At 40.5% G+C, this 144,179-nt stretch overlaps 1 protein-coding gene across 2 annotated transcripts; it reads right to left on the bottom strand.

The window, feature by feature from the left end:
- Positions 1–44,235: 44,235 nt before the first annotated feature.
- Rfx7 (regulatory factor X7) lies at positions 44,236–143,519 on the bottom strand. 2 transcript variants are annotated; one of them, XM_059268222.1, is made up of 10 exons: positions 143,166–143,519; positions 142,853–143,018; positions 91,276–91,309; positions 75,596–75,678; positions 73,541–73,663; positions 56,429–56,545; positions 54,420–54,504; positions 53,399–53,606; positions 49,161–49,456; positions 44,236–47,778 (listed from the first exon to the last, which is right to left on the bottom strand). In XM_059268222.1, the coding sequence occupies exons 2-10, from the start codon at positions 143,011–143,013 to the stop codon at positions 44,515–44,517; spliced, it is 4,371 nt and encodes a 1,456-aa protein (XP_059124205.1). In that variant the 5' UTR covers positions 143,014–143,018; positions 143,166–143,519; the 3' UTR covers positions 44,236–44,514. The 2 variants fall into 2 exon arrangements, with proteins under 2 accessions (XP_059124205.1, XP_059124204.1); XM_059268221.1 differs by having other exon boundaries at positions 142,853–143,015.
- Between the last annotated feature and the right edge of the window lie 660 nt (positions 143,520–144,179).

Below are 144,179 nucleotides of genomic sequence, written 5' to 3'. Positions count from 1 at the left end.
GCTCTATGGAATATTCATGGGGGTGGGGGTGGGGGTGTATGTGTGGCTTGTGTGCTACAGTGAGCATGTGGAGATCAGACACAACTTTGTGGAGTCGGTCGATTGAACATGGGTTTCCAGAGTCCTCATAATAGTCCCTTTTATATATCCTTATATTCTTGGTTCTGTTCTTCTGAAGAACCCTATATGTGGTATGGTTATGGTAACTGTAGTTACATATATAGTGATGTAGGTACTCTAGACCTCAGTTTTTCAGATTTTTAACTCAAATCCTTCTCTTTTTATTCTCTTACAAGTGTGTTGAAATAAGTACTTGAAAAGTCCAGCACCTTGCCTTCCTGGGAAGCGAAGTGAAGCCCACTGGAACCTGGGAGCTAGAACCTCAAGCAGACTCCACAAAGATCCTTCCCACACAGTCCTTCCTGTCTGTAGTGGCAGGGATGGAGACCCAGCTTCACACGGTCACCTGCGGCAGCCTGAGGTCTTTTTCGGTGACCCGTCCTCAGGCAAAACCAGATCCTCAGCCACACCACAGAAAAGAATTTCAGGATTAACCTGTGTGAAGCAGAGTTGGAGTTTATGAAAAATAGAAGAGAGAATAAAGCGTACACCGCCAAGAGCATGGGCGTGGGCTTCTCAAAGAAAACACTGCCTACGTGCCTAAGCCGAGGACATAGCATGCCGGTGGTCTCAAGTTACATCTCAAAGAGTTGCTGAGGAATTGTTTTCCTCTCTTTTTGTGAAGTGAGATTCTAGGGTGGCTCCAGAGATGCCCTGGATGGGATTTCAGTCAGGTACGATAAAATCAGGGCCTCTAGGATTGCGCAAGGAGTTGGGACATGTTCTTCTGCTGTAACTGGGGTTTCTGATGAGAATCGGAATAGACTGCAGGTGTATAGCCCGGAGGTGGGGGAGGGCCTCAAGCAAATGTTAGGGGTGTGTGTGTGTGTGTGTGTGTGTGTGTGTGTGTGTGTGTGGTGCGCTCGTGCAATGTGAGTGCTGGTGTACATGGTGTATGGAGACCATATGTTCACCTTAGATGTGCAACCCAACAACTTCTCCTTCTTATGACCGACACACACACACACACACACACACACACATACTTCGTATTTTTTATTCTCACTGACCTGTAACTCGATGGGTAGGTAGGGCTGGTCAGCCAGCAACCCCCAGAATTCATCTGTCTTCTTCTCAGGACCCAGGATTACAAGCATATGCTACCACACCCAACTCTTTCACCTGGATCGTGGGAATCAAACTGAGGTCCTCACGCTTGCAAGGCAAGCACTTTACCCATGAGCCCACGCTCTTGGGCTAGGCTTCTCCATTCTCAATATTCCCCTGTGTCCGTCATCTCCCCATGTTTCTGTCCTGTCTCAGCGCCCGCATAATGCAGACACACCCAGCTGAAGCCAACCAAGTCTCCTGTTTTGGCGTGGATTGATGGATTGAGCAAATGTATGAGTGTGCACAGGCATGCAAAGGTCAGAGGACAACGTGCAGAGTCACTTCTCTCCTTCCCGAGTGTGGGCCCCAGGGATCAAATTCAAAACATCAGGCTGGGTGGCAAGGGCTGCCTGTGGAGCCTTCTTGCTGGCCCCCAAGTAATTTCTCCCCTGCTCCCCCAGACAAGGTTTCTCTGTGTGGCCCTGGCTGGCCTGGAACTAGCCCTGTAGACTAGGCTGGCCTCAAGTAATTTCTTTTCTTTCCTATTTAGTTTATAAAAGCTCACTATCTACTCTGGAGTTCTCTGAACCTTTTTCAATTCTGGGTTTGTTTTGTTTTGTTTTGTTTTGTTTTTTTCTCGAGACAGGGTTTCTCTGTGTAGCTTTGCGCCTTTCCTGGATCTCGCTCTGTAGACCAGGCTGGCCTCGAACTCACAGGGATCCGCCTGGCTCTGCCTCTCGGGTGCTGGGATTAAAGGCGTGTGCCACCACCGCCCGGCCCTTTTCCAATTCTGTCACCCAGTTTGTAAGCCATATTTTGCTCAAATGAACCCTGAAATGTTAATGTGCCTGTGTTCATCTTTTAATGGTTCCAAGCTCAGCCCAGGACGCTTGTGTATGCCCATGACCATGGAGGGGAGAGCCTGGCATTTTACCCTGGCCACACTGTTGAATTGCACAGTTGTTGGTTTGCACAACATCCTTCGGTTGGCATCCCATCTCTAAGGGCTCCTGGTTCCCCTGCACTTTTGGGGACTGTGGAAACTCTTCCTGACTTCCCTGGAGACGGAATTACAAGCACCACACTGTCACTTGTGGGCAGCTCCTCTGCTGGGCGCTGCCAGCAGAGCTGTGCAAATCTCACACAGGAAATGGCAGACCTCCTTTTCTCCTGTGCCTCTGACAGTGATCAGGGAGCACAGCTGCCCGCACTGAAACTCAGCAGTGAGCGCATGGGCAGGGAATGCTCCTCAGAAACAAACATTCATCTATCTGTCTTCTCATCAGGGTGGAAAGCTGGCTTTTCCATTGTCCCCCACCCAAATCTGCCTCCTGATGGTGTCATTTTGACTCTTGGTTCTCAAAATCCAAGCTATTAAAGAAGAAGAAAGAAAGAAAGAAAGAAAGAAAGAAAGAAAGAAAGAAAGAAAGAAAGAAAGCCTTCTCCTGAACTTAATTTTCTCTCCCAGGAAATTCAAAGGTCTCTATTGAAACCGATCAGAGGGGGGTGCGATCAGAGGGGGGTGCCTTCTCCTCTCTGCCCTGAGGGCAGTCATTCGGAAGCACTGCTGCTGCCTGATGAGGGGGAAAGGTGGCCGGATATTCCCAGAACACTAATCATTGTCAAAAAAATTTCACCAGTTGTGATGGCGCACGCCTTGAATCCCAGCACTCAGAGGCAGAAACAGGCAGATCTCTGAGTTCAAGGCCAGCCTGGTCTACATAGTGAGTTCTAGGGCAGCCTGAGCTATGTAGAGAGACCCAGTCTCAAAAAACAAAACCAAACAAAAAGGGCTGTTATTTAAACCAGGCGGTGGTGGCGCACGCCTTTGATCCCAGCACTCAGGAAGCAGAGGCAGGCAATCTCTGTGAGTTCGAGGCCAGCCCAGTCTACAGAGTGAGTTCCATGATAGCCAGGGCTACACAGAGAAACCCTGTCTCAAAAAAAAGAAAGAAAGAAATTTCACAGCAGGGCTGAGGAGATGGCTTGCTGCTTGAGCATGGGGACCTGAGTTCACTCACACTCCTCGAAACACAAGCAGGTTAGGGATTGTAATCCAGTGTCGCTGGGGAGGTGGGGATGGCAGGTCCCTGGGGCTTGCTGGCAGGCCACCTCAGTCTACTCAGTGGGCAAGTGAGAGACCTTGTCTCAGAAAACAAGATGGATGGCTCATGAGGAACAACACCCGGGACTGTCTCCTGGCCTCCGTATGTGCACAACGCACACATGAACACACACACACATGAACACACACAGTATGTTTTCACATTAATATCTTGCCGTAACCTCCTCATTTTTTATGTATTTCTTAAGCTTTGGGGCTGTGTTTCATACTAGTTAGCTCTATCAGAATACCATGAAGAGCCCTTAAACCCAGTGCATCTGAAAAGTCCGTCCTCCCACTCCCCGTCTCTGGAATGGCATTCTTACCTATTCATTTCCCAAGGATACGGTGAGTAACTTCAATCCATACTCCTTGCCTCCCTCTCTTCTGTCCTCCACCAGTTTACCCTACAATAGAAATTGAACCTGAGTGCTGGAGCGCTCTCTCTCTCTCTCTCTCTCTCTCTCTCTCTCTCTCTCTCTCCTTCTACCTCCATCTTACTGAGTTCCATAGCTAATGTCAGTTTGTTACTGGTTCTATTTTGTTTTTTGGGTTTTTTTTAGTGTGTGTGTGTGTGTGTGTGCACACCTGTATACCAGTGCCTGTCAGATCCCCTACAGCTTGAGTTACAGGCTGAGTCCTCTGCCAGAGCAGCAAAGACTCTTAGCCCTGGAGCCAACACCCCAACCTTCTGATGCCTTTTTTTTTTTTTTTTTTTTTCCTGAGACAGGGTTTCTCTGTGGAGCCCTGGCTGTCCTGGAACTCTCCCTGCAGACAGGGCTGGCCTGGAATTCACAGAGTTCCACCCAAGTCCTGGGGTTAAAGGCGTGTACCACCACTACCTGGCTTTTGGTCTCGTTGAACACAAATGTTACAATGTCTCCGTTTTCTCCGAGGCCCCTTTCCCACCCGGGAGACACTGAATCTGCTCACCCTGACTTCCAGGGGCAAAGGCCAGCTGTACATATTTGCTCTCCGGTGGCAGATGGGGTGAAAGGCTATACTCTGAAGTTCGTGCAGCCAGTGCGTTTTCAGTAACAGGCAACCCTAAGGACCATGGCAATGTCCCCACAGGGTACCAGCCACTAAACGAATTAGCAGCATGTGTGTGGGGCGAGCTCCAGGAGAGGACGGGGAAGAGTAAGCAGGGCAAAGAGCTACCGTGGTGCAAAGGTTCTGGGATACGGAGCCTGTACTCTGGAGTTGGGGTTCTCAATTAGGACGTGAAGAGCCATCTGGAGCGTACCTCAGAATTGTCCTTCCCAGGAAGAGTGTTTGCCGGCTAGTTTCCATCTTTGCTGGACTAGGGTGTGAACTCCCTTACCATTTCCAATTTTGCTCATGTGGAGAATGGCTGAGTAGACAACTGCAGGCATCTTGAAAAGCAGAGGCGACGAGGCCCAAGAACACAGAGAGAGAGCTGTGCTGAGCCCTGGAAGTGAATAGCTTCCAGATTAATCCTCCACATAGCTGATGCCTGCAGCAAGGACCTCAGGAAGCTGACTGAGAGGCCACAGCGGGGAGAAAGAGGAATCTGATACACCCAGTTCTGCCCCGAATTAGTCCAGTCGGTCACAAAGCCTATGAGGTCATGGACAGCTTTTATCCCTTCAGAACTCAGTAGGCTAGGGTTCAGGGGATGAGCTGTAGTATCCCCCATATAACCTGGTCTCAGGGCAACGCTGATACACTTCATCTCCCTTCTAGCCTATCCATTCCAAATGTCACCGCCCTTGGCCAGCATTCAGCAGATCTGGGCTGTTGCCCTATTAGTGACTCAGGTTTTCATCCCCAGAGGGTATGAATCATTAATTCTGCTTGCTGCCTTCAGTGTTCATTTACAGTTAGCAGTAGACGTGCAGGTACTGAGATGTGTAACCAGGGCACCCTGCCCCCGAGTCCAGCACCTATTCTGCTGGCCTTCGTTAGTGGCCCAACCGTTGCCCCTCACGGGAGCCAGCTCTTTATCTGTATGGCAAACGCCCGCAATAACCGTAAAGAGAAAAGCCGCGCTTTGATTGCCGGGGTGGATGTTTCTGCCCATGACTGGATGGCCCTGTGGTTTGGGCCTGTGTTAATGAAGCGCATGTGGTGGGAAGGCCTGGTGGAGCTAATCTACTCAACTCATGGTTAGAAAGGGAATGAAAGAAAGAGGTGGGTGTCCCACAGTCCCCATCAGGAGCTCATCCCTAGAGATCTAAAGACCACCATTAGATCCTACCTCCCCAAAACTCCTCCACATCCCAGTAGTGACATGCTGGGGACCAAGCCCAGGGGATAGAGACCCAGCCTTACCACATAGTCCGGTGGGAGAAGCCTAAGACCCAGGGTACAGTATAGCACTGGTAACATGGTAACTTTTTGTGTTTTCCCTTGAGACAAGGTCTCAGGTTTCCTAGACTGGCCCACAACTCCCTGGGTAGTGAAGATAATTTTCAACTTTCTAATTCCCCTATCTCCACCCCCGAGTGCTATGATTACAGGCGTGTGCCATTACACGCAGTTTATGTTGTTCGAGGAACTGAACCCAAGACTTCACGCACGTTGGGCAAGCGTCCTGTCCTACCAGCTGAGCTGCGTCCCTTGACCCAGTAACTCCTTGTGTGCTAGTGCACAGCATGGGGAGCTTAAGTGTCTGGGGAGATAGTCATAGCTTTGAGCACAGCAGAACCCCCACTACATCTCCTGGAAGACACACCCTCGCTACTCCACACCAGGAGCTAAGATTTCTAACCTAGCAGTGCCTGACTGTTGCGGTAACAGGAAACACGGTCTGTGAGTGGGTCTATCACCAACTCATCATGACCAGTCCAGCCCACTGCTACCCTTTGTGGGTAGCTCCTACCTACCAGGACCACCATACCATTGTTCAGCTAACTTATCACCCGGTAGGGTTGTCCACAATTCTCTGCTCCTCCAGAATCCGTCATTTTCTTAATCTTTTTTGGGGGGTGGGAGGTTCAAGATAGGGTTTCTCTGTGTAGCCCTGTCTGTTCTGAAACTCGCTCTGTAAACCAGGCTAGCCTCGAACAAACCAGGCTAGCCTCGAACAAACCAGGCTAGCCTCGAACAAACCAGGCTAGCCTCGAACTGAGAGATTCGCCTCCCAAAAGCTGGAATTGAAGTTGTGTGTCACTACCACTCAACATTTTTCTTTTTTGTTATTTTGTCTTTTTTTTTTCAGAGCTGAGGACCAAACCCAGGGCCTTGCGCTTGCTAGGCAAGCGCTCTACCACTGAGCTAAATCCCCAACCCCAGCATTTTTCTTAATCTTTAAAAAATATAGGGCTGGAGAGATGGCTCACCAACTGCTCTTCCAGAGGTCACTAGTTCAATTCCCAGCACCCACATGGTGGCTCACAACCATCTGTAATGAGATCTGGCACCCTCTTCTGTGTACATAATAAATAAATAAATCTTTTTTTTTTTTTTTTTTTTTTTTTTTTGGTTTTTCGAGACAGGGTTTCTCTGTGTAGCTTTGCGCCTTTCCTGGAACTCACTGGTAGTCCAGGCTGGCCTCGAACTCACAGAGATCCGCCTGGCTCTGCCTCCCGAGTGCTGGGATTAAAGGCGTGCGCCACCACCGCCCGGCTAAATAAATAAATCTTTAAAAAAATAAAAATGTATTTATTATTATGGAGAGAGAGTACACACTTGTCACAGCACACCTGTGGGAACCAGAGGACAACGTAGTGGAGACATTCTTTTCTGCCACCTTGATGTAAGTCCCAGGGGTCGAACTCAAGTGATCAGACACAAGCTTTTGGCCAGATGAGCCGTCTCAAGGGCCAGAATCCTATCATTTTTAATAATTCATTAATAATTTAATGATTCCATGAATATATTCACTATTGCTGTCTTGCTCTAGAGAGGACAGTCAATGAGCTGCTCCGGGATGTCCTCACCAGGCTCTTCCTGCTGCCTGTGTCAAGCGAGTGTCCTCTGTGTCTCTTTAGGGATTAGAATTGGGTGGTTAGTTCTCTGCCCCATGTATCAATTCTAACACCCCAAGTCCCGGTTTGGTTTGGTTTGGTTTTGACTACTGATACAATTCAGATACATCTGTATCATTTGCTTTATGCCATACTTACGTCCAAACTTCAAAGAACTACTCAGCAGGGTGTTAAAACTGGATCTAGGGGTTGTATAATGTGTGTGAGCATCGAGTTCATTCTCCATCACTACCACAAACAAAGACCAGAGCTGGCATCCTTACCAGGATATTAAACCAGCTCAGGAAGAATGTGCCTCTCGCTCACTGCATTCCCCTTATCTAACAGTGCTAGTTGATTGTTGCCAATTTGACACAAATTTAGACGTATCTAAGAAGATGGATCAAAATGGAGAAAACGCCTTCATAAAACTGGCCAGTAGGCAAGGTTGTGGGGCTTTTTTTTTTTTTTTTTTTTTTTTTGATTAATGATTGATGTGGGAGAGCCTAGTTCAATGTGGGCATTGCCACACTGGTCCAGGGTGGTATACGAAAGCAGTCTGAGCAAGCCACAGAAAGTAAGCCAGAAAGCATTCCTACATGGCTTCTGCTTCAGCTCCTGCCTCAGGATTTCTGCCCTGTTTGAGTTCCTGCCCGACTTCCCTCAGAGAAGGAGTGTGACCTCAGAACTGTAGGCTAAAATAAACCCTTTCCTCCCTGAGTTATTTTTGGTCATGCTGTTTATCACAGAAATAGACTCCTTAGCTAGTAGGCTGGGTCCCAACCCTTGAGATCTATACATGACAGTATAACGTAAACCCGGTTTCTATTGGAGTGATTCTGGGGTGTTTACAGTATTTCTCCCAAAACCAGAACTGAATTTCTGAGATCAAGCTGGTCTTGAAATCACAGACATCTGACTGCCTCTGCCTCCAGAGTACTGGGATTAACGATGTGTACCACCATGTCCAGCAGTTTTGTTCTTAAAAATAAAATTTTAGGGCTGGCACGATGGCTCAGCAGGTAAAGTTGCTCACCGCACAAGCCTGGAGACCAAAATTCAATTCCTGGGACCCATGTAAAGGTGAGAGGAGAAAACCAGCTCCACAGAGTTCACTTTGACCTCCACACATCCCTTCATATGAACTCCTGCAACACACACAACGATAATACAAATTTTCAAAAATTATCTGTACAGGGTTGTGAATGTGACGCAGCTGATAAAGCAATTGCCTAACATGCATGAAGCCCTGGGTTCTGCCCCTAGCATTGCATAAAGTGGGTATGGTGTGCACACCTGTAGCGAGTTTCTTTGTGTCCCGGGAGCCACTCCCAAATAAGCACTCAGAGACTTATTAGTAACTTAACTGAACCCATTTCTATTCATCTATGTGCTGGTCTGAGGCTCATTTACCTCATCTATGAAATTCCCATGTTGCTTCTTCAGCGTCTGGCTGGTGAGTTCTCAGACTCCACCCTTCTTCTTCCCAGCATTCTCTCTGCCCCCAAAATCCTACCTAGCTATCAGCCAATCTGCTTTTTATTAACAATGACAGCAACATGGAAAGTTATTCCATAACATTTCCCTCTTTTTGTCTAGTTAAAAAAAGGTTTTAACTTTAACATAGTAAAACTATATATAACAAAAATAGTCATCATGTAAGAATTACAGTTACAATATCCCATCCATTTGTATTTGGCAAAATTAGAGAAAATACTCTATTATCTATCTTATCTTTGTGATTCTAAAGTTTTATACCTAATTTTACTTTTTATCATAACTAAGGAAAACTATAAGTTTAATTATTTAGTCTTTAATTTCATCAAAGACCCCAGAAGAATGAAATGTTACTTAATGACAGGGACATCTGGATCCCTGGACAGCCACCCAAAGTTCTGCAGTGTTGGGGCATCCAACTTTGTCCTACAGGCCTAGTATATCTGACAGACATTTTTGAGAAGCAGGGAATTTTGAAGGACTGTCCTTCTTTGTCTTGGCAAAGCCAATAGCTTAGGCTTGTCTCCAGCCAGCTCTTTCAACTTAAATTAACCCATTTCTATTAATCTATGTGCTGGTTTGAGGCTCATTTATCTCATTTATGAACTTTCCATGTTGTTTCTCCTGCATCTGGCCCAAGCTCCCGAGACTCCACCCTTCTTCTTCCTAGCAGTCTCTGCACCCCTAAAATCTTGCCTAGCTGTCAACCAATCAGCTTTTTATTAACAATGAGAGCAACACATTTTCACAGTGTACAGAATTATTCCATAACACACACCTGTAATCTCAGCACCAGGGAAGTGGAGACAAGAGGATCAGGAGGTCAGAGTCATCTTTGGCTACATAGTAAATTCAAGGCTAGCCTGGGATACATGAGACCCTGTCTCAAAACATGCTATCCAGCCAAGCAATGGTGGCACATGCCTTTAATCCTAGCACTCTGGAGGCAGAGGAAGGTGGATCTCTGTGAGTTCAAGCTAGCCTGGTCCACAGAGTGAGTTCCAGGACAGCCAAGGCTACACAAAGAAATCCTGTCTCAAAGCAAGCAAACAAACAAACAACCTAAAAACAAAACAACAAAAACATCATAGTATACAAGCCAAAAAATTACACATACCACTCTCACAATACCTAATATACTGTCCTATGAATTTATTGTATTCCCTTAATTAATCTGAAAATTCTTTGAAAGTGGGAATTTCTGTGTCATGATTAAGTGGACATGTCACCAGTCAACCAGTAATATGAAAACTGAATGGAAGATCTTTTTCATTGACTAGGGAGAATGACTGGGATTATTGACATTGCTCCATTAGTCTGTATTCTTGTGGGTTCTCTGTTGTTTTCTTACTGCATATGACTTAGTCCTACAATAGGTAAGTCTCATGTACAGCAACACCCTGAAATTCAGAACTTGCTTTTGTTATTTATGTGTGTGTGTGTGTGTGTGTGTGCAAACATTCTACCATGCACATAGCTTCTTTCACCATGTGGGGCTGGGAGATCAAACTTGGGTCCTCGGGCTTGGTAGCAAGCATCTTAACCTGCTGAATCTTTCCAGTCCTGACATTAATAACTTATGTACAGGGGATAGAGGGATGGCTCAGAGATTAAGAGCACTGGCTGCTCTTGCAGAGGACCTGGGTTCGATTCCCAGCACCCACTTGGTGGCTCACATACTTCTGTAACTCCAGGTCAGGGGATCTGATGTCCTCTTCTGGTTTCTGTGGGAAGGAGCACAGACAGACATGCATTCATACATTAAAAAGAACAACAACAACAACAACAACAACAAAAACAACTTGTAGCCTGTTGGTGGTGGCAGTGGTCACACACACCTTTAGTCCCAGCACTTGGGAGGCACAGGCAGGTGAATCTCCAAGTCCAAGGTCAGCCTGGGCTACACGGAGAAACCCTTGAAAAACCAAAGGGGAGAAAAAAACTTATGAGCAAATATTATTGTTGGTTTTCATTGTCAAGTATAAAGAACCACAAATTTCAGCTGTTAACAAATTCATAAAATCAAAGAGCTGAGAAAACATATAAATTACTGCAAAAGCATCATCTTTCAACTATAACTTGTAAGCATTTACTTAAAAAAAAAATTTTTTTTTTGAGACAGTATTTCACTATATAGCTCTAGCAGTCTGGAACTTACTATGTAGACCAGGACGACCTTGAACTCACAGAGGTCTGCCTGCCTCTGCCTCCAAAGTGCTGGGATTAAAGGAGTGTGCCACCACATTCAGCACACTTTTTAAAATTTTATTTATTTTTATTGTATGTGTGTGATTGTGTACCAGGATATAATTCTTGTGCACCATGTGTACGCAGTGTCCAGAGAGGCCAGAAGAGGGCATCAGATTCCCTGGAACTGATGCTACCGATGGATGTGAGTCACTGTGTGGGTGCCAGGATCCAAACCTTTGCAAGAGCAGCCATGGAGACGCCTCTCCAGGCCCAGTTTATGAGCTTTTAGTTAAAACGAGCAGCAATTAGAAATAGATCTGCTTATGACTCAACTATACCACTCCTGGTCATATACCCAAACAGCTCTATATCCTACACCAGACGTTGGCTCATTCATGTTCATCGCTGTTCTAGTCACAGTAGCTACAAGATTGAATCAACCTAGATATCCGTCAATAGATGAATGGATAAGAAAAATGTGGTTCACTGGGCCTTTAATCCCAGCACTCCGGAGGCAGAGATAGGCAGATCTCAGTGAGTTCGAGGACAACCTGGTCTACAAAGTGAGTTCCAGGACAGCCAGGACCGTTACACGGAGAAACCTTGTCTCTAAAAACGACACACACACACACACACACACACACACACACACACACACACACGAAATAAAAGAAAAAAATAAAAATGTGGTACGTGATAGACTATTACTCAGCTGTAAAGAAAAATGAAATAATAAAATTTTCAGAAACATGGGTAGAACTGGGAAAATTATACCAAGTGAGGACGACAATGCCACACATCCTCAGAGGCAAAGTCCACCTTCAGACCTTCTGTGTGTTTAATTTGGAGCATAGTTGACATCCAAGAAGCTAGGAAGGGGCCATTGGCGAGAGATATGCTAAAAGAGGGGGAGATGATTAACCAGGGTACTGGGGGTGAAAAGGCTTACGTGGGGGGGGGGGTCATGGAGGAAATTGGGATGGGAAGGCCTGACGCAGTGGGTGTGTGCAAAGCCATACTGAGGCCGGCCATCTCACAACCCAATGAAGGAGATATTTGGACAGTAGAATATATTTGATGTGAAAGAAGGAGGGGAGGGGGGGCCACTGAAGGCTAAAAGGCTAAGTGGGGCTTGAGGCCAGGGGAGGGAGAAGTGGGTGGGCTGAGCTACCTACACTAAAGACGTATGAGAAAGCCTTATGGAAACGCACTAGTTAGTAAGCTAATTTTAAGAGTCTAAATAGGAGAGCCTCTATGGACGGACGACGCTGCTCCCAGATGACACAGGTAATTTAACAAAAGTTACAATAAGGGGCATGGGACACTTCCCTTCGAGTTACTCCTCAGGAGCCCCAGAAGCACCCAAACTGCACGGATATTGCCCACCATGACTGCATGGTAAGACTCCATTGCTCAAATATCACACACCTCGGCTGCAGGACATAGAGAAAGCAACCTTAAACTGACCAGGACACTTCTTCCCTGCTGGCCAGCTTTTCCATTGCTTTGCAGGCTGCTGAGGAAAAAGAAGAGACATCAGTGATTTTACCCAGCAGAGGGTCCTGCATGCCACAATGCTGACCTGAGAGGCAAGATGTATAACAGAGGCATGACTGATATGGGGTGGTGACGAACCACTTTCTTTTTTTTTTTTTTTTTTTTGGTTTTTCGAGACAGGCTTTCTCACGAACCACTTTCTAACTGGGTTTGAAGTCCACAGAAGGGAATTTCATACCTGGTACTGTAATTCTGGTCAAAAGCCCATGGCTGGGGAAGTCTTATGCCCTAGGGTAGACTGTTCTTATTTTGCTAAATGGTCACATTGCTAAACTGCCTTCTTTCTAAACATTTGTGTTTATACTCATGGACCTGGGCTGTGCTCATCCTTGGTCAGAGAAACCTCTTTGTGCAGCGGACAGTAATAATGCAGACATGTGTGACTGGACATCTTTATCAACTCCCTACCAAGGCTCAGGCACCTTCAACAGAGGAGGAGGCAGAAAGAATGTAAGATCTGGAAGATGGGGGAGGCGGAACACTGTGAAATGCTGTCTCCTGGTTATGATGTGGTTATTGAACTCACGAACTCACAGCAGCTGTTTACCTGTCCCAGACCTATGGAAGATCAAGTCAGCCCAAACTCCTCCTCAGAAATGGAGGAGATGTTCTGCGGGCCCCACCCCTTACTGAGGAGCTAGGCAGTTGACAGTGGCAGAGGGAGGGAGCATCGTTTTCCTTTGAGAGTGTGGCGGTTGGTAGCTTTCCCATGCTCCAGTGGATGCCCACAGCCACGAGCACATGGACAGCACTGACCGGACTTAGTGACCTGGTAAAAACAAGACACAACGTTGGGAGGTGGTGGGAGGTGGAGGTGGAGGTGAGGATCGGGGAGTTAGAGAGGGGAAATGGGAAGAGTATCTGATCATGTTTTATTGCAGACATCTATAAAATTCTCAAAAAGTAAAAAAATAAAAATAAAAAGAACAGCATTTAGGTCTAGTCTGTGGGTTGTCCCTTAAATTATTATTATTATTATTATTATTATTATTATTATTTTTGTTTTGTTTTTCAAGACAGGGTTTCTCTGTGTAGCTTTGTGCCTTTCCTGGAAATCACTTGGTAGTCCAGGCTGGCCTCGAACTCACAGGGATCCGCCTGGCTCTGCCTCCCGAGTGCTGGGATTAAAGGCGTGCGCCACCACCACCCGGCTATTATTATTATTATTATTATTATTATTACTATTTTGTTTTGTTTTCGAGACAGGGTTTTTCTGTGTAGTTTTAGTGCCTGTCCTGGATCTTGCTCTGTAGCCCAGGCTGGCCTTGAACTCAGAGAGATCTGCCTGGCTCTGCCTCCCGAGTGCTGGAATTAAGGCGTGTGCCATAGCTGTCTGTCCGTTCGTTGAATCATTAAGAAGTTAGAAAAGAAACATTGGCAGGAAGGTGAAATGGAGCTCCAAGCCAACCTGAGCTATAAAGAACCTGTCTCCAAAAAAGAAAGGAAGGAAAGAAGGAATTAAGGGAGGGAGGGAGGGAGGGAGGGAAGCAACAATTCTAGAGGCAAAATCCCTCACTTTGTTTCCTAAAAGGCTAAGAGCTGCTATGTGTAGCTTCTTTCCCCCTGGCTGTTATTTTGATTATTCTCCTTAATATGGCATTACAAGCCCGTCTGTCTTACTAATTTTAAGTTAAGCATTTCAGATACTTGTTTTTGCTGCATTGTAACCTACAGAGCAAACACATTATAAATAAGGACTCCTTCTAATGTTCTTGTGTTTCCACATTATCTCCAGATAAGGCTTTTACCGTTATTCTGTAGGAAATGTCCTATGGGGTATTCACATGTGGTTCTCTCTCTCTCTCTCTCTCTCTCTCTCTCTCTCTCTCTCTCTCTCGCTCTCGCTCTCGCTCTCGCTCTCGCTCTCGCTCTCGCTCTCGCTCTCGCTCTCTCGCTCTCTCGCTCTCTCTGTCTCTCTCTTTCTCTCTCTTGTGGGGAGAGGTTGAGACAGGGTCTCACCCTGTAGCCTTGGCTGGCCTAGAACTCACTAGGTAGATCAGGCTGGCCTTGAACTAGTGGTGATCCTCCTGCCTCAGCCTCCTGAGTGCTGGGATCACTACACTTAGCTTCTTTCTGTATATGTGGCCTTTAGGTAAGGTGAAGAAGACATCTGAAAGTTACATAAGCCTCAGTTGTCTAAGAACATCACCAGTGTTTCCTTGCCGAACACAGATTGATATTCAGTTTGATTTTGAGAGGTGTTTTGTGATCAAACAGCTTTAGGGTTGTAGAGGAAATCATAGATTCAGCCGAATGCCCCATCTACTCGCTCAAACTTGTTTCGACGTTTGGTGGGAGAGACGGGAACAAACACTTCACAAGCTGCTTGTTAAATTTGTTGTATGAGAATTCTTATTCCTCTTGACTCGTCTCTGAGACCTGAAATAAGGTTACTTCTAAGTAGAAGTAGCTACCACCCTGTGCCCACCTTGCACCCGAGGAGAAGTCATGGAGTTTTAGAAGGGAAAGCCTCTCCTCACGGCCTGTGTCTGTGTCGTGGGATCCCTCAGGGGAGCAGCACAACTGCCTTCAGTCTTCTCACTGAAAGTCACCCTAGAAATAACACGTTTATTTACTTTGTACATATGTACACATTTGTTTATTTACATTTGTACATATGCGCCTGTGTATGCCACGGTGCATTGTGAGCATACGTCCTCTCCCCGCTGGTCCAGGGTTCCAACTCAGTCCCTCCCACTGGCCCTTCTCACTGAAATTTCATTAACAAGACCAAACTACATCATGAAGAAAGGCAAGTCAGGCCAGGCATGATGACACATACTGCTAATCCCAGCACTCCGGAAGCAGAGGCAGGCAGATCTCTGAGTTCAAGGCCATAATGAGTTCCATGCCAGCAGGGTTCCATAAGAAGAGCCTGTCTCTAAATACATACATGGAAAGAGAGGTGGGGGTGACAGAAGGAGGGACAAGCTTGGGGCCTGGAGAGGTGGCTCAGAGGACCCGGATTCGGTTCTCAGCACCCACAAGGCTCACAATGACCTGTAACTCCAGCCCTAGGGGACCCAGTGCCCTCTCCGGCTTCCAGGGACACTGCACGCACACAGTACACGTATACACTGAATAATATAGAGGAGGGAGAGAAGCGGGTGGGGGAGACAGGCCTGTCAGTGTTCACCACACTCTGCATTTTCCGTTTTGGTTTCATTCCATATTCCAAAGAAGATGATTTCTAAACCACGGTCTGTTCCATGAGCTAAACAGACTCTTTCGATGGATGTTCTCCAAAGTGCTTGCATTCCTCTGAAAAAAGGTCATTCCCTAGCCCCCTAAAAATTGCTTATGCTGGGGAAGAAAAGGAGAAAGGAGGACAGAAAATGCAGCTACCCATTCAAAATGAACATATGTATTCTATTTTTTTATTCTATCAAAAACATCTTTGCCTGTTTGTATAAAAATGTTAAACATATCATTGTTTCATAATTTAGAAGGCTACTGCTTTCCCAGGGAATGTGGTTTTACAGGACTCAGCAGTAGGGACAAGGTCCATGAAACATCTCTGAAATCCTGATGGCACTCTTGAAGGAGAATAAAGAGTAAAAACAAAACGATAATATCAGCAATAGTTTCAAAGCAAAGCCACAGTTCAGCTCGTCTCTAAAGATATCCTGGGATAGTGTTGGAGAACTCAGGACTCCACTTTTTTTTTTAAAAATTTTTATTTTTGTTTTTTTTCTAGACAGAGTTTCTCTGTGTAGTTTTGGTGCTTGTCCTGGATCTTGCTCTTTAGACCAGGCTGGCCTCAAACTCACAGAGATCTGCCTGGCTCTGTGCCTGGCTCTGCGCTGGGATTAAAGGCGTGTGCCACTGCCACCGGCCAGGACTTCACATTTTTAAAATGTATTATTATTAATATGTGTGTATGTCCGAGCACCACGGCATGCATGTGAAGGTCAGGGGGCTCACTTGTGGGGTCAGGTCTCTCCTCCTACCTTCATGTGGGTTTGGGGATTGAATTCAAGTTGTCAGGCTTGCTTGGTACGTACTCTATCAACCGAGACATCTCACGGCCCCTTGAAGAGGATTTTTTTTTTCTCCTAAGGCCGTTGCGCACGTTTCCATCTACCCTACAATGCCATTCATTGTTTGGTGAGAGCAGACACTGTCTACAAAGAAATAGTTTAAGGGAAAGAAGGTCTGAGTGGACTTTTGTTTTCATACCTGCCAAAGGAATCTCAAATCACAGCACTTTGGATATGTATGAGCCAAGCCTCTGGAAGGAAAAAAAAACGGTCTTGTTTGTAATTCAAAAAAAGGCTTGGTTGTAAAGCTTAAATCATATTAGAGGATTGAAGTTTCGACTTTAGGAAAATTAACCGCAGAGTAAGGACAAAGTGACTCACAGACAGGCCCCTGCCTCCTTCTCTCGGGCCGGAAAACCCAAGAAACATTTCCTGGGTTGGGAGGGAGAAAGAGAAGAGTCAAGAGAGCTGGAGCACCCCAGAGGGCCTGTCCCCAAGGCCTTGCAGTGGAGCTGCAGTGACAGGGGAGGATGGTGGGTCCGCCAGCCAGCGGGGTAAGAGTGTCTTCGCCTGCTCTGTGCGCGGCCTGTGCAGAGCAGCGCAGCCCTAGGAGCAGCTCAAAGGGTTAGGAATGGCATCCAGTGGATCTCAGACTCAGAGAGCCTGAGCGAGTGTCCCTTGGTCTGTGGGACCCAGGTGGATGAGACCCGTGAGTTCCTGGAGCAGCCTGGGGTGGGACAGAGCAGAGAATGTGCACAGCAGTGTGCCACGTGGGACAGACACCAGAAATCTCACAGGAGAAGAACTTGGATTCTGAATGGTTGCGAGAGTGAAAATCTTTCCAGAGAAAGTCATGAAGTGTCAGGGAAAGTCCCAGAGTAACTTGGGCTCCAGGAAGACTAGAAGGCCGAGAGACAGAAGGCTACAGCAAGGTTGGAAGGAGCATCCTTCATGGTTGAGGTGGAGAGCAGCATGGGAGATTTGGCATGGAGGAAAGAGGGCCACACGGGTCCGGGAAAAATGGGCTTAGTTGCCCATATCCTTTTTCTAGCCAGCCAAGCCTTCTGTCTTTAGCAGGGAGGAGATGCAAGGTGAAGGGTTAGCCATGCTTTCTGTTGCTGTGAAGACAGCCAGGAGCCAGAGAGACGACTCAGTGGGTAAAGCGCTGGCCGTGCAAGCGTGAGGACCTGAGTTCGGATCCCCAGCACCCACCTAAAAATCCAAGCATTGCTAGTGTGAGCCTGTAATTCTATCACGGGAAGGAGGAGGCAGGGGGATTTCAGGAGTCAGCGAGCCAGCTAGCCTAGTCCAATAGCTGAACTCCATTTACAGTGAGAGACGCTGCCTCCGAATAATACGGTGGAAAGCAACTGAGCAGGACACCAGGGTCCACCTCTGGCCTTCACATACACGCACAGGCACGTGTGTCTACACACGTCTACATGTGCACACACTACACAAAGGGAAGGGCAGTTGCTCACCCCTGTTGATGTAAAGTGAGGACCGTGGTCACCAGGGATGACCTCTGAAGGAATGTTACAGAAAGGGAGCAAGAAACAAATGAAGATACTGACACCATATGGCAAGCATCCAGCATGCCTCTGCCTGAGGTCCTCTGGAAGCCCCATCCACCGAGGTCTTTCTATTTTGAACTTCCTAAGGCCTGGTGGCAACCAGAGAAGCAAAGTGAGCCACCCAGGAGGCGACGTGAGAATTTGACTTGAGACCAAGGCCTCTTGGGGAACCTGCAGGGCTTGTGGGAAGAGAGTTAAAGCCTTCCACACAGAGGCCTCCTGGGAAGTGGTCTAGATCAGATGTCTTTGTGAGGTTCACACAATATACTAGGAGAAAGGAATTTGCAGTTTGGGATGACCCTTGAAAATTTTAAGCCAAGATATGTTTTCTTTCCCCAAATGATATTGTTGCCGGTGACTACTGACCCGCCAGAATGACATGCATTGCCTAAACGAAGACTGGTCTAATAGAACAGAGGAGATCGAAGGGCTGAACTAGACATGTGTACCTTGACACAGACTGTTTAAATTCAAGGTCACGGGGGGGGGGGGGTTTACACACCTTAACCCCAGCACTTAAGAGGCCGAGGCAGATGAATCTCTGAGTTCAAGAGTTCGAGGCCAGCCTTGTCTAAAGAGAGAGTTCCAGGACAGCCAGGGCCACAACAGAGAAACTCTGTCTGGGGAAAAAAAAAAAAAAAAAAAAAAAATCAGGGCCAGTACACTTGCCTGAAAGTGTACACATGCATCAGGTTTGAAGTTTATGGTTAAAACAACTCAAGTGCAAAGATATTTAACTTGGTTTACATGTCAGTGAAAACAGAAAACCTTCCCCCATTCTATAAATTATGGAAATTTCACCTTTAAGGAAACCTAGCCGCCTCTAGTTTAGACCTTTTCTTTAGGACAACCAAACAGGATTCAGATTTAGATCATTCAGAGTCCATTCTTTCCCTATACATCTCAGACCGAGTGCAGGCGGCCGGTGGGACGTGATAACCACCTAGTTCTGCTCCGCAGAGCTGAAGGTCCGGTTCACCTTCCGCTCTCTGCTTCTGGAAGGCAGGGGTATTTTCTCTACTGTGGATACCCTTTGCTGCAGGGACTGTTACCTCCTGCTGTGGATGCCTTCCCCTGCTTGGGGTGTGGGCCCTCCTGGACTGAATCCAGTCCCTTGGGGTCCTCACAGTCATTGTGGACCCCTCCCAAAGGCACCAGACCTATTCGAGCCAGCCTGGCAGGGATGACTGGTCATCAGACGATTAAAACAACGGGCCCCGATATACTGAAGTTCCCGCCGCCGCCTGGAACCTCATGCTGGGCGAAGAGAAAGTCTAAAGCCTGGGCCAGCCAGAGGAAAAATTTCAGGAGAGGGATTTGTAACGTGTCAGACAGGCAGTAACTGTACAGTGGTTGCAGGACCACAGCCTGCCCAGGACTGCTGAGCTTGGCCTCCGAGTGGGTCCCTAGATTCCTTTGTCTCACTTTCCAACATGGCCGCACTGAATACAAAAATCTCTTCTTTCTGTTTTCACTGTAATTTGGCCGCTTTGACGGGCTCACTGAGGGTGGGTGGCAAAGCCTGGTTTCTCGAGGCACAGGCTGGGACCTCAAACCCTGTAACACTGGGGGTCTCATCTAGGATACTCAGGACCCCTGAACGCTCACAAGCCCCAGCCACACTCTTTTCTGCCTGCCCACCCCTCTCCAGCCCCGCTGTTCTGTTTGCAACAACCCTGCTTTGGTGTGGGGTGTTCTTCCAAGTCCCCGGCCAGAAAGAATGCCTGAGCTGACTTTCTCCAAAGATTCCCTTTCACCCAACTGGAGAATTCCACCCTCCTGGCCTCCTCCCTAGGCTCCTCCTCCCTCACCAAGAAGGGCTTTTATTGCCTTTGTGTGTGTGTGTGAGTGTGTGTGTGTGTGTGTGTGTGTGTGTGTGTCAGGAAATTGCCATGACCTCATGTCTTATGGTTTATATTAAAAACTATACTGCACCGTGCCTCCGATCTCTAGATGGTGGTGGTGGTGGGGGGGGTATTTTGTGAGTTTCGAACAGAACAAGCGGGCCCTTCTCATCCGCGAGCGGGTTCTGAGCCTTGTTTGTGCAGCCGGCCACCCCTGCCCTTCCCCCACCCGGCTCCGGGGCTCGGTGCCTGCGCGTCACGTGGTCCGTAAGCGCTGACCCAGCCCCTGGAGACGGGAGCGCGAGCCGGGCTCCAAGAAGTCTGGCTGTTTCCTGGAGCTGGGGTGGTACGTGATGGACGCCGCCGCCGCGCTGCACTCTGGATCCGGCTTCCTGCCCGGGTCACCCCCCCCTCCCGGGTCACCCCTCCTCCCTGCCTCCCCGGGCTTGCTGCTGCTGGGGCCAGTTTCTGAGACGACGTCAGCGGCCACGTTGCCTTCTCGCCGCCGCCGCCGCCATTTCCCCTTGCATCTAACTGTGTGCTCATTGTTGCCCCTTCTGTAAGGCTTTTGTTGTTGCTGGTTTGAGACCCAGGCTCCTGTAACCCAGGCTGGCCCCAAAGTCACTTAAGTAGTTAGGGTGTAAAATTGAGCTCCTGAGCTCGATTGCACAGGTATGTGCCGCCGAGGCTGGTGTCTAAGGCGCTGGCGCTGGGGGATGCACCAGGGCTTGGTGCACGCCACGCAAGCGCTCCACCAACCGAGCTGCGTCCCCCCAAAGTGTTTTCGCATGGAGAGATCTGGCTTTGAGGATCTTCTCCTTTGAAATGTGGTATCTTTGCATTCCTGGTGTAAAAAAAAAAAATCCTAAACCTTTGAAGGCGGTGATGTTTAAACTCGGGGGAAAGTCATGAGCAAGGCGTACTGAAGTACACAGCCCGTCACCGTGTTTCACGACCGCTCCCGGCCGAAGCCCCCCGGGCTCTGCGATCGCCACGCTGCTGCAGGAGCGGCCATTTTGGTGCTTTGTCTGCTTGTGTGCAGAGAGAGCGCTCAGCTGTTGGAATCTGTGCGGCTATTTTGGTCCTGTAACACTACATCAGATCCCAAGCAACCCGTTTTTAATCCACGTCCTAAGAGGACATTTTATATGGGAACGATATATATGAGATGCTCAAGCATTACCATCTTAATTCAGTAAAATTCGCAGACGGATGTTTTTTTAGCGTTCCCTTAATAATAGTGTATTCATTTGAATATCTTCGTTTTATGTAATCTATACTCCTTTCTTTATTTATATTATTGTTATTACTATTTTTATTATTATTTTAGTCTTTTGAGATGAGATAGGGTCTTACTATGGGACCAAGCCTAGCCCAGAATTTGTGGTCCCCAAAACTGTCTTCTGAGTGTTCAGAGTACAGGCAGATGGTACCATGTCTGTCTGTCTGTCGTCTGTGTGTGTGTGTCTGTATGCCTCTATATATCCTGGGGGTGGTGCTGGGTTCGAGACAGGGTTTCTGTGTGTAACAGTTCTGGCTGTCCTGGAATTCACTCTGGAGACCAGGCTGGCCTCGAACTCACAGAGGCCTGCCTTTGCCTCCCAAGTGCTGGGATTAAAGGCGTGCACCACCACACCCAACAGTATTTTTAAGCAACTCAAATTAATCGTATGAATACCTTTTATAGTAGGGAAAAGGTAGGGAAAAATCAGTTTAAGTTTGGATTTTCTCTCACTGTACCATCTTTTTTTCTTTTTCTGGAGCTGAGGACCGAACCCAGGGCCTTGCGATTGCTAGGCAAGTGCTCTACCACTGAGTTAAATCCCCAACCCCTGTACCATCCTATATATATTTATTTTGACACATTTGAGTCTGCCTTTCAAATGTCTGCATCATCCTCACCGCAGCCTTCCTCGTTCGGTCATTACATGTTACCCTCTACTAAAGTAGTCCAGTACCTTCTCGCTTCTCCAGGCTCCCAGGCTCTGCATCTTCCTTTGGAGCAGCTACTATTACAGACCCTTAGACCTTAGCACAACTGACTCCATGATGGAGGGAGTATCATTTGCGCCATAAAACTCAGCATGTAGACAACACCACCTGCAAAAACAAAAACAAAGACCTAATCCATCCATGTCCATAGTTCTGGGAAAGTCTCTAAATGAACTAACCTTGCTTTTTGGCTTCTTACTTCTGTTTCTGGATAACTGTTATTGCTAACTGAAGTATGTCAATTCAGGATACGGTTTTTGTGTTAAAACTCACCCTAAGAAAGGCTCAGGGCTACCCTGAGATCCCGAACACCCAGTGTAGTCGCCAGCCAGCTAATAAAGACTTTCTATTGGCTTAAACCCGTGTCTGAGCAGTCTTTTCTGCTTGATACCCCACAACACTACCATGCATCAAGCACAACGCTATGGACTCTCTGCCCTCAAGAAGTTCACATCCTAGTCACTCCAGTGGGGAGTGTCTAATGCTGTGTGTAAAGAAGTGGGGGGGCACTCCTAGTCATCCCAAGAATGGAACATGGAGGAGCAGGGCTTGACTCCTCACCTGGTACCCCAAAGAAATCTCTGGCAGCAGTTCCATTGCTAACTAAATTAATTATAGTCTCTGAAACCTCCAAATTTAAAGCGATATGGCCTCTACTATTTCTCAGATCTTACCCCTGCCCTGAAAATGTGTGCTCATGCTCTCTCTGAGGGCTAACCTCGGTTGTCAATTTTACTACATCTAGAATCAACTAAAACCCAAGTAGCTAGGCACTCCTGTGAGGGATTTTCTTGGCAGGACCATCTGAGGTGGGAAGACCCACCCTAAATCTGGGTCACACCTTCTGGAGGCAGCCTGCATAAAAGGATAGGGAAGAAGGAAGCTTTTGCTTTGTGCCCTCACGCTCAATGACAAGTTCATCTGTCCTGAGGTAGTCTTAGAACCTACTTCTTTGGGATTCCAACACAGACTGGAGAGCACTGAGATATCCAGCCTTGCGGACTGAACAAAGTTCTTGGCCTTTTTGTCAGGAGACAGCCATTGCTGGTCTACTTGGTCCACAGCCTGGAAGTCACTTGAACACAATGCTAATAATTCCCTATATCTCTATCTATCTATCTATCTATCTATCTTCTATCATCCATCTTTCTATCTATCTACCTAATCTATCTATCATCTATCTATCTATCTATCTATCTATCTATCAATCATCTATCTATCAATCTATCTATCATCTATTATCTATCTACCTATCTATCTATCTATCTATCTATCTATCTATCTATCTATCTATCTATCTATCTATCATTCTACCAGTTCTGAGCCCTGGCTAACACTCCCTGCTTCTGTGTTTTATGTGACAGTCTTCACCTCAACCCACAGGGACACTGCTTGACATTCAAAACCAGGTGTGATGTCACCCTAAAGTCTGCTAATTTTGAATTGTTCTTTTCTCCACAATACGTCTTGTTTACATTCGGCACTTACAGTAAACCCTGGAGCTGAGTGTGTTGGTACACACCTGTCCCTCCCAGCTACCCAGGACGCTGAAGCAGGAGGATTGTTTGAGCCACGCAGTTCCAAATCTGCCTGGACAACATAGGAAGAAAAATCAGTATTTTAAATTTAGAAATAGATTAATGTAAGCCAGGAATGGTGGCCCATGACTTTAATCCCAGCACTCAGGAGGCAGAGGCAGGTGGATTTCTATGAGTCTGAGGCCAGCCAGGTCTACATAGTGAGTTCCAGGATAATCAGAGATACGTATCAAGACCCTGTCTCAAAAAAAAAACAAACAAACAACAAAACAAACCAAAAAACAAAAACAAAGAAAAGAAATAGACTAATGTAAATAAAAATATAAAAATTATAAATTTAAAACTATAAAATGAGAATTTCAAAGCTCTATGTTGCTTTGAAATACAGAATCTTGAGTTCCTACACTCTTTCTTTGTCTGCATTTTGAATCTGGTCACATGCGCCAGCCAGACTCTATTCAGATTTGTCTCGCGCTGACCGAGAGAATAGATGCTCCCTCTAGTGGTCAAACGGAGGGGATAGACGCTCCATCTAGTGGTCAAACTGAAGAACAGCATGCAGCTTTGTGCTTACCCCACACAATGCAAAGGGCAGCCAGGCTGAACACAAGAGAAAGGAGCTTCCACGCGACACCACAGGTTCCTTCACTCTTGGTCTGTTTTGGAGAACCCAAACAGGTACAAATCCTTCTTGATGCATTTTCCACATAAGTTCCCTACGTGATAAAAGAAGTCATCACAATTACATCCAATGGCTGGCTAGGTCTACCTTTTTCTTTGCCATTTCTTTTCCTTCTTTTTCCTTTTCCCCAACCCCTCTGAGAAAAGATTTCATGTATCTCGGACTGGCCTCTCACTCTCTGTATAGCTGAGGATGACCTTGAACTTCTGATCTTGATGCCTCTACCTCCCACTTCACGAGACAGTCTACCAGCTGGGCAGCATTCTCATCCCCTAGGTTTACTTTAAAACAAATCATTGTAGACAAGTGTCTGTCACTAGTTTCTGGTCCATGACTAGAGACAGACGATCTCAGACTCCTCTAACTCAGCAACTGCTGTGCAGTTTGTGAACTAAAGGTTTCCCTATGAGAGCTGGTTTCCCACGCTACTCTATGAAACGTTCAAGGGCAAATCTAGGAAATCAAAGCTAACAGTATGAAAAGCACAGAAGTCTTCAGAGCAGCCTGTGAGTGGCTAGGGACCTGACCCCTGACCTGGGCGCTCATCTAGCAGGGCTCCCATCCTCTGGCTCTCCTGCCCAGTCCTGGACCTCACCAGGGTTTCAGGTGAGAGCAGCTCTTTTTTTTTTTTTAAGTTTATTTAAATTTATTTTCTGTGCTTTGGTGTGAAGATATGAGATCCCCTGGAACTAGAGTTTCAGACAGTTGTGAGCTGCCATGTAGGTACTGGGAACTGAAGCCGGGTCCTCCAGAAGAGCAGCCAATGCTCTTAACCACTGAGCCACTTCTCCAGCCCGAGAGCAGCTCTTACCAACAGTGGCTGCAGGCCAGAGCCGAGGAAAGGTGCAGCATAGCATGAAATACTTTGCAGATCCTGTTATCACGGCTGGTGCTCTCTTGAAACTGGCTTCAAAAGATGTGGGGGTGGGAGGGATGGAAGGAAGGAAAGGAGGAATCAGGACAGGTTGATGGGAGGAAGGAAGAGAGAGGGGAATTGAAGGAGGGAGAAATTTAAGATAGTTTTGACATAAAAAAAAATAGTACAATGCTCCCGTGAGGTGAATCTGTTTTCAGCGCTCAGGAATAAATACATGGCCTCACATATGCCAGGCAAGCATTCCATCACTGAGCTGTACCTCCCGCCCATGATGATTCCCCCCCACCCCCCACCCCGAGACAGGGTTTCTTTGTGTAACAGTCCTGGCTGTCCTGGAACTTGCTTTGTAGATCAGAGTGTGTAGCTGGAGAGTTTTCTCTCCGGGTCTGCCAAGCCCCGGCAGTCTGACAGCCCACTTATAAAATAAACACACAGACGCTTATATTATTTAAACTGTTTGGCCTAATGGCTCAGGCTTCTAGCTATCTAGTTCTTACATCTTAAATTAATCTATTTTTATAAATCTTACCGGTGTCTTTACATGTTGCTTGTCATGGCGGCAGCATAGTTGTTGTACTTTTGTGTATACTTTTTCTTATGTTAGTTATAACCTTTTTCCTTTTTTCTTTCTATTAAAATAGAAAAGGGGAAATATGGTGGTATTTTATTTGTACTGAAATGTGATTTTATTTGTATGTTAATAAATAAAGTTGCCTGGGGGTCAGAGCTAATAGCAAGCCATAGCAGAGCTGGGCATTCATGGCACATGCCTTTAATCCCAGCACTTGGTAGGCAGAGCTAGGTAGATCTCTGTGTGTTCAAGGATACAGCCAGCATTGGAGATACACACTCCAATGTGTGTGTGGAGGTCTGTACAGACAGGCAGTGACGAGGCGGTCATGTGGTTAGGTTTACAATCAATGAGAAGGCAGCCAGAAAGTCTATATAAAGACAAACAGACAAAAAAGTAGGTCTCTTTCAGAGAGATCTCTTGGCTGAAGAGGCTAGCTGCAGCAGGCAGGTAAGGCTCTTAGCTCTGATCTCTTGGCTTTCTTCTTTGCATTGGTTCTGTGTTTCTTTTTTTTTTTTTTTTGTTTTTTTTTTTGTTTTTTTTTTTGTTTTTCGAGACAGAGTTTCTCTGTGTAGCTTTGCACCTTTCCTGGAACTCACTTGGTAGCCCAGGCTGGCCTCGAACTCACAGAGATCCGCCTGGCTCTGCCTCCCGAGTGCTGGGATTAAAGGCGTGCGCCACCACCGCCCGGCCTGTGTTTCTTATTTAATAAGACGGTCGGTTACATCTACAAGAGTGGATTCAAACTCATGGAGATCCACCTGCTTCTGCCTCCCAAGTGCTAGGATTAAAGGCGTGTGCCACCACTGCCTGGCAAGACTAATTTTATTTATTTATTTATTTATTTATTTATTTATTTATTATTTATATTTATTTTATGTGCACTGGTATTTTGTCTGTATGTATGTCTGTGTGAGAGTGTTGTGTAGTCAGACCTTTTTGTTGGGACTGCCAGCTCCCCAATAATGACATGGAGACTTACATTAATTATAAAAGCTCAGCCTCCAGGCTGTGATGGCACACACCTTTAATCTCAGCATTCGGGAGGCAGAGGCAGGTGGATCTCCTGAGTTGGAGGCTAGCCTGGTCTACAGGGTGAGTTCCAGGACAGCCAGGACATTTATATAGAGAAACTTTGTCTCGGAAAACCAAAAATAAATAAATAAATAGGCTTGGCCATAGCTTAGGCTTGTTACTAACTAACTCTTTTTTTTTTTTAAAGATTTATTTATTTATGTATACAGTGTTCTATCTGCATGCATGCCTGCACGCCAGAAGAGGGCACCAGATCACATTATAGATGGTTGTGAGCCACCATATGGTTGCTGGGAATTGAACTCAGGACCTCTGGAAGAACAGGCAGTGCTCTTAACCTCTGAGCCATCTCTCCAGCCCCACTAACTAACTCTTACAACAACCCATTTCTATTAATCTACCTATTGCCACATGGCTCATGACTTTACCTGTCCTCTGGCATATCTTGCTCCCTCTGTGTCTCCTGGTGAACCTGCCCTTCTTCCCAGCATTCTCTCTGCCCTGAAAATCTGCCTAGCTATTGGTCATTTAGTTTTTTATTAAACTATTAAGGGTGACACATATTTAGAGTGTGCAAAAAGATTACTCCACAATAGTGTTAGATCCCCTGTAGGTAGAATTACAGGCAGTTGTAAGCTGCCATGTAGGTGGTGGGAATTGAACGTAGGTCCTCTGGAAGAAGAGCCAGTGCTCTTAACTGCTGAGCCATCTCTCCAGTCCCAAGACTAATTTTTTTTTTGAGACAGTGTTTCTGTGTGTAGCTTTGGTGCCTGTCCTGGATCTTGCTCTGTAGACCAGGCTGGCCTTGAACTCACAGAGATCTGCCTGACTCTGCCTCCCAGTGCTGGGATTAAAGGCGTGCACCACCACCGCCCAGCCCAAGACTAATTTTAATCAGTTCTATTCTATTTAGCACTTACATTTTCTTTTTTTTTCTTTCTCTTTTTTAATAAAAGAAAGAATTTAATTAGGCTTATGGCACCAGAGGGTAGAGAGTCCATGACGGTAGGGCAAAGGCATAGCGGCAGGAGCAGCTGAGAGCCCACAGCCGGACCCACAAGCAACAGGGACCGCACACCAGGAATGGCAGGAGTGTTTTGAAACTTCAACCCCTGCCCTGTGACACACTTCTTCCAACACCCTCCAATAAAGTCACACCTCACAATCCTTCCCAAACAGTTCCACCGACTGGGGACAAAGCATTCAAATACACAAGCCTGTGGGGCCATTCTCGTCCAAACCACCACAGGCAGGTTCATTCTGTGGGTTGACGGAGACAAGAAGATCCTCTGCTTTGCTGGGTAGAACCTTTGGATGTAACTCCAGGTGTTGATACTTTTTCTGCTTTTGAAGTCTTATCTGGAGTCTCTCCCTGTGCCAGTATCCTGAAATGTTTTCCTCATGTCTTATTTTGTCTCCAGTACGGTTTTGCTTAGGTTTCTTTGACTACTTGAAGTCTTTTGCTCTTACGTGAATTATGGGATGTTTTCTCCAGTTATGCACACTTTCTCTTGGTATTGAAGTCACCCACTGATACACTGTAGCCTAAACTTACTTTTTATGTCCACTAGCATTTTGTTTTTTTATAAAATTAGGTGCTGTTCCAACACTTGGCATATACATTTAAATCTCATGATAGTCTTCATGTAGTTTTGAATACATTTTGCTTATTTCTTCCTACTTATCTTGTCATTCTGATGGCTTACTGTATTAGTGATATTCCTTCATTATGCCTCATTAGTATATCTCTTTCCTAGTGGGATTTATTCATATTCTTAATGATAGTGTTTACTAAACTCACTGAGATCTGACTGGCTCTGCCTCCTGAGTGCTGGGATTAAAGGTGTGCACCACCTCCACCCAGCTCTTGTCCTGTACTTTTAACAGCTTAATTATAATATGTCATACCAAAGTACTTTTATGGTCATATGTGTTTGAGGATCTAAATGCCCCGTACCTGGATGGGCATGTATTTCCCAAGATCTGGGGAGTTTTCTGCTGTTATTTTACTGAAGAGGTTTTCTATGCCCCCAATCTGTACTTCTCCCTCAAGTATGCCAATGATCTGAATATTTTAAGTTTTAAAAGGGTATCCCAACACTCTTGCATTTTCTCCTCATACTTTTTTTTTAATCTCTCTTTTGTTCTGTCAGACACTCACAATTCAAAAGATCTGTCTTCAGGCTGTTATTTTTGGTAGGCATGTAGGTCCTTGTGCTCAGAGATAAGCGCTCGGGAAACCAGGAATGTTAAACACACAGGGCTGTCTCTTCAAAGAGAGATGTATAACCTGCTTTCTGCCCAGAGGGCTGGAAACAGATGTGGTTAAGTTGGGTGACCTTTGCATTATCTGTATGAACGGGCTACACCAGTTTCCCCAGACCCTTGCGTTTGTCTCAGTCAATCTACGGAACCATCCTCCCCAAGCCCCTTATCATGGGCTTTTATCATGGGCTTGTTTCCTCTGTTAACCTACAGAACCCATCTTTGTGGAAGACGTCACTTGTGCTTCACAAGAGTTTCCACGTAGGCATGTCTTACGCTGTGTTGTGCACACGGGACTGAGTTAATTATCACCAGGCAATGTTTTTTTCCAAATTGTGCTATGCCTAAATATGCCTAAAATAAACGATCCAGCGTCGGACTCTCTGACTGAGTCATGTTGAACTGGACTCCCTTCTTGCCTCTTGTGATCAACACTCTGTTGGCTGTGGTGTTTGCAGAGACCCCACAATTTTTTCTTCTGCCTTGGAAGTAAAAGGATCAGAAATTCAAAATCATCCTTGGCCACGTAGCTAGTGTAAGGCTGATCTGTGATTCATAAAACCCTGTTTCAAAACAACAAAAACCAGCAACGTGGCAGTAATTGAGAAGTAGGGTAACATTTCATTTGATACCTAAAAGAACGTCTGTCTGTACACACCTCAACTTCTAGATTCATCCACCTGTGTTACTTCAGTCACCCCGCAAGACCTGGGAAATGACAAAGCTTCTGAGGGGGGTTTCCACATGGCAGCAGATTAGTAAAACTAAATCAGTACCTGAAGTGGGGTGTGGTGGTTGTGGGCCATTTGATACCTGCATGTCAGTCAGGAAGACGTTTGTTCGTCTGTGCTTTACGACAGTATAGGATGAAGAATGAAGCTCATGCCTACAGTAACATGATGTACTTGAACCTGTGGATCTGGCCAAAGGAGATTTTCAATGAGACTAATACGTGTTTCTTCCTAGTTGGCCATGAGAAAATAATTGGAAGGAGACGTGAGACAAGGAAGGAAAAATGCAGTTTTCAAGCAGAATTTAGAGTAAATACTTCCAACATAGACCTCGTTGGATTGGAAAACAGAACTCCTCCTCCTTCTATCCTGTTCCTGAGAGTTCTCACGGCAAGAAATGGCCTCAGTGGCTGGCAAGATGGTTCAGCAAGGAGGGGCACCTGTCACCAAGCCTGAGGAGCTGAGTTTGATATCTCGGACCCACGAGGTGAAAGGAGAGGACTGGCTCCCCCAAGTTCTTCTCTGACTTCCTCACACGCACAGTAGCAGTTGTGGGCGTTCACAACCACACCCAAACAATTTTCAGAAAGAAAGAGCAAGCAAGCAAGGGAGGGGGGGAAGGCCTCAGAAACCTTCCCACAAGACGTGGCCTTAATCTCCAAGGTCAAATTGAGGACCCGGTGTAGCTAAAAGTTTTCCTGGTTCTGCCTGGCTCCCGTGGTTCCGAGGTTCCGCAGTTCCACGGCCGCTCAGACACAAATGAACATACAGAAGCTTATATTATTTTTAAACTATGGTCATGGCAGGCTTCTTGTTAGCTAGCTCTTATATCTTAAATTAACTCATTTCTATAAATCTATATGTGGCTTTTGGCTTACCGGTACCTTTATATCTTGCTTCTCTTGGCGGAGGCTAGAAGCATCTTCTCCATATTTTCTCCTTCTTCTTTCTTTAGTTAGAATGTCCTGCCTAACCTTATTCTGCCTCACCACTGGCCAAACAGCTTTATTTATCAACCAATCAGAGCAACACACATTCACAGCATACAGAACGACATTCCCATCAACCCTGCTGTAAGATTTGTTTTAGGACCTCACGTCCAAGGCCTTCCTCTAAACGATTGCTTAGCTTCAAAGATGAACCATTTCTCATGAAAAGAAGTGAGATGTAAAAGAACAAAGCATCAGCCATGAATTGAGGAGTCATTTCCAGGGAGGTAAAGCAGACCCTGGTCTACTTGCAGCTTCTGCCTCTGGAGTTATGGGAATCAGCAATGAATGCCTGGTGGGTTTCACAATTTCTAAGGGCTTGTTCCTGCTGGGCACCCATGATTTTCTCCCTTCAGGAATGGGACTATGGGAGTTACCATATTTTCATATTCATTTGAAATATAAGGTTTAAAATTACTTGTATATTATTGAGGCTGAAGAATACTATGAAGACTGTAATATTCCCATAACAGTGAATTAATTTATATATTATTCCTACTTCTCCTAGTGCTTTTAGAGAAGTGGTTCTCAACCTGTGGGTCCTCCGGATAACCTGGGCTCCCTGAGGTGAACAAGGGTTTACTAAGAAGCAGGAGGAAATAGTTTCTTACTTTGTGAGTCTGTCCAAAGCCTCAAACTGTACTAAGTTAATGGAAGATTCTGCACAGTGCTCAAGAAATGTTAGTCTCTTTTCCTCTCCTAAGGTAGAGCTCACCTTCCATCCATAAGACCACCATATCCAGAGGTTATGGTCATATCCATGGTTACAGTCAAACACAGGCCTACATTGAATCCTCCTGGAAAAATCAAAGCACTTACCAAAAAAAAAAAAAAAAAAAAAAAAAAAAAAAAACCAATATATTTGGATAGCACAAATTCACAATTCTGACTGTATGCTGTGGACTCAGTTATCAAATTAAAAACACAAAATAAAAGCTCTCATTTAATTTTCTTTCAGTTTGAAGATGTTCTCGACTTATACAGTAAAGTGGTGGCTTAATCAAAGATGAGCTTAATGCAAATATTTAGCCTCCTCCCAGAAAGACCATATGGCTACTGTCACATCAGTTAAAAACTCTGTTAAAAGCAATAAGGGTGACCATCTGTTGGGGCTGGCAGAGAAAGTAACATATTTCAAAATGCAAACACATCCAAATCTCCCCCTGCAGATCTGTAAGCAGGCATCTTGGCTATAGATGATTTGGATTGAATATCTAATCTGGGAATCTTAGACAAGGCCCATTCCACTTACTTGCAGTTACAGAGAACAATTTCTTAGCTTAGTACTCTTCCTACCCCACTTCCGAGTCTTAGTTACTTTTCTATTGCTGTGACAGACACTATGACCAAGGCACTTATAAAAGAAAGCATTTAATTTGGGGGTCACTCTTCCAGAAAGTTAGAGTCCATGACCATCATGACAGGCAGCTTGGCAGCAGGGCATGGTGCTGGAGAAGTAGCTGAGAACTTATATCTGATCCACAAGTACAAGGCAGAGAGACAGAGACAGAGAGAGAGAGAGAGAGAGAGAGAGAGAGAGAGAGAAGGGGAGGGGGAGGGGGAAGGAGCTAACTGGGAATGGCATAGACCCTTGTAGAATATTAGTTAAAAGTGTGTTACACGCCAGGCGGCGGCGGCGGCAGCGGCGGCGGCGCATGCTCGCCTTTAATCCCAGCACTCGGGAGGCAGAGGCAGGCGGATCTCTGTGAGTTCGAGGCCAGCCTGGTCTCCAAAGCGAGTTCCAGGAAAGGCACAAAGCTACACAGAGAAACCCTGTCTCGGAAAACCAAAAAAAAAAAAAAAAAAAAAAAGGTGTGTTACACTTGTTTATGCTGTGGAATATTTTTTTTAATGATGCAAAGATGTGTTGCATTTTTTTTTTGTTTTGTTTTGTATTTTTCAAGACAGGGTTTCTCTGTGTGACAGTCCTGGCTGTCCTGGAACTCACTTTGTAGACCAGGCTATCCTGGAACTCACAGAGATCTGCTTGCCTCTGCCTCCTGAGTGCCAGGATCAAAGACATGCACCACCACTGCCCAGCTGTACTGCATTCTTTTATGTTGCATTTGTTTAACTCTGTGAAGCTGAGTTAATTTGACTGTCTAAAACACCTGATTGGTCTAATAATGAGCTAAATGGCCAATGGCAAGACAGGAGAAAAGATAGGGGCTGGCAGGCAGAGAGAGTAAATAAGAGGAGAAATCTGGGAGGAGAGGAAGGAGCGAGAAAAGAAAGGGCCAGCCACCCAGTCACAGAGCCAGACACGGAATAAGAAGGAACGAAAAGATATACAGAAATAGGGCTGGAGAGATGGCTCAGTGGATAAGAGTACTGATTGTTCTTCCAGAGGTCCTGAGTTCAGTCCCCAGCAACCACATGGTGGCTCACAACCATCTATAATGAGATCTGGTGCCCTCTTCTGGCCTGCAGGGACACATATAAGCAGAACACTGTACACACACACACACACACACACACACACACACACACACACACACCTATATATACACAGAAATAGAGAAAGGTAAAAGCCCAGAGGCAAAAGGTAGATGGGATGATTTAAGAAAAACTGGCAAGAAATAAGCCAAGCTAAGGCCAGGCATTTATAAGTAATAATAAGACATCGTGTGATTTATTTGGGAGCTAGGTGGCAGGCCCCCCAAAAGAACCTAGGAATAAAAAAATAACCAGCTACAATAAACTTTTGAAACTTCAAAGCCTACCCCTGGTGACACACCTCCTCCAGCAAGCCCATACTTCCTAATCCTTCCCAAACAGTTCTAACAATTGTGGATCAAGCGTTCAAATAAATGGGTTTATGGGGGACATATTCAAACTACCTTCCTTTTGTCTCTTTCTTCTTTCTGTCTGTCTGTCTTCCCCTCTATCCCTCCCTCCCACTCTCTCTCTCCCTCTCTTCTTTCCCTCGTCAATGTGAGTTTATGTGCATCACATACATTCAGGAATTCAGAGGCCAGAAGCCTATGGTGGATCCCCTGGAACTGGAGGTGTTTGTCAGCCATCACGTGGGTGCTGGGACCCAAACCCAGGTCCTCTGTAAAAGCAGCAATCACTCTTAAGCACTGAGTCATCTCTCCAGCCTCCTTTGTACCCTTGCTACAGGAGTTAATAGGCCTGCTTTGATGTATACCTGGGAAGGAGACTCTAAGATGCTTCTAGTTGCCAGGCAGTGGTAGTGCACACCTTTAATCCCAGCACTCGGGAGGCAGAGGCAGACAGATCTTGTGAGTTTGAGGCCAGCCTGGTCTGCAGAGAGAGTTTTAGGAGAGCCAGGGCTACACAGAGAAATCCTGTCTAAAAACAAAACAAACGAAAGTTCTAGTTCAGCAAGTATGGGGATACAAAGATGTATGGGCAAAATACTATTATAAATACCCGAATCTGAGACCACTAGAGTTTTCTTTTTTTTTTTTTTGGTTTTTCGAGACAGGGTTTCTCTGTGTAGCTTTGCGCCTTTCCTGGAACTCACTTGGTAGCCCAGGCTGGCCTCGAACTCACAGAGATCCACCTGGCTCTGCCTCCCGAGTGCTGGGATTAAAGGCGTGCGCCACCACCGCCCGGCTAGAGTTTTCTTAACGCCAGAGGTAGAGACCGGCAAAGGCTTTCCCCTCAGACGGCAGTTGATGTGATTTTTATTTTTTAACTTGCATTAATATTTTGCCTGCATGTATGTCTGGGTGAGGGTGTCAGGTCTTGGAGTTACAGTCGTGAGCTGCCATGTGGGTGCTGGGAGTTGAACCTGGGCCCTCTGGAAGGGCGGACAGCTCAGTGCTCTTAACCACTGATGGGATTTTTTTTTTTTTTTTTGAGACAGGGTTTCTCTGTGTAGCTTTGGGCCTGTCCTGGAACTCGCTCTACAGACTAGGCTGGTCTCGAACTCACAGTGTTGTGGCGGCATCGCGAGACCCCACAGCAAGACCACCACAGAGCCAATATCCGATGCAAAACACACAGGGGTTTATTGATAACAAGCAAGCCCGGGCTTGGTCCACGTCCAGCACTCCACACAGCGGGTGGAGGAGGACGGCCCTGAGCTCTCAGGGTGAGGGGTTTTTAAAGGGAAAAACCGCAAGCAGGTGAAAGAGCAGATCTGCTGCTGCGGTGGCAGGCAGGCAGGGTCATAGCGTGAAGCGGGTGCCTTTGGCCAGGCCTGCCAGGGTATGTCACTAAGCAAACACGCCACACACAACAGAGTTAATGCAAAGGTTTGAGGGACAGGGAGAGAAAGGAGTGAAAGGCTACATCCGAGTAGGGACTTGATAAGAGAAAGCTTGAAAGTAGGGTATCTATCGGATCGCTGGCAGAAATGACAAAGGTCCTGTGAAACACCGGGATATGGGGTGTTCGTAGAGGCCATTTTATGGAACCAAGTCTGACTGCAAAGGCAGGTAAGTTAAGCCCTACCCACTTTCCGACTGCTCAGCACCCTCAGAAGGAGCCTGGATTCTGAGTTATGTCCCTTAAATCTTTTAACAGACAGCTTTGCCTTCCATTCAGTACCACCCGCCTCCGACCATTCCCCTAGAAGTGAGGCTTCATTTCCCGAGCACAGTCTTTTCCTCGCCTTCTGGCTTTTCTCGAAGTCCCGGTACCAGGCGACTGTGTCTCTGGAGGGCTCCTGCTCTTGCGTGACAGAGCACTGAACAGCTTGTGCGCACTTCCTCAGGCCCTTGCTCTTTGCTGGACAGAACATTGAGCGGCTTGTACCATTCTCTCTGCCTCATCCTTGGGAACTGTGCCACACACCTCCTTGATCCCGTTGGAATGCCTTTTGGAGACCCATTGGCCATTCTTTGGACCAGGCAGTTGGGGAACTGAGAAAGAATTCTCCATTTTCTTCCCTTTTCCTTGCTCCAAGACCTGCTTGTGTCTGTCTGCTCTTCCTCTCTAAATGTTCTGTTTGCTGCAACATGCAAATCAGAGATGGAGAAGCCAGCTTCATCTTGTACAGCACACACTGGGTACTGAACTGTTTAATTCTGTGTGTATGTGCATGTAACTATTAACAGCACAGCACACACTGGGTACTGAACTCCTGTTTAATTCTGTGTGTATGTGCATGTAACTATTAACAGCACAGCACACACTGGGTACTGAACTCCTGTTTAATTCTGTGTGTATGTGCATGTAACTATTAACAGCACAGCACACACTGGTTACTCAACTCCTGTTTAATTCTGTGTGTATGTGCATGTAACTATTAACAGCAACCACGTGGCTCTCCTCCGGTCTTGGCTGGTGACCTCATCAGGATTTCTTATGAGCTCCAGGGAGTTGACTTGGATCCATCTGAACAACATCTTGCCAGGTCCAGTTGGTGCCAGATGGTTCCACAGAGCCTGGCCATCGAAGTGAAACAGCCAGCTACCCCAGGACGTGGTCAGCACCCTAGTTTTCTCAGGTCCCACGAAGATAATCGATGCCCCCCAGGCCAGCAGGAAGCAGTCTAGAGAACATGGCACCCTCATCCCCGCCTCACCTGCTACCCCTTTCTAACTCCTCACCTTTTTATAATAAACAAAAGGGAGGCATGTTAGCATTCAGGCATCTGTACTGGCCTGCTCTCAGGGTCTTGACAGGATGTCCTCAGCTGCAGCCACTAAGAGCACCCTGTGCGCATTCATTACGTTTCCTTACAAAAGGCGGGCCTTGTACACCTCCCATCTCTCCTTTCTCTTTCTCTTCCCCAGGGACCAGTCTCTGCCTCCTTCTCTCCCCTCTCCTTCAATAAACCTCCTACGAGGGCCGTTATATGGTGTGACTCCTTCCCGCCGTTTTTAAAATCCAACAACATCCCCAGCCCCAAAAGTACTTTTTGAAAAAGAGAGCATAGCCTGAGTAAGACCAGAGGCAAGAGTATGTGCTTTATGCAGGAAACAGCAAGTTTGGCAGGACAAGTTTTGAAAGATAAAAGTGGGAAGTATGTACCGCACATAACTTCAGCACTCTGCCTGGCACTTTCCGACTGCTCAGCACCCTCAGAAGGAGCCTGGATTCTGAGTTACGTCCCTTAAATCTATTATTTGATAGAAAATGGGGGATGATTAAAAAACTGTTTTTCATGGATGCATATTCAAATACAGAGTAAAAACCAAATCTGAACCACGATGAACTTGCACAAATTCATATGCAGATTAAATAACTGTCTTGATTTTAAGTAACATTCTGGCTGTCCTCCACCCCTCTCCCATCATTTCATCTTCCCCAGGGCATATTCTGTGTTCACCTATGTATTTCGGCATGAATATATAAAAAAGATGGATGTCATTTAGTGTTTTGGTGCCCCCCCCCCCCCGCCAGGGTTTGTTTTCTTGGCTGTACTGGAACCTACTCTGTAGACCAGGCTGGCCTAAAAGTATGTGCCACTATGCCTAACAGATGGGTATTATCATATAAACAAAATGCCCTTAGCACACCCAATAATTCCTCAGTATCCATGAGTAACAAGCCCTTATTCAAATTTCCTCAATTATTCAGTTTCATATTGTTTGTTTTGAAACAGGGTCTCACTGTGTAGCTTTGGCTTGACTGGAACTCAGAGGTCTACCTGATACTGTCTCTCTAGAGCTGGATTGAGGGTGGAAAAAAATTTTTTTTTTAACTTTAGTGCATTGGTATGAGGGTGTTGGATCCCCTGGAACTGGAGTTACAGACAGTTATGAGCTGCCATGTGGGTGCTGGGAATTGAACCACGGTCCTCTATAAGAGCAGCCAGTGCTCTAAACCACTGAGCCATCTCTCCAGCTCCGGAAAAGTACTTCTTAAAATATTTTATTATTAATTTACTTTTTGAGGGATGAGCCAGCAGTTAAGAGCACTTGCTGCTCTTAAAAAGGACCCAGGTTTGGCTCCCTGTATGGGAACCACCTGAACCTCTAGTTCTAGGGAAACCCAATGCTCTCTTCTAGCCTCTGTGAACACAGACATTCAGGCAAGACTCATACACATAAAGTTAAAAAAAGAAAAATCAGCCGGGCGGTGGTGGCGCACGCCTTTAATCCCAGCACTCGGGAGGCAGAGCCAGGCGGATCTCTGTGAGTTCGAGGCCAGCCTGGTCTACAGAGCGAGATCCAGGAAAGGCGCAAAGCTACACAGAGAAACCCTGTCTTGAAAAACCAAAAAAAAAAAAAAAAAAAAAAGAAAGAAAAATCTTTACAAACAACAAAAAAAACAGAAAAATATGGGCCTGGAGAGATGGCTCAGCGGTTAAGAGCACTGGCTGCTCTTCCAGAGGTCCTGAGTTCAACTCCCAGCAATCACATGGTGGCTCACAACCATCTGTAATGAGATCTGGCGCCCTCTTCTGGCCTGCAGGCATACGTGCAGGCAGAACACTATATATAATAAATAAACCAATCTTAAAAAAAAAAAAACAACAGAAAAATAAACCACGGGTAACATCTACAGGCAACGAGGAAAAAAAAATAAAGAAGGCTGGAAGGCAGAAGAATGAAGAGAAATACCAGTCATCAAAGTCAACTCACTCTTAATTTTTAAAGTGGAATGAACTTCAAAGGAGCCAGCAGCTCAGATGACTGCAGCAGGTAGTGTGAACAAGCACCTTGTTATGTACCCGGTAAGGTACAGACTGGGCTTTAAGATGGAGGCTGCTCTGGTCCTACCTCCTCCTGCCCCTGGCACCTTCGTCATTTCATCTCTGAAAGACAATCTTCTCAGGTGAAAAGCAATTATTCTTTCAGGGCTGTTATAATCAGGAAATGAGAACATATGTGAAATATTTAGTATAGGACCTAATGCAAAGAAACACGCTACACAGGCAGCAAGGCCATTCTTCATGATAGATTTTTTACTTACTTAAACACTGTTTCCCCTTCTCTCCAAGAAAAAGTACTTCTAAGGGAAAGTTTTCTTCTTTTAGTTTCTTGAGATAGCGTTTCTCTGTGCAATAGCTTCGGCTGTCCTAGAACTAACTAACTCTTTTATTTTTATTATTTTTTTAAAGATTTATTTATTATGTATACAGTATTCTGCCTGCATGTGTCCCTGCAGACCAGAAGAGGGCACCACATCTCATTACAAGTGGTTGTGAGCCACCATGTGGTTGCTGGGAATTGAACTCAGGCCTCTGGAAGAGCAGTCAGTGCTCTTAACCACTGAGCCATCTCTCCAGCCCATTTTTTGTTTTTTGTTTTATTTTTGAGACAGGGTTTCTCTGTTGTAGCTTTGGTGCCTGTCCTGGATCTGCCTCTGTAGACCAGGCTGGCCTCAAACTCACAGAGATCTGCTTGGCCCTGCCTTTGCAGTGCTGGGATTAAAGGTGTGTGTCACCATTGCCCATCCGGGAAGTCTTTCTTGAAAATCTTTGTCTTCACTTCCTTCTCCTGTAAGATTATTAACCCTAGAGAAGGAATACATTAAAAAAAAAACTTTACATTGTATATGATTCAATTAACGAACTTGTAATATGCTGTTTATTATATGTATTTAATAAGAAGTGGTCTACTGCAGTAATAGGAACTGAGACAATTTGTAGTTATGAGAATAATACCCAATTTGTCAGCTTATAGAGAAGGGTGGATAGCAGTTAACAGCTTATACCTGTGAACTTCTAAATGAAGCCTTAAAAACCTTTGGCCTCTCAAGAAACCAACCAACCAAAAAAGCCCTGCAGTGTGGCAGATGCCTTTAATTCCAGTACTCTGGAGGCAGAGGCAGGTAGATAGATCTCTGTGCCAACCTGGTTTACAGAGCTAGTTCCAAGGACAGCCAAGGCTACACAAAGAAAGAGTCTCGAAAAACCAAAATCAAACAAAAACTCTTAGCCTTATTCTTGCCTTCTCTCTCCTCTTCTTCTCCACAGCTTGTTATATAGCCAACTTTGTAATTAATTCTTTAGCAGGCTTTGAGCTCTCCAAAAGTGGGCTCAATATCTTAAGAAGCTGGAAAGATGGCTGAGCAATTTAAGAGCAAGCCTACTGCTCTTACAGAGGTCCCAGGCTCAGTTCCCAGCACCATGTGATTGTAGCTCTCAGAGAACCAACATTCTCCTTTGGGCTCTGTGAGCACCAGCACATATGGATGGATATACATCTGCACATGCACAGACGTAAAAAGAAATACTTAAAATTCTCATTGATCTTACTCGGCTGTTGTCTTCCTTTTGACCACTAATGGTCTCCTCCCAAAGATGAAGTCCCTGATTTTTTTTTCTTTTTTTTCCCCAGAGCTGAGGACCGAACCCAGGGCCTTGCGCTTGCTAGGCAAGCGCTCTACCACTGAGCTAAATCCCTAACCCCAATTTTTTTTTTTTTTTTTAAAGATTTATTATGTATACAGTGTTTGGCCTGCATGTGTCCCTGAAGGCCAGAAGAGGGCACCAGATGGCTGTGAGCAACCATATGGTTACTGGGAATTGAACTCAGGACCTTTGAAGAGTAGCCAGTGCTCTTAACCTCTGAGCCATCTCTCCAGCTCATCCTTGATATTTTTAGGTTATGAAATTTAAAATTACAGTATATTTGTTTTGTGTGTACATGTTCACCACAGTGTGCCTGTGGAAGTCACAGGACAACTTGTAGAAACCATTCTCTTTTCACTACTTGGGTCCTGGTAACTGAACTTAGACTGGGGGTAGCTACCTTTACCTGCTGAACCATCTCAATGGCCCAATAGATGACCACATGCCACAGGAAGCAGGCTCCTCTTCAAACCTTGAATGATAAACCAGTAATCTAGCAAACTGGCTTTTTAGGTTTTTGCTTGTCCAATGAGACTAGGATGGTGTGTAGAATGACTAAGCGGGGAATTCTGGATTTTTCTCTGATAAAGGCAGTAAGAACTGCTGTTATTATCCTTGGGATGAAGGAGGACATACTTAAGCTACAGAAACCACAATGACTATGAGGGACACAAAAGTTTGTGCAAACAAACCAGTGAGTGAACTAACTCCTTGAGCTTCTGTCTTCAGCTCTACTTTCCAGAGCTGAAGTCCCCATATATCGCCCAAACTCATCGCAAGCTCCGAGGCTGAGGAAATCTTCCTGCCTTACCATCGCAGTGGTTGGGGCTATAGGCTACCACTTTGGACACTAAAATTGTTAAGAGAACAGCTCAATTTCCCTATAGCTTGAGGCAGTTTTAGCTAAACTTCTCTACAGCTTGAGGCAGTTTTAGACATCATACTTCAAGTGACACCCAGGTGGTTCATTGCTCTTGTCTTGAGAGATTGATTTTTTCCAGGGTTACTTTCATTTTCAAGTGCTTTGGAGTTTTGGTTTGTAGGTTCATCTATGTGGGAGCCTTCTATATAGTTCACCCACCTCCTTTCTCAATATTTACTCCCCTTTGTGACTGCCCCCTGTCTATGTGGGAGTCTCCCTGTATTTCACTCACCTTCCTTGCTGTTTTCACTGACTTTGGGACTGCTTTCACCTGTCTAACCTTAGGGCTCTAGCTGAGGAGTGTCAGCTATTCAAAGATCTGCATATACAGGGAAGGAGGCTGTTTTACTCAGAACATGTCTAGGATATGTTATAGTCCCAGATGCTGGCTCTTGCTGATTCTGGATCAAAGTAACCAAATTCCATCTGGTTCCCTGGCTTTGGAGTAGCTGAAGTTTCTGGTGTCTTCTGCCTTTTGTAGAGCCACGGCCTGTGTCCTGGCTTACAATTTCTGTACATCTTAACATATCTGGGACTTGAAAATTTTCATGTTTGTATTCAATGCTCAATACAGCAACCTAGATAGTCCCCAACCTAACACCTGAAAGCAAATATCACGTGAAAGAACAAACGAAAAGATGGCCTTTTCGATAACAGAAACTCTATGCCATGTACCACTGGCAACAAAATCTCTTAACACAATTGCAGAGAATGGAGAAAGAGCAAGCTGTCAGTTCTTTTGGATCAGCAGAGATGTGGCATGTTTTGCCTTGTACCACTTTTACAGCCCCCCACCCCCCATTTCACCAGTTCAAGGGAAATACAGCATCAGGTACATATTTATAAATGGCAAATTGCCCATAAAAATACATCCCATAAATCATCTTAACATCCAGTCAGTATAATATAAAACGTTTTTAATTGTTTTTGAAAACATTTAAAAAACAATTTGAGCACTTTTAATAAAAAAAGAGAACTGAAATGCTACTGCGATGTTCCACTACTGTAATCTCAGCAGGTACAACAGACAACAAAGCACCGGGGTCTGACTCTGCACTAAATGAGACACACAACAGGGTTTGCTTTTGTCGCCTCTGGTGTAGTAAGCACACTGTAGTACAAGACTGTTATCTGAACCTCAGATGCACTGCACAAAACACGCTCCTTCCTGCTCAGTTCAAAAGTCAGTGCTTATTGCAATTATATGCAAAAGTATTTACTTCATGAAGTCTTATCATGATAAAACAGTATGCAAAATGTTTTAAACATCAAAACAATGAAAAAAACCCCAAGAAAAGAACATATTCAACAACAACTAAGCAGAATTAGTAAACATTAAAAAAGCAAAATAACCTGTGAATAACTATGCTCACCTGGTTAACACAGAGCCAGATTCAATACAGCCAAGAGGGGAAAAAAAGTGGTTACAGGATTACCTAGTACTGTACAAGATAAGTCAAGAACACTCATGCACATTTTGTGATCATGTATTAACACGGTGAAGCAAACTAAACTTAATTCTTCCTGCTGTAATATTCTCATGTAAGAGAATAAGAAATAGAAATATCTCATTGAGATCAGTGCACATTGCTACATAAGACAATTTCATCTGTCACTTTGATGATATTTTGTCTTTTCATAATGAAACACATTTAAAAATTTTAATCTGTGGACTGTACTGGTTGCATTTATCCTAAGAGATGTGCCTACCACAGGTTCAACAAATTTAGTGCAATATATGAACCCCAAAAAGTTTGCTGGACGAATTCAGCCCAATTTAAAGAGTTTGCTGCAATACTGTACAGGGGGTTAAAAATCCTCCAGTCTCTATACTTTTTTTTTTTTTTTATCAAAAAAGATTTCCATTATTTTTATATTAGTAGGAAGCTAACAATGTAAACAGGGATTAGAATGGCCTCAAAGTCTCCTTTTCAGAGTATCTCACTGAGAAAGGCTCCCATCATCTGTTAGAAGAAATCACACAGTCTCCTTTGGGTATTACATACTTTGGTGTGCAGTAGTGCTGTGTCTCAATGTACAGTGAAGAAATAACTAGTATCAAGATTAAAAAAAAACCCTAACAAATCATTAAACCAAATTAACAGCAAACACACACATATGCCAGTAACTAGGACATATCCATAGATAAACCTCTGAGCCAACTCTAGCACCATTGATTTATTAGAATATGTTAATACCCTACTCTTCAAACCTGTTGAACAATGGACCCTTATTAAATTAACTCTTCCGTCATATTTGTTTAATATTTGGATTGCAGTCTTCTGATTTATTTTTGAATTAAGGTAAAGAAAAGTTTGGCTAGGTTCAGGAGAGTACAGTGAATGGTTTCATGTTAGCTTTTAAGAACTTAAGGTTAACTTTAATCTCTTTGAAAATTACCTTGAAACTCACTTAAATGAAGCTGCCCACTAGTTTTGTGTTCACATGAAATTCATAAATACTATTCATAACCAAAATGGGAGCCACAGAGAAACACTTTAAAACAAATCCTGAGTGCTTTACTTCTTTTGCAACTGTGTCCATCACAATAAATAAGTTAAGCAAGTAATAAAATGCTCCTCTTCTTCAAGTACTATTATCACCCACTTTGTTTTATCAGAGATACAAAGGTCTGAGGCTACACCTCACATGAGGAAATGCTTTTTTGCTGGGCTCTTAACATCATCTCTTTCCTGCTTGGTGTTCTGCAAAGGATCCATGATCAAACTGCATTACTACATTCCGAGAAGCGAGGGAGTGAGCAAGCTGAGGAAAGCCCATCACTAAAGGACACCATGGCGACAGCATTAAAGTCAGTCTTTAGTAGAACTTCAGTATGTACACAGAGCTATGGTGAAGAAACTAAGAAAAAGCCTCTACTGCCCTTCTAACATCCAGTCTCAACAAGCAAATAATAAAACACGAGACAGTTTTCTAACATGCTTGTACTTCTGCTATTAAATTTCAATGTCTAGTGTGTGTGTGTGTGTGTGTGTGTGTGTGTGTGTGTGTGTGTAAGAAATGGGGAGGGGAGGGAAGGAGAGGAAGAGGGAGGAGGAAATTGGAGTGGGAGGGAGAGGGGGAGTAAGAGGGACAGGAAGAGAGGAGAGCCAAAGTGTGTGAGCTTAGAGAGCTCCATTTTAAAAGCCACCTTTTAAAATTGGACTAATGCAATGTCACAAATAAATGGCTACTAGTTTTCCTCTTAAAATTTTAGTGCAGCTTTTACTTTCCTTAAATTAACATTTGTTTTCCATTATTTTCTCCTACATAAGCCCTTCATTGTGGGAGTAAATGGTACCAAAGCCCCAGAAAGTCCTACAGAGATTTCTCACCCTACAGTAGCTTCATGTTTCAAGCTTAAATATTTATAATAACCTGAATATTATCCCTGTTTTAAGGAAGACTCTCTTGCCTACAGTTTACCTTAGCTATGATTTCATACCTAAAAGATAATGCCAACAACAAAACAGCCTATGACTAAAAATGGATGGTTTCTTTTAAATTCTTTGTAGATCAACTGATGAATTAAAATAAACTTATATAAAATAAAAACCCAGAATGCTCTTGTAAAAAGCTGGATTCTTTACTAGCAAATGTGATTAAATGGGGAACATTATAAAATTTAAAACCTAATACTTGCTCTACAGCCTACTGTCTTCAGAAACTTGTCCAGAACTGAGGCAAGTCTAACCATTTCCTACTGAAGAAGAAACCACTTCTGCAGCAAACGCTTTTAAAATGTCACAATTAATAGTGTTTCTGCTGCGGGAGGCACTTCCATTAAGACAAATACAATACATATGTCTTTAGATACAGTGTGCTACATATTATAAAACACAATTTATCCCAACATTTCAACAGTAGGATGGTCCTTGCTTTCTATCCATTCAAAACCTGATGAAGTCATGGAGTTCATTGACTCACTGCAAATCTGTTGAAACAGTGGGTCATTCTTTAATTCTTCCAGTGTGGCTTCATCCTCCTGTCCCTGCTGACGACCTGGATCAAACAGTAGATTTGGGTCTAAGGTGTTCAAATCATTGATGCTGCCTGAGAGGTCAGAAGACAACCTGATGTCGCTAGGGAAATCAGATGCAGTGTTGGTGAGCTCCGATGTTACCTGACCCAGCTGCTGGCTGGTTTGCAGGCTGTCTCCACTCAACAGGTCTTTAACAGTGCTATTGAAATCTAATTGCTGTTCTCCAATTTCAGATTGTGCTTGATTATCTCCAGGAGAAAAACTGATCTGATCGGTGCTATTACTTTTGGTGAGGTAAGATGGTGTTTGGAATTCATAAACAGAAGTGCTGGAATCGATCATATTTTGTGAATTGGCACTAGGAAAAACAGAGGACGTTTCCAAAATCTGAGTGAGATTCATCCGGGCTGTATAATTGGAGGGCATGTTGTTTATTCCCAAACCTCTCACTGCATCATCACTGTCAGAATCGAGTTTACTCAACAAAACATTAGTGATCTTTTTACTGTTTGTTTGCTTCTGCAGAGCATTTGGGAAAGCTGTCTGCATCATGACAGTCAAGGGAACTGACTGACTTCTTTGAGCTATGTTGTTGGCACATGCATCTGTGTGAACATTTGTGAAAACATGAACTTCTGGGGTTACTGGACTTCCAAAGGGGGTTACATTAGACCGTGGGATATTAGACACAGGATAGAGGGTGCTTCCACTAAGATTCCGTTGGCGATGGACAGCAGGGCTCACACTCCGGCACCTGAAGTTGTTGCTGGCAGATGAATTCGTTCCTTTGTTATCAAGAGGAGCAGGGACTGCAAACCCTTCTTGCTTGTTGGTGTTTACAGTGGCACCTTGATGCTGCACAGGAGAGACGGGAGTCAAACGACCAAAGTGAGTGTCATGGTGTCTGGACTGAGACTGGTATGACTGTCCAGGCACAGCAAAGGCATGGGGTTTCCTGAAACGATCTTCTACTAGTTCCTGATAGCTTGGGAGAATGCCATGGCCAGAAACTGATGAATTACCAACCCCACCATACCCATTATTCATCCACTCAAGCTTGGTTTTATCAGGGTGTGTGGCCATGGGTCTTTGCATTGGTTTCACAGGACTGCTTGAGACAATGCTGGCATCATGATAAGCCATACTGGAGCTTATTGGGGTGAATGCAAATGGATTCCTGCATTCAACAGGGCTTGGAGGGACGCTACTGCTGCAATTAGAATGCGGAGTACCAATGGGTGTGTGTCGGCTACTTCCTAAAGCACTATCCACAGGTGTCGTCTGGGCAAGCCTGGAGCAAGGGCTCTCCCGTGATAGACTCTGAGACCCAGCAATCATTTCAGATGTTGGGGTTGGGGTTGGGGTTGGGGTTGGTGTAGGAGTGGGTGTGGGTGTAGGTGTGTGAATTGGAGTGCCATTGCTATGGATTGGATGATAGAAGTGGGTGCTGGAAGCATGAGATGACATTGGAGCTCCTGGAGTTACTGACTGACTCTGAAGGGTCATTCCCAAGCAGTTACCATAAGAATGTGAATTATTCATCGACATCTGCTGCTCCATTAGCACCAGCTCTTCCACAATGCTATCTTGTGTAAGTTCATCATCAAAAGGAAAGTAGCTTTCATTTGTCTGGGAAACAGAAGACTCAAACTCTTTCAGTTCGGACTGCAATGGTAACTGATCTGAAGACTGTGCTTGTATTTGATTCAAAGAAGATTCTGGGATCCGGCTATGTAGCTGCTGGCTGTATGAGTCCTGTGGCATCCCTTCTAATTCCCATACAGACTTCTCTAAATCATGGATATCAGAATGCTCAGGCATTGTCATAACACTAATATCTTGCTGCTGTTCACAGCTGGCAGCTATGAAGTCAGAATCCTTAGGAACTTGTTGCCATTCGTTAGGATTAAAGCTGCCATCTGATTTTGACTCATGGTCCAAGAGAAAGACACTCCCTTCAAGTTTTACTGTTACATCTGGAGACGATGATGGTGTCGTTTGCTGCTCCAGAACTGATTCACTGGCAACAAGAGCAGGGTTCAAGGGCTGATCGTCTGTAACGTGGGAACCGACACTGACGGACACCTTGTTAGGCATCTGAGCACCTGCTGTTGGACTTTCTGTTCTCCCTGAAGGTGGCACCTTTTGGTCCTTCTGGACAGTACCTGGTTTCTGACCTTCTACGGTAACTGCAGAAAGCTGTTCCACAATTGGTTTCTTTACAGGGGGCACCTGAGACTCTTGCAGTGTGGCAGACAGTCGTTTTCTTGGACTTTTAGTGCATAATTTAGGGTCTTTATTTGCTGAGTCACCATTAGATGGTGAGCTCGTGCTGGTGAAGTTCTGAGTAGCAACCGAGAGAGTAACAGTGCTTTGATTATTGCCTGCTGAGATGCCTGGCAGAATTTCATTACAGCGACTTTTACATTTGGTCCTCTGGTCACAGACCTTAGTTGCTTTTACTTCAGTGACACCTTCATTGGAAGGTTTTGGTACTGCTCCATCTGTATTACTTTTCTGCCCCCAAAGGGCACTAGGTGTTGTTAGGGGAGCTTTAGTCTCCTCAGAGTTCTCTTGGCACTGCAGAGGATGCTCATCTGATGAACCTTCTGGTTCCATTTTGACTTCCACAGCAGAAGTTCCCCCAGTGCTGCTGGCCCTAGACCCAGGAGACTGAAGGGAAACGACAGAGCCTTTCTTGATCTGAGGAACGCTCCTTGATTCCTCTGTTGTTCCAGTAGCACTGCTGACTGAGGCAGAGTGTTTAAGGGGGGCATTACTGTTACTGGGTGTGAGGGATATTGTTGTCATTTTCACCACATTTAGAGAGCTCATGTGTGATGCAGGTACAACAGCAGTTTTGATGGGACTGCTAGTAAAGAGCACAGTTGTAGGTGAGCGGATGGTGAGTGCACTGGTGTTTGCTGGCTTGGGTAAGATCTGAGGGTAGCGGTGCCGGGCAGAACGGTCCCCACCAGGACTGGCTGGAACGTTCTGAGGAGTCTTTGGTGTCTGTTTCACAGACTGCATGTGCTGAGTGACCACCTGCACATTGAGGGGAAGAACCTTGCCATCAGGAGAACTCATTGGACTTGGTGAAGTTACTAACTGCCTGGTCCGCTGGACCTGCAAAAAACGTAGAAAACACGAAGTTCATTTTAATAGGTCTAGGATACAACTAACCACAGCTAACCACAGAAGCAGGCTCACATTAAATTATAAAATCACTAACACTATATTGTAATTTGATATATAGTATGTTGTACATCTATATAGTATTAAAGGATTTATTAAGTGTTAATTAAGAAGAAGTAAGGTAGTTTTAATGTTAGAAGAGAGTTCTTTGTGGTCATTCTGTATACAAGTAGACCCACAAATATGTTAACAAATACAGCCATAATGCAACCAAGTTATGAAATATAGTAATACACAGGGGAAAACTAGGTTACTTACCAGATGACAGAACAAAATACTTCATACCTATGATAAATACTTGCCTAACTAGTGGGTTAATGAGGTTACAGGGAGAAGAGCTACAATCATGAAGAAAGGTAAAGTATCTATTGGAATCTGTTCTAAGAAGACAGCTCACTCCTAGGGAGACTTTCAGAGCCTTAAAAACTACCAAGGATAAGGAGGTCCTAGACAAAATTGAGATCTCCTGAAGTCTGTTCCTCAGTGGACAATATAGATATCAGCTATTTGAAGTTTTAACGGAATAGCAATGATAAAGATACTTATATGGTGAGATACTTATATGGAGAAGAAAAACAAGAGAAAATATTCCCTTAAGAATAATAATACCAATAATAATGTAAGGTTATTACTTTACTTTAGAAAGATACACTTGCATTTGAAAAGTCCCTTTACTATGTTAGTTGTGTGATAGTAACCTGAACAATATTCTACTCCTAAATCTATCCAGCTAACCACAGAAGCAGGCTCACATTAAATTATAAAATCACTAACACTATATTGTAATTTGATCTACTTCAATATTCAGAACATTTAGGTTCCCAAAAGTTTATGATTATATTTTCTTTTTTTTTTAGTTTTTTGAGACAGGGTTTCTCTGTGTAGCTTTGCGCCTTTCCTGGAACTCACTCTGTAGCCCAGGCTGGCCTCAAACTCACAGAGATCCACCTGTCTCTGCTTCCCGAGTGCTGGGATTAAAGGCATGTGCCACCACCGCCCCACTGATTATATTTTCTTGACTCAGCCAGAGATAGAACAACTTCGAAACGGATTTATTCTTACTCAAGTTCTGACTGGTTATATGCACACCTTACAAATCTTCATCCTTTCTATCTTCCCTTCTGTTAGGTTTAGAGTTTGCTTTCCATCAGCAATACACATTTGAAATGAAAGACAAACGACCGAAGGGGAGTCTGGTCATAAGCCAGTTTATGATTATAGCTACATATACCTTGCCTTCTCACCTGCCACTTCTAATAAAATCAATGACTTCTCAGCATCTCAGTAAGGCCAAACTCTAGTAATCATATTACCGGAATGGGACTAGGGACAGCTGCCACCACAATTCCAATGGGCTGGGGAGAAAGGATGGCAGGGTTTCCATTGGGTAGATTAGCCACTCCGTTAGCTGTAGTGCCTTCTGGTTTTTTTGCTGAGGAGTCTCCTGGCAATGGGGATTGTAGTTTCTGTTCTTGCTGCTTTTTCTGAATTTTCCGTTGCAACTGTTGCTTAGCATCAATCGGAGATGGCAAAGTCTTTACTTGAGGTTGAAAAGAATTACTTTCAGCTGTAGGTATAAAAGCAGAAGGCTGGGGGATTCCTTTGAGTCCTGAAAATAAACACAAAGGAAAGCTAAAATAAATGCTGGCTCTTGTGGGAAACCGTATTACTCAGTTTGAGTATGTAGCTAGCTACAGGAAAAACAACTAAGCCAGCACATTGTAATTCACATCTTAGTTACAGAGCAAAGTAGTAGACTTCCATTTATAAATATTTGTCAGCAAGATTTTGACATCCTAAAATACGGTTTGACCAGGGCAGTTTCAGTTAAGTAAACAATGGCAAACAATTTTAAAAGATTAGCTATATCATAAATTTGGGGACACTAACAAAAATGCATGCCAACAGAGCATTTTTACATTGTATTAGATGCCAGCAAGTTTTCCTATCCCTTTCTGTAATTAGGATGAAATTAATACATTTCATAATTTTAATAATCAGCCCATAAGGATAACCTAATAAATATTCACTAAAACCACTCCATAGCCTAGAAAAATTTATGTGGGGGAAAACAAGTTTTTAATCTTACCAGAAATTCACAAAAATATGAACCATTATTTTAATTGTTACTTTATGGTTATTCCAGTGTGACCTAGAGGAATTAAGAAGCAGAATTTCTAATGTTAAGGCATTTTGAAAAGTGTTACTAAGAAAACTTTTAAATAGAGTAGCAAGATAGCAGAAAAAAAAAAGCAAGATCAATTTTAAGAAAACTGAGTACGTAACAAAAGCCCTTTTACAAAGCTCGTTCTGTACTTGGGAGTAGCACTAAGGTAGTAGGAAGTTCCCGTATGCTGTGGAGGAGCAGGGCAGCCTGCTCTGGCACCTTGCCTTCTGTCCCCTGTCCTGTTCTTCATCTCCCTAGTTACAGCCACAACTGGGTGCAGGCAGGGGAGGAAGGCTAGAAGACACAAAGACACAGGAGCTCTCTTCTGCAAACTCTGGTTGGTAATCCTTCAGTTTTGATCCTCTCCCTTTCTTTTAAATCACATAATTATTGTTTTTTCCTAGTTGAACTTAGCCCCATGGCTTCCTCTGGCTCTCTCAGCTTTCTTCCTAGCACCTGCACACCCAGAAAAACCTCTGCCAATGGCTCACAGCTTCCTGTCCTGTCCTCTTGCCAGAGTCTCCGAACAGGAATGAGTTCCAAGCAGCTGACTCACAAAAAGGACATTTGTAACAACCTGTCCTTAAGACAGACACTGTATCTATAAAAAAAAGTAATTTACCTTCAAAGGGTGAAAATATTTATCAAAATATTCTTTTAAAAGTTTACTGAGTTAAGAACAGAATTTCAAGAGATTTAAAAAGTTTTCAGTAATGATATAACTGGCAAAAAGTTCGATGTCCCCATAAATTGCTTTTAAATATGGAAATCACCTCTTCATATGTGTAATTTTTAGTCATTTTAAAGATTTATTATTTATATGCATGAATGTTTTGTCTTCCTGTATGTGCATTATGTGCATGCCTGGTACCTGCGAAGGTCAGAAGAGGGCTTCAGATCTCCTGGGACAGGAGTTACATGGTTGTGAGCTGACATGTGGGTCCTGGGAATAGAACCTAGGTTCTCTGCAAGAGCAACATGTGCTCTTAACTGCTGAGCCATCTCTCCACTTCACACTTATTCCCCAAAAATTCCTTTACTCTCTTTTGGTCAGTCTTGCAAATAATGGGAAACAGATGGAGCCGCCTCCTCCATAGAACTCTAAAGCCCTATCCACAGAGGTGCCTTCCCACTATCAGTGGAGATAGTGAAGGCTCCACACCCCTCAAAGTCTTATTTTTCCAGACGATAAGAAGGTAGTATGAAATAACTGAGGCAACCTGGGGCTTTGGAGATAGGCAAATAGGATTTAAATCCTAGCTGCATTACTTATCTGGCCAAAGATAAACTATTTTACCTCCCAAAGTCTGTTTCCTTAGAATGAAACCACCTATTTCACAAGCCTACTAAGGAACTTAAGAGAGGTAACATATATGTGAGCTACTTAGCTACAAACATTGGACTTAATAAGCACTACCATGCTTGAGTCTAATTAAGTGAAAAGTCAGGTTTGGTCATATACAGTTTATATTCAGGAAGGAAAAGCTATGACTAGCTACTGTGAGAGGCTGTTTTGCTGATACTGGTTCTCAACTGGTAGTAAAGTGAGGAGGAGAGAACACACACACACACACACACACACACACACACACACACACACACACACACCCACACCCACAAACAGTAATTCTCTTCAGGATAAATGTACTGCAGATTTAAAAATATTTAGTTTTAACTTAGAAGAATTATCTTGGAAAACAAGTTTGTGTTAATATTCTCTTCACAGAAATGATTTTCTAAAGTAAAGTAAGGTAATATATTCACTCTACAACCTCAGGTAAAACTGAAATAAGGCATTTAAAATTTTCCATCAGAATTGATACCATACACACAGCTATTATTTAGGAGTGTATCAGATATTTCAGTAATAATATTAATTGCTAAAATTGTCAGTTCTAAAAACTTCTCTTTGAATTAAAATTCTCACTTAAACACCCTTAAAAAATTTCTTGGGTTGGAGAGATGGCTCAGCAGTTAAGGGCACTGGCTCCAGAGGACCTGGGTTCAATTCCTAGCATCCACATGGCAGCTCACAACTGTTTGTAACTCCAGATCCAGGGGACCCGACATTCTCACACAGAAATACATGAGGGCAAAACACCAATGTACATAAAATAAAAATAGATAAATTAAAAAAAAATTTCTCTTGCAGCCAGGTGTGGTAAACACCTTGGAGACAGAGGTAGGAGGATTTCTATGAGTTCAAGGTCAGCCTGGCCTACATTACCAGTCCCAGGACAGCGTGGGCTCTCTACAATAGGACCCCGTCTAAAAACAAACAAATAAACAAACAAACAAACAACAAACAAAATAAAAACAAAACTCTTGCTATTTTATAGTACTACTTCAAAAAGTTAATTATTTATGAAACCAGGTAATTAGTCATGGTATTCAAGATTGTTTTATTTATAAGCTTAATTTCTGGAATAGACGCCTAACACATAATTTTAAAATTTAATCTTATTTTACTTTTAACATCTAACTAATTTAGACACATAGAATATTCTTTACATTTAAAAACAGCCATCTTTTTTTTTTTTTTTTAAATTGAAAAAAGTATTGCTGGGCAGTGGTGGATCATTTCCCTCTTCGAACTTTGAACAGTAATTCCAAGGCACACTGTCTTTCCTGATATGTGACAAAACACAATTCACATGGCTCTCTCACTTTCTTGTTTCAAAGATCAGATAAAATAATAACTGAATTATTCTTTCAACAGTAGTTTGGTCATGAGTGTAATGCCCATTTAAAATGTTAAACTTGTGCTGGGTATGGTGGCACATGCCTTTAATCTCAGCACTCGGGAGGCAGAAGCAGGTGGGTCTCTGTGAGTTTGAGGCCAGCCTGGTCCGCAAAGCAAATTCCAGGACAGCCAGGACTATTACACAGAGAAACCTGGTCCCCCCGCCAAAAAAAAAACAATAAATACATAAATAAACAAACAAACAAACAAACAAACAAACAAACAGTATTACAGGGAAATTCAAATAGTTTATTCCAGCAGAGCAATATACAAAAGTATAGGATTAAGCTCTACAATATAACAATAGAGTTTTCATTTTGTTGGCTTAATAAAACATCTGTATTTAGTGTGAACTGGAGTAAAAATGAACTCATGAAGCTCTTTGGTCAAATTCTTCATTAATGAATTCTTTAAACTTTATTCACTTATTTATGGGTGCACATGCGCCACGGACTGCCTGCAGAGGTCACAGGACAACTTGCAGGAGGGGAGTCAGTTATCTCCCTCCACCTGCAGGTTCTGAGGTTTGAACTCAGATCAGGAGGCTTGCAGCCAGTGCCCTTGCGTACTGTGCCATCCTACTGGCTCCGAGCGCTCCTTCGCTCTCAGCTCTAATACAGCAATGCGGTCAGTCTCCATACCTGCTGGTGCTGCTGCCATCACAGTCAGAGCTGCCACTGACTTGGTGCCTATATAGTGACTCTTCACAAGGAAGTGGGCCAATTCCAAGACTGTGTCAAACGGCTGGCTTAACACTTTCTGGGCCCACTCACACACAAGACGACAAGCAGAAGAGATAACTTCTTCATCAATATTTTGAAGCTGCCCAGATGGTTCAACTCCTTCCAACTATATAAAGCAAAGAGGAGAAGTTAACTTTATAAACTAACTACACCAACAATAGTAATAATTTCAGAGAAATGAAGTACATTGAAGATATGTATTCTTATTGGAAGATACAACATACATCTCAGGTCAAAACAGTATATAGGAGCTGCTGGTAGACACGTAACAGCTTTGCATATAGAGGGAATCAGTAAAGAACAGTCAGTCAAGTGCAGGGTGAATATAGCACTTTAAATGGCTACAACCTGGTGTGGTGGCACACACCTTAATTCCAGCACTTGAGAGGCAGAGGCAGGTGGATCTCTGTGAGTTCACGGCCACTGTAGTCCATATAGTTTCAGGACAGACAGGGCTATATAGAGAGTCTCTGTCTCAAAACAACAACAACAAACAAAAATCCAACCAACCAAACAAAAATGGCAGCTAGACACAAATAGATGTTTTTGGTATTTCTAAAGCTTTAGTATCAATAAAAACTATATTGCTTAGTAGTCCTGTTTTCTTTTCTAGAGAGATCATACTATAGCTATCCTACAAATTTTCTTTCCTTATGCAAACAGGCATCATCAATATACACTATGGACATATCTACAAATTAGTAGTCTTAGGTCTTTTTTTTTTCTGAGTTTCATGTTTATGTGGGTCATTTTTGCAAGCATCTTTTGGCCACTGTGGGTGATTTTTCTCTCCCTCTTCTTAATTATTTGTAGAAAGAACAGTTCTCAGTTTCTGACTTTAACCAGGATATTGTACAGAATATTGCATTCAACTAAAGGTACATTTCTCTTTACTAAAAAGAAATGGTAGAATCCTTACTCCATCTCCAGTTTTATGAAAGTCAAGGTTGGGCAGTGTTGGCATATGAACAAAAGCTTTTTTCCTTAGTCCACTGTAGCAATATGTGATAAACAGTTAAGGTTGAAACCATTTTAAATTAAATGGACTGCCTATTTAGATAGAACTTGAGAAGGAACTGTACATGAAATGACAATACAATCACCAGGAGGTAACAACTACTTTTTGAATTCGTCAGTAAAAACACAATTTATTTGTAGAAACTCCGAATATTTTCATGCTTTCAAAATGAAACATTTCTTGTAGAATGTTCAGTATTACTGTCTTAAGTGAAAGGAATAAATGTTCCCACTATGCAGTGCCAGCCACCAGTAACAAGCAGGTCAGAGAAGGAACCAGCAGATGGAAACCTGGCAAAGGGATGGGAAACTTGAGTACAGGGCATAGGGACAAAAACAGCTCTTAAGAGTATCACAAGGGCTTTAACCTTTACATTTCTTTTTCCACTGAAACATACAGGATTATCACCTGTAACATGCCAAAGGCACTTCAAGACCTTTTCTATCTGTATTCAGGAAACAAGGGTAGAGTGGTTCAAATGCACCTGTGACTCCTTTAGAAAGGCAGCCTTCTTCCTTGTCCCTTTCTCTCATCACCACAGTAGCTAATTTAAGGCCTTAAAAAGGTCAAGAGCTAACTAAGCAAGGAAGAAATGAATGCATTTCTAATAAAAGATAGTCCCTATTTTACAATCTTCTAGGAGCAGAAAAACCTTTAATAAATTCTTAATTTTCCTCCCCTTACTTTTGTTTCCTTATACATATTTCTCTGTCACAAGAAGGGCTTTTTCTATGCTCCCCTTTAATGGGTGCCAGAAAAATAAAGTGAATATTGATTTTTCATTACAAGACAGGAACAATTCTGCGTGTATTATTAACATCATTATTTATTTATTTATCTATCACATCTTCACTTGTTTATTTATTCATCCATCCATCCATCCATCTATCCATCTATCTATCTATCTATCTATCTATCTATCTATCTACCTACCTACCTACCTACCTACCTACCTACCTACCTATTACCAGGCAGATTCCCATGTTTCTGAATTAGAGAAGAAAAAGAAGATAAACTAACATCTTTTTTCCCACTTTTATTGATAAAATTTACAGTTACTAAATACATAATTTCTTAATTTTTATTGTTAATGCAAAGGTGATTGGATAGTAAAGTGATAAGCATGGCTGGAAAGATGGCTCAGTGCTTAAAAGCACTTGCAGCTCTTTTTTTTTTTTTTTTTTTTTTTCAAGACAGGGTTTCTCTGTGTAGCTTTGCGCCTTTCCTGGATCTCGCTCTGTAGACCAGGCTGGCCTCGAACTCACAGAGATCCGCCTGCCTCTGCCTCCCGAGTGCTGGGATTAAAGGCGTGCGCCACCACCGCCCGGCAACACTTGCAGCTCTTAAAGAGAACCTGGACTGGGTTCCCAGAACCCACACTTTGAGGTTTACAGCCACCTGTATCTCCAGTTCCAGAGAATATAACACCTTTTCCTGGTCTGAGGACACATGCACATGTATACACACAAAAATATGAATAAAAATCGATAAAATAGTGAAAACGATAAAAGATAAAATCTAGGCTGGGCAGTGGTGGCGCACACCTTTAATCCCAGCACTCAGGAGGCAGAGCCAGGCGGATCTCTGTGAGTTTGAGGCCAGCCTGGTCTATACAGAGTGAGATCCAGGACAGGCACCAAAAACTACACAGAGAAACCCTGTCCTAAAAAAACCAAAAATAAATAAATAAATAAAATAAAACCTATCAGAATCTTATAAACTCATAAACCACTTGCTATTTCTTATGTAGTTTGGTAACAGCTGGGGGAAATGACATTTGTAGTTATTCTTCTAAGGATTTTGAGCTGTTTATTTGTTGATTTACATTTATTTCTAAATGTAGTTGCCAACTGAGCTACAACAGCAGATGAGCCAAAAGAGGTCACTGACAGCATTCTGATAAAGGATATTTAGATTTGCCTCTAGTGCCCAAACGGCGTGCCTTCATGTTTGGAAATACGTTTTTCATGATTTTCCCGAAGTCAGCAGCACTTAATGGGTGGTAGCCAAGATTGTCACAATAGCTCCTGCAAAAGAAGGACAGACCAATTAAAAAGTGACAGAATTCAGCATCACACAGTATGGTGTTACTTCAGTATGCTCTGGTAAATAAAGTGAAGTAATTCAGGATAATTTATAAACATTCATTCTTGAGAGCTGCACATTAAATTCAGACTGAATTTGCTGGATTCACTCTAAAGGTCTGCAGCACTGTTTTCAACAGCATCTGCTTAAACTCAGGGTCCTAAATGCACTCACGTAAGCTCATCTAGCAGGGCTATAATTTCTACACATACAACAAGTTCACACAGAGATAACGTTCAGTCTCACATCATCCACGTCAGACATCACTGTTAATGCCAGGAGATGGTTTAAACACGGAAACATGGTATGTGAACTAAAAGAGACCTTAGAGATCATCTGTACCAACATTTTATTCCACTGGCAATGTGAGGTCCTGAAGGTCCAGAGTCACCTTTTCCCTTTGTATCCCTTTAATTTTGTGAAAGCTTAGAATGAGAAAGGAATTCAGTTGTACAGCTTAACTTCTTGTTACACACAGAAACGGCCATACTGTTAAACAGTGACTTACCTCACGTGAGTTCCTCCCTGATTATGACAACTCTACTGTAAGGTGGCCTGCCTCTCTAGATTTCAGTGGTTTTAATTTTTAAAGAAAAAGAATTTCATTCTTACCCATTGTAAAGTTCTGAATAGTGATTCTGTTTAAAGTATAATTTATAGCATTTATAAGGTACACCCAGTCATGGGTTTGAAATGAGGTCTATATTATAAGCCATGGGTCATGCCAGGCCAAAGGAAGATGCTGGTTAGTTTACATCTCATTTTCCTGCTTTAACTGCAGGATTCCTCAAGCAAGATTTGGTGTCAATTAACACCTAACTCATAGTTAGGTAGTTTTTAGGCAACTTATAAAAAAGTAAAGAAAAAAGAATGTTCTGTTTATAGAATAACTAACTCTAACATCATTCTTTTTTGTTGTTTGTTTTTGTTTTTCAAGATAGGGTTCTCTGTGTAGCCCTGTCTGTCCTCGGACTCAAAGAGATCAGCCTGCCTCTGCCTCCCAAGTGCTGGCATTAAAGGAGTGTGGCCACCACTGCCCAGCTAACATCATTCTTAAAATGAGATTATTTGGTCTTTTTCTTTTGTTCTTTATTTAAAATTATGTTTTAAAGACTGGAAGTACAATTATCATTTAATATGACTGAAAAAGTCACTCAAATACATGGAATTCAGTCTTTAGTACCTTTTCACGTCATTTACAATTTAATTACATAATGCAAAAGTAATATTATTTAATCTACAAAAATATTCTAAAACACAGTAGAGAAGATGAGTGCAGACAGTCAAGAGAATAACTGACCAGACCTTACATCATTGAGTTCTTTATAAAAAGTATTACTTCACTTTTCTCAAATCCTTGAGGTAAATTTTTTATTAGGAAATTTATAGATAGGAATTTGTACAAAGAGGTTTGGTCTAATCTAATCTAATTTACGTATCTTATGGATTAGATACTTACACTGCCAATTAATAGCTATAAGTACACTGGATACTTGGGATGCAACCAAAATTCTATCAATTTTTTTCTAATATTTATACAGAATAATTTATAAGGGTGGTTATTTTTCTAATTATTTTCTAACAATTTTTTAACCAAGTCAACCCTGTTATTTTAATGAATCTTATCACTCATGTGTTACAGATGACAACAAATTCAAACACAGGGAAGCTAGGTAGCATGGTGGTACACGCCTTTAAACCCAGCACTTAGGAGGCAGAGGAGGCAAGGGAACCTCTGTCACTTCAAAGCCAGCATGGTCTCCAGAGTGAGCTCCAGGCCACCAAGGCTACACAGTTAGATTCTGTCTGGGAAAAAAAAAATGTAGGGAAGTCCCAGAAATATGTTTGGATAATGTTCTCTTTAAAGTGTCAATCAAATAATACATCTGTGGTAATTTCAAAGATAAATTTGGTAAAAGAAAATGACTGTTGAAATGCCAATGTTCTAAAGAAATAATACATTGAGTCTGTAGAGAAAATTCAGAAAGTGTCTGATATTTACCTATACATAATTTGCTTCTTTCATATTGCTACCTATTTTGGGGCAGAGCAATGACACACAGCTAAGACATGGCTATATACACTAGCTCTGGAGTTTGTCACAGACACGCAAGAATGCCAGAGTGCACAGTATAGTGTAGGTGATTGCAGCTGTCCCCAAGTCAATTGGTTCCCAGGCTTGTGCTATAGTGCCTTTTAGGTTAGGCCTTGATAAGTTAGAACCGTTAGTATCATTAAGCAGAACTAAAATTAAGATCAAACAATTACTCTTGAAAATCATTTGATTTGAGATAACTATGCAATGATCAGTATGCCTGAAAGACTGCAGCAGTTTAAAATAGTTAAATTATTGTGTATATAAATAATTACCATGTTTGACCTGCTAGAAGGCTGTCTATATCGAACTTGATCTAGTAGAGCTTAGCCAGTATTAAGGTCCTTTGAGGAGATGGGATGGGGAGAAGTGGTTAAAAATAATTATAAGCAAGTATTTGGCTTTGTGGGTTGCCTAAGACTGCATGCAAGCTACAATTGCAGAAAGCTGTAAACTAACCAGAAAGAGTAAAGAGAAGCTGGGGGATAAGATGGATGTGTTGCTGTGAAAAATTGGAATGGTCCTGAGACTCTTAGAGAATCACATGTATTTGGAGGGTTGTGGACATGCTCATGAGACTTGAGAAAGCCCTACCTTGGACTAAAGAGAAAGTCTCTCTAAAGCAGAAAGTGAAGGCTAAGGACAGTTAATTCCATGCCTGAGTGTTGATGCTGAATCCCAGTACACACTCCTGGAGACCTCTGGTGAATAAAGACTGGGAGATTTATTGGTTCCAGGTCCTTAGTGAAATCTTAATCTTATTAGCTGACTATTAAGCTAGGTAGACTTCAGTAGGCAGACATAGTAACAGTGTAGTTCAAAACAGTCACTTAAGAAATCATCATTCCTTAGTAGGGTGGTGGTGGCACATACCTTTAATCCTAGCGCTTGGGAGGCAGAGGCAGGTGGATTTCTGAGTTTGAGGCCAGCATGGTCTACAGAGTGAGTTCCAAGATGGCCAGGGCTATTACACAGAGAAATCTTGTCTTGAAACCCCACCCCCGCAAAAAAGGGAAGAGAAACAGTTGTAAGAAGCAACAGATACAAGCCTTGGACAGGGACTCAATCTCATTTCCAGAGTACCATATTATATGTTTAACTTGCAACAAAGAATTATGAGCTATGTAAAGAATCAAAACCTTTTCCTAAAAAAAACTGTAATCATTAGAAGCTATGCCTGAGGAGGTCTAGATAGATGTTGGACTTGCTACACAAAGGCTATAAACCAGTTACTTAAAATATACTCAAAGTGAAGGGAAACCAAATTTCAACAAACAGGAAATATCAACAGAAAGACAGAAACTACATATATTAATAAAAGTTATAGTTCTAGAAAATATGTAATAAAATTTTGCTATGATGAAAATAAGTACTCAAAACTTCAGTTTAAAATTGTAATAACTGGTGAGAAAAATTCAATAGAGTCTTAAGAGCAGATCTGCCAGGCGGTGGTGGCGCATGCCTTTAATCCCAGCACTTGGGAGGCAGAGCCAGGCGGATCTCTGTGAGTTCAAGGCCAGCCTTGTCTACTGAGCAAGATCCAGGAAAAGCGCAAAGCCACAACGAAACCCTGTCTCAGAAAAACAAAACAAAACAAAACAACCCCCCCCCCCAAAAAAAAGCAGATCTGAGCAGTCCATAAAAAAAAAAAAATCAGCAAATATGAAGATAAGGTCAACTAAGAAGATCACGATCTCTGAAGACCAAGAGGAAAAAAAGAATGAAGACAAAGAAACAGAGTCCTTGAGATCTGTTTGGATGTCACCAGAGTTCCAAAGAAGAGAGAGAGAAGAAAGGCAGACTATTTAAAAAACAACAGCAGGGCTGGAGAGATGGCTCAGCAGTTAAGAGCACTGCTTGCTCTTCAGAGGTCCTGAGTTCAATTCCCAGCAACCACATGGTGGCTCACAACCATCTGTAATGAGATCTGGCGCCCTCTTCTGGCCTGCAGGGATATGTGCATCAGAACACTGTATACATAATAAATAAATCTTTAAAAAAACAAAAATAAAAACACAACAACAGCAGGGCTGGAGCGATGGCTCAGTGGTTAGGAGAACTGGCTGCTCTTCCAGAGAACCTGGGTTCAATTTCCAGCACCCACATGGCAGCTCACAACTGTCTGTAATTCCACTTCCAGGGGACCTGACACCCATGGCAAAACACCAATGCTCATAAAAACAACACCCCCCCCCAAAAAAAAACAACCCACAGCAGCTGGGCAGGCTAGTGCATGAGAGTCAGGCGGATCTTTGTGAGTTTGAGGCCAAACTGGTCTATGCTGAGTTCAAGGACAGCCAGGATGTTACACAGAGAAACCCTGTCTCAAAAAACCAAAAACAGCTAAAGATAACCCAAGTTAAAGAAAAAAATTAATTTACATATCTCAGAAGTACAACAAACAAGTACTAAAAGCTTGGAGAACCAAACATTATGGACAGCTAAAAGTCAAAGCCAAAGATAGGATTTTGAAGGAAACAAGAAGTGGCTCATTATGTACAAATGCTCACTTCAATAAGACCTACAGCTTATTTGTCGTAAGAAAACAGGAGACCAGAGGGCAGTGAGATGACATGTACATAGCACTAAAAGAAACGGTCAACTAAGAAGTCTATTTCTAACAAAACAAGCCATCCTTCAAAGGTGAAGGAGAAATGAAGGTATTCCCAGAGGGGTACAAAATTCCAATTCAATACTAGCAGATGTCCTACAAGCAATGCTAAGGCAGTCAGTTGGGCTTAAACGGGCATGAGATAGCAGCTCTGAAAGAAATTCACATGAATAAAGAAAGAAAGAATAAAAAAAACAAAAACAAAAACAAAAAAAACCCAACAAGCCGGGCGGTGGTGGCGCACGCCTTGAATCCCAGCACTCGGGAGGCAGAGCCAGGCGGATCTCTGTGAGTTCGAGGCCAGCCTGGGCTACCAAGTGAGTTCCAGGAAAAGGCGCAAAGCTACACAGAGAAACCCTGTCACGAAAAACCAAAACCCAAAACAAAACAAAACAAAAAAAACAAAACACAAACAAAAAAAACCCAAAACAACTAAATATAAAGTATAACGTAAATATATCTTCCATGTGTGACTTTTGATATTCTCCTATCTGAACTGAAAGGCAACTGCATATAACACCAATTATAAATCTGTGCTGATGGCACATTATAGAAAAAAATGTATGGGGTAAGGGAAACAGACATACACATACAAACATATTTACGTATTTTTGTAGGTATAACCCGAACTAGATTCTGAAATAAATTAAGATGATAGTTATTATATCTTGGGCAGCTATTACAAAACCTGAAATGGGCTGAAGAGATGGCTCAGAGGTTAAGAGCACTGGCTGCTCTTCCAGGGGGTCCTGAGTTCAATTCCCAGCAATGACATAGTGGCTCACAACCATTTATGATGAGATCTGGTGCCCTCTTCTGGTGTGCAGGCATACATGCAGGCAGAACACTGTATACATAATAAATAAATAAATCTTAAAAAGAAAGAAAGAAAACCCAAAATGTAGAAAGCGGAAAAAAAAAAAGAAAACAATTTACTAGAAAATAACCATTTATTTAATGAAAAGACATCAATAGGAGAAGAGGAATAAAATGAGGTATAGCACACAAAAAATGACCAGCAAAACCAACAAACGTAATTCATACCTCATCAGCAATTACACTAAATGTAAAAGATTGCAAAATTCTAATTAAATCAGGTATTAGTACAACAGGTTTAACATAAACATGATCAAATCAGGTTAACTATAGACACAAAGACACAGCAGTTCAAACATAAAAAAACTAAAACAAATAACCAGGAAGAGAACAGTATGCTCAGAGTCTGAAGAGACTGGGAGCATCTACGCTAACATCTGAAACCATGGAAATTCACAAATACATGGAGATTAATCAAGAATATTTTAAAATAACCAGTGGGCTAATGAATAAGTAACAAGAGAAATTATAAAATACTTTAAGAGGTAAATAAAAATTTAAACACAACAAAACATGTGAGATACAGTCAAAGCAGCACTCAGAACACAAATCTACACATGCCAATACTAGAAAAGCCCAACTTCACTCTTCTACATTAAGCTAAAGAGAGAGAACGAGAGAACGAGAGAGAGAGAGAGAGAGAGAGAGAGAGAGGGAGGGAGGGAGGGAGGAAACTAAAAGCAAGCAAAAAAAGAAGAAAAAAATATGAGGATTGGAGTGGGAAGGAAAGAAACAGTATTAGGGGAAAAAATTAAACCAAAAGTTGATTCTTTGAAAAGATCAGCAAAGTTGATAAACTGACCAAGGGCACAGGAGAGAAGAACTAAAAAAAGTGCACTCAAATTACGTAAAATAAGGGATGAAAGAAGAACACACAACTACGTAACATAAGGGATGAAAGAATACTGCTACTGACCTTACTGAAATAAAAATTACTATGAGAGAAAACGACGACAAACTAAATGCCATCAAATTAAGCTATGTGAAATGATCAAAATTCTAGAAACACACAACTACCAAAATGAACTGAGAAAGACAATTAGATCTGTAACAAAGACTGAATTAGTGATTTAAAAGTACCAACAAAGAAAACCCCAGTTTCAGGTGGTTTCAATGATAATTCAAAAACTCTCCACATTGGGGCTAGAGAGATGGCTCTTGCAGATAACCCAGGTGTGATTCTCAGCACTCATATGGTGGCTAACAACCATCTGTAACTCCAGTTCCATAGGATATGACATCCTTCTCTGGCCTCCATGGCACCAGGCATCCATATGACATGCAGACATACATGCAGGCAAAACACCCATAAATATAAAATAAAAAAAATGCTGGATGTAGTGGTGTACACCTTTAATCCCAGCACTTGGGAGGCAGATGTAGGCAGATCTCTGTGAGTTCGAGTTCATTCTGGTCTACAGAGTGAGTTCCATGACAGCCAGAACTATATAGTGAGATTGTGCCTAAAAATAAATAAATTAATTTAAAAAATAAAAATAAAACAAACTCTTATATCAAGCTCATACTTCAATCATTACCCAGATACACAAATCAGAAGAGACCCAAAGAAAACTGCAAATTAGTATCTCTTGTGAATAAAGATGCCAAAATATTCAGTGTAACACTGACAAATTGAATTTAACTAACTCTCTCTCTCTCTTATATATATAATATATATATATATATCAGATTATACACAATGATCAAATGTGATTCATCCCAGAAATACAAGATTGATTAAAAAAATAATAAAATTTTGACTGCATAAAGAAAAAAAATCCAAAATGGTTATCTTACCTCAGATCCCAGTAAAAAAACATTTGACGCCGGGCCGGTGGTGGCACACGCCTTTAATCCCAGCACTCGGGAGGCAGAGGCAGGCAGATCTCTGTGAATTTGAGGCCAGCCTGGTCTACAGAGCGAGATCCAGGAAAGGCACAAAGCTACACAGAGAAACCCTGTCTCGAAAAACAAAAAACAAAACAACAACAACAACAAAAAAGTCAAAAACATTTGACAAAGAGCAAGCAATCTAATAAAAGAATGAAAATCCCTCAACCCAAAGAAGCTCATCCAAGGAAAACCCATAAACAACATCATTTTTAATGATGGAAGAATGGAAGAATTCCACTGCAAACAGGGCCCTGACAAAGCTAAATATCTCTTCATGATAAAGGCTCTAAAGAAATGAGGACTAGAAGGAACATATTTCAACAAACTAAAGGTTGTTATGACAAACCTAGAACAAAAATACTAAATGAGGAAAACTAAACGCATTTCCCCTAAAATCTGGAATAAGACAATGGTGTCCCTTATCTCCAGATTTATTAAAAATAGCACTTTAAGTCTTAGCTAAAGCAGTAAGACAAGAAATAAAAGGGATAGAAATAGCAAAGGAAGATGTCAAATGATCCCTATTTACAGATGACATGATTCTACTCTAAGGGACCCTAAAGAAGGACTCTACTAGAAAATTCTTAGACCTGATAAACAGCAGAGCAGAATATAAAAATCCAATATATAGTTTTCTATACACCAGTAACAAACTTGCCAAGAAAGCCTCAGAGAAAAAAAAATCCACCCACAACAGATATGTGCACATATGCACGCACACCCACCCACCCACCCACAACAGATATGTGCACATATGCACGTACACACACACCCACACCCACACCAGATATGTGCACATATGCATGCACACATACACACACACCAAGGAGATGGAAGATCTCCACAATGAAAAATTTTAAGAGATTGAAGAAAGAAACTAAAGAAGTCACAAGGAGATGAAAAACTTTGCATGTTCATGAAGTGGAAAAATTAATATTGTGATAATGAAAGCAATTATATTGTGTTATTGGAAGCAATCTACAGGATTCACTTGTAATGATGATCAAAATTCCCTAATGACATTTCAATGACATTCTTCATAGAGCTAGGAAAAAAAATCCCCCAATTCCTCTGGAAGCACAAAAGGTCTCCTCCAATAGTTAAGGTAATCCTTAGCACAAAGGGCAGTGTTGACCTTACTCCAGAAACAACAGCAACACAACACCAGCACAACAGAGCAGAGGACACAGAAATAAACTCACACAGATACGTCAAGATACTTTAGGAAAAGGACAAAAAATGGGTTCCACACGTACAAGAATGAAATGACCCTTCTCTCTCACCCAATACAAAATTCAATTAAAAATTAATTAAAGACTTCATGTTAAGACCTGAAACTTTGACAATACTAGAGGAAAACATAATAAGCCACCTCAAAGATATAGGCACAGGCAAGGATTTTCTGAATATTGCTCTAATAGCATAGGAAATAATCCCAAGAAATGACAAATGGGATCACATGAAATTAGGAAGCCCCCCCTCCCCCCAGCAAAGGTAATAATCACTAGAATGAGAAAAGAACTTACAGGATAGAAGAAAAAACTATGGCACTATGCATGAGACTAATAACTAGGATGTTAGTGTAAAAATTAAACACCTCAAAACCAAACCGTCCAATCAATAAATGAACTGCTTCTAAAAGAAATATAAAAATGTTTAAGATTATAAGCCACTGGGGAAATGCAAATTAAAACTGCTTTCAAATTCCATCTCACCTAAGTCAGAATGGCTGTCACCAGGAAAGGAAGTGACTAAAAAGCTGGTGAGGGTAAGGGAAAGAGAAAGAGGAACTCCAATTCAGCTGAGGGTGGGAATGTAGCTTATGCAGACCCTATGGAAATGAGTCATGGAAACAACAAAACAAAACCAAACACCTGAAAACAGGCCAGCAATACGGCTCAGCAGGAAAAGCACCTGTTGCCTTTTCTGTTTTGCTTTTTGTTGCTGTGATAAAAACACTGACAATGGCAACTTGTGGAGAAAGGGTTTATCTGGCTTCCATGGCTTGATCCCAGGCTAATACTGAGGGAAGTCAGGCCAGGAACTCAAGCAGGAGCAGAGGAGGGAAGCATGGAGGAAACCACTCAAGACTGCCAAGCTGAGTTCCATCCTCAGAACCCATGAAAAGGTGGAAGGGTGAGCAGACTGCACAAAGTGACCCTTTGACTTCCACATGTGCACCCAATCCATCAAACACATGCACATAAGTCATCATCCATCTTTTGAAAGTTAAAAATGAAAATATTAATACCATGTAGCCCAGACATCCTTTTGTATAGACCTGAAGGATTCTAATTTAACATTTCACAGAGATACTTATACATTTGTGTTTATAGGTTCAATATTCATAACAGACAGAAAAAGAACTAGCCACAAATGAATGAATAAGGAAAATGTGGTACATTTACATAGTGGAATTTTATACAATTGTATAGATAAATAAAACAATGCAGGAAAATGGATGTAACTGGAAACCATTATGTTACACAAAATAAGCCAGACTCAGAAAGACACTGTTTTCTCTTACGTGTAGAACCTAAATTTTTCATATATGATGTACGTGTGTTTGTAGGTCACAAGACTAGAAAAGGAGAAAAATTTTACAGGAGGTGGGAAGTAAGAAAGCTAACAAAATATAAAAGATGGAGACTAACTGGTGGAAGAAAGGAGAGGCCTGCGGTAAGTTAGTAGAGGAAAGGCACAAATGAGAACACAGTATAATGACATATGTGTGAAGATTCCATGATGAAACCCGTTACTTTGTATAACCTAAAAAACAAATAAAAAGTGAAACAAAATAAGTAAAAGGGCTATTTAATAAAAAACAAAACCAAGACTAACCAATTTTTTTTTTTTACAATTCAAAAATGCTTCTTAAACTGGAAAGATGGCTCAGCAGTTAAGAGCACTGTCTGCTCTTCCATGAGTCCTGAGTTCAATTCCCAGCAACCACATGGTGACTCACTACCATCTGTAATGAGATCTGGTGCCCTCTTCTGGTCTGCAGGCATACATGCAGGCAGAACACTATATACATAATAAATAAACTAATCTTAAAACAAAACAAAAAAGAAAGGTGTGTCTTTGCAGGGGACATCAAGAAAATTAAAAAAACAAAACAAACAAACAAACAAACTGCTTCTTACAGTTACTGTGTGCAATCCCAGATTTTGTGTGGTAGATTGCAAGTTATGGATATACATGAACATCCAAAGTTTGGTTTTATTTTGCTTGCCAAATTTAAATATAAAGAGATAGCAGCTGGACATGGTGGTAGCTCATATCTGTAATCCTGTAATCCAAGAAGTGAAGGCAGAAAGAGGCTGAGGTAGAGACAAGATCAAGAGGGAGCCTCAGCTACATAGTGAGTTAAGGTCAGCTTGGGCTATATTAAATACTTTTTCAATAAAGTAAGTACAGATAACAGAAAGATTATCAGACATAAGAAGAAAATCTCCAACATGAAATAACAAAAACCAAAGAAAAACAAAAGTGATAACAATGAAAGAATATGCAGAAATAATACAGGAAATGAAAAATATACAAACAAAAAATTCTATTGCTTCCAGTTGGGCAACATTTATCCAAATTACAAATGCACAAGTCTTTAGCAGTTTCATATACTAGTATTTATTCTGACATACTGACGTGTTAAGTGTTCACTCATAATGCCATTATTGTATGTACAACTAGAAGGTTAAAACAACCTAGAAGAATGTAAACTGGTATCTAAACATGATTTGCATGATAAATAGCAGCCATTAAGGACAGATATTAAACATAAAAATTTATGTTGTTACAGAATTATCTCAGGTTTTGTGTCTAGCTAAAGAAATGCAAAGTACAAAAATCACATTATGTTTCTGTGACAGCTGATGTCCACTGTCAGCTCAAGGGATTAAAGTCATTTAGGGGACCAGTAAGGTACTTCTTTGAGTGTGTTTATTTCCAGATAGATTCACTGCTGAGTCTACAAACACTTCAAGAAGAGCTAACACCAAGCTCCTTAACTTAAACTCTTCTGTAAAGCAGAAGGGAAGGAACACTACCTAACCTAATGTATGAAACCAGCATTACTTTGATACCAAAAGGAGATTAAGAATATAAAAACAAAAAACAAAACAAAAAAACAAAAACAAAAAAACCCCCAAAACCATAGGCTAATCTTCCTGGTCAATACAAGTGCAAAAATTTCAAAGAAATTCAGGTAAACCAAATTTAAGAACATAAACAGAAGATCAAATACCCTGACCAAGTCAGTTTCATTCCAAGGATGCAAATTTGGTTTAACACATATAAATTAATAAATGTAATGCAAAATATAAATTGATATAAGGACAGAAATGGTATGGCAGTTCAATAGATCCAGAAAAAGCTTTTGATCAGTGCTGTGGGATGTTCTGTATGGCAAATATGTTGCTCTGATTGGTCAATAAATAAATCACTGATTGGCCATTGGCCAGGCAGGAAGTATAGGCGGGACAAGGAGGAGAATAAAGCTGGGAAGCAGAAGGCTGAGTCAGAGAGACACTGCCAGCCGCCATGATGAGAAACAGCATGTGAAGATGCCGGTAAGCCACGAGCCATGTGGCAAGGTATAGATTAATGAAAATGGATTAATTTAGCTGTAAGAACAGTTAGCAAGAAGCCTGCCATGGCCATACAGTTTGTAACCAATATAAGTCTCTGTGTTTACTTGGTTGGGTCTGAGTGGCTGTGGGACTGGCAGGTGAGAGAGATTTGTCCTGACTGTGGGCCAGGCATGAAAACTCTAGCTACAGATCAGGTTAAACGTCTCTTTGTGACTTGAAGATAAAAGTCCCAAAGAAGCTAGGAATAGAAGAAAAATATTTCAATATAATAAAGATTATACAACAAACCAATAGAAAACATTTTACAAATATGAGTGAAAACTAAAAACATTTTTTCTAAAATCAGGAATAAGACAAGAGTGTCAGTTCTCTCCACTCTATTTACACCCCGCCCCCCATCTCCTGCCCCAGGGTTTCTCTACAGCTCTCGCTGTCCTGAACTTCCTTTGTAGACCAGGCTGCCCTGAACTCACAGAGATCCACGGCTTCCCGAGTGCTAGGATTAAAGGTGTGTGCCACCACCACCCGGCTTCAAAACAACTCTTTTTTTTTTTTTTTGTTTTTCGAGACAGGGTTTCTCTGTGTAGCTTTGCACCTGTCCTGGAACTCACTTGGTAGCCCAGGCTGGCCTCGAACTCACAGAGATCCACCTGGCTCTGCCTCCTGAGTGCTGGGATTAAAGGCGTGCACCACCACCGCCCGGCCAAAACAACTCTTGATTGAAGGTAAGACCCTCTAGCTGAAGATACCATACACTCTGGTCATGGGAATTGGAGAAATCAAGCTGGTAATGATCTGGAAGCCTCCTTCCTGATGGCTAGCTTTCATGGTGTTAAAAGGTGTTAAGCAGAATGCTGGAGTAAAGTTCTCAACAGTCCCACCCAGCTGAAAATCTTACAAATTACAATAACAACAGGCCCAGCATTAGTGAATTAGTGGCACTAATATCTTGAAGGTAATCAACTCTGTTTGACTATACTTATGGCCAGTTCAAAAGAAAGAAACTCTTATTTGCTACTGTAAACTTAGCCAAGAACCTGTGGCTGGAGGTCACAGATTCTAGAAGAGAACCTACTACTACCATTTTGCCAAACTGACATAGTATTCAACTGCCTTCTAAATACTTATACCCACAGAGAAGTGCAGCTCTCACTCGTCATCAAGGAAGCTTGTTTTGTAGCAGACAGAGGTTTTTGGTTTTTTTCATAAAGACTTATTTAGTTATTATGTACAGAGTGTTCTGTTTGCATGTTTGCCTGCACACCAGAAGAGGGCATCAAATCTCATTATAGATGGTCATGAGCCGCCATGTGGTTGCTGGGAATTAAACTCAGGACCTATGGAAGATCAGCCAGTGCTGTTAACCTCTGAGTCATCTCTCCAGCCCCAGACAGAGATTATTACAAGGAATCATAACTTGTCAAAATGTAGTGAGAAAGTGACTATGGAGTATCCAAATAGGATATCTATACGACCCTATACCCAAAGCTCAGGAATGATCCCAGAAAGTGTGGAAAAAGTCTAAGAGCCTGAAGACTGGGATGACTGCTCTAAAGTCTCTTCTCGTTATGACAGGGAAGATGCACTCATGAACGTTCTACAGCTAGAGCTGCCTGTAGACCACATTAGCCAACATGCTAGCATAGACAGGGGCAGAGTTCAGAAGGCCTCTCCCCTAGCTGAGGAGCTAAAGGTAACAGGTGGCTGCAGAGGGAGAGAAAGCAAGTCCTCTTCAGGGATGAGCCTACTGGCTGGTTGTACATGTTCCACTGGTCAACATTATACCCATGTGTATATGAGTTACACTAACTGGATTCAGAAGAGAACATGAATTTAAGAGGGAGATGTGGGATGGATGGAACAGCAGTAGGAAGGTGGGGAAGGGAAATGGATATGGACAAAATGTATGAAATTCTCAAACAAACAAACAAACAAATCTCACCCTCTACCCAATTCTTGACATCTCAGCTAGAGCAATAAGACAAGTAACAAACAGGAGACAAATAGGAAAGAATTATTTTTATGTGACAATGTCATGATTCTGCATTTAAAATATAGACCCTAAAAAAATCTTGAATATGATTAATACTTTCAGCAAAGTATTAGAATATAAAGCCAACACACAAAAAATAGTTACTTTTCCATATACTGGTAATGAACATGCTAAAAAAACAAACTAGGAAAAACATACTATTTATAACAATTTAACGCCTACCCATCCCATATTCGACAAGATACTTAGGAATAAATCTAATCAAGGACACAGAAGACCTCTACATGAAAACTAAGACACTGAATAAAGAATGTAAAGAAGTAACATGGTGGAAACAGCTCTCTCTCATAAACATGGTTTTGCAGAATATTGTGAAAATGGCTACTTTAACAAAAATGACTTACAGATTCAATGTAATTCTCATCAAAATTCCAATGACATTCTTCACAGAACTCAACTAATTTGTAAATTAATGGTTCAAGATTAGAAGTATTACTAGTCTTCCTTAACAATGTAAAATTTTAATCTCTTTTATTTAAAAAAAAACTTTGATATTTCTTGATTTCAAAGAAAATTCACTATCATATATAATAGTAACATATTATTTTTAGAAAAATATTACTGCTTTCATGCATTTTCACAAACAGAGGTGATATCTCTGTTGGTGATATGAGTTGTTGATTAGTGCAAGGCCAACACTTTAGGAATACATGAATGTCATAGGTCTCTTCTTAGTCTACTATGAAAACATCGTTTTTGGGGCTGGAAAGACGGCTCAGAGGTTTAGAGCACTGGCTGCTCTTCTAGAGATGATGAGTTAGTTCAATTCCCACCACCCACATGACAACTCAAAACTGTATGTAAGGGATCTGAGGCCCTCTTTAGGTGTGTAGGTGCACATGAAGACAAAGCACCCATATTCATAAAATACATAAGTAAATAAGTCTTAAAAATCATTTGTCAAATTTTTCTTTTAGGAAACTAGGAAGACATCTTTGGATAATTTCAACATTTCCTACTACAGATGAGTTTATAAGTTTAGAGCATTCATCTTCAATTTTTTCATTTTATAGATGTGCCAAATGATAAAAGAATAGTTAAACACTTGCCCAGGTAATAGAAGCTTGTTGACAACATCTATTTTCTTGACCTTCAACTCGGGGTCATATCATACAAGTGCTCATTTATTGAATTCAGATTTACTTCTTAGAAGTTTCAGAATGTTTTCTCTATTTTAATTACCCTATTTGCACTGGATCTATGCTTACCATAAATATACATCTTTTCTCCTCCGTCTTTTCTTGCTTCTTACGTAGTCTAGGCTAACTTTCTACTTACAATCCTCCTGGATCAGTCTGAGATCATAGGCACACAGTATCACCACACTAAACCACTATATATAACTACTATATATATATATATATATATACACACACACACACACACACACACACACACACACACACACACACACAGATCCTGAGTGAGGACAGAGCTCGTGCCAGTCTCCTCAAATACTCAGAGTCCAGCACAGAGTAGAAACTCATTAGACAGTTTCAGAGAGTAGGAATGAACAACTTTCAGTTTCAACTTAAGAGAAAACACTAAAGCTCTTAGTTCAGATTTGTTCTCTTGCTCATTTCAAGTATGCATTGTTTTTTCTATAACCCTACTATGTTCCCTTTCCTGAGCTGTTAAGAATTATGAGTAAAGCTAGAAAGTTTTCTTTTGATGTTAACAATCTTTTCAATAATTATAGCTTCTCTGCATTACTTTAAACTAATTAACAACAGCATTTGACAATTTTCTTCCAAATTATATATTACAATAAATTAATTCTTGTTAGTTTGATGTTTCAATAACCACAAAATTTTGTCTTTATTTATTCTACCAGAATGAATTCTTCCTTTCAAATAAATTATAAACACACTAAGCAAGACTGAATTTCACACTTACTGGTCATGATGTCTTAGAAACCCTCTAACCTATACACTTTTGTTTCCTATATTATTTACATATCAAAGTTATTTGTGTGTCAGTGTTTTTTTTTTCTTTTTTTATAAAGTCACTGATTTCTCTTATTCTTGAATAAATAACTCACAACATTCTTTGGTTGGCATGGAAGATTAAATAGTTTTAGATTCATACAAAGTGACTTTTAAAAATATCCAAGTATAAAGACATGTTTTAGTTTTTTGTTATACACTGATTTTTTTTTTTTTCTTTTTGTTTTTTTTGAGACAGGGTTTCTCTGTGTAGTTTTGGCGCCTGTCCTGGATCTCACTCTGTAGACCAGGCTGGCCTGGAACTCACAGAGATATGCCTGGCTCTGCCTCCCGAGTGCTGGGATTAAAGGTGTGTGCCACTGCCACCTGGCCATGCACTGATTTCTTTATTGTCATCCACTGTCCCTCTAGTCCCTCCCACTATTCTTGCCATTCTAGAAATTCTGTAAGAATCTTTTTTTTTTTTTTTTTTTTTTTTTTTGGTTTTTCGAGACAGGGTTTCTCTGTGTAGCTTTGCGCCTTTCCTGGGACTCACTTGGTAGCCCAGGCTGGCCTCGAACTCACAGAGATCCGCCTGGCTCTGCCTCCCGAGTGCTGGGATTAAAGGCGTGCGCCACCACCGCCCGGCGAAGAGAAGAATCTTTTTAATTCAGTATCCCTACGGCATCATCTTACCTTCAAAACCCTAGACAAACCCCTCATTTAATAATCTTCTACCACAGAAGCTTAGAGCTGGAAGGTACCTTGGAAATTTCTAAAAGCAGTGCCCAACTAGTAGCTAGACAATAAGGAAGGAATGAAAAAATCGATCACAGTACCACACAGTAGTCATCCGCTATAATACATCACACTGTAAGACATGAAAACTTACTTGTATTCATCATAGACTTCTTGTTTGGGAAGTGAAGTCTCAGGATGCTCCTCCAAGGTATTCCGAATCCAGGAAAAGGCATGCATCTGCTGTGCTCGACTAGATGACATGGCATTCTGATCACTAATCATAAAATATAGACACATTTTAGCTGACTAGATAGCAATTCCATTTATATATATATATATTTTCCGAGACAGAGTTTCTCTGTGTAGCTTTGCACCTTTCCTGGAACTCGCTTTGGAGAGCAGGCTGGCCTCGAACGCACAGAGATCCGCCTGGCTCTGCCTCCCGAGTCCTGGGATTAAAGGCATGCGCCACCACTGCCGGGCCCCCATTAATAATTTTTTTTTTTTGTGGTTTTTTTTTTTTTCTTTTCGAGACAGGGTTTCTCTGTGTAGCTTTGCGCCTTTCCTGGAACTCGCTTTGGAGACCAGGCTGGCCTCGAACTCACAAAGATCCGCCTGCCTCTGCCTCCCGAGTGCTGGGATTAAAGGCGTGCGCCACCACCGCCCGGCCCCATTAATAATTTTTTAAGCAAGGCCTAAATGTTACCTTAAAAACATATTATCAGCCAGGCGGTGATGACGCACGCCTTTAATCCCAGGACTCGGGAGGCAGAGCCAGGCAGATCTCTGTGAGTTCGAGGCCAGCCTGGGCTACAGAGTGAGTTCCAGGACAGGCTCCAAAGCTACACAGAAAAACCCTGTCTTGTAACCCCTCCAAAAAAAACAAATCCCCCCAAAACAAAAAAACATATTAACAGGTCAAACCGAACTCAGGACATATAGTAGATACTCAGTAATCTATATACAAATTGCTCATTTGCGACTGTGAGACAGTTTTTACAATCAGTGTCAGAATGCAATTACTGACCCATTCCATTGCTGGTTTGGATTCTAAAGCATGATAGGCGGTGGGGATATTATAACATTAGGTTTGTTTGGCCAAAATTACCTTTGTGTGAATATTTCCTCACTTACTTGCTTGTTCATTTGCCTATACTTACTAAATCATTAAATGTTTAAAACAAATATTATGGTAAATTCTTTATATTTCCTTTGGTCTGCCATGTAGAAGTACCTACCCTGAAATCATACTAACCACTCCATCTCTAGAACGCATGGGAGAGATTTCAAGAGGATCAATATCCCACCACAACCCTTCTCACAATTAGGCTCTTGGCATAAACTACCATGTCAAACCAAAAGCGTGAATTTTTATTTATTATCTGGCAGTACTTTAATAAGCTGATCTCACGAAATCGGCATTAGACAGTATAAGGCAAGCTTTTCTATTGATTCTGACATTAATCTCAGCTTCCTAGAGGAGTCATCTGATTCCAAAATACCGAGCATGTTTTTAGATCAGGAAATGATTTAAATAGTTATTACATTTGGTATGAGGCAAGAGCTGGTAAAAGCAATGGAATTTTTATTGCATTTCTTCTTATGTACAATTTTAAATGAATAGAATGTTGAAAATAGCACATGAGTGAAATGAATACTAAGAAATACTTAAAAGGTAATGAAACTCTTATGAATAGCATCTGAAGAACAATTTTCTCCATGGAAGTGTTTTTAATGATGAAACTAAAGCAATATCCCAAGTACTTAAAGTGAGGTATATTTACCATGAATTATGCTCAACACTGTACTTTCTCTTTTTCCTCTTACATCCTATGATGTGCTTACTTATCATTACATTTAAAACAATGCTATATTTTAGTCTTCAGAATACTTACCTGGTTATTCTTTAGTTTTCTGTTTTTTTTTTTTTCACAATTTTTTATACTGCATAAATACTCCCACTGGCCTATACAGCAAAACCCAACTTACATTTCAGTTGTTAGCCAGTAACACAATGAATTAGTAAAATCTGCACATAAATACTCAACCAAATATTATCAAACACCCAAAGGACCTATTGTTTTGCCAGTCTGAGTTCTGAAAACCTTAGGAATACAACCACCACCACCAATCCTAATGCACACAGCTTAGCACCGTCCTACAAATAAGGTAGTTCTGACAAAGACAAGGACAAGGACAAGGCTACCTTTTCTCTGCACTGCTGAGACCAGAAGGCAGCTGAAGGTAGAGGTAGAGTTTCTCTAGGTCTGTAAACTTCTCAACTTCTTGCTGGTTACAAAGGGTTAAAAAGAAAGATCATTAAAAAAAAATTCCTCCCAACTAAATTAATTAACATTTCCTGTAAAAACTACTGATCTCTTTCTAAATTTCAAATACCTAGATTTCGACTAATGCTAATGGAAGTTTAAAAACCTGAAATAAACCCACAAACCCTTCTGAACTATGCAGGTGAAATTACAGCTGGAATTTCAACAGTTGCTTCTTTTTAGAGAACCTGTTTATAAGATTCTCTACTACTACTGTTGAGCAATGATGCCACCCCTGCATTCCTTCTTATGCATTCCACCCATGTCATAATCCTCTTTACAATGAAGACATCCAGGGTAACTTATTCAAGCCAAACTACATTGTAATGGAAAGTAAACTGGTTAGTGGCATTTCTGATGACAGATTTTTTTTGGGGAGTGTAGGGATGGAGGAGGTCTTTTTCAGACAGGTTACTCTATTATGCAGCTCTGGCTGTCCTGGAACTCTCTATGTAGATCAGTCTGGCCTTTAACTCACAGATATCCACCTGTCTCAGCTTCCTGAGAGCTGGGATTAAAGGCATGTACCACCATGCCTGGCTCAGAATTTCTTCTTAATAAAGCACAGTTTAAATACAGATTCAATTTTGAAGGGAAAATAATCCCACAATCTTGAACAGCCAATTTATTTTGTTTATGGGTATTACTTACAATTGTACACATGTATGTATATATAGAGAGGCCAGGGGAGGATGTTAGGTGTCTTCCTATATTGCACTGTTTTATTTCTTTGAGAAATGGCCTCTCAAAAAAAAAAAAAAAAAAAAAAAAAAAAAAAAAAAAAAAAAAAAAAAAAAAGAAAAAAAAGAAAAAGCCGGGCGGTGGTGCACGCCTTTAATCCCAGGACTCGGGAGGCAGAGGCAGGCAGATCACTGTGAGTTCAAGGCCAGCCTGGGCTACCAAGTGAGTTCCAGGAAAGGCGCAAAGCTACATGGAGAAACCCTGTCTCAGAGAAAAAAAAAAAAAAAAAAGAGAAATGGCCTCTCACTAGGCCTGGAGTTGGCCCTTTACTGGCTAGACTGGTGGTCGGCAGGCCACCATCTCCCCCCACCTCCCTCGGCAACACTGGGAGTATAGATGCAGGTCCATGCCCTGGCTTCTTATGTGTGCACTGGAAACCCAAATACAGATCCTTATGCTTGTGCAGAAAACACTCTTACCCACCAAGTCATCTCCCTAGATCACAGCAGTCTGTTCCTATTATCAAAATTTATCCACACATTTAATCTTAGACAAGCAGAGGTTAAATTCACTTGTTGCTTTTGCAGAGGAGCTGGATTAAATTCCCAGAGCTCACAACCAATTCACAAGTTAATTTAATCTATTTATTATTTGCATATAGGTCCTAAATGTACAGTTCAAAAAATCCCATCATCTATAGGGATTTTCCAAATGGCTTTTGTTCTAATACCTAATGAGCTATATCTCTTAAAGAAAAAACAAAAACAAAGAAAGTGGGTATTCCTTCCTCAGTTTTTCATTGACCACTACCTTCTTTCCTTAGTTCCCACAATGTGTGGTTTTGGAGTCTGCTTAGTTCATTCTCCACAGTGTATTCCAATTAATCTTTCAGTGGGACCACTAACTTTCTGCCCCACAGTCTTCCAGTCTCTTTATTTTCACTGCCACGTATTACTCTAGGTCTTTTAGCTCTTCTTTTCACCAACAAAAGAGAGTTTATGTTTTGGGTTTTGCCATGGTTCACAAATTATGGAAGAGAATCACATAGCTATATTGTGTATTGTATATTAAACAAGTACTTGAACAATTACACAATATTGTAGATATTGAACACAGCACAATACAGATCAACACCACAATTTTTTTTTTTTGCCTTTAAAGACTTAAGACAATATATAACTAACTGGCTTCCCTGCCTCAAACTTCTCCCCTCTTTAATATATTAAAGTTGGCTCCTTAAATATCTTTATTAAATACTATCATTCTCTATTAACCTCCAAAGTGCCTATCATATTGAACCTAGGGAGGTTACACTGTAATAATAAAACAAACATAGTATTATGGACAAAGTCTGAGAACTATAACTAAGAAAAGAAGTATTTCATACTGATTGTGAAACTTGGGCTTCTACCTCTACAGATCTGAGAAGAGTAGAGAAGGAACTCAAGAACAAAGAAGACATTTCAAAATGTATTTCAAAGGAGACTTAGAAGAAGATGTTACAAAAAAAATATTTTTGGGCCAGGCGGTGGTGGTGGTGGTGGTGGTGGTGGTGCAGGCCTTTAATCCCAGCACTCGGGAGGCAGAGCCAGGTGGATTTGAGGTGAGTTTGAGGCCAGCCTGGTCTACAGAGTGAGATACAGGACAGGCACCAAAACTACACCGAGAAACCCTGTCTTGGGAAAAAAAAAACAAAAACAAAAAAATATTTTAGGGAAAAAATTTCAAAAATTTTGTTTTCTTATATCAAGCAACAAAAAAATTGTAAATGCTGTTATTTCTTTATTTGCAACTGGTATTTAACATAAAAAGAAAAACTATAAAATATCACTAAAAACTGCTAATATCAAACTCTATGAAGAAAATGGGAACAAAATGACCCGTGTGTACGAATGGTATTTTAGTCCAGTCTAAGTTCAGCACAGTTTTCTGGTTTTAGGCATTTATGTCATTCACTGCCAAATGTTGGCTTACAAAACAATGCTGGTTGATTTATGTAAAAACTCTAAACCTACTAGATTATCAAGGTAAGAGTATTATGTGGCAAGCATTTAATGTTAAACATCAGATTATTTAATACACTTTGTGAAAACTTAAATGTAAAGAACAAAGGTTTTCTATTCCATTTTGAGATGTACTGGTTGTTAAAAACCACATCTGGCTGGATTTATGAAGTAAAGGCTGGTGGTCTATTTTCATAGCAGTGAAATATATACACTTAAGAACTGCGTGTGTGTGTGTGTGTGTGTGTGTGTGTGTGTGTGTGTGTGTGTGTGTGTGTTTCTAAGAGAGGGTCTCACTATCTAGCCCTGGCTAGGCCTGAATGCAGAGATCTGCTTGCTTCTGCTTTAATAACCTTACTCTAAGTCAGCGGTTCTCAACCTTCCCAATGCCGCGCTACCTTTTAATATAATTCCTTATGTTGTGGTGACCTCCAACCATAAAATTATTTTGTTGCTATTTCATAACTGAAATTTTGCTACTGTTAAGAACTGTAATGTAAATATCTGATACGCAGGATATCTGATATATGACCCCAAAGGGGTCACAATCCACAGGTTGAAAACTGCTGCTCTAAATGAAAGACACCATTCACAAGAAGCCTAGGCATATTAGTGACACCCCACCCCTCAAGAGGCTGTGTGAAGGGAAGTGCAGTGATTTATTATGGGTACAATATTGCCTCTTAGATGCAAATAGTTTGGAATTAGATTGGGTATTACTTGTACTGCACTGTGAATGTATATACTAAGTGTGAGTAATGGTAAAATTTATGCTATATTACCAGAAAAAAATATAGTTTAAGGGTTGGAGAGATAGCTCAGAGGTTAAATGCACTTGTTGCTTTTGCAGAGGAGCTGGGTTAAATTCCCAGAGCTCATAACCAGGGACCCAACATTCTTTTCAGTCTGTCCCTGTCCCTGTTCTCGTTCTCTCTCTCTCTCTCTCTCTCTCTCTCTCTCTCTCTCTCTCTCTCTCTCTCTCTCTCTCTCTCCTCTCTCTCCTCTCTCCTCTCTCCTCTCTCTGTCTCTGTCTCTCTGGTTTTCTGAGATGAGGTTTCTCTATGTAGCCCTAGCTGTCCTCACTCAGGCTGGCCTTAAACTCAGGCCTGCCTCTGCCTCTCTAGTGCTGAAATTAAAGAAGTGTGCCACCACACATGGCTCCAACATTCTTTCCTAACCTCTATGGTATCAGGCACACACATGGTACACACACACGGTACACACACACACACACACACGCACGCACGCACGCAGGCAAAATACTCATAAACATGAAATAAAAATCTTAAACACCAACTATAGTTTATAACAGAGTTGGGCAGATGTGTCTTCACATCTGAAGACCTCAAACTTTAAAAGATCTCATTTTAAAAACAATGACCTACACCAACATCCCTTTATTGCTAGACTTAAGTTTTCACTTTTTGAAAGACATTCTTTTTTGTTTTTGTTGTTTTTTCAAGACAGGGTTTCTCTGCATAGCTTTGGAGGCTGTCCTGGAACCTCGCTCTGTAGACCAGGCTGGCCTTGAACTCACAGAGATCCGCCTGCCTTTGCTTCCCGGGTGTTGGGATTAAAGGCGTGGGCCACCACCACCCGGCAAAAGACATTCTTCAAGAAAAGTTATGAAAATGGTTTCAAGTTTAGGGTAAGCCTAAAGTATTACCTAGTTTATTGAATACACTGGGCGATAACTGATGTAAGAAAATATGAGAAGAGGAAAAGGGTTCCTGCTTTCATCCACTCATATTTAGACAAGTAGTTCACTTATTTTGGAATTTCAAATGAACCAAAAGCTCATTTACACTTATCTAAGTGGGGCCTTGTGGGGGAGGAGGCTGTGAAGCAATGGTTTAAAAATATACAGCTTTGGTCTGGAGAGATGGCTCAGAGGTTAATTAAGAGCACTGGCTGCTCTTCCAAAGGTCCTGAGTTCAATTCCCAGCAACTGCATGGTGGCTCACAGCCATCATAATGAGATCTGGTTCCTTCTACTGGCCTGCAGCGACACATGCAGGCAGAACACTATATACACAATAAATACATAAATCTTAAAAACAAAACACAACACAGCTTTGATGGCCTTTCCCCCTGAACTTTAAACATTTATACAAAACAAAACAAACAAGCAAAAACTGTTAATAACTGAACTGAATTGAAGCTTGTAACACTATCCTGTGTGTTCCTCTATTTTAGATACTAGTATTCACTCATAAACATGCTCAGCTTATGGATAATTAATTTGTATTCATGGATTCATTTAGTAATGCTTTCAAGTATCAGGTTATACTTTTGCCATCAACTAAGATGAAGCTTTATCTGTTTTGGTCTAATTAATTCTTTTATGAGACAGAATACTAAAAAATCAGATGAGGCCAGATAGGAACCTTTCTAAAAATTTAACATCCAATTTGTTTTTAAAAATCTAAAATTATAAAATTATAAAACATTACAAATAGATTACAGAGAGAACAGGTAGGCATGCTACATTTGCTTCTAATCTTTTTAACATCTCTTCAGCAGCAGCACATACACAATAAAAAATCTGTATAACCAATGTTTAAAATACTAATGTAATGGGATCATCCTAAAACACTGATAGATAAAAGATAAACAAAATGTGATAGTTACACACAACAGTTTTATTCAGCCACACAAAAAAATCATCTAATTTGTAAGAAAATAGATGGAAACGAAATAAGCCAGTCTCAAAAAATACTGCATATTTTCTTCTATATGTGCATTTTAGGGAGCATAAAAATAAAAGTGGGATTACTAGGGATGTTTAAAGGAAAAAGGAATAGAAGGAAAATGAGAGAAAGCAATGGTGTGTGTGTGTGTGTGTGTGTGTGTGTGTGTGTGTGTGTGTGAGCAGCAACAAAATGTCATATGCGCTGGTCGGTGGTGGCACATGCCTTTAATCCCAGCACTTGGGAGGCAGAGTCAGGTGGATCTCTGTGAGTTTGAGGCCAGCCTGGGCTACAGAGTTAGTTTCAGGAAAGGCACCAAAGCTACACAGAGAAACTCTGTCTTGAAAACAAAAACAAACAAACAAACAAACAAACAAAAAACCAAAAAAAAAAGTCATATGCATCTATGAACAAGGTATAAGAAAAGCTACTGGTTTACACAATCAGTATATGCTAGTAAAACCAACAACAACAACAACAACAAAACAAACAAAAAACTAAAGTCAGATAAATGAAAAAGTATATTGTATAGAATGGTCTTCTTTATTTTTCTTTTTTCTTTTTTTTTTGAGACAGTGTTTCTCTATGTAGTTTTGGTTCCTGCCTTGGATCTTGCTCTGTAGCCCAGGCTGGCCTCCAACTCACAGCGATCCACTCTGCCTCCCGAGTGCTGGCATTAAAGGTGTGCGCCACCACCGCAGGCCTCTGTTCATTTTTCTACTGAGAGTGAATTATCGCAGTTTCACTATTTTACATACTAATGCTATTATTTGTGTCCCTGTGAGTTTTTGCAACATGTCTAAAAGTAGAAATATAGTCATCAAGTTGAACATCTTCAACTTTATTAGTTTCTAATTACTTCCCCCAAACTGTTATACCAATTTATATTCCCAGCAGCAACGTCAGGATTTTTCCATATTTTTGTTAACACTTACGTTTTACATTATTTTAAATAATCTTATGGTATGAAGAAATGTTTCTATTTCACATACCATTTTATAAGTAATGATGAGTATGGTCAAATTGAGCTTTGACACAAAGGCTCTGAAGCTTCTCTGGAGCAGCAGAGCTGAAATGGGGGGTGCGGGGGCGCCCCACTAGAGAATCTGGATGTTTAACAGATACTGCGACGGCTCCTCAGAGGATAATCCCCTGGAATTAAGTATTCAAAGTACTTTTCATGTTGAGAACATTTAAAACAAGGGCTCTTCATCATAAATATGGTGTACTAATCCCCCAGTAGTTACATGTTCTCAAAGGACTTTTCTCTTAGTTGTAAGTATCAATTCATTTTGTTTTTGGAGACTTATGATACAAGTCTTCTGATATTCCAGTTACTCAAATACCTCAGTCTCTTCATTCATAATCCCAAATCTCAGCACTTTGTTTCACAGGATTAAATATGAAAGATAGAGGCAAAGGTATGAGGACTCTATTTTCTATGTTTGTGGTCTTAATTTTCAGTTTCCTAACTACTAGGACATCAGGGGTGTTACAGAGGTGTAGGATTTCCTCTTGTGGGGTACCTACATAAACTAAAAGGAAATTGTTTTTCTATTCTCTGTTCTAGAAAACATCAAGCAACCAGGAGAGCAAACACTTTATATTATTTTTGATTACTGTAAGAATTTGGCCTTTTATTTATAAACCTACTGAACTAGGTATGAAATGGAAATGGTTTAATTCCTCTGCTCTGCTCTAAGTAATGTGATCTAAGTACACTTGGACAATGTTGAGTTACTAGGGTCAGGGAAGGAAAAGTGAACCAAGTCCAATAAGCAAACACCCAACTCTAGTGTTGTAGTTTGAATGAGAATGGCCCCCATAGATTCACGGACTTCAATACTTGGTCCCCAGTTGGTGGAACTGTTTGGGAAGGATTAGGAGGTGTGGCCTTGTTGGAAGAAGTATGTCACCATGGGCAGGCTCTGAGTTTTCAAAAGACTCATTCCATTCCCAGGATGCCTTCTCTCTTTTTCTGTCTTATAGTTGTGGATCAATGTGTGAGCTTTTACCTGCTTCTCTGCTGTCATCATGGATTCTAACCCTAACTAAAAATCAAAACAAAACAAAGCAAGAAACTCCTTTCAATTTACTCCATCCACAATTATGTGTGGAGAAATTGTAGCAGTAAGAATCTCAAAGTGCTGCAATGTGAATGCTGAAAAATCCATTTTCCAAGATAGGACTATAATGAGATTCTAAGTGGATTCTGTGTATAATACTGTGAAAGTTATGTATCTAACAGTATAAGTAGATTTTAATAAGAAAGAAAAAAAATCAAAGAGATTGTCAAGAACATTCCCTGTATTAAGGAAAGCTTACATTTAGGAATGTGGTTTCAAATATAATTTGGGTTTTTATGTTAATTTTATTTATTTATCTCCTTAATTCTTAAAATTTGGATTCATAAGCTAATAGTAATAAATTAGAAGAAAACTATAGGAAAGAAACAAACAACATGGAATTTTTTAGGACTAAATAAAAATATTACAGTTAATTAGAATGTCTTTACTAAGTTACCCCAAGGTTATCTCACAAAATAAACCTATCTTCTAACCACAAGCATTTTAAAGCCATGGTATATTTTAATTAGATGCTCCAAAACATGGTCTTAGTTTTAGTCAAGTCTGGGTTAGTATTCTGACCTTGGTTAGCATTTAGCATTCACTATAGAATGCTTCTTATAGCAGAGGAGGAGAAAAGGAACTTTTTCAAATGGTCCATGCTTTACACATACCTCTTTAATGACTTATTATAGTATATACATTGGGCAGGGGCAGGAAACACTTGAGTGAGCTACTTTAACTTACTGTTAGGAGTGTGTAATCTCTCTTAGGAGGCGTGATTCTAATATGAGTCTGGTTCTAGAAAGCATGTATCCTATATTCTAGTGTTCCAGACCACTTTTAGTTTATCCATCACATTAGCAGTTAAGGAGAATAAGTTAATTCTCCTCCCACTCAATAATGATGAAACACACTTGAAAGTTTCAAAATTAAATGAAATTATTCATTCATCCAGAATTAAGTATTTAGTACATTATAGGTATTATTTATATTTTAGTAACATGGAACTAGAAAATAAACAACATTTATCCACATGATGAAGATAAATGCTGTGAGCAAAAAAATGTTGGGAAGCATAATTTAAAACAAAGTGATCAAAGGCTTCCCACAAAGCAAAAAGGCAAATGCTTTGCAAAATGGCTGACCTACAGCAGAGATTCCTACAAGACATCATTATTCTGTTATATTTTGTTTTCTATTGATTGGGTATTGTAATGGCACCACAAGCAATGATAGCAGGTAGTACACATTACTAAAAGACAAAAATAGAGGCTTTCCCCCCATTTTCTGTCCTCATATAGATAATTATGGTTTCTCCAACCCTAGGAAGAATGACTCTTGGAGCTGGGTGGTGGTGGCACATGCCTTTTTTTCCCCAGCACTCAGGAGTTCCAGGCCAGTCTGGTCTACAGAGTGAGTTCTAGGACAGGCTCCAAAGCTACACAGAGAAACCTTGTCTCAAAAAAACCAGTAAGAATTGACTCTTGGAAGAACTTTGCCCACAAATAATCCAACACAAACTCCAATGTCAGGCACTGTAATGCAAATAGAGAACACTTAAGAAAAATATCTTTGCTGAGGATGTAAAGCATGGTGGGGGCTGAGAAGACTTGAGAGCTCCTATCACTTCTAAAAGAGAACTCAGGAACAACTGCTGACATGTGGAAAAATAGGTTTAATGTACTACATGTAATTTTTTTAACTTTATTTTTATTTTATATGCACTGGTGTTTTGCCTTCATGTATGTCTGTGTAAGGTTGTCAGATCCCCTAGAACTGGAATTACAGGCAGTTGTGAGCTGCCATGTGGGTGCTGGGTATGAACCCAGGTCCTCTGAAAGAGCAGCCAGTGCTCTTAACTGCTGAACCATCTCTCTAGCCCAAGTATACTACATTTTCACCAGAAGCCAGAGACCAATTTTTTTCCCCAGTGAACTCTTCCATATTTGAAATAGAAAAACCAATTCAAGAATTTTGATACAACAAAGAAAAGTAATTAGACATAAACTGAAAGGGATTAAAGTACTATTCATTAATACTATAATTAAGTAGGCATAAAGTGTTAAGGCCTCTACATAAAATTACTATATTTACAGGACTGGAGAGTTAAGAGCACTGGCTGCTCTTGCAGAGGACCAGGATTTGTTTTCCAGTACCCACATGTTGGGTTACAACCCTTTTAACTCCAGCTCCAGGGAATTCAACACCTTCTGGCATCTGCGGGCACTGTATACACCAAGGTGCCTTTACATCTACACAGGCAAAACACTCACATACATAAAATAAAAATACAACCACCGTGTTTAGTTTGTAAACAGTGAGAATGCTACCAAAAGACCAATGTAAATACAGGCAAGAAGGCACTGGCTAGCAAACAATTTTAATTACCAACCACAACAGCAGCCAAACTTTAAGAAAGTTAATATTTAGGAATAGTTTTAAGAAAATTTGTATGAAATCTACAGAGCAAACTACAAAGGTGTATTGAGAGAAATTATGGAAGATCCATCTAATAGTGATACCCCAATCTCACAGAGGAGGACTCTGATAAAGTCACTGCAATCCTAATAAAAATATCAATGGAACAATTTTTCTAAAAATAGAAATTGTTAAAGTAACTCTAAAACTTGTATAGAAATGGCAAAAACAATTTGAATTGTTTATAGATCTGTTACCCAGACATCATACAAAGTGACAGCAAACAAAACAATGGGGTGACGTCACGGATGGAAGGGGAAGACAGTATAGAAAAAGACCCGTACATTATAATTTTTGATAGGCTACACAATTCTCAATGAATGGCGCTGGAACAGCTAGACACCCATGCAGGTGGTAAATATCAACTGAATCCAAAAACAAATTCAAAATCAAAATGATTCAAAGATCAAAAAGAAAAGGCTAAACTATACAAATTTTAGAAGGAAAATTTCCATGGGAAGGTTGAAATATTAGGAAAAGTGAGGTTAAGATGTTGGAAAGGCTGGGCAGTTGTGGCTTATGCCTTTAATCCTTGCACTCAGGAGGCAGGAGACAAAGATCCACATCCAGCCTTATCTACAGAAAAACCCTGTCTCAAAACAAACAAACAACAACCCCCTGCCCCCAAACTCAAACAAAATAAAAACCAACCAAACAAAAAGATGCCGGCAAATGCTTCCTTTAAAACATTTACAGAATGGCACAAAAATGGTCAAAAAAGAGCAGTTGTGTGCATCTGGAAACTGACTAAAGGAAAATAATACATGAAGAAGTACTTGTTACTAGAACTCTGAACTTCAGTAAATAACTATCAAAGTCCCTATTATTCTTGCTTGAGATTGCTACCATGACCCTATCTCAACTGTTTGAATAGTAATGTCTAAATAAAGCCAGGAGTAGGGTTAGATGCACGTCCTGGAAGGTTAACTCCAGGATCAAGTAACTGAAAAAGCCCCTTGGACTGCCCTAGACAGTTCCTTCAATTGTACAAGCCCTCTCTAACAATAGGAAAAAAAAATCTGACTATGGCTTGGAAATAAAACCTGGTAAGAGATTACTCTAAAGATACACATACACACTAAGGAAACACCATTTTCCCAAGGTGACCTTTGGGATACCACAAACCACTTAAAAGCTCATGCATGTGGACTGCATCTCAAGCAGATGGCTATAAAAAGATTATAGAATAGATCACGTGCAGTAAATATGATGTTACATAAGCAGAGATGCTAATCACGCCAGTCAAAAAAGGACCTAACCCCTCAGGGAACTCCTCCATTTCCCTTTGTAACTAAAAGCCTGTGGAAACACAGGAACTCTTGAACCATGTGCTTTCTGGAGCCCATTGCTCTGGAGTGTACTTTGATTTCATTCTCACTAAATCAATGGCCTTCACTACTGATTTTCTATGTTTTGCTCAATTCTTCGAGATACAAATGTAGTGGTATTTGCTTTGCCCATGACCTTGGGCTATAGGGCCCAAAGAAGGAGGTGCTTCCTGCCATTGTACATGAGTGATCTCTTATAAGGAGTTAGAGAAGGGTCTCATGACCTCTTCTCTTTGCTCTTGCCTTCGAGGTGGATTGGCTCCCAGTCAGATCAGAGGATGACTTCTGCTGTCTACTCCATTCTGGAATTGTAAGTGTATTTCCTCAATTTATATCTTTTTTGTTTGTTTTTTTCGAGACAGGGTTTCTCTATGTTGTTTTGGTGCCTATCCTGGATCTCGCTCTGTAGACCAGGCTGGCCTCGAACTCACAGAGATCCACCTGGCTCTGCCTCCCAAGTGCTGGGATTAAAGGCATGCGCCAACACTGTCTGGTGCTCAATTTATATCTTAATAAATTCTGTTACCCATTTAATAGACTCACGTGGATTGATTGTAATACACAAAGAACTGAACATTTGTATCATGAAAGGTTCCTAAGACCCTTTTTAGTAATATAAACAAGGGAAAACTTGAGTACAAGTCAGCTAACAAAAATTTATTCATTAATAAACAGTATTTTTCTTATAGTCTAGGTTGGTCTTGAACTAACAATCCTGCTTCAGCTTCTGAGTCCTAGGTTTAGAAATTAAAAAAATTATTTATTTTTATTTTATTTGCATTGGTGTTTTGCTTGTATGTATGTCTGTGTGAGGGTGTCAGATCATGGAGTTACAGACAGTTGTGAACTGACATGTGGGTGCTGGGACTTGAACCCAGGTCCTCTGGAAGAGCAGTCAGTGCTCTTAACAACTGAGCCATATCTCCAGCCCCACAACTGAGCCATATCTCCAGCCCCCTGGTTTAGAAAATTTTAATAGAAAAACCAAAGTAGAGAGAAATACAATCAGAGAAAAAAGAACAGTCTTCAAGATCAGAATAACATCAGTAATTTCAATATTATGCATAACTGAAATTTTATAGAGGGGTAAAAATCCAAGGAACAGAAAAGTATGTGAAGAGATAATGCCTGAAAACTCTCCAAATTTAACTAATCTACTGAAGATGAATTCAGTAAACCCTGAGTAGGATGACACAAACTAATAAATAACTACATACGTAACAGTCAAACAGTTGAGAGCCAGACTTTGTGGGTAAGCTAAGAAGAAACATAATGAATACAAAGAAATTTTGATAGCAAATAAGAGAAAAAGAATTGAGGAAAACAATGATGGATTAACTGATAACTTCCCATCATAATCAATAAAGACTGGAAGGCAATTAAATATTATATTCATAGCCATAAAAGTGTTAAATAATAATTCTATGTCCAGCAAAGTTATCTTTTAAAAATGAAAGCAAAAAGAAGATATTACACCAAAGAATTTACGTATCAATATCCCATACAGAAACCTATTATTTTGTAATTTCAAATATAAAATGTATTATTTAAAAATAATAAACATTTTCCATCACTTGAACAAAATTCTTTAGTTCTCTACTGGATTAATGAATAGCCTAACTAGTTTTTCTACTTTCATCAAGTTCCCTTTATCTATAGAGTACATTCTTTCAAATACACACACACACACACACACACACACACACACACACACACACACATACTTTTTTGAGGGGGTTGGTTTTTTTGAGAGAGGGTCTTTCTATATAGCCTGGCTGTCCTGGAATTTTCTATGTAAACCAGGTTGACTTTGAACTGAGATCCTCCTGTCTTTGCCTCCTGAGTGCTGGGATTAAAGGTGTGTGCCACCATGCCTGACTCAGCAATGCTATTTTTGAAATGTCTGAGCACTCTGTTCTGTTAAAAGCCTTCTACTGGGCTTTCAATGCACTTCGGATGCATGCCTCCTTCCTGTCATGGCTAAGTACACCAGACATAAACTACTCCCTACACCACTTCCTACTCTAACTGTTAGCATTTCCCTCCTTTCTATGAGTTTTAACTCACTGGAATCCTTATATTTTTCAAATATTCAAAACTCATTCTTAATTTTGAATTTGTGTTTCCTTTGTCTACTATGTATTGCTGGCAGACCATTACACAACATTGATTTTTTTTTTTATTTATTATTTGTGTGTATGTGCACATACATGCCACAACATGCTTATGGAGGTGAGAGGATAAATTTGTGGAGCTCTTTCTCTTTTTATTTGGGCTCTGGGGATGGAACTCAGTTGCCAGGCTATTGCAAATGCTTTATCCACTGAGCCATCTTGCCAGACCATGGTTGACTTCTCGTGTCTGCTCATCTATCATGTCCTCAAAGAGGTCTTTCCTGGCTGGGTGGCGGTGGCGCGTGCCTTTAATGCCAGAACTCGGGAGGCAGAGCCAGGTGGATCTGTGAGTTTGAGGCCAGCCTGGTCTACAGAGTAAGATCCAGGACAGGCTCCAAAACTACACAGAGAAACCCTGTCTTGAAAAACCAAACCAAACCAAAACAAAACAAAAAAAAGAGGTCTTTCCTGATCACACACTTAAGTTTACTCTGGCCACCATCATTTGCCTCAATGTGCCCTCTTCAAATTTTATGATGGCATTTATCAACATCTGATATTTCAAGTTCATTTGTTTACTTGTTTAACAGAAAATCTTTTGCTCTTCTTTAATATTTAATTATTATTACTCATCTTCCTATTTTCTCCATAATGAGAAAACATGAATAATCCTCCAAAGTATGTATGCCTTATGAATACCTCAATTTAAGAGTATCAGTTATTTTACCTGTAAAAGGGAACCAACAAGATACCCATTTCAGAGAACTACTGTAAGACAATGACAAGAAGTAGAGTGGTAAAAGAAGAAAGGAAAAAAGAAAGCCCGTTAATAAAATAGGAAGTGAAAGACACAGGCAAAAACACCCCAACAAAGCCATCCTTCAGCCACTAAATTAGAAATGTACAGAACTTATGGAATATGCCCCCCTATGAACAACTGCTATTCATTCATCTTTTGAGAGACTCCTATGCTAACAATAATAGAAAACACTATTAAGATATCATATATTTATTCCAACACCAGATACCTCAAACTGACCAACCAAACCCCAGAGAATTTGGATAGGAGAAGGTTCTGAAATGACAAGGAAAGGGAATTAGCTATCTTGACAATTCATAATTTAACAGTGCAAAGCTGTTAGAAGCTCGTGAGTATAGAGTATAGCCTATGATCCTGTGAAAGCTGGTAGTATTAACTGTCATTCCAGCAGCTGCATGTGTGTCTGTGTATGAATGAGTGTGAGTGTGTGTGAGAGGTGTGTGTGTGTGCCAGAGAGGTGTGTGTGTGTGTGTTAGAGAGAGAGAGAGAGAGAGAGAGAGAGAGAGAGAGAGAGAGAGAGAGAGAGAGAAAGTAAGTGTCTCCCAGGTAACCTAGGCTCGTTTTCAAACTTGCAGTCACCTTGCCTTCACTTCTGACTGCTGGGATGACAAGGCAGGCAAAGATGGCCTGGTTTTCCTTGTACATTTAACAGACCTAAGGAGGGCTGGAGAGATGGCTCAGCAGTTATGAGCTCTTGAAGAGGACCTGAGTTTGGTTCCTAATACCCATGTCAGGAGGCTCACAATCCAGTGCAACTCCAGCTCTAGAGAATTTAACAGCCTCTTCTGGTCTGCAGGTAACTGCACACATGTGCAGACACTCACACATACATATAAATAAGAATAAAATCTTTACAAGACCTAAGGAACTACCAATTTAAAACTATTATTGTATTAAAAATCTTAAAAGCAGCAACCTAAAGATGAAAAACAAACAAAAAAACTTCACAAAAACAAACTCACCAAGATATGAAAAGCTTTTATTAAAGTAAATTCTTGTAAGTATAGCCTAAATTTACACTCTTTGTAGCTGAATTCCAAAACATTAGCCACCAAGACAATGATGACAAAAGTTATCTAATAAATCAATCCACCAAACATTTAAAAATATTTTCTTTAAATAATTACTTACATAGTATTAAGAATTTTAAAAATTACTCAATTTTAAGTAATCTTTCAGTAAAGATCAGTAAGATTCAAAACCACAATTGCTCCCAATTATGATTTTTAGGACTGATGAGATACATACAAGAAAACATCGACAGTTGATGATGAATGTACCCAGAGGTTATAAATGTAAAATTTTACTCACAGAACTTAGTGGTATTTAAAATCAATATTATTTAAGAATGGCAGGATGTTAGGTATTGCACTTACCAAAATGCAGTCCACTTTAGATTGTACAGTTTTGCTAAAAGAAAAAAAAGGTTAGCGTTAATAAATAATAGAGTATTACTAACTATAAGAACTATTCTTAAACAGAGACAATAAGTATACATACTAAGGAAAAACTGAAGCATCTTATTAAGTACTGTATTTTGTTATAATACCCACTTTAGTACAAATGAAAGCAAATCAGACAACACATTTGGATACTTTACACAGTCCTAAATTACCTTTCACAAAAAGTCTAAGATCAAGTAGATGCAACAAAACCTAGTTATGGGGAAGAGGAGATGGCTCAATGGTTATGAGTACTTTTGTTTTGTTTTTTGAAACAGGGTTTCTCCACGTAACTGGCCTGGAACTCCCTCTGTAGACCAGACCTGCCTCTGCCTCTGGAGTGCTAGGATGAAAGGCATGCACCACCACCACCTGGCTTGGTTATGAGCATTTGCTACTCTTGCAGAGGACCCAATTTTCATTCCCAGCACCCACATGATAACTCACAACCACTTTAAACTCCAGTTCTGAGCACACTTGTGGTGCACATACATACACAGATACAGGCAAACACTCACACCATATAAATAAAAAAAAAAATCTTTAAAAAAATCCAGCTATTTGATATAGGTTTGAAAGTGAAAATCAGTATTAAAATCTCATTTCAGTTAATATACACAGCATCAAAATTGTGTACCTGTATCCATATTTCAATTCTGTAAAACAATGAGCAAAAACATCAAGGTATGATGGGAGTAGGTTTAGCTGTAAAATTCAGAATGGCTGAAAGAATATTAACAAGTACTTCTAGGTAGGTAGGATTGAAATTTTCTTTAATAGCCCTACATGAGATTTTTTTTTTTTGGTTTTTGACACAGGTTTTCTCTGTGGGGCCCTGGCAGTTCTAGAACTTGCTCTAAAGATCAAACTGTCCTCAAACTCAGACATCCACCTGCCTTTGTCTCCCAAGTGCTGGGATTCAAGGCGTGTGCCATCATCACCCAGCTACAAAAGACTTTTATAGTTTTTTTTTTGGGGGGGGGGTTGAGACAGGGTTTCTCTGTGTAGTTTTGGTGCTTGTCCTGGATCTCACTCTGTAGACCAGGCTGGCCTCGAACTCACAGAGATCTGCATGGCTCTGCCTCCCGAGTGCTGGGATTAAAGGCCACTGCAGCCTTGCCTTCTAGGTTGATCTTTATCTCCACTTGTCTTCCTGTACTCTTAGTAGTCTTAATGGGATATAGGTTCTCTTGTAGATAAACTTTTTATGCATAATTAATAGTATTTTGACCATTTTCAGTATTTATATTTCTTTCCTAGTTACTCTAGTTATAACCTCTAGTACAATGATGAAGAACAATAGTGACAGCAGGTATCTTTCATTCCCACACTAAAGAGCTTTCTTCTCAATTTTTTGAAATTAAGAATGCTGGTGTATGGAGTAACCAACCACTTTTAAAATTGGATTTAAGACCCACTCTATGATATAGATCCCATACAAGACACTAATAAAGAGGTTAAGAACATGAGACTATATAGGTCATGAGCCTAGAGGAAAACCTAATACTGTGAATCTGCTAAAGAAACTTAAGCAATAAAATGACTCCTAATGATATACTACTATAGCCATGGATTAGTGCCCTGCTCAACCCATATCAGAGAAGCTTCTTTTTTGCAGTGGATGGGAATTAACAGAGACCCACAACTAGACAATGCACAGAGAGTGAGAGAGACTTTGGAGCACTCAGTCCTAAATGGGATGTCTTCATCAAACCCCTCCCCTAGGGCTCAGGGATCTATGCAAAGGAAGAGGCAGAACAATTCTAAGAGAAAGAGGGGATAGATGACTCGAAATGCAATAGGACTGATGCATAGAGGGTTCAGAGACTGTGGCAGCACACACAGGTTCTGCACAGACAGGTTCGAGCCAGATGGAGTCCTAGCACTGAGAGAAGGCAGTGGACAGGGGGTATCATCTCTAACCAAAAAGCTATCTGCACCTGATACTCACCACCAAAGGGAAAAATCAGTTTTTGCCTATGGAGTGTCACTGGGTATATCAACTACATTCCAGTGCAGGCCCTATGTTCAGGAGTAGTTGGCCAATACAAAACAGACTCAATAGTATTTTTGTGGACTTTTGTTTTGACATTTTTTTTTTTTCACCTTAATGGTCTTTTGCTTGTTTCTTTTGATGTGGGGCAGGCCATGGTGACATGGGCCTTTAATTCTAGAACTGGGGAGATAGAGGCTGGAGGATCAGGAGTGGGAAGTTAGCTTTGGCTGCATATCATTTGAGGCTATAAAACTGCAGTTTTTTTTTTTAAAGGTGATTTGGGAGGCTAGAGAGATGGCTAAATGGTCAAGAGTACTTGCTGTGCAAGCTTGAGAACCAGAATTCAGACTCTAGCACTAATATAAAAATCTAGGCATGGTCCTCAACAAGCATGAGGACCTGAGTTCTATCCTAGCACCTATGTAAAAAAGTAGGTGTGGTACTGTGCTTGTAATCCCGATCACGGATATAAAAAATTAAACACACCAAGGGCTGGCAAGATGGCTAAGTAGGTAAGGAGGACACTTGCTGCTTAAGCCGATGACCCATGTTTGATCCTGGAATCTATAAGGTAGAAGGAGAAAACCTAGTTCACAATGATGTTCTCTGATCTCTTCACCATACATGCTCAGGCACACACGCATGCACACATACATCTTGCACAGAATAAATGATTGTAACTGAAAATTGAAAAGAAAGTAAAAACTGAATAACCAGTATTTTGGTAAGGATGTGGAACATTCAACACTCATACATTTCCAGTGAGATGCGAAAGAGCACTGGCTACTCTTCCCGAAGACCTGGGTTCAATTTCCAGTACCCACATGGTAGCTCAGAATTATCTGAAACTCCAGTTCCAGGGGATCCAATGCCCTCTTCTGGCCCCCTGTACTACATACTGAGCAAGGTGTGTGTGTGTGTGTGTGTGTGTGTGTGTGTGTGTGTGTGTGTGTTTAGTCTCAATCTGAGAATTTCACTCAAGTCAATGATGATAGTTCAAAGTATCAATAGATAACCATGTACAGTTAAATGCATCATGGTAACACACTTATTTTGTTATGTTTATTCACACATATTCATATGTACCACACTTCTTGAAGTCAAAAAGTAATACTCAACTAAACTTATGTAGCAAAATTACGACATATATAACAACTATGCTGGCTAGTTTTATGTGAACTTAACACAGGCTATACTCATCTGAAAGGAGAGATTTGAGAAAAAAACCTCGACTGAGAAAATGCTTCCATAAGACTGGACTTTATGAAAGTCTGGAGAGCATTTTATTAACTAGTGATTGATGGGGGAAGGTCTAGCCCATTGTGAATGATGCTATCCTTGGGCTGGTGGTCCTGGGTTCTACACGAAAGCAGATTGAAAGCCTGGTGGTGGTGGCACATGCCTTTAATCCCAGCACTTGGGAGGCAGAGGAAGGCAGATTGCTGAGTTCAAAGCCAGCCTAGTCTACAGAGCAAGTTCTTGGACAGTCAGGGCTACAGAGAAAACCTACCTCAAAATTAAAAAAAAAAAAAGAAAAGAAAGACCAAGTAAGCTTTGGGAGTAAGCCACTAAACATCTCTCCTCCACAGCCTCTGCATCAGCTCCTGCCTCTAGGTTCCTACCCTGTTTGAATTCCTGTCCTGACTTCCTTTAATAATGAGCAGTGGAAGCTTAAGCCGAACAATCCCCACCTACTCCCCCAAGATGCTTTTGACCACAGTGTTTTCCCCAACAATAGTAACCCTACCTAGGATGACAACAACAAAGAAAAGAAAGAAACCATGGCCTTTGAACAAAGAATTCTAAAGCAACAGCTATTTAAGAATGTAACAGCCTTTGCTCAGGCTACAATAGCTGCAACAGACCATCTCCTCCGACAGATACTGACAGGCTTCTTCTGAGAGACCACGAATCTCTAGCTCACTGACTTCCAAGTGCTAGGATCTTTTCGCCCAGGGAAAGTGAGTTTACATTAAAGGGGGTACTCGTGGCCACACATCCTGCTTCCAACCCCTTCCCTGACCTCTACATGGGAATCAGAGAGAGGCTGGCTGCAGGCTTGTGCTGTAAAATCATCCCCATCCTCAGAAAGGTGTAAGAGACTCCCACTTGAAGTTAGGAAGGGGCCCTACCTTCCTCTCGTAAGAGCACCTGCTCTGCTGCTGTCTATTTGTTCATGGCACCAATAATTCCATACAGAACAATGGTTCAGTGTCCCTCTAGAACATCAGTCTGATACCTTTCACTAGCTATATATATTTTATTTACATGACCCACTTATTTTCTTTGGAGACATACTATCCTCCAGAGTTTTTCATAAAGATTAAACAAGATAAAAGGTATATTACAATATGTAATAGATTCTTATTAAGTGCCATGTGATATGATTTAATGTAAGAAGTACATTGAGATTGAGTATTTCATTGAATGTTTGATAAAATAAATTTTAATTTGTAGACCAAATTCTAATTGGTCTTAATAATAAAAATCCAGAGTCAGATATCAGGGTGAGAGCTGAAAGATCAGAGAAGCAGAGCAGCCAGCCACTGTGAAACTTCTTACCTCTAGGAATCCTCAGACTGAAAAGGGGGTGAATTCCTGTCTCCGCTCCGCCTTATCACTTTCTTTCTCCGCCCAGCCATATCATTTCCTATTTCCTCCTACCTAGTGCTGATATTAAAGGCGTGTGCCACCCAAGTCCTGGGATCAAAGGCAAGAAATTCCAAGTGCTGGGATTAAAGGTGTGTGCCACCACTGCCTGGTCTCTATGGTTAACTAGAGGCTAGCTCTGCACTCTGATCTCCAGCAAGCTTTATTTGTTAGAGCACAAACAAAATGTCAGTTTCTCCTTTTTTGTCTAAAATAAAAAAGTTATAACTAATATAAAAAAACTATATACAATAAGTACAAGAACTATATATAATATATACAGGCAATAAGTACATCAACAATGTCTAGTCCATAAACATTTGACAAATTCAGAGAAAATACTCTATCCTATCTTGGTGAGTCCAAAAGGTTGTACCCAATTCACTTTCTATTCTAACTTGCATTATCAAATTTATCTTTTAATGTCTCTCAACCTTATATATTTTATACTTCTTTACTGATTTTCTTTTCTGAATCTAGTAACAAGGAAAACTGTAACTATGAAGTCTTCAACTCCATCAGAGACTTGAGAAGAAAATAATATTACCTGAGTAAGCAGGAAGTGCAAGCAAGCGACTTCCAAAAAATAAGAGAAATGACAGAAACAGCTGATTGCTTGGACAATGTTGGGGCACCCATCTTCAGCCTACAGGTCTATAATATCTGACACACTTTTCCATGATGCAGTATATTCTGAAGGGATGTCCTACTTGTCTTGGCAAAGTGTGGCAGTTACTTCTATTGTGTCCTGCTTGTCCAATTTGGACAGCATATTGTCAGCAGTCAAGGCAAAGGCATTTTCTTGCCCAGTGGTTAACTTTTGCCACAAAGAAAGTAAACTCCATATGGAGTTTCTTCAATGCTTATCATCTTCTCTGAAGTAGACTGGTGTTGCCAGGAGCAGGCATGTCTCATTGTCATTAAAAAAAAAAAAAAAGAACTTGTATTTTTAAAACATTTTAAACGCCATATTCTGTAGATCTCTGAAATGTTTGAAGACCACCTGTCTACCTAAAATATATGTTTGACTTTGAAAACATACCTAACATGACTATAAATTGTAATTTATAGATGACCAACTACTAACCTGCATTTCTTTATTATCCTCAATAGTTTGTAATAATAACTTTCAAGGACTAGCAATTTGCATTAATTGTTAAATGAGTTGTATAGGTATAACACTTCAAGAGTAGAAATGTGTGTACAGTATGTTCTAACAAAAATTACCTTAAATTTTTATCAATATACAAAAATTCTTATCAATGTAAAATATTTAAAACTAGTAGTTCCTTTTGGTTTAAAAGTAGATTCAATAATCTACTTTTTTATTCTATTTCTATATTCCCCATTTCTTTTCAGAGTAGATTCAATAATCTACCCTTATATCCTATCATATCTATATCTCCTTTTTTCTCTTCAAAACAACAACCCTGAATCTAAATTCCTTTGTTCAGCTTTCTCCCTGACCATTACCATTACCAAGCCGCCCTAGTAACAAACCCCCTAGACAATGACAAATATCCATAACCCACTGAATGACCAAAAACCACCCACATTCTTGGGAATGTGGATGTCGTGTTCTTAAATTTACTTCCTGCTGTCTGGGAGGAACGGCATCTTTAGAAAAATCGAGGTTAATTGTCAAGTTCTGGGAGAGGTAGCTGTATCATTTGTTGTCCAGTCTCTGTGTAATGGAAAAGTGGAAGGCTTATCTCAAGTCCTGGGGCTAGAATAGTCTGTGAGGATAGATCATCTCAGCTAGCCACCTCAAAATTATTCATAGCAGTTTGTAGTCTAAAGCCAACCTTTGGGTGGTGTTTTTCAGCTTAGTGGCATTATCATAGTCGTGGTGGAATCGTAGTTGTGGGGCCCCATCATCCTTTTGGAGACATCAAAGGTTGCTGCTAGGCGTGGTCATAGTTCAAACATTTTTAATGTCATATGCAGCAGATCTCAAAGAGGTTAAAGGATCAATATTTTGTACATCCAGAGTACAAAAACTTAATTCCTAGTTGTCTGATAGAGACTCAAACTCGAAATGATGTACAGGAAGCTAGATGAAGAGTTTTTCTAGAACTAGTTAGTACTCTATATGACCATTAATATCATGACAAATAATTTAAAAATAAATATATTAATCTTATATTTGAGATAATATTCATACCTTATGAAAAAATTTTAAAGAGTCAAAACAAAACCAAAGAATTTATGAGATTAGTGGCAATAAACTAGTCCCTAACTTTTTTTTTTTTTTTTTTTTTTTTTTTTAAAGAAGTTTTCATTTCAGTAACTGGACTTTTTTTTTTTTTTTTTTTAAAGATTTATTTATTTATTTTGTATACAGCATGTATGACCAGAAGAGGGCACCAGATCTCATCACAGATGGCTGTGAGCCACCATGTGGTTGCTGGGAATTGAACTCAGGACCTCTGGAAGAGCAGCCAGTGCTCTTAACCTCTGAGCCATCTCTCCAGCCCGTCCCTAACTTTTTGTTGTTCTTCTATCCCATATCAGGTGGCTCTTCTGACATGAGACAGAGATTTTGGATTTTACTTTAACAAGCATGCTTGGGTTTAGAGAAGGAGAGAACCACACTCCAACTCCAAAGCCAGCTTTAATTTTCAATTGGACTGAGACTACAAAAAGATCATTTGCATTATGTGTCTGTAGAAAACAGCATAAACAAACATTTGGGAAGATTTATAAAATTTTATCCTGTTGGAGATGTGATATACCAATAGACTAATTAATTTACTCTCTTTCTTGAGACTTTTTTTGGGATGATTTGTCCTTTCCCTTCAGACATCTCATTTGTCCAGTGATCTTCAGATTTCTCAGCTGTTTGCCTTCATTCTCCTGGAAAGACAAAAACCAAAACCCTTCCCTAACCCTAATTTTGGAGTAGTTCCCTTATGGCAAATTATATCTGATCAAATGAAAAGCATTTGTTAGTCGTATAAGTTAGATTAAATTGAATGCTCACACTGGTTGATGACCTATCACCTCTTCTAATTAAGAGGTTTCTCTAGTTTAAATCTAATCTTTATCAATTTTGATTTATGGTTTCTTCTAAATTTTTTTGTCGTCTCTTCTACAGGTGTTCTATCATCCAGAGCAGTATGGTTTCTTACAATAGGCATTAGGTCTTTCGATTGCTCTGGGAAACGGTTTCCTCCACGATGACAGGAAACAACTGAACTGAATTTGACATGGGAGCTGCAAGAGGCCCCTCAAGGCGTTTCCTGATGGCAAAGGGTTACCTGACAGTCCCTTGTTGATCTACATCCATTAGTCCAATGCCGGCCTCTGCCACACCTTCTCCATACTCCAGAAGGGAGGGGCGTTCTGTATGGATTATTTTTAGCAAAAGCATTGTTTCTCGACATGCCCCGTTTACAATCCCTTTTTAAGTGATCTTGTTCACCGCAATTATAACACCTGACACTTCAATTTTTCTTCACACCTCTGGAAATCACTTCTATCCAAGCATCATCATACTTATGAGATTCAATATTGACTATATCTCAGATCCATTCCTCTAAGGGTGCTGATCTTGCCTTTAATAGCCTAATTACCCTTTTGCATTGTGCGTTAGCATTTTCAAAAGCCAGAGATTCAGTTATTGTCTAGCTTCTGAATTTGGTATCATTCTATTTATTGCTGAAGTCAATCTTTGTAAGAAATCAGTGAAGGTTTCTTTTGGACCCTATAGAACTTTAGTAAATGACTAGTTCTCTTTCTTACTTCTTCAATTCTGTCCCAAGCATTCAAGGATACTGCATGGCATAAAGCCAGGGTGTGGTCATCATATAGAGATTGCCTTTCTACATTAGCATAATCTCCCTCTCCAAGAAATTGGTCTTGGGAGATTTGCACACTCTAGCCCTACTTTGTTGTTCAATGGTCTTAGCCTCATCTTTCCACCAGGTCCTCCAGCCATATCACTTTCTGTCTGTCTGTACAGATGTCCAGTCCTCTATGATTAACTAATGGCTAGCTCCATCCTCTGATCTTCAGGCAAACTTTGTTAGAGAACAAACAAAATATCATCACAGGGTACACCTACACAGAGATCGACTGAGGATGGATAAGGACTGGGTACACTTGCACCCTCGGAGGACAGATAAGGACTGGGTACACCTGCATGCAGACACTTGGAGGTGGATAAGGACCAGAACACCTGCACACAGACACAGACGTATTTCAAGGCTGTTGGCCGAGATGAGCCAGCCTCACAGAATACTCCAATCAGAACTTGACCATAATCCTAAACTGTCTCAGGGTCCCCCCAAAGATTACCAGCACCCCCAATCAAAAGGAAGTAGTCTAGAGAACTATGCCCACATTCTCAAAATACTGGTTATAAATGTGTTTTCATTTAAGGAAGGTTGGTTACAAATTGTTATTGGTCATAGTCAATGTCTTTCTAAAGGAAGAAAGAGGGATATGACATAAAAATGATAGTATAAAAAGGTAGATTACTGCCGGGCGGTGGTGGCGCATGCCTATAATCCCAGCACTCGGGAAGCAGAGCTAGGCGGATCTCTGTGAGTTCGAGGCCAGCCTGGGCTACCAAGTGAGTTCCAGGAAAGGCGCAAAGCTACACAGAGAAACCCTGTCTCGAAAAACCAAAAAAAAAAAAAAAAAAAAAAAAAAAAAAAAAAAAAAAAAAGGTAGATTACTGAATCTACTTTAATCCAGAAAACAACTATTAATCTTACATATTTTACATTAGTATGGATTTTGGTTTATTGATATAAATTTAAAGTTAATTTTGTTTTACTGTATGTATACTTATACTCTTTTTAAGATATTATGTTTATGCAACTCATTTAAAATGTAATGTGTGATTAAGAAATACAGAATAATAGTCATCTATAATAGTCAAACTTATAGTCATGTTAGTTAGGTTTGCTAGTTATACAGAGATATATTTCAAATAGATAGGTAATCTTCAAATACTTCAGTCCTTCAAATACTTCAAAGACCTACAGAATATAGCATTTAAGATGTTTTAATAATTTGGACTTTTCATGACTGAGACACATCTGCTCCTGGCAGTACCAATTTACTTTATAAAAGGATGATGGGCACACCAAAGAAACTCCATAGGAGTTTGTTTCATTATGTCAAGATTAGCCATTTGGGAAAGAAACTGTTTCTGCCTTGAACGTATGCTGTATAAAATGGACATGAAGGATCCACAGGAAAGTGACTGCTGAACTTTACCAAAACAAGCTGGGACAGTCCTTCAGCATTCCTGCTTCACAGGAGAAACTGTCAGACATTCTGCAGGACACAGAGGAAAGTGACTTTGGCAAAATAAAACAGGACAGTCCTTCAAATTTCCTCTTCACTAAAAAGTCTGCCAGATGGTCAGGCAGTGGTGGCGCACGCCTTTAATCCCAGCACTTGGGAGGCAGAGGCAGGCAGATCTTTGTGAATACGAGGCCAGCCTGGTCTACAGAGTGAGATCCAGGAAAGGCGCAAAGCTACACAGAGAAACCCTGTCTCGAAAAGTCAAAAAAAAAAAAAAAAAAGTCTGCCAGATACTCTAGGTCTATAGGCTGAAGATGGATGCCCCAATGTTGCAAGGGAACTCTGGGTGACTGTACAGGAAGCCAGATGTCTCTATCATTTCTAGAATTTTGGAAGTTGCTTACAATGCACTTCCTGTTTAATCAGGTAATATTTTATCCTTCTTGGACTTTGATAACTAAATAGTTATAACTATAGTTTTCCTTAGTTGTAATGGAAAGTAAATTAGAAACAAAACTTTAGACTCATTAAGATAGATAATTATTTTCTCTAATTTTGTCAAATGCAAATGGATTAAATAGTGTTACTGTAATTCTTAATAACTGTTTTTGTTGTACACAATCTTACTATGTTAAAGTTAAAAAATCCTCCTTTTTAATTAGACAAAAAGGGGGAAATGCCGTGGATAATCCTCTTGTACACTGTACAGATTTGTCACTCGAATTAGTTTAATAAAACAATGATTGGAGCTGGGCGATGGTGGCGCACGCCTTTAATCCCAGCACTCGGGAGGCAGAGCCAGGCGGATCTCTGTGAGTTCGAGGCCAGCCTGGGCTACCAAGTGAGTTCCAGGAGAGGCGCAAAGCTACACAGAGAAACCCTGTCTCGAAAAACCAAAAAAAAAAAAAAAAACACTGATTGGCCAGTAGCTAGACAGGAAGTACAGGCAGGGTGATCAAACGAAAAATGCTGGGAAAATGCGGCAGTGGCACACGCCTTTAATCCCAGCACTCAGGAGACAGAGCCAGGCAGATCTCTGTGAGTTTAAAGCCAGCCTGGTCTACAGAGTGAGATCCAGGACAGGCACCACCAAAACTACATGGAGAAACCCTGTCTCGAGAAAAAAAAAAAAAGAATGCTGGGAAGAGGAAGGATAGAGTTAGGAGTCACCAGCCAGAGGAAGCAAGATGAGAATGCTGTACTGAGAAAAGGTACCAAGCCATGTGGCTAAACATAGATAAGAATTATGGGTTAATTTAAGTGTAAGAGCTAGTTAGTAATAAGCCTGAGCTAATGGTTGATCATTTATAATTAATATAAGCCTCTGAGTGATTATTTGGAAGTTTGCTGTGGGACAGGTTGCGACAGAGAAAAGCCTTCAGTTACATTCATTGAATAAAAGAAAACACCATGTGAAACTAAATCTAGTCTAATCTTTTCATTTTCAGATAGTGAAAGGGACTGAAAACAATAGAAAGGGGCTGGTGAGAGAGCTATGATGATCTGAGTTTGATCCTGGCAAATAACAGCAAAAGGAAAAAATGGATTCTGGAGACTTGTCCTCTGACACGCATGCTATGGTGTGTGTGTCCTTACATATACATCATAAATACATACAATAAATTAAGTTGAAAACAAAAATTACTTATGCAAGGCCACATATTTATTTTCATTTGCTATTGTTATATCTGATAATCATGCCCTGATTGGGATTTTAATCAAGAACATTTTGTGCCCTATTCTCATGATTTTGGAACTTCCTTGTCCTTAAATTCATTATGTATTCCAGTGAGTGAGCTGGAGGACGGGTCTGGTCTGGCTATACCCCAAGGCACTGACTCTTTGCTGAGCTTCAACACCCTTTAATGCTGATCCTGCAGAACTAACTGCAGGTTCGAAAGACAGGCAAATATACTGTGTGCCAGAATATGTAATATTCAGCATAAAAATCATGGATGAACCATAAGGTAAAAACATAAAAACAACGTAAAAAACAGTTTTTTCTTAAAAGATGAGATTTTTGAGGTTTCAACATCTTTTAAATTTCTAAAAGGCTTCTTGTACTTTTCATTACTGCTTAAATTTTATAATGTATGTAACATCTGAAAACAAACTAAAACTTGGGGTGGGATGTTAATGACTAACCCAGAAGGGAAAACTCTTTCCCCTACTACACAGTGAGGACAACAGTCATATAGGTACACAGATTAGTATCTTATGTGAATTATAAGAAAGCTGGGTCAGAAATAAGGTAAATCTCTGAACTGAAACAAACCAACACGGACACTAAGACAAATTATACCTTTGGTATTACCAACAAGTGATGTGCTATGTGTAAGTCTTCTTAGCTGGAAAACATCAAATACTATTATTTACTAGATATTTAATTGAGACTGTAAGAGAAGGAAACAAGAATGGGAATGCTGTAGAAGACTGAAGTTAAAATGAGTTTTCTCTATAGTGGCACAATCAGGCAATAAAGCTTGATGTCCTGTTGATTATAGACTATACCCACATATCATGTAAAGTAATACAAGAACTTTTGTTTTGTTTTTTTCCAGACAGGATTTCTGTGTGTAGTTTTGGTGCCTGTCCTGGATCTCACTCTGTAGACCAGGCTGGCCTCAAACTCACAGAGATCCACCTGGCTCTGCCTCCCGAGTGCTGGGATTAAAGGCATGGGCCACCACTGCCTGGCACAAGAACACTTCTGAATACTGTAGTCAAAATGGTTTTTAGGGATACTTATAGAAGACTCTTCATTAGAACTTATTAAGATGGTCAAGTGTTCAGTAACTGAATATCCTGTCCAAAAAACCAAAGTCATCAATTTCAACGTCCAACTGTTATCCACTTTAAATCCAAGAACCACAGTATTTTTCTCATAATCAAAGGTAAAATTAAGAAAATCATTATGGTAGTTAAAACTAGAATTCTCTCCTACAAAGATGAAAAGCCTGAACTAAAAAGTGTTTCAATTCATAAAGTAGAATGCTATCTATGGAGATCAAAGAACTAGTCTCAAGTGTTCAAACCATGATTTGGAGAGGAAAGGACCAACAATCTGTGTTCAATCTGCAGCACTGCAAAAACAGAATAGTTAACAATGGAAATTGATTGGTGATATACATAGGAAGAGTCAGATCTTACATTCATTTTCCTCCCTGTGCCTATAGCATGATTCTATGAAGAAACGTAACATTGGATAGTAATTGCTCCTTGGGATACTTCACAGAGAATTGTTGGATAATAGTCATTTATTCATAGGCCAAAAGTTACACCCCGCCTCCCCTGGCTCTGTGTGTGTGTGTGTGTGTGTGTGTGTGTGTGTGTGTGTGTGTGTGTGTGTGTGTTGGGGGGAGATTGAGAAATTTCCCCAAGGTAAAAAGCCTTCAGAACAAAAGATAATGATCCATCTACAGAGCTATACTATCTACATCATATCTATATTAAACTAAAATGACTATGGAATATAGGGCAAATTATATTAAAAATTTACCTCAAATAATCACTTTACTTTCTTATACTCCTGAAAACCAGAAAAAAGAACTTACAAAATCAATGGTAAATGAGGATCAAAACCTCCTCTGACTCTAAAGCTACCACATTCGAGACTGGGCAAGCTAAAGAATGCTGTGAGCATCATAGCAAACACATAAAAATAAATCAAGGCAAATAGGTAATGTATGCAAAAACATCTAAAACATTTTCTAGAAGAGGACTGAAACGCCTATTAGAGGGCCAATTAAGTCGACAGACGGACAGACAGACAGACAGAGATATATATATTTCCCCTAAGGAGGATTTTTCCTAACACTTGCAGATAGTGTATGTCAAAAATACACTCCAAAAGATGTTTGTGGTGATATACTGTGTACCCTAGTAAATCTGCCTGACGATCAGAGAACAGAACAAGCCACTAGATTAAACATAGAGGCCAGGCAGAGGTGGCACACACCTTTAATCCTAGCACTCAGGAGGCAGAGGTCCGTCTGGACCTCTGTGAGTTCAAAGCCACCCTGGACTACATGAGATTGACCCAGTCTAGGAGAGAAACAGAGCCAGGCAGTGGTGGTACATATCTTTAATCCCAATACTTGGAAGTCACACACCTTTAATCCCAGCCCTAGGAAAGTTGAGACACGAAATGATATGGGTGGGTGGAAAAAGGTATATAAGGCGTGAGGAGACAAGAACTAAGGTCTTTCAGCTGAGGAAAGCTTTTCAGGCTGAGGAGTCCTAGAGGTAAGAGGTGGCTTCTTCCTTTGTCTCTCTGATCTTTCAACATTCACCCCAATATCAGGCACCAGTTTTTTTTTTTTTTTTATAAAAAGACCATTTAGCAATTCATGTTATAGATGTTTAGAATCCTAACTAGATGTGTGGTGGTGTGAATAAATATGGTCCCCATAGGCCCATAGGGATTGGCACTACTAGGAGGTGTGGCCTTGCTGGAGTTAGTGTGGCTTTATTGGAGGAAGAGTGTCACTAGGGGTAGGCTTTGAGGTCTCAAATGCTCAATCCAAGTCCAGTGTGGCATTCTCTTCGTGCTGTCCTCAGATCCAGATGTAGACCTCGCAGCTCTTTCTCTAGCACTTTGTTTGCCTGCACGCCTCCATGCTTCCTGCCACTCAACGATGGTCAGGTGATTTCTGACAAAGGTGCATATGCAATTAAATGGAGGAAAGAGCTTTGTAAACAAATGGTATTGTGACAACTAGACATCTGCACATTATAGAGAGAACCCCATACTCCTTAGGAAGGCTACCACTAAAACACAAACCAAAACCAAAGTATGAACACAGGTGAAGAGATGTAGAAGATGGAACCCCGTGCAAAGCTGGTGGGAAAATGAAATCGTAAAACAATGCAGGAAGTAATATAGGAATCCTCCAAATATAAACACAAATGACCACACACCAACAGTCCCACTGCTAGAATATACACTACGCTAGAACATATACAATGCAGGAAGTAATATAGGAATCCTCCAAATATAAACACAAATGACCAAACACCAACAGTCCCACTGCTAGAATATACACTATGGTAGTTTGAAGGAAAATGGCCCCCAAAGGGAGGAGAAAACTATTAAGACGTGTAGCCTTGTTGGAGTAGGTCTGGCCTTGTAGGAGGAAGGGTGTCACTTTGCTGGTGGGCTTCGAGGTCTCATATATGCTCAAGCCACACCCAGTGTCTCAGATCACTTCCTATTGCCTACAAGATGTAGGACTCTCAGCACCATGTGTGCCTACACACTGTCAGGTTTCACCATGATAATGGACAGAACCTCTGAAACAGTAAGTCACCCCATTAAGTATTTTCCTTTATAACAGTTGCCATGGTCATGGTGTCTCTTCATAGCAATAAAAACCCTAAGAAAGACAAATCCCCATAGCAACTGACACAAGGAACTCAAACAGATACCTGTATACCCATGTGCAGAGAATATTACTCATAAGAGAAACAGTAAAAGCAACCTTAATATCTACCAATGGATAAATAAATGGACACAAAATATGATATATTCATAGAGTATTATTCAGCCTTAAAAAAGAAGAAATTCTGATACATGCTACAAACACATGACCCAGACAGCAAGCTGAGTTTGAAATACAAAACACACCAAAGACCAAAAACTTTGTAATTCCACTTTCTACTTATGAGGCACCAAGTGCAAACCAAGTTAGAGAAAAAATAACTGTGGGTACTAGGGATTAGAAGGCAGCGGGACCAGAGTGTTTCTTGGTTTCTTTGAGATACAGTCTTAGTTTGTAGCCCTGGCTGGTATAGAACTCACTGTATAGACCAGGCTGGCCTTGAACTTACAAAGGCCTGTGCCACCATGCCCAGCTTTAACTATACTCTCTCTCTCTCTCTGTGTGTGTGTGTGTGTGTGTGTGTGTGTGTGTGTGTTGTTTTTGAGATAGAGTTTCTTTGTGTAGCTTTGGAGCTTGTCCTGGAACTTGCTCTGTAGACTGGGCTGGCTTCAAACTGACAGAAATTCACCTGCTTCTGCCTCCTAGGTGTGATTAAAGGCATGTACCACCAATGCCTGGATTAACTATACTCTTAAAAATGGCTAGGATGGTAAATTTCGTTATATGTATTTCATAATAATTAGAACAGATTTTAAAATAAACTTCAAGCTGTATCTCATGCCTTATTTTATAAATTAACTCAAAATAGATCATAGACAAACCCAAAACAAAACTATAAAGCATTTGAGGGGGAAATACGAGAAAAATCAGATCTAGAGCTAGGCAGTTTTTAGATTTGATGTCAAATCACTATAAAAGGAAAAACTGATAAAGGACTGTTAAGAGGATTAAAAACAAAACAAACAAGACTTCAGGTTTCTGGTTCAGCATATAAAAACTAACAAGTCACCACTTAGTCCTCCAACAACAAAGGTCAAAAAACCAGCATCTCCTCTTAGATCTATCAGGGTAAAATCTCACAACAGATCCTAATCTCCTTGAATTTGAGTGACTGACAGAGAGTCACCAAGACAAACCTCTGTGAGATTCTGAACCTCAGTAGGGAACTTGAACTATGACCGACGGATTGTCAGAGGTTCGGTGAGGAAAGATTGGGAGATACAAACTGCAGGAGAGCCTTGTAATGGGAAGCCAGCCACACTTCCCGAGTTACCTTATGGAATTCAACCAAGTTTCCTGAGTAAATACTAGAGAAAAATCCCCTTGTGACTCAGGGAGGAGGAGGAGGGGGAAAGGACTATTTTGAAAGATGCCAAAGGACTGTTTGTTTCTTAACTAGTTCTACCCTCAGAATAAAACAAAACAAAAAATAATTAACCCACTGGGGCATTACCTGAGCTGAATGAACCTGATAGAAGAGACTAACTCTGGACTTCTCTAGACAGTCTGTCTCAATGAAGAGTGTGTGTGGCAGGAAAGGAGTGAGAGCACTTACGAAATGTACAGTCCAGCAGGGCAGGCTCATAAAAAGACTGAAACTGACTTACAGGACACTACAATGCCTCTCCTTCCCAACACATGCTACTGCAGTGCTAAAGCCCATTCACAGTAGTTCCTTCTATCCAGTACAGAAATAAGAGTGGCAAAAAACTGGTTTAAGACTGGGGCAAGCATCAGAATCAAACTGTGATAGGACAAGGGTGCTGGATCCATTCTGAAGATCATATGGCAATGATTAAGATGCTGAAGTGTGTCTTTATAAGGACGGATGGACAATGTAAGCAAGAGATGAAGACTGTAGGAGCTCAAGAAGGAAAGCTAGAGAGCAAAAGCATTACAACAGAAATCAAGTATTTCCATTTCAAATGGCTTACTGGTAGACCAACAAAATCTGAAGAACGAATCTGAGCTCAGAGTATCTCAATAAAAATCCACCAAAGCTGAAAAACACAAGGAAAAAAAAACCCGACAAAAGTCAAAATATGAAGAACTGGGAGATAACTAAAAAACAAAAAACAAAAACAAAAACTTCAAACATTTGATTAAGTCTAGAAGGGTGGGAAAGAGAGAAATAGGAAGTATCTTTGAAGTCATAATCACAAAGAAATTCCTCAAAATCAATGTCAGATACCAAACCAGAGATCCAGGAAGCTCAGAGAACGTGAAGGGGAGATCTCACAATCTCCAAATGAACAACAGATACCAGACTCTCCTCACAAATACAACCACGATATTCTCAGACTTCAGGGGTCAGATAAAAGGGGGGGGGGATCCTGACAGAAGTAGGGGCAGAGGGAGGAAAACATACCTTATCTACACAGGAGCAAAGTCGAGAATTATACTCAACTACACACGAGACATCAGAGAATCAAGTTCAGAGTACAGGAGAAATACCTAAATCGTTGAGAGGAAAAAAACCCTCCAACCTGTAACACTAAACTGGAAAAAAGAAAAAAGAAAAAAATCAACCCTTCAAAACTGAAGGTGGAATGTCTTCTCTTCTTACCAGAACCTGAGGGAGTTTGTGGACAGTAGTTCTGTTTTGCAAGAAGTGTTAAAGGAAGGGCTGCAGAGACGGCCTAGCAGTGAAGAATGCTTGCAACATATTTTTAGAGGACCTGAGTTCTGTACCCAGCACCCACACCAGGCAACTCACAAGTGTCTGTACTCCAGCTTTAGGAGGTCTGACATACTTTTTGGGCCTTTGTAGGCACATATGATGAACATACACACAAATAAAAATTAAAAATGAGCCAGGTGTGGTAGATTATGCCTTTAATCCCAGCACTTGGGAAACAGAGGTAGGTAAATCTCTGAGTTCGAGGCCAGCCTGGTCTACAGTGACTTCCAGGAGAGCCAGGGCTACACTAAGAAACCTTGTCTTGAAAAACCAAAAATACAAACAAACAAACAAATAAATAAATAAGAACGTTAAATAAATAAATATGAATTCAAGTCTACAGAAAGGAAGAAAGAGCATCAGAGAAGAGATATATGATGGTTAAATTTCTCACTTTTAAGAGATTCAACACATTGGCTTATTCAAAATAATAATAATATAAAATATTAATATATTATGCATATATTTATGTACACACTCCTTGTCCCTGTTTGTATATAAATAAGTTGGGTAATAAAACAAGGGACGCCGGGCGGTGGTGGCGCACGCCTTTAATCCCAGCACTCGGGAGGCAGAGCCAGGCGGATCTCTGTGAGTTCGAGGCCAGCCTGGGCTACCAAGTGAGTTCCAGGAAAGGCGCAAAGCTACACAGAGAAACCCTGTCTCGAAAAACCAAAAACCAAAACAAAACAACAACAACAAAAAAACAAGGGACTACAAGCAAGAATTCATATGACTTTGCTATGTAAGGCACTCATAAGTATCTGTGCAACAGTAGCTTTTTGAAAGTAGGTCAGATTAGTTCTGTACACGCACTGAAGTTTTGAGAGCAAATAGTAAGAAGATGTTTAGAAGGGAAGAATGTATAATTAGCTAACAATGGAATCATAGGAAATGTTCAATTAAGATCCAAAAGGGAAGAAATAGAATGACAGATAAGAACAAAGGCAATGAAGAGTGAGAAGTACACTCAATATTAATCCACATGATCCATACTCACTGTAAATGCTGGTGGTCCAAACAGACTAGTTGACAAAACAAAACAAGAAAAGATCCACGCACTGTCAGGAAAAAAAAAAAAAAAAAAAAAAAAAAAGAAACTTCCCCTTATTTCCTATTTTCTTTCCTGAGGTCTTGGTTACCTGAAATCAACTACAGACTGAAAATGTTAAACAAAAACTTTCAGAAATAATTTGTAAGTTTCCTCCTATTTTAGTATTAGTCCTAATTGTGAACTGTTCGCAGTTTATGAATTAAACTTAATCACAGGTATGTATGTCTAGGATAAAACAGTAAGTTTGGGAGTTAAGAGTTTCATCTATCTGGTGGATGTCTCATAACACATTTTTCAGGAATAAGAGAAAACTATAACAATGTGGGACAGAGAAGACTTGGAAGCAGGCAAGGCTATCAGAGATAGAGTAGTATTACATTATGATAAAGGACTGAATTTTCCAAAAAGACGTATTACCCCATAAGGTGCATGAGTCAAACAATACAGTTAAACTCTGTAAGAAAAACCTAACAAGGAGAAAACCACCACCACCACCACCACCACCACCACCACCAAAACCCACCGTTACAGCTGGAGATGTCAATAACCCTCTACCAGAAATTGGCAGAACCAGCTGGCACAAAATCAGTTTAGGACACACTTGACCCTAATACTATCAAATCAACCTATAATGGATATCTGCAGGGTATTTAATTCAACAACTATCAAGGCACACAAAGAATATTCATTCACCAAGACAGACTACATTCTGAGATATGAGAGAATGTCTTAACAAATTTTCTCTCCTTTTATAATGGCATAAAGTAGGAATAAAAATATAAAGATAGCTGGAAAATCCCAAATATGTAGAGATAAAACAAAAGACTTGTAAATAATATATGTTTTTTTGTTTTTTTGTTTTTGTTTTTTTTTTTTAAAAAAAGAGAGATCTTGGGGGCTAGAGAGATGGCTCAGCAGTAACGAGCACAGGCTGCTCTTCCAGGGGTCCTGAGTTCAGTTCCCAGCAACCACATGGTGGTTCACAACCATCTAAATAGGATCTGATGATCTCTTTGGGCGTGCAAGTACATATGCAAAGCACTCATACATGAAATATAAATAAAAAAAGAGATCTTGAGAGAAATCTTTTAAATTTATTTTTAAAAATTATGTTATGTATATGAGTGTTTTGACTGCATATATGTATATTTACCATGCCTGATCCCCACAGAGATCAGAAGAAGGCATTGGATCCTCTGAGACTGAAGTTACAGACAGCTCTGAGTTGCCATATGGGTGATGGGAATCGAACCCAGGTCCCCTGTAAGAGCAACAAATGTCCTTAACTGCTAATACAGCTCTACAATCCCAAGAGAAATCTTAAAATACTTTGAGTTGAATAAAAACACAATCCACTAAAACTTGTGGGAAGCAACAAAAGCAATGCTTAAAAAGAAAAAATTATTTCAGAGTATGTGTATTAGAAAAGAAGACGCAAAATCAATAACCTAAGCTTTCACCTTAGGAAAGCAGGAAAATAAGGTGCTATAGAGAGACTGTAAACTGCCCTGGACTCATTCATGGATTGGAACATTTGGACCCCCAGCTAGTGATGCTGTTCTGGGAGGCTGTGGAACCTTTTGGGGCAGGGGCATACTGGAGGAAAGCCCCTGAAGGTCCCCAACCCATTTTGTTTTTTGTCTACTGCAAGGACAGGGTGACATGAGCCTTATACTTTTAAGGTGGAGAGTGCCATTCTTGTCACTACACTTTCCCTGCCATGATGGACTGCGATTTCTTAAAATGATGAGCCCAAGTACATTCTTCTTAAGGAGCTCCAAAAAGTGAGGTGTCAGAAGGCTCAGGGGAAAACTGAGGACCAGAACATACACAAATGCTAGTGGGCATGATGGTTCACCTGTCATTCTTGCCAAGTAAACAGGAGCCTGGACATCACTGGAGTACGCTGGCTAGCTATAGCAGGCTAGGCACATAGATAAGGTCTTAATAAATATGGCAGAATGATCGAGAATGACTCAGGACATCAACCTCGGGCCTCCACATGCATGTACGCACATTTATGGGAGCATCCACACATAGGAGTCTGCACACATGCAAACTCGTATATATACCTACACACATAAAACAGAAACAGAAAAAAAAGAGTGATAGTATCACAGCAATGAGAAAAGTAACACAAAATAATTTAAAAAATGAAGTGAACACTATGACCACTGAAAGGTCAATAAAGAAAATCTCTGCACAACTCTATGCCATCAAATTTGGTAAGATACGTAAAATTCCCTGGTCAACAAAATCCGTCAAATTTAGGAAACAAAGTTTGCATAGGCCTGGATCTGCTAAAGAAATGAAATAAATAATTAATAGCCTTCCACAGCAGAAAGCAACAGCTCTAGGTATTTCACTAGTCAAATTGAACCAAGCATGTGCACTGATCTTCAACAAAAGAACAAAAGCAGTATCATGAAGTGTTTAAATGGATATGGAGCAACAGGACAGCCACAAGTAGAAAGAACTAAGTAGACATAAGCACTGCACCTTGAACAAAAACTACTTCAAAATGGATTACAGAAGTAAATATAAATGAAAAGCATTTTATATATGCTAGCAAAGGAGAATATCTTTATGAGCTTGTGTGCTCATATCGACTTATACTGAATGTGGTGTGACTTTTCAGATGTAAAATCAAAGGCATAATCTACAATAGGAAGAACTGATGAGCTGGACTTCATTAAAACGAAAAACTTCTTTTCTATGAAAGACACTATCAAGATAATGAAAAGACGAAAGATAAACTAGGTGACAAAAATCTGTAGAAGATGCACCTGATAAAAACTATTATTAGAGAGGTAGGCATATGTCTGGGAGTTCCAGGATAGCTAGAAATGCATTAAGACTAGGTCTTAAATCTTTTATTTTGTCAAAAGCTATAGGCTTACAACTGAACATTAAGAATACTAGAAGCTGGGCGGTGGTGGCGCACGCCTTTAATCCCAGCACTCGGGAGGCAGAGCCAGGCGGATCTCTGTGAGTTCGAGGCCAGCCAGGGCTACCAAGTGAGTTCCAGGAAAGGTGCAAAGCTACACAGAGAAACCCTGTCTCCAAAAACAAAAACAAAAACAAACAAACAAAATAGTAGAACCTGATTTTCAAAAAAAAAAAAACAACAAAAACAAAAACAAAAAACAAAAAACTACATACAAACATCAGCAAAGAGAATATAAAGATGGTTAACAAACAGTGCATAGAAGTCCCACATATACGTCATTGGAGAAATGTAGACTTAAACACAAAAAGATACTGCTATGCATTAGAATGTCCAAAATCCAGAAGGCTGGCAATATCAAATCTGTAACAACACACAACAAGCTTTTACTGCTACTGAGAACATTAGCTGGGAGAGACTCCTCAAAGAAAAGTTTTTTACAAAATGAAGCATATTCTTAACATATGTTCTAGCAATTGTACTCCTTGGCATTTATCCAAAAGAGGTGAAAACATGTGTTTACACAAAACCATACACACATGTGTTTATAACAGCTTGATTCATAATAGTCCAAAATTAAAAGCACTAAAATTGCCATTCTGCTGGTAAATGGATAAACCATGAGCAAATAACCCATCAATGGACTATTATTCAGCACTAAAAAGAAATGAGGTATGTAAGCCACAAAAAGACATGGAGGAACATTACTAAATGCACATCAGTAAGTGAAGTAAGCCAATGTGAAGACAGCACATATTACATGATCATATCTACCAACAATCTGGAAAGTAATCGTATGAAAACAGTAAAAAAATCAGTGGTTGCCAAAGTTTGTGAAGAACTATAGATATACAGGCAGGGCATAGAGGATGTTCAGGGTGGTGAGATTACTCTTCATGATGTAATCATGGGTACACGTCCTCATGTATAATATATGGTATCAAGAGTGAAGCTTGGGGCTGGAGAGATGGCTCAGTGGTTAAGAGCACTGGCTGCTCTTCCAGAGGTCCTGAGTTCAATTCCCAGCAACCACATGGTGGCTCACAACCATCTGTAATGAGATCTGGTGCCCTCTTCTGGCATGTACACAGAACACTGTATGTATAATAGATAAATAAATCTTTTTAAAAAAAAAAAAAGTAAAGCTCATGTGAATATGCATTGTGGGGGATAATGTGTTGAAGTAGCTTCAAAAATTTTAATAAATCTATCACTGGTATAGGATGTTGATAATAGAGGCAGCTATATACGCTGGGCAAAAGTGAGAATATAGGCAATCTCTGTGCAGCATTGCTATGTTGTAGAATATTATTTTAAGATGTATTACATTTGTTTATGCTGTGGAACATTTGTCTAATGATGCAAAGATGTGTTGCAGTCTTTTACATTGCATTGGTTTAACTCTGTGAAGCTGTTACTTTGCCTGTCTAAAAGAGGTGAACAGCTAATAGCAAGTCAGGAGAAAGGATAGGCAGGGCTGGTAGGCAGAGAGAATAAATAGGAGAAATCTGGTAGGAAAATAAGAAAGAGAAGAAAACAAGGAGGATGCAAGGGGACAGCTACCTAGTCACACAGCTAGCCACGGAGTAAGAGTGAAAGTAAGATTACAGAAGTAAGAAAAGGAAACAGTCCACAGCCAAAAGGTAAACAGGATAATTAAATTAACAAAAGTTGGCTAGCAACAAGCCAAGCGAAGGCTGGGCATTTATAATTAAGAATAAGCCTTTGAGTGTGATTTATTTGGAAGCTGGGTGGCTGGCCCCCCAAAAGGGAAAAAAAATCCAACAACATTGCTACAAATCTAAAACTACCCTAGAAATACAATCTAAAAGTCAGTTTACAGAAGACAAGCTTCAAGATGAGAAAAACACTCCATACTAATAATTACATTATATTTAAATTAAGACTTAGAATGTATAAATATACGAACATATACTTAGAATATATATAAAACTCATCAGTAAAAAAGTGAATAAACCAATAAAAATACATGCAAAAGATAAGGAAATATATATACATAATACATACATATACATACAGTGAAGAGCACATGAAAAAGACACTACATAGTTATTAAGCCATTAGGTAAGTGTACAATGAAGCACAAGACACAGCACTACACACACTGGTGACAATACTAAAAATGAGAAAACTAAGGAACGTCAACCCCCATATACTGGCAAGGAACAAAAAAAATGGAAGCACTCAGACACTGTTGGTGGAAATGTTTTGCAATCCCTTAAAAAAACAAAAGTGAACAGGAATCTTCATTCTTGGGCAGTTCTCCAAGATAAATGTAGAATGCATTTACATAAAAACCTGTATATGAATGCCCACAGCAGCTAGCTTCTAAGAGTTCAAACTAAAATCAACCAGGTATCCTTCAACAGAGGAATTGCTATACAAACTATGGTGCATTTAGGTCATGTTACAGTATTTAGCAATTAAGAGGAATAAATTATTGATAAAATGAACAACACGGGTAAGTAACTAGAGAATTAGGCCAAGTGAAAAGGGCCAGTCCCAAAAGATTACTATAAAATCTGACCTATGTTCTTGAAATGGCAGAATATTTAGAAAAGGAGAACAGCAGAACACTGATTACCAAGAGTTAAGGAGGTGAAGGGTGAGGATGCAGTGGGTATGGCTGTAAGAGGCACTATCAGGAACTTGTGGATATGCAGACTGGCCTGACCCTACCAACTAAAACCATCTTGGTTGTGATATCTGACTCAAGCACTATATGTGACCACTGGAGCAAACTGGGCAAAGTATACATGGACAATTTCCCCACTTCTTAAAACTGCATGTGATTTCCTCAAAATAGAAAATTTAATTAAAAATTAAGTATTAGCAAATGCAATGGTCATTTGTGTTCTGAAATATGCATTTATCTCTTTCTTCTGGGTATTTGTATCCTATGAACATTTTCCTGCATTTTTCTGAAGGTTTTCTTTTAGTTAATTAAGTTAGATTTGACTATGACCAAGGGTAAAAAGGAGGGTTATTTTACTTGTTTTTAACAGCCCATTCTTCCCTATTCTACAACAAATTTCTATGTGTGCATAAATCTTCTAGATTATTTAACTGTATGTAAGCACCAAACTTTATAAATGCTATCTGTAGTCCTTCAATTATATGTGGCACAGCTATTTCCTAAGCTCCTCTTTCTTTAGGTACATACTGGCTATACTTACCTACAAGGGGCTTAAATCAGACTGGGTTTTCTGAAAAATACAATTTGGATTTAACTTGTAAGGAATCAAATCCATCTGGGTGTAGTTGTATATACTGCAAACTCATAACTTGGGAGGCTGAGCAAGGAGGGTCATGATTTCCAGGTCAGTCTGGGCTACAAAATAATACTCTATGCCCCAAATCCAAAAACATAAAGCAAATTTAAAAAAATCATATTGGAGCCAAAAAGAAGGCTTATCAGATAGAGGCCCTTACCACTGAATTTTGATGACCTGAATTTGATTCCCAGGACTCGTATGGTAGAAAAAAAACAAGTCATAATTTTTTTTTTGTAGACTGAACTTTCTATATAGATTAACTCATGTCAAATTAGTTTCTTCTAATTACTGCTATTCATTTATTTTTCCTTTCATTTTAATATGGTAAAAACTTCTGAGTATTTCTTATTTAAAAACGTGTGTTCACCACAAGAACATGCCCACAGAATCAACTGACTGGGACTCATGGGGCCTTGCAGAGATCAAGGAGTCTGTAGGGGTCTGACCTAAGTAGGTCTTCTGCATATATATTATGGCTGAGTAGCTTGATGTTCTTGTGGGATTTTTTTTTTAAAACAGTAAGTTTCTTTTTTCCTAAGATTTATTTTTATTTTATGTGCATTGGTGTTTTGCCTGTATATATGTGTGTGAAGGTGCCAGATCTCCTGAAATTGGAGCTACAGTTGTAAGCTGCCATGTGGGTGCTGGGACTTGAACCCAGGTCCTCTGAAAGAGCAGTCAGTGCTCTGCTGAGCCATCTCTCCAGTCCCTCTTGTGGGATTCTTAACGGGGGTGGGGTGAGGGCTGTTGTTGACTCTTTTGCCTACTTATGGGACCTTTTTCCTCCTACTGGGTTGCCTCATCCCAGTTTTGATTTGATAGTTTGTGCCTGGTCTTACAGTAGCATATTATGCTCTGGTTGGTTGATGACCCTGGGAGGCTTACTGTTTTCTGAGGAGAGATGGCGGGCTGGGGGAGGAAAGGGAGGGGGAACTGTGGTCAGCAGCTAATATATGACAGATTAATAAATACTCAACTGTTTTTGTCTGCAGAAGACTTATAGAGCTGGACACTGAGGGTGTTATGCTGTCCAAAGTTTAAACTTCCTTCAAAGTGCATTTCATCTGGCATGAAGTTAATTTATTAGCAGCTCAATTTGACATCTTTGAATGTTAGCTTCACATTTTGTTAAGAGTCAGTATAGAACAGCTATACTTGTAGAGTAAACCTAGTCCTATGTTATAGACTAGATTTCAACTAATGTTGCTTGGTTTTTTTTACTCTTTTTTTTTTGGGGGGGGGAGTGCACCACCCAGGTCCCAAATAAATCATACACGAAGGCTTATTCTTAATTATGAATGCCCAGCCTTAGCTTGGCTTAGTTTCTAGTCAGCTTTCCTTAACTTACCCCGTCTACCGTTTGCCTCTGGGCTTTTCCCATTCTCTTACTTCCATAAATCTTATACTCTTATTCCATGGCTTGCTGGTTGTGTAGCTGGGTGACTGGCCCCTGATGTCCTCCCTTTCTCTGGCTCCTTGTTGATCCCTCCTCCCAGATTTTTCCATCTATATATTTTCTCTGCATGCCAGGCCCACCTTTCCTTTCTGTTGTTAGCCAGTTCTTTATTAGACCATCAGGTGTTTTAGACAGGCACAGTAACACAGCTTCACAGAGTTAAACAAATGCAACATAAACAAAAGTAACACACCTTAAAATATGCTACTACAAACTAATGCCAACAGTGCTCAGCTAGGTCTACTAGATCTAGTTCGTTGAAAATTTCTCAGTACCATGTGGCCTCTTTAACTACAGGTCCCATCAGCTGCTTTCTGCAACTGGCCCTCTATATGTGACATTCAGTACTCAGGCAGAGTTAGGGACACTTTAAAATGTTGTCTCAAACTACTCAAGTTGCCCCCTTCTCTCCAGTATCTGGACATATAGAGTCCAGCTGCTTTAGCAGCTGTGTAGTCTAATAATGGTTTATTCCATCTTGCAAACCTCTGTATAAGAAAAGTCTGGTCTCTGCTTAGCTGAACTACAGTATGGATTGTTAAGGAAAGCACACCTGTTAGACATCCCTTCTCTATGCTTTACTATTTAACAATAAGTATAACTAATATGTAATGAGTTTTTATTCAGCTTTACAGTTGATTCTAGAGTGGGTAAGTTCAATATCCATTACTCCATTAATGCAGGACCTGAAAGTGAATATATATAAACTAATTTATATATATATATATTTAGGTATTTTGTAAGATAGTCTTTTTTATAAATTCCGTTAAGAAAATTGAGAAATGAAAAAATATAAAAAGATTAAACAAGAACATTTTCCATAAGATCTGCTAACTTTGGTGCATTTTCTTCTATTCATACACAAATATTTGGTTATATACATGTACACTAAGATATTAGGACAGAGTCGGCAGTGGTGGTGGTGCACGCCTTTAATCCCAGCACTCGGGAGGCAGAGCCAGGCAGATCTCTGTGAGTTCGAGGCCAGCCTGGTCTACAGAGCGAGACCCAGGACAGGCACCAAAACTGCACAGAGAAACCCTGTCTCGAAAAGAAAAAAAAAAACTCAAAAAAGATATTAGGACAGAATTAATTTTATGTTTCTTTTCCCATTTAACATTACATGATGAATCTATTCTCGTTACTACATATTTATTTAACAATAGGATCCTTTTATTACTATATAATAAAACCTTGATAATTTTAAAATAAACGTTCTCTCTTTGTTGGACATTGATGCTATATCACTATAAATTAATTCTTTGTTCTTAGAAACCACACAGCTCACTCCATAATTTAGGTCTTCATTTAACTATTACTCTAATGAAGCCTCCTTGACCAAGCAATCTGTTTACAACTGTAGTCCCAATCCTGACATACACAATACTCTTATTGTACTTTTCATCAGAGAATTTACCACTACACTTGAGTATGTACTGTTATTGTTTATACTGATTAAATTGATTTTGTCCTAATATTGAAATGATCTTAATGTACAAGTATATATCCAAATATTTGTGCATAAACAGAAGAAAATACACTGAAGTTAGTAGATACTCATTATAGGAAATGTTTTTGTTTTTTGTTTTTTAAAAAAAACCCTGTCTCCTTGCCGGGCGGCAGTGGCGGCGGCGGTGGCGGTGGTACACACCTTTAATCCCAGCACTCAGGAGGCAGAGGCAGGTGAGTTCGAGACCAGCCTGGTCTACAGAGTGAGATCCAGGACAGGCACCAAAACTACACAGAGAAACTCTGCCTCAAAAAACCAAAAAAAAAAAAAAAAAAAAAAAAAGAAAAAGAAAAAAAAAAGGGGGAACCTTTGAAAATTTTGTTTACTGCTTTAGTCTCAGTGTGTAAAGAGCACCTCCAATATCAGATACTTAGCTAGTGCTTGTTGAATGACTTTAAGAATATTAAGGAAGGGCCAGGCAGTGGTGGCGCATGCCTTTAATCCCAGCACTCAAAAAACCCTGTCTCAAAAAACCAAAAAGAAAGAAAGAAAGAATATTAAGGAAGGATATACTATATAACATAATTCTGACTAAACTAATGAACAAAAGTGTATACAAGTTAAAGAAATAAAAATGTTATGGTGAAAGAAAATCTTTCAGTATTTTTAATTTTTATTATGGGAAAATAAATTTCTTTTACAAAAAGATGATACATTAAGTTTATCAAACAAGAAACATGTAAAAGTAAAAAATGGCTAAAACATCCTTGTGTAACTGTGACAAATCAACATCAAATCATAAATATTTGCTAACATAATACAATGGTGACACAGAGCTAAATAATATATAGTTGTTACCTGGGGGGCTCAGCATCTATCAGGGAAGATATATATCATTTACAAATACATTACATGAAAACTGACAGATGCTATACTGCAAGTATGAGGTCAAACAGGCTGAAGAACACTGGAAAGCATGTGGCCAAACTGAGTGGCCTCTAGTTACGGTCCTGAGCTGCCTTTCTACACAGAGAGAAAAGGAAGCTGCTTAGCTGAGTCAAGGAAAAGCAATAGGAGAATAGAGGGCAGAGTTTTAGGAAAACACTTACACCAAGTTATCCCATAACTACCCAGCAAGTGTTCCCTTCAGAAGTAAGGTAATCGTATCAGTGTGTGGTATAGCTGAACATAGTTACCATGCTGTGGGCCACACAGTGAAAGGGATGCTGAAGGCCTTCACATGAAGATGTGTGTAAAGTGAATTGTGCTACCCTTGGTGGAAAACTGTAGGAGAAAGGGTGATAGAAAGGATATGCTAGAAAGTCAAGTCAAGAAATTTCTCAGTATTTGATTCTGTAAGCAGTTTTAAAATAAACATTTTTTAAAGTAAATCATTAATTTCAGAATGGGTAAAAAAAAACAAAAAAAGAGTATTCGGAAAAATCACTCTCCAAACATTACCAAAAATCACACACTGTGCATGTGTGCATGTCTAGTTTTATGTGTAAAATTGTGTAACTACATTGCATTTTTATCCTGCTAATATTCTATCCAAAGAATGTATTCATTAACTGGTATACAGTAAACATCTTAATAGCTGTATAACTTTCCAAATTTTATTCTTTCCTATTTTTAATTCGAGTTAGATTTAAGTGCAAAAATATGAGCTATTTATTTTTTCATTTTAAGTAGTAAAATCTAGGTTCTGTTTGAATGAAAAATGTTCTACACTTTTAATAGTGATAATCTTTTCTTTTTATTTTTTCTTTTTGGTTTTTCGAGACAGGGTTTCTCTGTGTAGTTTTGGTGCCTGTCCTGGATCTCGCTCTATAGACCAGGCTGGCCTTGAACTCACGGAGATCCGCCTAGCTCTGCCTCCCGAGTGCTGGGAATAAAGGTGTGCGCCACCGCTGCCAGGCAACAGCGAGAATCTTTAATCCATCCATTAATTTGTATTATGTTTTAGATTTTTAAAAATCTATTCTGACTTGTTTTCATTTAAGTATCTATGCATCTGGAATTCTGTTGGTAACTATTGCTATGTCAAGGCTCTGAATTTATTCCCTTTATCCTGCAAACAGTCTAACAATTTCATTCACCCTCTTGCTGACTCATGATGTCTCTTTTAACATTTACTTATATTATAATGTAACTACAATTTCATTGTGATTCTAAATGAAAGAAAAAGGAATGTGAATACCAGTATAAAACAAGATTTTTATCATTCAATGTTTCTGAATTTAACAGTTTTATATTTGGAACTTAAACAATGAACAACTGCAATCTAAAATGAAGGTAACAGGTCCATACTATACTGGTTGTCTTCCAATCTGCTGCAGTCACTCTAAAGTCCACTAGTCTTTTTAAGTTCTTGCAAAGATTAAATGCATGCAACTCAACTATGGACTCAAGAAACAAACAACACCGCTGACAGATCTAGATAATCTTCTGTGAAACTGGATTATTTTTCCCCCACGTTATCTTTATCTTCCTCCAGGCTGTTCAAACAGCCTCTATCCTATTCATATTGAGCTGCCACATGTTTCAGCTTACTTAAAAAAATGACTCCAAACTATGAAAATACTACAATTTAGAATATATATGAATTTTTGGAACAAGACATATTTCTATCAAAAGATTGAAAATGTACAGAATTCACATTTTACATTTCACAGTAGATTCAAGAATCTACAAACGAGCCAGGCACAGTACTGCATACCTTCAATTCCAGCATTCAAGCTCTGTGAGTTCAAGGCCAGCCTAGTCTACAGAGCAAGCTGGAGAGCCAGGGATATACAGTAAAACCTCATCCCCAAAAAAGAAAGAATGAACGAACCCCAAATATCCCTTTAACTTAGTTCCTCCGAGTCTTTAGTAGGTTAGGACTTGGTAGCCTTATATACAGGGGAGCACAGCAAGCAAGCAATCCATCTAGCACAACTCTTTCCTCTTATAAATCTGCCTGTTGACTTGTACCTTCTCTTCAGCACATTATTTAATGATTTTACATAATTTTATATCAGTTTCATTACTTCTTTAATAATTAAGCTTTCAAACAACCTGATTTCTAAAAACAAACAAACAACAAAACCAAGTGTCTACTTATTCGATTCTAAACGTAAGACAAGCAGATAAAATGTTTGGCGTTCACCCACTGCACTCCACTGACTTCAGCACATTCCTGCCACTTGGACTCCTTCCATGCAGCCTCTGCACTTACAGTGAGGTTTCCATACCTGTGTGTTCCACATACACATGCATGTATTCAACCAACCATGGATGTTTTAAAAAAAAGTCTCTATAATGAACACATTGGCTTTTTTGTCATTATTTCCTAACCTAATACAGGTTAACAAGTATTCACAGAAATTAGACAATCAACTAAAGACACTTAAGTGTATAGAATGACATATGTAGGTTGAATGCAAATACTGTGTCATGTTAAGAAAACCCAGCATCTGTCAGGGCCTTGGACTCAATCTCCCACAAACACAAGAAACACTGGTTTAGCATTCCTAGAAATGCTCCCTTCACATATCACACAGTCCCTTTAAACCACTATATGATTAATACTCTAATAAAACCCAGAAATAATAACATTCCTTATATACAGATGGTATGTTAATGTATGTTCTTTGAATTTTACTGGGGTTAAAAAAATAGCAGCCGACAACTTGCCAAGCACTTACCATAGGCCAGATTCTACAGTAAGTGTTTTACATGAAATATCTCACTTAATTTGTAATATAACCCTACAAGGCACACAATTAAAAAGAAAACAGCTTCAAAAGGTTAGGTTACTTGGGTAGGAAAATCTAGCAATTAACTCTAGAATATACTGTAAGGCTTGCTGCTTCTTTGTAATTCTGAGTTTTCACTTTTAAATCTGTTTAAAAGTTGTTAACAAAAATTTTCTACCTATCTTAATGAGAAAATTAATTTAGAGAAATGTAATTGTCTTACTGCTTCAAAACATGCTGAAGAAAAAAATCTGACAGCTGACATATAATATCTATGAATATGAATATATAAAGACAGAATTGTTTAGAAATGATGTGCCCCACAGAAGAACCACATGAGCATGTAGATTAGTCACAGTGAAATTCAAGGTAGTATTTTGACATTTTGCTTTTTTCTTTTAATAGTAAGAATAAAAAGCTTTGTAGCCTATTTAATGAACTAGAAGACTGATCCATGAGGATAAAGACTGTCAAGAAAAAGAACACAGCCAAGTGAATTTCATGAGTTTAGAAATCTATGTACTATAATGAAGCGATATCAAGGTTAGATAAAAATACTACCTTATATGAATCTACTATCTTTGATACTCTAGAATTATAAATGGATAATAATCTTTTTACTTCTAATTGTTATGCAACTCAGGCAACACAACACACTTTTCAACTGCTTAAAAAAAAAACAAACAAAAAACTCAGCATATGGGCCAGTGAAATGGTTCAGTAGGTAAAGCTCTTGCTACCAAGGTCATTTCTGTCCCTGCAACCCCTATGACAGAAGAAAAGAACTCCTGAAAGTTGTCTTCTGGGGCCCACATGTGTGCCACTGCATGGTTACAGGACTGCACACACAGACGCACTAAATGTCATAAAGTATTTTAATCGAAGTGTTCTAAAATCAGATGAAGGTAATGACTACACAATTTTGTAACCACATTAAAAATCATTTCATTGTTTGCTCAAAAGTAAATCTAATGGTATATAAATTTTTATCAATACAATATCAATCTTTTTTGGAAAAAAAGATGAAATGAAGTAGTTCATACATAAAATGAGGTAAAAAAAAATATAGCAAATTTTCCTTGACCTGTTTTCATAATTTTATTACTTGTAACTTGTGTAACTAAGGTTTTCAGATTCAGTAACACCACATACATGAAGTATGTTACAACTAGCTGGTTACCAAATAATAAAGTAGTAAGTCTGTAAATGATATTCTTGTAGACAACATATGGTAAGGTCTTATTTTAAAATCTAGTCTAACAATCTTTTAAAAATTTTATTTTGGGGGGCTGGAGAGATGGCTCAGAGGTTAAGAGCACTGGCAGCTCATCCAGAGGTCCTGAGTTCAATTCCCAGCAACTACATGGTGGATCACAACCATCTGTAATGAAATCTGATGCCCTCTTCTGGTGCGCAGATATACATGCAGACAGAAGAACACTGTATACATAATAAATAAATAAATAAATAAATAAATAAAAATTAAACATTTTTATGTGTATAGGTATTTCACCTGCATGCATGTCTGGTGCCCACAGAGGTCAGAAAAGGACTTCAGATCCCCTGGAACTGGAGTTACAGGTGGTTGTGAGCCACCATGTGGGTGCTGTGAACCAAACCTGGGTCCTCTTCAAGAGCAGCCAGTACTCTAACCACTGAACCATCTCTCCAGCCCAACAATCTTTTAATTGCTCTGTTTAAAATATTAAAAAGTTGCCAGCAAATTTGGACCAGTCAGTGGCATATTTCTAATTTTTTTTACCATGTTGCCTTTGATTTCCATTTTTGTCTTTCACTATTTCTATCTTACCTATTTTTGTGATGTTGGGGTGAAAAACCAGGTCTTTATAAATGACTTAACCACTGAGCTACATCTCTAGCACTCTTTTCTCATTGTTTTTGCATACGGTATGAGGCCCTACTTCTTTCTTTGGTGTGCATGTTCCTGTATGTAAAAGAGCATATGGAAGCCAGGGACAACCTCAGGTGGTGGTAGTTTTCAGGGAGTGTCAACCTTTTTTTTCCTTCAATATGCCTGAGTATTTGCCTGCCTATACGTATGCCTGTGCAGCACATGTGTGCCTAGTGCACACAAAGGCCAGAAGAGGGTATTAGATACCCTGGAAATGGAACAGTGGAGCTGCCTATGGGTCCTGAGAATCAAACCCAGGTCCTCTAGAACAACAGTAATTCTAATCCCAAAAATCATTGCTTTTTTTTTTTTTTTTTTTTTTTTTTTTGGTTTTTTGAGACAGGGTTTCTCTGTGTAGCTTTGCGCCTTTTCCTGGAACTCACTTGGTAGCCCAGGCTGGCCTCGAACTCACAGAGATCCGCCTGGCTCTGCCTCCCGAGTGCTGGGATTAAAGGCGTGTGCCACCACCACCCGGCCCCAAACCTTGTTTTTTAAGACAGAGTTTCTCAATGGCCTGGAACTTGCCAAATAAGTGAGGCAAATCCAGGAATCTGATGTCTCTACCTCTTCAGTGATGGGAATAAGCTTGCACTACTACACCTGACCCTCCCCCACTCCCTCCCCCCCTCTTCTTTTCCCGAGGTCTGGGGATTGAACACAGACCTCGGGTGTGTAAGGCAAGCACTTTTATCAGCTGAGCTGTCTAACTAACCCGACTACACTTTCTATACTCTTCTGTGTATTGTACTAGTAGGCTTCCATCACTGTAACAAAATACCTGGGGTAATCAGCTTAATAAGAGAAAAGGTTTATTCTGAGAGAGCGGCTCAGACAATCCTGAGGTTCCAATACCAACTTCAGTGGCAAGCCTCCAATGATCGAACATCTTCCAAGTAGGCTACAGCTTTTAAATAATCCATTACCTTTCAACTGTACCACCGCTGCAGACAAAGCCCATGAGTTTTTAAAGACATTTTTATTTCAAACTGTAGTGGGTATCAACTACATTTCCTTCTATTTAGTCTCTTTTAGTAGTATAGCCCTACAGTTTGTAATATAACTAAACTAACTCAAGTCCACTTTCATTATACTCTCTCATAAGACATCATTCCCAAATCTTCTGTCTCATCTACTGAAGCACTGTAATTTACTTTAGTTATTCATGAACTAAATATGAGTTTATCCAAGAACTATTCATAAATGTATTGTTGCTGTTATTATTTTGGACAAAGTCTTATGAGCCACATCAACTTAAGAAAAATAAAAATTTTTATTCCTTCTATTTCTTCCTGTTCTTCTTTTATGTAGACCTGAGTTTCTGACCTGTATCATTATTTTTCTGACCTGTATCATTATTATTCTATTGTACATTTCACATTCCTTGCAAATCAATTATATCAGTGAAAATTTCTTAATATTTATTTCTTCACTTTTTATTATACTTGTTTCATATGTATGTGGCTGCACATGCCATGACACAATACGTGTGCAGATCAGAGGACAACTTCTAGGGTACAGTTCTCTCCTTTCATCATGTGTATCCTAGGGTTTGAACTCAGAGGACCCTGAGGTCTGCTTATACCTTCTAAACCATCTTGCTGGCCTTCTCTCTCCATCATTTTGAAGGACAATTCTGGTAAGAACAGAATTCTGCATGTGTGGGGTTTTTTTTTTGTTTGTTTGTTTGTTTGTTTTGAGCACGGTTTCTTTGTATAACAGCTCTGGCTGTCCTGGAACTCACTCTGTAGACCAGGCTGGCCTCAAACTCACTGAGATCCACTTGTCTCTGCCTCCTGAGTGCTGGGATTAAAGGCGTGCACCACCACTACTACCCCCACCCCCACCCGTTTTTGTTTTTGACACTAAATATTTCAATTCACTCTCTTTTTTGCCCGCATGGTTTTGAAGAGAAGTCTGATATAGTTTTTACTTTGGGGTTTTCTCCTTGGAATTCTTTCAAGATTTTCTGACTGTGATTATCTGAAGATGGAATAAAATATGCCAAGGCATGTTTTTGGTATTTAGTCTGCTTGGTTTTCTTTGGGCTTCCAGGATCTGTGTTTTGGTATCTAGTCATTAATTAACTTTGGAAATTTTTCAAGACATTATCATGTCATATTTTTTCTCTATCTGATCCCCCCCACACACCTGAGACAGGGTTTCTCTGTGCAACAGTCCTGGCTATCCTGGAAATCTCTGTGACCAGGCTGGCATGGGACTCAGAGATCCACTTTGCCTCTGCCTCCTACTTGATAGTCTAAAACATGTTATACCTTTTGTAACTGTAACTTCTTTTATATTCTTTTTTTTTCTTTGCATCTCAGTTTTGCAAATGTCTTGGGATAGCTTCATTTTCATGATTCTTGCCTCAGTCATGTCCACTGTATCAATAAGCCACTGTCAACTATAGTATTTAGTAGGTTTTCATGGTACTGTGATTGAACCCAGGGCCTGAGGCACACTAGTCACTTAAGTGTACTACTACTGAACTAGCTATATCCCTAACCCTACGGGTTGTTTATTTCTATCTTTTCCTTTGGGTTTTCCATTCCTATGCTTATCTACCAGTAACTGCATATTGTCCAGAATATTACACACCGTTAAATAACCATTTTAATCTTTACCCAAATTGATCTGGATTACCTAACTGCTATGCTTAGTTCGCCTCTTCAGACTTGGCTTATTTTGTTTTTACCTTTAGCATGTCTTGTAGCCTGCTGAAGACCAAGCAATGCTATGGAACCAAGGCAGAGGGTCTCTGTAATGTTTGCACTTGGCAGAAATTAGACTGTGCTCACCATCTGTTACTCTGTGGTGTGACAGGCTAATAGGTTGTTGTTGCTGTTGTCTTTTTTGTCTCCCTGTTCGTTTTAGGGTTCCATTGAGATCCCTTAAATAGGTGTAAGGCTGACAGTTCTTTCAGACTTTCCCTGTGATTATACAAGAGCCCCACTGATAGGGTGATAAAGTTTAAAAGGGGGGCATTCTATACTCCTATCACTAGACCTTAGTCTTTCAAAGTCTGAGCTGATTATTTCTCTTCTCCTGAATCAAAGACTAGACAGAGATGAAGTTGGGTATTTTCCTTCCTCCAGGTCATGTAAGCTTCGGTAAAAATTCAGCTGACTGCCAGGCGGTGGTGGCGCACGCCTTTAATCCCAGCACTTGGGAGGCAGAGGCAGGTGGATCTCTGTGAGTTCAAGGACAGCCTGGCCTACAAAGGGAGTTCCAGAACAGCTAGGACTGTTGTTACACAGAAAAACCCTGTCTCCAAAACCCAAAACACCAAAAACAAAACAAAAAAACCCATCCAGCTGATTAGGCTGTGGTAAAACAGTTTCCTTTGAGGGCAGGCCTTGTTAAAGAGAACAGACAGCTGTGAACATACTTTAGAATAGGTACTTTTCTCTCCCCTCTGCAGGAAGCACACAGGGACTTTTCTTCATCTTCACTGTTAGAACCAGCTAAAGCTCCTAGCAGTATAACTCAGGACCATTTGGCTCCCAGCCTCTCAGACTACACCTTTTTTAGAGTATTTCTGCTTTTGAATTGCTGATTTGACCTAAACATACACAACACAATCAAAGATAAAGTAGAATTATATTCATGAAAATTAAAATAAAGGAATTATTAAGTCCACCTTAGGTACTTGGGAATGACTGAGAATTGCTGTATTTTAGATTAACATTTTTTCATAAATGAAACTTCTTATCTAATGATTCTCATATTTAAGTCTGAGGCGCTGAATCACCTGGAGGACTAATTAATAGAAGACTGCTACCTATCCCACCAAGTTTCCATTTAAGTGAATCTAGGGTGGTGCCTCAAAATTGGTCAGCAAGTTCTCAAGTAATGTAATATACCTATAATTTAAGAAATTCTGCTCTAATAAAGTATGTAGAACAGAACAATAATAGCTTAAAAGTTTTTTGCTTTTTAAAACAAATTTTAAATGTTTTATTTTATGTGTATTAGTAGTTTTGCTTTCATGTATATATGTGCATAATATGAATGTCTGGTGCCTGAGGAAAAAGGCACCAGGTCTGCCAGAACTGGAACCAGGCACGGCTGTGAGCCACCATGTGGGTGCTGGAAATGGAACCTGGCTCCTCTGCAAGATCACAAGTTCTCTTAACTACTGAGCCATCTCTCCAACTCCTGAAAGGTTTTTTTAAAATAGGAGTTAAAAAAAAAAGACAAATAAGGTTTGGGGGCATAGGTGGCGAATTTTATGAGTTAAACATTTTAGCACCTCAGCATTCTTTTCCTATTTTAATCGTTCACTCCTCACTGTGCAGACAAATCTACCTCCTCCCTCATCGGCCGTCACTCAGATTTTCTATGCCATCTTTAGACTTTGACCAATATGAAATGTCCCCCACAGGTTCATGTGTCTGAACACTTTGCCCTCAGCTGGTGGGACTGTCTATGGAAGTGACAGATCTTGTAGGAGGTAGAGGCTAGGTGGAGAAAAAGGAGGGTTGCTAGGAGAGCAGGTAACGACCTGGTCCGTCCAACTTCAGCCTAACTTCTCTGGTTCCTGATTTGTATTATCTTAACAAGCAGCTGCTGTAAGCCCCAGCCACTAGAGCCCAGCTGTTTCAGCCACCATGCCTTCCCCACCATGATGGGCTGGACCACCCCAAACAAGAACCAAAATAAATCCTTGCTCCCCTAAGCTGCTGTCAGGCATTCTGTCACAGAGATGAGAAAAAGAGTCAGCACAGCATGACTCAGCAGGCTGTCTCAGTTTTGTGGCCTGCAGTCTAGGTAGACAAAACCTTATGTCAGGACCAAACCCTCCAACTCAGTGTTAACCTAACTTCAAAACCCCAAGTGTATCTCCTGGAACAATCTGCTGTGTACTTGTATGAAAGGCTACTGAACTTGAGTCATTTGCTCAGTAATTTAAAATGACTTTTAACAAGGTTTTTCTTTTTTTTCTTTTCTTTTCTTTTTTTTTTTTTGAAACAGGGTCTCACTATGAGCTCTGGCTGTCCTGAAACTCACTATGTAGACCAGGCTGGCCACAAACTCAGAGAGATCCACTTGCCTCTGCCTCCCAATCTCTGAAATTAAAGGCACCAGGCCCAGCTTTAACAAAATTTGTGTTTGTGTGTGCCCATATGCCATGTATATGTGGGTGCCCGTGGAAACCAAAAGAGGAAATCATATCCCTTGGAACCATAGTTACAAGCAGCTGTAACCACTCAATGTAGGTGCTGGAAACTGACCTTGGGTCCTCTACAAGAGCCAACAGCAGGTGTTAATTGCTGAGCCACTTCTCCAGTTCCATTTACTCTGTAATTTTAAAGAGGGGGTCAACTGCTCACACTTGGGGGGGCATACATTATTTTATGATCCAGACACAGTGAAAGAAATGGCACTCAGAACTAAAAGCATTAGTAAATAGTTACTTTCAGTTTCACTAATGTAATGTAAAAGAATCAAATACTATAAATCCTTTACCATGTAAAAATGCAACATCAGTTTAATAACCTGTTTGGGGAGGAAATGACCACACTAAATATACCAAATGTACAAACATTAGTATATGGGGGAAACTAAGTGTCTATGAGAATACAGAGTACAAAAGATAGTCTGGTTATCTACCACTAGATGAAAACTAAAAATGTGACTGGGCATGGTGGTGCACACCTTTAATCCCAGGACTCAGAAAGTAGATGTAGATAGATCTCTGAGCTCAAGACCTGCCTGGTCTACAGAGAGAGTTCCAGGATAGCCAGGGCTACACAGAGAAACTGTCCTGGAAAAACCAAATAAAATAAAAAGGTACAAAAAAATGCTGTCACCAGATTCAAATAACTACAGCATAGGAAGCAGGAAAAAATTAAGAGTGATTAAGTATTTAATCATTTGGAACTCACTATACAATATGAAGTCAAGAAAACGCTAATGTGGACTAGAGTAGCACAAAAATGTTTCATTAGTACAAATGATTTTGGCTGCAACTTCCGTAAGTGTTAAGCTGTGAATGGTAGGATTTGGAGACAAAGGTGGAGATTCTAGGAAAGATAGTCATCATGAAAAATCAGGGACAAAAGCAGGGCCACAACACACAAAGCTAATATTAATGTACTTGTCAGACTGAAGCAGATGTTAAAATACTGGAGAATATCAAAATAGGGTTGAACTAGCCGGGTGGTGGTGGCACAGGCCTTTAATCCCAGCACTCAGGAGGCAGAGCCAAGTGGATCTCTGTGAGTTGGAGGCCAGCCTGGTCTATAGAGCGAGATCCAGGACAGGCACCAAAACTACACAGAGAAATCCTGTCTCGAAAAAAACAGAACAAAACAAAACAAAACAAAAAGGGGGGGTGGGGGTTGAACGAACTGTATGGCAGTTACATTGCCTGTAGACCTTGTAAACCGAACGGCAATCTTTATACAGTATGGTGAACAAGCAAGTTCACCTAGTATTTAAATTTGTAAGCCTATGAAGGACACTTCACATTCAAACTCTAAAATTCTGCTTCTGTCCCCTCCATCCACCGAGGCTCACAGCTATCTCACAAGGAAAAACGCATCTAGTCCAACTTCTAGAGTTCCTGTAGTCTTAACCCAGTTCAAAAGTCCTTAGCCTCTTTTGTAACTCTATGCAGCCACTTAGTTATGTGCTCCCTCAAATTCAAGTCACAAACTACATACTTCAAATATACAATGCCATAGAATAAACAATCTATTACAAAGGAAAGAATGGAGAATAACAAGGAAAAGATTGGATCAAAGCAAGATAGAAACCCAATAGGGCAAACAGCAAAACTTGGAGCTAAATGTCTGACATCAGGGGGACTTGGTGGTCCCTATCGCCCTGCTATTTGCAATACACGTGGCCTGTCTCTTGGGTGTGTGCAGCTTTCTGCAGCAGATGTTCTATGCTCCTGGTATTCACAACATTCCGGTCTGCTGCAAGCTAGGTTCCATCTCAAAGCTTCAAACACAGCTTAATAAGGAACAAGGAGCTGCACAATGCCTGGCCTCACAGGACTTTCTCTAGAATCTTGGTGCGAGCCTCTTTTACTCCATAACTAATCCTTGTATTCTGCATGTCTGGGAAACAGTACCACATGGACAACTCCAAGTTCTGTTGTCAGCTTGGGATGTGGCCAGGCCTCCATTTACCATAGCTCAGCAGCTTCTAGTGCCTGAGGGGTTTTATGAGAAAAAACACTTCTGCCATCTTTGTTTTCCACAGTATACCCTGGAAGCTATATTTTCTTAGGCACTATTTATTTAAATTGTATGTTTAGGTGTGGGTATGTGCACAAGTACAGGTGTCCACAAAGTCCAGAAGAGGAAGTTAGATCTCTTGGACTTGTGAATCTCTTGTCGATGCTAGGAACTGAATTCAGGCCAGGCCAGTCCTCTGCAAGAGCACGTTAACTGTGGAGCCATCTCTCTAACCTCCCAACCCGCACTCTTTTTAAAGTAAAAGTTTTTCAATTATGTTTTCAGTTTTATTACATCCCTAAGCCTTTGTTGGATGAGACCTCACTATCAAGTTACATTATTCATTCAGTGCAAAGTGCTCAGTTTCTTTAGTGCCAATCTCTTTAACAGTAAATGGTCATTGCATCTGTATGTGCCTCATCTCTAAATATGATTATTTCCTTTCTTCAAAAAACTGTACATTTTCATATCCTTCTGTTCACTTTCTGCTTTCATTCATTATAAATCTGGGTAAGTGCAATGAACAAAAACCATGTCACAGCCTGACATTAATACTGTCCTGAAATTCCTTCCATAAGATAGATTAATCCATTACTTCTGAATTCAGCCTCATTCAAATTTTCAGGACATGCACAAAATATAGTTAGTTTTTTTTTTTTTTTTTTTTGCAAAATGTTACAGAGATGGCCTCTAGCCCAATTCCCATTAAGTGTCCTTGTTCTCCTTTGAAACTTCATGACCATAACCTTTGCTGTCTTCATTTGTGTGGACATTTTGGTCTTCCCAATTCCAAACAGGATAGCACATTAAACACTGCTTATAGTTCCCTACCGTTTCTCTAGCTCACAGCTCTAAAACTCTTCCACATTTTTCCTGCAAACCATTTCTGAACAACTATAAAGCAAACAGTGAGATTCATGACAGTAATGACCATACTCTCAGTGTTCATTTTCTGTATTCCTTTTCTCATGGCTATGACAAAACAATGCAGGGAGGAAAGGATGTTTGGGTTTAGGGGTCAGAAGTTTTAATTATGTTGTGGTACAGTTCATGATAGTTTGAGTGCTTGTCTGGGACTCCTACGATCTCAGCTGCAGGCAGGAAACAGAACAGGACTGAAGCAAGAGCAGCCTACAACCTCCAGTGATCTGTCTCTGGGAACCAGGCCCTCCGTCCTCAAAGTTCCACAACCTCCCTAACAGAACCACTAGCTGTGAACTTGACATCTATATGCATGAATCCAAGAGAGACATTTTAGACTCAAATAATGACATACTGTAACTATTACCACTCTTAATAATACAGGTATAGAAGGTTAAAGCACTGAACTATGGTTTTGGCAGTGAAAATAAGAAAACAGGAAGAAGTTTCAGTTACACTACAGATTAGTCAACTAGATAGGTAATAAATATTGGACAGAGGCATGGTCAGAAAAAAAATTAAATGTGCAACCAACATTGCCAAACTGATTAAAAAAAAAGATATAGTGGTATCTATTATCAAAAGAAGTAGATAAACAAAAAACAAGGGCAAATTGAGGCCATAAGATACCAAGGTACAGAGGAAAGACTGCTGTTAAAGTTTAGGGCTGGAGAAATAGCCCAGTGGGTAAGAGCACTTGTTGCTCTAGAGAACCTAGATTCTGTTCCAGGACCTACTTGGTGACTCACGACTATCTGTAATTCTAGTCCCAGGGGATCCAACACCCTCTTCTCACCTACATGGGCACCAGACATGCATGCACATGGCTTATATTCATACATGCAGGCAAAACATTCATACACATAAAATAAGTAAATATAAAACTATAAAATAAAATGCTAAGCTTTTTAAGTAATAACCTGTACTTTAGTTCTGTTGCTTAATGCTCATCCATACCCATCCTTTTCTTCCCTGTTACTATTTTATGTTTTTCTTCTAAGGATGTAAATCAAAACTTAAGTAAGAGAGTTATAATTAGCTGGCACTACCATTTATATGTGGGAACTATACTCCTTAAGTTTTCCAATACATTTTCTCCCAAACTATCTGCCTCTACTTACCTACATTATTGGTAAGGTTTACTGTCATCAACAGCTCTAAACCTAATTCATGACAGAGAGAATAAAGAAGTCATAGTAAGGATCTTATAAGTAGTAAGTTTAAATCTATAGTTTATCTTGTGATTTTTTTAATAAGCCCACAACCCTGAGCTTTGCAAATAAAAGCACTTAACGTTCTCATTTAATCCCTCCCTTATCACTTATTATACCATTACTGCATTAAACAAAATCTTACTTTTATATGTAAAATCCAAGTGGGTAATGTTTTAAAGACTGGGGTAGTCCCCTATTTTCAATTTTCCTATGCTTTGCATATGGGAGGATTACAATAAATGTATACTGAATTTACTTTTCTACGGTTTCTTGCTTTCACGAATTTAGGATTAATCTTTGACTTTATTTCCTGGAAACTTTTAGATGCAGAATTTGATAAAATGCTGCTTGCTAATAGCTTTTGCTTCAGAAAAAGGGGATCATATATTTAATAATATGACTGTGATATTTTCTATCATATACATTTGCCTTTGATAGCACTAATGACCACAATCAAATTAGGGAAATGATTAATTTACATTAACTGAATCATTTTGTTGAAATACATTTTCCAGGTTCCCAGAAACATAAATTTTACTTCAAGTAAGATATCAGAGAAGTGTTATGTAATTACATTTCTAAATTTCATATCTCTATAGCAAAAATATAAGTTGTAGACCTCTCTCTATCTCTCTATATAAATAACATTTTACTGTTATACTATATATTACTCAAGGTATTTGCAGTGATGGCTTTGCTTCATATATATTTAGTCCCTACCTTTGAACTTCACCTATTAGGAAATGAGAATGCTTCATTTAGATTGTGCTTTAAAAGTCACTAATAAAATGAACTTATTTCACCTAGTAAGGCCAAGTCTAAATTATCAAGAAATATTAAATAGCAACTTATAAAAGGTCCTAAGTCGGAGGTTTATGAACTGCAGCAGGAAAAAAAAAAAAGGATAACAGAAATAAAGAAAAAATGGTCACTTAGTACAGTGATCTTCTATTCTCATTTTGTACCTCTTTGACAATATGAAATAAGACAGTCATGGAAAAACAGGAAGAAAACACAAACCTAAGTGCTCTTCATGCTCAGGTTTTGAGTGTGCCTGTTGGGGGGGGGTATGGACGTGTTCATGTGTAGTGTGCATATGTGCATGCAGGTGTGCAAGGACATGGGAATGCTCACGTGGAGGCTAGAGTTTGACATTGGATATCTTCCTGAATCAATCATCACCTTTGAGACAGGGTCTCTCGGTTAACCTGGAGCTAGTTCACCAACTTGGATGGGGTGGCCAGCCAGTGAGCTCCCAGTAGCAGTCTATCTCTGCAGTCCCACTGCAAGGGATACAGGTTCATGCAGCGGAATATAAAAGTACTACGTATTGCCCGATCCCTTGTTACCCAAACTTAAGACAACAAATAAATTAGAAATTTTTTTCCTACATAAGGCTATTTTGGAAAAGATGGGAAATCACACCCTATTGACTCCTCAACTTTCTAAAGTTCATGGCATAACAGATTGCAGTCTTTCACTATACAACCTCTCACCCTCACAGTTCAATACCCCAAATGGAGATTCAAATAGCAAGGAGTATCAACATGTTTTCAGTTTATTCTCACATACAAAGAAATATAAAACCTCACCCTATACAACTTTTTGTAATATATATAAAATCTACTATAATAGATGCTTGATAAAAACACTGTAAAAATTAATTGAAACTCATGATCTATTTCCTCTTGTAAATAGGACACATGTAGTTCATAAAACAAATAAAAATGTTTACTCATAGCCTCAAAAAGATTATTAAATCATGTTTGAATATTTTTATTTATGTGGATTAAAGTTAAGTGCTAACTGTGTTAGTTTTACAGTTAGCAATCAAGAGTGTATTGACCTTTATTTCACTGTCCTGTTCAGAAGAGGAAGATTCTTCCCCTACTGGACAATGCTGTTCATCTTTAACCTGACCTCTTAGAATCCTCCAAGAAGCAAATGCCTACAGAAAGAGAATAACAGAAATGGAGGCAATGGATAAGAGTGTGTGATTTTGTTAGGGTTACAGAGTAACCATCTTACTGCCTTGTTTTTTAAAAGACACTGTTACAACAACTCATTAAAATGTCTATTGTGAAGTTCAACCTTACACTAAATTATTCTGAAAATAATAAACAACTGTCTTGTTTACATTAGCAATTTTTAAGAATGGCATTCATTACTGCCTTAAAATACTTCATTAGTATCATAGGAAGAGGTTTCTATGTGAAATGCTTGTAGGTTTAAACAAATAAAAAAAAAAAAAGGCAAAAAAAGACCCTTATTGCTATCTCTCAACCAGCAGCTCATAGTCTCCTCAATAACTGGGATTACTGTGTAGTCTAGAATATTTGTACATAATAAACCAGCTCTTAGAATACTTTAAATGTTATACATTTTCAATAAATATTTGCAGACTTAATCTCATGTAACAAAACACTTGTACATGGTAATGATAAGAGAAGAACACCTTCAGATAGTCCTCCTGGGCTAACACCCAAGTAGACACTAGCAAATCCTAATAACCTGTTGACTAAAAATGTTCTATTGACTATCTATGATAATTATATTAGTCTTTCACTGTGCTTATACTATGTTTTATTATTGCTGTCAATATTACTTTAGCAGCAGACTCATAATTTAAAAGCTAAAAGAACCTGCAAGGTTGTTCAGTATAACTCTCGTTTTATAAATGAGGAAATAATGGTGTACTTTTTTGCAGAATCCATATTTTGACATGTGTCTTTTCCTTCCTTGGTTGGTCCCCAACCAAATAAGAGAAGTTTCACTTGCACATTTTTCACCCTAGGTTAACATTACAGCAAATGAGCATTCCTTAAATGCCAGTGTTTATTCAGCATAGCACTCTGTAAATAGTAGATATTCAGTTGAGTACTGTTCTTTCTTAAGTGTTCAAATTTTAGTAAATGACAATGTTTAATATGTTTTCAAAATTTTAGGTAAAAGCAAGTTGATGTAATTTTTATTCAAAGCACACCTTTAATGATGAATAAGATACTTCTGTCCTTTCTACCAGCTCATCTCCCCCCTAAATCTCTAAAAACAGTAAAGAGGCAGAAGCCAAATCAGATTGCATATACCATCACTCAAGAAATCTTCTAGGAGGGAGAGCTAACTGGTCAGTTATTTAACATATACATATCATTAGTTAAGTAGGACCAGAAATTTGACAGGTTTGAAACTGCTTAACTTGCCTTTTTGGATGACAAGGAAGACAATTTCTTTCTGGAATCAGAGCCACTTAGTGCTGGGACACAAACATCAGAGTTGGCCTCAATACAGACAAACAAAAGTAAGCCAAATCTTTTCTGTGCTGATTATAGAAGACTAGCTGACTTCAGGGTAGGGAGAGTATTTAACCAACTAAACTAAAACATGCAAGACAAAAAAGACCCTGGGCTTAAAGATATGAGCTACTTAACAGTCCATGTTTCCCACTAAAGTTGGATGAATAACAATTATTTCTTACAGGGCTAATAAACTGCATGGCTCAAGAACAAAATGGAACTAACTACTGAGTTCTACGCCAGAGGACATACAACAGGACTAATACGGTATTACCATGTAAATGTTATAGAGTATCATACTCTACTCATTGTATTAAAATGGAAATGAGATTAATCATTTAATATTAAGATGCTTATTGTCATAACAATAAGAAACCAAAACAAAATTAATTGGGTATAAATGATAATTTAGAACATATCCAAAATAATTCATAGATTACAATTTTAAGTCTAAAATATACCAGATCAGAATTGAATAAAGACAAGGAAGTCTTGATCCTCCAACACTATCTCCAAGGTTGGCTAATGAATCTAGAAATTCTACAGCTTCCCTGTCATTGTTTTGTAACATAAAATGGGTAGAATACTGATACATCTTACTGTTTAAAGACTTGTAAGGTTTTAACTGAAGATAATTCTATTATAATCTGAATACTCTGAGTACAACATTAAAATATTTTCTACAATAAAACATTAGGACTTCTTTAGATTTTTTTTAGGTCAAAGTTTATCATCTAGGTTACAACCTAATAGCAAATATGAGTCACTCTTACCCATGTACATTTCTTCCCTCATTCCTTCCTTCCCTTTAATGTGGTGCCAAGTGTCTGGGATAACCCAGAGCCTTATACAAGCTAGGTAAGTGCTCTACTCCTAAGCTATACATCTCTAGTCCATGATCTATCCCTTTTTTGTTTTGGAACAGGGTCTCTTTTTTGTAGTTCTAGCTGGCTTCAAACTCAGGGATTCTCCTGTTTCAGTCTCCCAAGTGTGGGATTAAAGGTGTGTCACTGTGTCCAGCCCATGTATTCTTAAGGGTAATTAAGTAAACAGAGAGATCTCAAATATTGTATTCTATTTGTTTTTTGAAAAAATAATTTAAATTTATTTTATGTGCATTGATGTGAAGGCATCAGATTCCCTGGAACTGGAGTTACAGACAGTTGTGAGCTACCATGTGGGTGCTGGGAATTGAACCTGGGTTCTCTGGAAAAGCAGCCAGCGCTCTTAACCACTGAGTCTTCTATTTGTTTTTTAAATTTCAATTCTATAATGGTTTCCAAAAAAAAAAAAATCTTTTAAAAGAAAAAGAGGGATCTAAGTTTGGTACTACATGCCTTTAATCCCAGCACTAAGTAGACAGAGGCAGGAGGATATCTCTGTGGTTCAAGGCCAGCCTGGTCTATATAGCAAGCTCCAGGACAGCCAAGATTACATAGAGGAATCCTGTCTCAAAAAACAAATGGGAGGTGGGTAGTAAAAATTCTTGTTGTGATGGGTGGCAGTGGTGCATGCCTTTAATCCCAGCACTCAGGAGGCAGAGCCAGGCGGATCTCTGTGAATTTGAGGTCAGCCTGGCCTACAGAGTGAGATCCAGGACAGGTACCAAAACTACACAGAGAAACCCTGTCTCGAAAAAAAAAAATTGTTGTTTAAATTAAATAGAAATTTTCAGCAATGTAAATTAAAGAAGTTCATATTTAAGTTGGCTATGGCTTTGTTTTAGGTTGTCAGTATGAGTCTTCCTTTAGAAAAAAAAGATTTAGCTGCCAGGTATCATGGCAAGAGAAGCTGAGGCAGTAGGATCATGAATTCCAAGTAAAACAGGGTCATAGACCAAAACCCTGTTCAAAAAACCAAAAAGAAAAACTATGTGTATCTACTATTTTAATATTCTCTTCCTTTATCCCTTTTAGAAAAAGATTATTTTTAAATTATATTATCTATAAAATATAAATAACATTCTTATAGCCTACTCAGAATTAAAATACTACAAATAAAAATCCTTTCAAGTGAGGCATATAACTAATTTAAACCTTTTGTCTATGGAATGGGAAGGAATAAAGTAAAGAAACATACAGACAAGAACAGTCAGGTTTGTTAACCTAGGCATAATTTGAAGATATTCACAAGAATATTAATACAAACATAACACTATCAAGTTAGCAGTATATGTTCTAGAATTACTTTAAAAATCTACACTATTTCTAATTCTTGAGAAATAGTTTTAATCTCATTAAATACTACGTCTTTACATTGAATACTTATTCCTTTTTTTAGAGACATATTTAATGCTTGAAATGCAATGGAATACTTTTATCAATTAGCATTTAATAAATGGAATAAATTGTGAGCCAAGATAATAAATAACTCATTGTCCAGCTAAAGGCCTACATCACATACTATATTTATATTTGTAGAGTAGGAGGGCAAGTACAGACTTGTTTGTGATCTGCAAGCCACAGTTTAGAAACTATGATCAACCTAAATGCAAAACCCAGTTGATAATTTTTAAATGCCACATTTCTTTTGAATTTCATTTTAACTCTTCATAATGGTACTGAAGGGCTGACACAGAAGCAATACAACACTGACCACCTCTCAGAACATTACAAGATGATTTTTAAAAATGGTGGGAAAAGTACTGCTTAAAAATATGAAACAACATGCATATAGAATTATAGTTATATCTATTAAAACATTTTAATTCTTTAAAAAATATTATTTTTTAGATAGTAGCAATGAGCGAGGCATGAAGTGTATGCCCTTAAATCAGAACTTGGAAGGCAGGAAGGCAGACAGGACTTCTGAGTTCGAGGCCAACCAGGGTTACATAGTAAGCCCTAGACTTAAAAAAAAGAAAAGTAACAATGGAACTTTCACTTTTTAACATCTGTATTTTATATAGTTACTTGATGAATAGTATGAATCCATTCTTATGGAAGAATTACAATTCTATATTAAATATGGCCACTAATGTTTTTATCCATCATGGTTGTTTATCATCCTCAAGTTTTAGATATAAAGGAATAAGGAACAATTTTTGCAAATAGAATTACTAAAGTTGGAAATGAAATGCTAGTATGTCATTACAAAATGAAGACACAGAATAGTACATTTTGATATTAAGATGTGTGTTTGCTCAATAATATTTCAGCGCCAAGTCCAAAATCTTAAGTGTACTCCCTCTACTTGAGAAGTTTTTTTCATTTTCAAAGTCAGCATAGCTAAATTGTAATAGATGTGTAAATATCATTACCAATGTGTGAATTAAATTATGATTTAACAAAAATAAAAGGCACTCCACCATCATCATTATCGCAACATTATCCTCAGTGCCTATACAACTCACTCTTTCTGTGGAATTACAAAGACAAATCCTTCTCCTTTAATGTTCTCATAATAAAATAGCCTTACTAATTCAACCTTTAAAATTTACCTTTCTTAAAAGATTTGAGTCCTTTAACTGGGATGTCCCTCATTTGAGGCTAACAAACAAGGGTGTTTTACTTCAATTCAATCATGGTTTCAGGGACCCTAAGTTACATTATTCAGTGATAAAACATCTGGCTTTGTGGAACTCAAAGCCAGAAATTAATCATACCTTTATTTATTTGGTACAGCTTTTAAAACAGGGTGAAGGTATGTATCTACTGCGGTCTCCCCCACTCTGCCATAAACACACACACACACAACCTTCACACATCTGACCTATTCAAGTTGCCACCTAACTATTGTCAAAGTCTTAAAAAATTCCTTTTAAAATAATTAAGTTTCATATTAAAATTAAAAGCAAGATATTCAACTGTCAACTACTGTGTGGTATGAAAGTAGTAAAGCCTGCACTGACCTACTTCATATTAGCATCATGATGGAAGAATGCCAAGAAAATAATGAAAATTACTATACAACAACTCTTAATTTTATATTTAAAATTGGTTACTGTCTTGAATGTTGAAATGCTGTACACAGAATGCCAGTTGCTTTATTATACCTTTGTCTTTAAATTGCAAGTTTTGTTATTTTAATAGTCATATTTAATGATGAACCTGCTAGATTCATGCTCAAAAAAAAAAAATCAAGGCTATTTTTTCCACATCATATTTAATTCTATTTTAAAACTTCTATTAAAAGCAATCTTAGACCAAATTCCAAATATTGCTTTCCATTTTAAAAATAGTACCACGCTTTTAAAAAGTCAGTTAATAAAGAGTCCTACAAATAATGCAAGTTCACATTCAGTGAACATTTGCAATGGTTCTCATAGAAGATGGACTTAACTCTGGGTATTTATTAATATCGTTATCAGTCTTTAAGAGTTCAATTAACACTGAAATATAGCACATTCCCATACAAGAAATACAGGACTAGTAAAGGATGTTCCGTCTAGTTTCTTTTTAATAATTACACAAAAATGGCAAGATGGTTTACATTTTTAAAAAATGCACTTTACCATGTAAATTACCACATTAAAATAAAACACTTAATGCTAAAGCGGCATTTCCTTTACAGTCAACGCAAAAAATAAATTCCCGAGACGGGAAATTCGGTTCGACAATAACGGAGGCAAAGCCATCCACACACAGCAGCTATTCCAACTGAATGGAAAAGACACATTAGGTTTTGTGCTGCATATCAATGTTGCGTACAATGTCTTGTTTGGTCAAAATTCACAATACACTTCTTCCTCCCTCTATGACTACAAAAGGAGTCAACACATTTCCCGTTCCAAGTTTCCAATGCACGCCACTATCATGCCATGACTTAATCTTGACCCATATTTCCCTTACTGTGGGTGGAAAACGCACAAATAACTTGTTTATCTGCTTACAATCGAGGAGGGGAGGGAAGCCTGGGGTGTGTGTGTGTGTGTGTCTAAGGAGACCACGGGTGGGTGCAACCTGCCCCCTCCAGAGGTGCCACAGCCGGGTGCACGGCTGGGGCACCCCACCTTCAACGCATGCAGCATGCATCACCTCCTGTTCGGATGCCGCCGCCGCCGCCGCCGCCCACCCCCTCTGCAGCAGCAGTGTGCCTAGGCTGCTCTGCCCCGGCGATGGAGGATCCTCTTACCAGATGGAGTTCTTGATCTTGTGTTGCAGAGCACTGGCCTCGGTCCCTGGCAGCCCGGGCACAAGGGCTGGCAGAGCCACCCCGGGGTTGGGGGCGCTGAGGGGAAGCTGCTGATGGGCATCGGGCTGCTGTGGTGGCGGCTGTTGTTGTTCCTCTGCCATCGCTGCTGGAGGGGAGGGAGGGAGGGAAGATGGGGGCGCGGGGAAGGGTGAGGGAAGAGACGCGGAGGGGGAGGACGACGAGGGGCGGAGGAGGGGGAGGAGGAGGAGGAGGAGGAGGAGGAGGAAGGAAGCTGGATAAGCTAGGCCTATACCCCAGGGCTCGAGTGAGTCGCTTTCGCCGGCCGCCTGAGGGACATCCCCGGGGAGACCGAGCGCCTCCTCACGGCTCTCTCCTCACGGTTCCGCTCCCCGTTTTTTTTTTTTTTTCTTTCCTTGCGGTTCTCGTCGCGGTTCCTCTCCCGGTTTCTCCTCACGGCCCCGCGCGTCACCGCGGCAGAGGCATGGCGGCGCCCCTCAGCCCCCCGTCAGCGGCCCGGGGCTGGTGTGTGTGTGTGTGGGGGGGGGGCGTCTGAAAAAACGAGGTCCGTGGCCAGGCGCCCCCCTTCCGCCGCCGCCCCCCAAAACAATCCAACCCGACGGGTCTCTCGGGGGGGCCTGCCTCCCCGGCCGCCCTCGCCGCCCCCCCACCCCGCCGCCCCGCCGGGGGGCCTGGCGCCTCCGAGCTCCCCCGCGCCGCTCGCCCGCCCGCCCGCCCGCTCGCTCGCTCCCGGCCCCGCCGCCGCCGCGGCCGCCGCCGTCCTGCCAGCCCCGGAGCAGCCCAGCGCGCGCAGCCGCACTGCGGCCCGGCGCAGACGGCACAACACCTACCGCGCGGCCGGGGGGCGTGGACGCGCGTGTGCGGGCGCGGCGCGGGGGGCCGCAGGGGGGCGCGGGGCGCGGGGCGGGGCGGGGCGGAGCGGGCCCAGGAAGCCGCGGCGGGTTCGGGGGTGGGGGTAAGGGGGGGTGACCCCGGAGGGAGCGGCCGGGCGGCTGCAGGAGGACGCGAGGACGGCGTGGGGGGGGGGGGGTGGAGTGGGGGAGGGAGGAGCGGGCTCGCGTGACGGCGGCGTGGGGGGGCGTGGGGTGGTGTGTGTGTGTGTGTGTGTGTGTGTGTGCGTGCAGGGGGGGCTGGGGGGGTGGCCCCGTGCGGCCGCGCGGCGTGGAAGGGAGGATGGATTGCTTCCTAGAGCGTGTAAGGTGAACCGAAGCGGCCGCGCGGCCCCCCCCCCCCCCGGCCCCACGCGCGCGCGCGTGTGCGTGCGTGCAGGCGTGCGTGCGCCTCCCCC

The sequence above is a fragment of the Peromyscus eremicus genome, chromosome 7, assembly GCF_949786415.1.
Source record: "Peromyscus eremicus chromosome 7, PerEre_H2_v1, whole genome shotgun sequence".
NCBI classification, from domain to species: Eukaryota; Metazoa; Chordata; class Mammalia; order Rodentia; family Cricetidae; genus Peromyscus; species Peromyscus eremicus.
Note: the sequence above shows the minus strand (reverse complement) of the source record. Positions and strands in the feature narration are given on the sequence as shown.

Excerpts from the sequence above, each read along its gene's own strand:
- Rfx7 (XM_059268222.1), bottom strand. The coding sequence starts at position 143,013 with ATGGCAGAGGAACAACAACAGCCGCCACCACAGCAGCCCGATGCCCAT. Across the intron at positions 53,607-54,419 it reads TTCATAAAACTGGAGATGGA|TTGGAAGGAGTTGAACCATC; the intron begins GTAAGGATTCTA and ends TGCTTTATATAG. Across the intron at positions 47,779-49,160 it reads CTGTCCCTAGTCCCATTCCG|GTCCAGCGGACCAGGCAGTT; the intron begins GTAATATGATTA and ends CGTTTTTTGCAG.